The sequence below is a fragment of the Malurus melanocephalus genome, unplaced genomic scaffold (assembly GCF_030028575.1).
Source record: "Malurus melanocephalus ecotype Western Australia unplaced genomic scaffold, MMel_1.1 scaffold_13, whole genome shotgun sequence".
Taxonomy (NCBI): domain Eukaryota; kingdom Metazoa; phylum Chordata; class Aves; order Passeriformes; family Maluridae; genus Malurus; species Malurus melanocephalus.
The window spans coordinates 2,171,698-2,315,876 of NW_026623245.1; the positions used below are offsets into that span (position 1 = coordinate 2,171,698).

General features: G+C 39.1%; 2 protein-coding genes across 5 annotated transcripts; one reads left to right on the forward strand and one right to left on the reverse strand.

The window, feature by feature from the left end:
* Positions 1-4,038: 4,038 nt before the first annotated feature.
* Positions 4,039-41,087, forward strand: VRK2 (VRK serine/threonine kinase 2). 4 transcript variants are annotated; one of them, XM_057382398.1, is made up of 15 exons: positions 4,039-4,242; positions 4,381-4,521; positions 13,614-13,669; positions 14,177-14,246; positions 14,607-14,694; positions 14,832-14,940; positions 16,174-16,266; positions 22,897-23,029; positions 32,297-32,417; positions 34,207-34,265; positions 35,446-35,630; positions 38,324-38,497; positions 38,801-38,995; positions 39,713-39,804; positions 40,848-40,910. In XM_057382398.1, exons 2-14 carry the CDS (start codon positions 4,386-4,388, stop codon positions 39,782-39,784), a joined length of 1,491 nt encoding a protein of 496 aa, XP_057238381.1. In that variant the 5' UTR covers positions 4,039-4,242; positions 4,381-4,385; the 3' UTR covers positions 39,785-39,804; positions 40,848-40,910. The 4 variants fall into 4 exon arrangements, with proteins under 4 accessions (XP_057238381.1, XP_057238352.1, XP_057238371.1 ...); XM_057382369.1 differs by lacking the exon at positions 39,713-39,804 and having other exon boundaries at positions 40,848-41,087; XM_057382388.1 differs by lacking the exon at positions 39,713-39,804 and having other exon boundaries at positions 38,819-38,995; positions 40,848-41,087.
* Positions 41,088-41,119: 32 nt separating this feature from the next.
* FANCL (FA complementation group L) lies at positions 41,120-62,185 on the reverse strand. Its single transcript, XM_057382410.1, has 14 exons — positions 62,041-62,185; positions 60,224-60,282; positions 59,182-59,242; positions 58,351-58,407; positions 56,665-56,762; positions 53,047-53,143; positions 50,333-50,401; positions 44,800-44,950; positions 43,205-43,288; positions 43,043-43,088; positions 42,873-42,954; positions 41,965-42,081; positions 41,603-41,674; positions 41,120-41,183 (listed from the first exon to the last, which is right to left on the reverse strand). Exons 1-14 carry the CDS (start codon positions 62,131-62,133, stop codon positions 41,148-41,150), a joined length of 1,122 nt encoding a protein of 373 aa, XP_057238393.1. The 5' UTR covers positions 62,134-62,185; the 3' UTR covers positions 41,120-41,147.
* Positions 62,186-144,179: the final 81,994 nt, after the last annotated feature.

Here is a 144,179-nt window from a genome sequence, read left to right on the forward strand (position 1 = left end):
CCCTCTAGAAGTGTGGKAGTCATTCATTCAAGCTACTTTACMCTAAAGCAAATATCACCTCTTGCCACTGTCATCTCCTGYACTTTAACAGCACTTTTCAAATAATTACTTTATTTCAAATGAAAGTTCCCAGATCTTCAATTTTTTGTATTTTCTTTAAAGAAAGGACTAATTTCTTACCTGCCTTTTACAAGTCTCAGCTGCTTTCCTCTGCTCTGTTTAACATGTAAACACCTTTAATAGGTTGAACTTACTGTGAGATGCAAAATACAAGAACTGTCTACATGAAAAACCTTAATCAGTCATGAATTTGGTAAATGATGTCTCTATGCCATCCATATTGAGTGTCCATTACTCCTGGACATAGCACATTAACTGACTCATTAGCTATTTCAAACCATATGGACTTAGGTTTGGGTGGGTTGCTCTAATAATATCCTGAGGTGAGCTTCCTAATTATTGTAATTACGTGATCTCAATCACAGGGCCAGTCACACAAAATAGAGTCAGGAGGCTCTGAAATGGGTGTCAGTGCACCTAGACAATGACTGAGCTGAGCAACATGGCCCCTGGATGTTGGAGCTCCCTGGATACTGCAAGAAGTAATTACTTCCAAAGTTCTGAGGAACTGGCAGCGAGCACGGCGACAACGGAACAAGCACGGCAAGAGCACGGGATCTGCACAGATGCAGGGACACAAATAGATTTCTCTGCACAAAATGGGAAGCAGTCTGAAACTTGATGCCTTGTTGTCAATGCTCTTAATACAGAGATGTTACATCTCTGGAGTAAATTTAGCCATGATATTTTAAGCACCAGTGAGATCTGGAGCAAAGCAGGGGAATTAAATGTGGAAGTGATAAAATGTCAGTGTTAAATACCACAAAAGCATCACAATGCAATGGTGAGAGAAGCTACATGTGCTCACCTACTGTAGCAAATTTAAGAGGCTTTGTGCATGTGACACTGCAAGATTTCATGTAATTGACTGCAATCCTCTATATTCAAGCTTAGGTTTGAGAAGAAAAAAATTAAAATAAAGGAAAGATGGACTGAATGTTTAATGTACAGTGTTTTAAGACAAAGACAGAAACAAATACAGCCTCAGGACAGATAAAAATAGTTAGCTGTCTTATTAAACAGTTGAAGAAAGCACTGATTCCCTGAGACTCTCACCACACTTTAAATGCAGCCCATGATAAACCAGCACAGCTGGTTGCTACTCTCCAGAACACATCCTCAAAAGAGGTGGCAACTGATAGGATTTATACATTTTTACTCTTATTAGTACATTCACAGTTCTTCTATTAGGATTTCTGAATTTGGTAGTAGTCTTAGCTACATCACCTTGAAGAGAAATTGCTTCCATCACAATTAGGCTTTCCTGAAAAAAGCCAAACCCAAACAACAAAACCACCCTCACATCCGTAGTTATCATGGCCAGTCATCACCTTTATCACCTCCCCACACTGCTAATTTGTAACAACTGTGAGGAGGGCAGGTGTGATTTATTTAACCAGCCTTAATGAAGATCAGTTTTTTGGGAGGATTGCTATTTGGTGGATGATAAGCAGGGAGAGAGAAAAAAGCCACCTCTCCAGTTCAGCCCAAGATGAAGATTCCTTAGTCCCACCTACAAAATACATGAAAGTGCTATTAATAGGGCCAGAGGCCATAGTATCAGGTTTTAATCTGAGTAGAGCTTTTTTTCAGGTAAAGCCTTTGGTCCTTATAAAGTTTTAAATATAAATTTTGTGTTTTGTAGCATCTGTAAACCCAATCATGAAAAGTTTGCTAGTAACATTTACGTACTTTTTTTATGGGCCTACTTGTTATGGTTGTTTATTAATAAAAATTTAGATCTAAATAAAAAACTCATTCCAGTACTGGCCTGGTATGTGCAGGAACTTCTCTTTTGGTAACTTTTTTTTTTTTTTTTTTTTTTTTGAGAGATACTAGTCTTTATTACAATCCTGTACAATTGTCTTTGAGGGTTTTAATTATTTTAAGGAGAAAAGCTTGAACATCTTTAACTTTGCATCTATTCTCATTTAAAAAAAAAAAAACCCAAAGGAAAAACTCACAGTTTTTTTTCCATGGCTTGTAGGTTATATACCTTAAACCTTCTTATATCATATGGTAATGTAAAATTGCACAAGTTATGATAGAGCTGTAAGTTTTTAAGATGGTTCAGTATTCCTCAGAACTCCATGAATTTGTAGACTGTGATTTTATTCTTGCTCATGAATAAAAGCTCAAAGCAACTTGTATTTATGAGCTGTAAAGTTTTGCATTAAGCCCTAACCTTTCATTAGATCAATGTATCCCAGTAACGTCCTGATGTTAAAGAAGTATTCTCAATGGTTTGGTGGGGACAAAAGGAACTGCAGTTCTTACTTACTTGAAAATAAAACAAAAATAGGAACGTCTAAACCAGTTTTGTTTCTTAAGGATCTTATTTGTCTCTTATTACTCATTCATACGTAACCTGGTGGGTTTTCTTCTCCTCCATCGTATCTGATTTCTTTCATTTTTTCTTCTGGTGAAACTTTGTGGGCAAGGAAAGATTTTGGAAGCAGGAAGCCCTTTAGTATGTGCTTAGGTTTCAGTTCAATCATGTGGATACCTCTTTGCAACAGATGAGCAAAACAGAAGAACTTTCTTCTTAAATAGAGGCTTGTCCTCTGATTCCCAGGCAACTGATTAGAGGTAATTCTCTTCTGGAAAGATCCTTCACCCAGGTAACACATAAYACTGATAATGGTGATGGTTTCTGTGATGCTAAACTGGGCATCTGTGGTTGCTTTTTAAAATAAACCAAACAACCTCAACACCGCTCAAACAACCCTCCTACAGTGTGTTTTGACAACTGTTGCAAAGGAGGAAAACTATGGAATGCTTTATGGAAATTTCTAATTTGTTCCCTTTATGGGTGAGCTTTCGGCTGGCAATTCTTCAGCTGGTCCCTTCACCAGAGGGCCTCCAAGACTGATTAAGCAGAAGGGGTTGCTACATAAAAGCTTAATTTACTGATGGCAACATAGGCTTTGCAGTCATAATCCGTTACTACTTTCAAGATCACTTGCAAATTATGTGCTTGCTGATCTTCTGGATTTTGATTTTTCTTTAAGAAAGGGACGAGTCTAAAAAAAAAACAAACAACTTAAGCTTTTAAGTTTTAACCCCTCATTTTTGAAAAAGAACTTGTAGTCACAGTGTAGTGGTCCCCACTGGGTGTACGTAGGTATTGTGTACCTGGGTGAACAGACCTTATTAATAAAGCAAAACTTGCACAAGATGATAGTTTGTGATAAAAGCTATGCCCTGGGAGTTTGGGGAATTAAAACTCACCTCACTATATCCTTTATTACCAATTTACAAGGTGATGAGGCTGATCCTCCCCTGGGTCAGCTGCATCTCTCCTCTGTCTGTGCCTGGAAGGAGCCTGAGGTGGCCATTACCTTTCCTGATGCGCTGTTTTGGGGACAATTACCGGTGTTTCTGTATGAAAGTAGTTACCCTTGACTTCTGCCAGGAAGATCCTGAGGGAAAAACGAAGTGGCCTGACTGAAGGGTGGCACCATGACAGCTCTGTGACTTTGCTGTACCTCCTGCAAGTGTCTGCTGCACCCCAGACCCTGACAGCTGAGATTTTATTTTCTTTTCCACCTCAGGCAGTAGACTGTCTGATCACCTACTTCTCTAGGCACCAAATAAATAAATGAAGTTCCTCCCTTGCGAAGCGCTTCCTCAGAAGCAGGGAGAGCAGGAATACCCGAGGCTGAGGCAGATGCGCGGACGCCATCGGACCGCCTGCTCCTCCGTCCTTGATGATCTCCCTGCTCCATCTGCCTCCTCTTCCTCCGTTTCCCTGTTGATCTCCTTTCTCCTGTTTCCCCTCTCCTTGTCGCCGAAGCGGGAGTGCCCGGGACACAGTAACTTTTCGGGCGTCATCTCCCCGCTCCGGGCGCTGAGGGGAGGCGGTGGCGTTGGGGCCACGGGGAGGCGGGAAATGGCGCGCGCCCCGCCCCGGCCCGCTGAGGGCCGTGAGGAGGAGGCGGCGGCCGCGGGAGCGTCTCTTCCCGGCCGGGGCTATCCCGGCCCTGCCCGATCCCCGCCTCGGGTTTCCCCGCGGCAAGACGCTGTCCGGCCGCCCGCTCCTCCTCCTGCCGCTGCTGCGGAAGTGCCCGGCTGGGAAGTTTGCGGCCGGCGACGGGGGGAGGCCGAGGGGCCTCTGTGGAGGTGGGTGAGGGGGAGCGGACTGAGGGGCATCGCCCTGTGTCCCTGCTCCGTGCTGGTGGGCAAAGCACATTGAGGGATACTCAACCTTCTGGCAACGAYTTTTCAGCAAACTTTCTCTTTCGTTTCCCCTCCTTCAAGGTACGATGCCGCCCAAGCGTCCCGGCAGAGGCAAGCTGCCAGTCCCGCTCCCTAAAGATATGATCCTGAAAGACACCGAAGGAAAAACCTGGAGGCTGGGCAGTCAGATCGGCCAGGGAGGATTTGGCCTGATCTATTTAGGTAAARTACCACTGCTAATTAAGAGGGTGACTTGCAAATTGCTTCATAAGTTTGTGAGCTGGATAAGGCCGTAGCTTAAAAACGTTACTGTTCTTTACATGCTGTTGGTGAGCCTTGTTGAAGTGTGGCTCTCTGAGCTGTTGTTCCTTTTCCATTCCTGCTCATGGTGCAGCATGTTCTCCGTGGCCTGTCCAGCTTCTTTTGCTGGATACTAATGTACTTTTCTATGGATCTTGAGGGAGTCAACCCAGGTGCTTCTGTGTCAAAGATCACCAAAAAGCAGTGCTAAGTGATGCTTTTCAAAATAAAAGGTACTTTTCTTAGCCACTAGTTTTGGCCTTATGCCAGCCTCATGCTCTGTAGCACTCTTACAGTTCCTGGAAGTGTTATTATCTGGCCAATAGTAAGTGAGTTTTTATCCAGGAAACGAAACAGTAACAATACTTAGCTGGGTGTGGCCTGTGAATTCACTTCTTTTTAACAGAAGTGAAAATGCTGTTCTGTATTTGCTCTGTCCTAGATAAGTTTCTGTGTTTTCTTCAGAAAAAGCTGCTGCATTTCAGTCAGTTTGTGCTCTGTGAGGAGTGAATAGTTCTGAAAGGCAGTTTGTAAAGCATTCTGGGTCACTGCAGAGGGTGTAATGTATGTTACTGTTGCTGGTCTCTATGAAAGAGCAAATCCTGTGTTCAAGGCAATGTTATCAGCTTGGGTGCTTTGTTTGTTTTTTTTTCATGACAGCATATACAAATTAGTCCATAGTGTCTGTTTGCAGCTAAACTGAGCTTGTATTGAGCAGTAAAGAATTACCTGGAAGCAGTTTACCACTGGAGCCTAGTATGATTTTTTAAAGTTAATATTAACTTTATGTGGAATAATAATGCTTAAAACTTGATAAGCAAGTCACTGATATACACAAACCAACTTTCTTTTATGCATAAATCAGATATACATTAGAGCTATACATACAGTAGCAGTACCTCCAAGAAGTTCCTGCAGTGAAGTTTCTGGTTTGTTTTCCTCTGGAATTTCTATAGTTCACATTATTGCTCACTGCTCTGCAGACAGAACCAGTGGGAATAATAAGGGTTTCAGCTAACTGCAGATACAGAGGAGTCAAAGAGTAAGGCCCTGTTGGAGTATTTACAATCTTTTTTCCTTTAGATATATCTGTTAYCTTATTATGACCACCTTTGAAGAATTAGTTGGTTGCTTTTGAAAGATGCTGTGCATTGAGCATATGAGACATGTTTCCAGGGGAAAATAAACCTAAGAAGTGAAGGTGTCCCTTCAATRATGCATTGCCATTCAAAGATAATGGGCAAGAAGATGGGAACTTGCAGAAGTCTCCCACAGACAGAAGGATGTGAGGGAACTGGGGATGCAATGCAGAAAGCAAAGTTGTAGTGGGTGTAGCTCTCCAAGTGTAAACCAAAAATATTGTGTTCCTGAATCATTTAGAATATAGCTCTGTCATTTCCTGCTGCAGCCAAATCACACTGGGCCTTGGGGATTGTTTAGCATGTGGGATTCAGACAGTTCCATGCAGATTTGAGTTTTCTGCCTGATGACACAGACCACTGAGGTGATTTCTTACATTGTGGTGTTTGTTAGAGCTTGGCTCCCAGTGAACTGAGGTGGAGAGCAGTCAGTGGATTAGCTAAGAGTGAGAATACAATCAGGGACTCCTGGTATTACTATTCTGTGTTTTTTCATAAGTGACAGCATGGCTGAGGAAATGCAGCTGCCACTTTTGTAGTGGTATTTGTGCTCATTTAATCCCTTCTTTCAGGAGATACAGTGAATGTTACCTTGAAGGCTCAGTTCCCTTTGTAGCTCATAAATTATAGAGAAAATGGACATTTATCCCTAAGTATTGACACCGACTGAGGCTTTACATTTTTTTTGTTCAACTCTTGATCTCTCCTGTGTTTATGTTAAAGTATACCATTCAGTAGCTTTTTGGGGCCTTGATGCTATAAAATATTTCAGCTGTTTTTGAGAGCCAAGGGGAGTGAAGTGGATGATAAATCTTTGAGATTAAGATATGAATGCTTCGTGCTGGGAGACACTACCTCTCTCTATGCTGTTCAGACATGTTTTTAATACACCTAGAGCAAGGTGTGAGAGGACCACTAACTTTCAGAGAGAACTTCACCTGGAAAGCTGTWGAGAGGTGGGAGACAGGAAAGTGGAGACAGGTTTGATTGCCTGCTAAGTATGAAGAGCACAGCCCTTTTATGAAAGTAAAGGTTAACTTTGCCAGCTATATCTTTTAATAAGTATTTTTACAGTAGCAGTGTAAAGATTTTGATGTGGTTGTTATAGCTTAATTTCCCATTAAGGGTATTCTATACTCCATTAATCTATAACAATGTTCTTGAGACATTTTACGATATCKCTGCAAAATATATTTACAAGGGGTGCATTTTGTGGAATAAGGTTCTATTCCCTAAATCAAAGCTGCTGAAAGCCATTTACTGACCCTGAGTCCCAGGATGCAAATGCAGGATTCAGAACTTCTAATTACATGCATAAAAGTTACCACTATCTACAAGTTCTGTCCTCCCTCACAAATGCCTTCCTTTTTTTTCCTGATTATTCTTACAATTTCCAATCTGGACCAACTTATTTTGTCCTTTGTTGACTCATTSCTTACCCTTGCCTTTTTGTTTTTATCTCAGCCAGAGTAAATCCCACCAGCAGAAAGCTTACAAACATTGATTCCTCCCACTTGTGGAGACAAGTAACAGAAGCCCTCTAGAGATGTCCTCTCAAGCACTGCTTTTGTCATAGCAAGARCAGTGGGGCTCAGAAACTGGCACTAACTCTTACATTAGAAACTACAGTACAAGTTTTATTCTTGTGTTGCTGGTGTTGATTTGCTYTCAGGCACTTCAGATAGAACTGTTATGCCTTTGATAAGGGGAGCAGAATGAAGATCAGCTGAGGAAGGCTATAGCATTGGTGGTCTCACAAGTTTGTAACCTTGTGGAGAAGAGTGGAAAATTAACCCAGAGTTGRGGAGCCTTACATTCTCTCATTTATCTCTCTGATCACAGTCAGTAGTTAACACCAATCTTTATAGAAATCATTCTCTAGTCCTGTTGCAAGCACTCTATTAATGCACAATTTGGACTGAAAATTTAAAGGCAGAAAGGTCACATGATGTTTTGTTAAGATTTSTCTGTCACTGTGAAACCTGCTGTATACAGCACTATCTATTTGCAGGCTTCTTTCTCATGGAAAGGAATGATTCTGAAAAATAGAAATATATTTTTAAATTTGTATAGACACATTTGTTAGATGGTGCCTTTTATGATAGAGCTTACTGCATTGTAAATGTGTTTTAATTTTATGAAGCTCAGGAAAATAAGTATTGATGAAGTCATAACTGAATTCTGCCCTGCTTGGAGATTAGTACAGCGAGTGGACTATCCATTCCTTCTGAGTTTTTCCCTCACATTTTCAAGGAGGAAGAAAAGAATTTCTTCCTGGGCAGTAAAAAGGGATTAAGTGCATGAATATTGTCTTTTAACTAGCAGCTTCATGAGCCCTGCTGCAGGTGGAGGTAAGGAGGAAGTCTGGTTGTGGCGTTTTCTGCTTTTAAGCTTGGATCATAGTTCAATCTAACTATCGGTATTCTGGGAATCAGGCTGAGGTGTAAAGAGAGTTTGTTTCTGTTTCAGAAACACTAATTTCCATGGATAATTTGTGAGCAGTGGTGTACCTGTGTCAAGGAGGAGAAGCATYGATGAAAGCACACTTGGTCCTACTGTTTGTTCCTTGCTTTGCTTAGGAAGCTGCTTTAGCAATTGGTTCTGGAGAAACAAAGTCCTTCAGCAGTTGCTGAAATTAAAATAGTGCAGCAAATTAATTAAACTTGCAGTAGTATGATACTAAAAGATACATTCAGCAGGATTTTTATTAGCTCAAGGAAAGGAAGAATCTTAATRGCAAAGCCCTGTAATTAAAAGCACAGGTAACTCATGTTGAGGATGGATTTTTCTTAACTTCAGGATGTTAAAATGCATTGTTCTTGCAAATGTGAACTTTAGTGTGAAAACAAATTTGTTAGTAGACCAACACCACTCCAGGATGAGTCTTTTTTTCTGGTTACAAATATTAACAGTACAAATAGAGATATTGCAAGCATCCTGTTTGAAGGCAAAACGAAATCATAAATTTAGCCTGATTTTCCTACCAAGAGGTTACTTAGGGCTGTTTACATGGTACAGACCTGCACCATCTGTCAAAGAGAAAATACTCCTTACCTTTACTAGTTCTTGTTAATGAGTGCTTCCTCTGGAATCTTCTCCCTTTCTGCTTCTTTTTTGTTCCTCTTTGAGTTCCTAGAAGTCTTGGAAAGCATAATTAATTTTTTCACAGTAGTCTAAAGCCTGTTACAAAGCCTGCTTTACTGTTGCACTTYAGTGTTCTGCTACATCATGTGTTGGGGATTCTTTTTCCATATGCTGAGTAATGCTGGGAAGTCAGGACAGCAGGTTTGATTGATTAATTTTATTTATTTATTTGTTTTCAGTGGGGCGTGTAGGTGGAACTTTGCGGGGCAGCTAAGGTGCCTGTTGCCTTACCGAGGGCACTCCTTCCGTTGTCTTTGGCACCTGTACCCTACTGAAACTGGCATTGTGTCTTCTGAGTGGGCACCATGTCAGACCAACAGATGGGCTGCAGCAGAATCTTGCCAGAAAACAGTTTGTGCATCAAGTTTTAAATATTAGAGGCCTGGGCTCCCATCTGAGAGTGCTGCAAGAGCAGGCCATGCAAAGCTTTTCTGCCTGGGGTTAAAGGATGTGTCATCCCTATTCCAGCTTGGAGTAATTAACTTTGAAAGTCAAACAATTGGCTTCCATTGCTGTGGAATACAAAACTTGGGCTCTGGTGAGTCAAGATTAAGGTTTCACAGAAATATGAGTAAGAAATATAGTGAAATTTCTTAACCAGTACTGAATGCTCTTAACTTGGAGGCATTTGGAGTTATCTGCAAAACAGTTTGGTAGTTGAACACTATTTCTCCCCAAATCAGTTTGSTTTGGTCTTGTGGAAGATAGATCTAATGGAGGGCTCTGTATCTGTAATCTGTGTAAAACCCCTCCACATTCTTAAAGCTACCTGGAAGAAGAATCTAGAATAAAACCTGGTCAAAAATATTGCTCAGCAAAGAGTCTATCCTGGGAACAATGCTGCAGCTATAGAGTAACAGAGAAGCAGATCTTCCTTAGGCTGCATTAAAGGTGGAGTGAAAACACCCTTCAAGCACTGAATATTTAGTTTTTGGGAAACAGTGGATAGTGCAGTGTCAGGGAGAGGGAGGCAATGGCTTTGTTTGTTTTTAAACGTTTGCCTTAGCACCCTCCCTAGGGAGGAAATAGTTGAAGTTGTGTTAAAAAGCAAATGCAACTTTTTATTTACTTGTGTACATTTTGTTTTTAGTATTTCTGTTCCTGCAACTTGGATCATTTTTATATTGTTAGATGCTCTRAGTAGCATTCCTCCCATTTGTTACCCATTGAATTTAACAGCTCTTGGCTTGACTTAAGCAGGGGTAGAATTTTTCCAGCTTTTTTTATAGGTTGCCTGTAACTTCAAAAATGTGATATTTTTTGAGATTAGTTTCTATTTCTGCAAAAACTAGGCTGATGTATCACTCTTCAGGATTAGTTAATGAGTGGAATGAAGCAAAAATAAAATAGTAGCAGCTAAAGAACTTTTGGAAATACTTTTATTCGTGTTTCCCAAACAAATATATCCTCAAAATATCCAGCAGTGGCAAAGACACCAGCTGTGGACAGGAGCAGAGATGTTTTTCCAAACTGCCAAATCAACGCTGTTTTCTTTTCCACTGTGTAAACTTTGTCAACAAAACTGGTTCTGTGAGAGCCATTGAAAATATTTCACCATATTCCAAATGTGACTGCCACAAATTAACTGCTAAAACTACAACAAGCACGTTTGAACTGGCAGACGGAATTGGCATGTTCCTCTGTCAGGCTGCAATTGTGCTGTGTGGTTGTAGGAAATGGCAGTTCAGCCATAAACACCMTTTTGTTACTATAGCTTGTTAACATTTAGAGAGCTCCATTAATTAAGGTCGTGGCACTCAGCAACAAAAGGGATGGTTAAAGTGGGTAAGGCATAACTGCTGTGCTGGATGAAACCAGGGAATTCTGGATATGGGTTAATTCCAGGTAAGTTATTTGTGCAGGCACAGCCGTTGGAAATTAAGGCCTAGGATGTGAATCTTACTGCACTGCTTTATTTCAGAGGGCATTTTAAAGCTGTGTGCTMCTCCTGGCATGGTAGCTGTGGGATGAAGGGGAGGAAGGAAAAGCARAGCTGTGCCCTTTGCCTTCTGCAAGTTTTTTGCGAGACTCCTCTTGGCATGAGGTGAAAACAGCCACAGCCTCATCCACAGCTTCATGTTGCACCAGTGTTCCCAGTTAACGGTTATGCAGCCAATGGTTTTGGCTGTGTGCCTGCATCAACACTCCCCTCCTCAAATGGCAGGGGTTGTGCATCTCTAGTTGATAAAAACAGCATAAACTGGGAACTCATACACTTGTTATGCTATTTAATTTTTTTTTTGCAAACATATTCTCGCCATATCATGCTTTTGGTACTCTCTGTGAGTACTTATCTGCCATCAGAGACCTCCTGCGTATCAGCACTGCTCTCCTGCAGAGTCTCTGCTCACTGTCCTGCAGTCTAGCATTTAACTGATTGTAATATTATAAATAGCCATGTGCTACCACACAGAACGAGGCTAGCACATGGCTAATTACGAGTATACAGTAATTAACTATGAGCTAAACTCGCAGGAGAGTATGTGGTAGTGGTCTATGAGGTATGTAATCAGACTGTTTGTTAAACCTTGGGAGCCTTTCCAGTCTGTTAAGTAACTAKACATAGTAATGAGACAATTTTTTGAAAACCATTTATGTTTATTTATGGACAAAAAAATAGTCTGTCTTTTTTCTGAGCTGTGACTGCAGTATTGCTTGTTGAGATCTGAATGGGTAATTTAAATGATGTAGCAAAATGTACACATACAACTTCTGCTTATCTGTAGGGATGAGACCAATTGTCCCAGCATTATCTGTGTAAAAAGTTTAGAATGTTACTCATGAGGAATATTGTGCCTTGTTCCATGTATGTGGAGTAAAAATAATACCTATTCTCCTTTTGTAGACTTTTGTAACTCGTTTTGTGGGTCACCTGCTTCAGTATCTTGTTGAGCTTTGACTTTTCTCTCTTTTTACTCTGTAAGCATTGTCAGTTAGGTTTGGGTTTATTTTTCTTCAGGATGTTCTCTCAGTGTGACTCCAAAAGCATCCAAGCCAGCACAGTGTAAGAACCATGGGGGTGAAACCCCTTTGCTGGACTACCTCCTGTTAATTGCTCTTCTCCATTACCCTGACAGCTGTTACTCTCTTCCAGATTAGCATGAATGAGGCCTCTCTTTATAAAATGTCAAGAAGTCTACAGGGAAGTTAGAGCAGACTCTTTCAAATACATTTAAATTTGGTACTTCTCTACACCCATCAAGCCTCTGTTAAGTAACTTGGAATTGAATTRTATTTTCTTATTCAGAGGTTCTTTTCTGATCTGTGTCAGTAAGGGAGCACATCAGATTCTGTTTGGGTAATGTGAATGTGATTGTGATGTTGAATGCAGTGAAAACATATGGAGTGTGTTCCTTTAAACTAATGTCATTTAATAACACATGTTCTATTTGTGGCAGAGAAAAATAAAACACATAAATGCCTGTGCCTTAATTCCCAGTTCAGCACAGTACTGTGGTAAAAACAAAGTGTACCAAAATTTCTCTTCTAGTTGTTTTAATTTGTGTTCTGAATGTGACCATTACTTGTGTGAGTCTATGGATAGTTCACACCTTCCAGAGTTAGTGTTTTAATATTTTATTTTTATTTTAATGTCATTAGCATGGCAGCATTCACATGGGGAAGTGCCAGTGGGGAGCCTGTGGGTGTTTGGGGTGTGTACACTGCCAGATTCAACCCAGATGCTGAACAGAATTGAAGGAAGATGGCAGCTAAAGGATTTAATTTTAAAAGTATTTTTATGCTCTGRCCATCAAAAAAAGTCAGCTTGGATGGTTTGATTAGATCCAAGTTTACTTGATGTTTATTTTGCAGATAAAAGTGGTCTATTTTTGTGTGTGCTGATGGTTGAAGTGTTTCACACCTGGACTGTTGTTGGTATTTGATCATTATCAGAAGTTTGAAAGGGACACTTATTTCCTAGGAACTGTATTCTTTTTACTTTTTTTCAGTGATGATTCTAAAAGATGATTTAGTCTCATTAAATTTTAATCCCAGTGTAGCTCCATGTAGCTTCAGTAGTATCAGAGAGAGCTGATAGTTCTGTCAGGGTCAGAAGAAAATAGGATTGCATTGTCTGTGCACAGAGGTTCTGTCTCCTGGGCTGTAATTGGCACATGTGGTCAATTACTGTTTTGAAATCTCTACTTGCACTGAGGCACAATCCCTCAGCTCCCCTTTAGGCAGATGGTGGCTGTGCTATCCCTAACTTGGGCCAGTGTCTAAATAATGCCAGAATAGAAATCAAGGTTCTAGGGCCAAATTAATTTGTGATAGAAGAAAGCAGACAATCCTGTCTAGAGGCATAATGTAGGTCAGAACTTTTAAGTGGTGTCTTTGTCACGACAGTAGATTGACAGCAACCAAATACAGTGGTTTTCCAATTGGCTGGAATGACTTTAGCAGAGTCTGTCCTAATGGAATTGCTCGTTGTGGTGCAAACATGCACTGAGGATATCCTGCTTACCCCATAGTTAATATCCAGGAGGACTTCTGAAAATATGACTTAAAATTGCTTCTTTACTTGTTGATTAAAACTTCTGTGTGTTGGTTTTGTTTGGTTTTTTTTCTTTGAACTGTGGCAAAGCTCTGACCTTTAAAAGCAGTAATTCAGACAAAATGTTTACTTTGTTGTGTATTTTTTGGTTGCCTGATTCAATGTTAGTTCAGTCTTTATTTGCAGTTATATCTTGTTGCATACAGCTTGATCTCCATCTCTTTGTTCCTTTGCAGCATCCCCTCAGACCCAGGTTCCTGTAGAAGATGATGCAGTGCATGTCGTTAAAGTGGTAACGTGCAGATCTCATTTCTAAATTATTAACTTGCGTGCAGTTCTTTCTCTTAATTATCTATCCTTATTTTCAGCATTGGTTCTGTATTGCATGCTTGTGGSTTTTGGTGCTTTGGGGTTTTTAATATACTTTCCCTCCTTGGGGGTGTATTTGGCATTTCCATGACACACAGTATTTCCTTGACTTGGCTTTTTTCTTGATTACAGCTCTCAACAGTTAAGTAAGGCAAATTAGACTATGATCTCAAGCACACCTGGTCTGCAATATTTCTGAAAATAGTGTCTYAAATAATGCCTGAATAAATCTGTGTTGTTTATGAAAATGTGTTGCCAAACAACTTTTCTTTTTAGCTACTTATTAAAATTAAATTTCAGGTGACATGGAATATGGGAGATGGAGGGGAAAAAGGGGGTTCGTTTTCTTGGTATTTCTTATATGCTTCTATGAGAAATGGTTGTCTTTCAAATGCCTGTTACGATACCAGGTTTATTTATTTCTCAACAGGAATATCTTGAAAATGGCCCCTTATTTTCTGAGCTCAAATTTTACCAGAGGGCTGCAAAACAAGAGCACAGTAAGTAATGTATCAGCTCTTATTCAGGTAGATGTAAGGACAAGTTTGGGTTCAACTGCTTCTGTTAAGAGCTGTTGCTTTTGAATTTGAAAGCCAACTCATTTCATATACACTGAACCAGTCCCAATTGGTGCTGTGGTAATTCTGGATTGCTGTAGATTTTGTTACTTGGTGTTGTCCTTGTGCTTTGTGATCAGAAGGCAGAACAGAAGCCAAACAGCCAGAACAGAACCAGATTTATTGTGTGCATAGTAATGAATGGACTCCAGAGATAGGCCAGCTTTAGGACAGAGAAAACATCCCAGACCTGGAGTTCTCAGCTATCTTTAACCCAATGTTATGTTTTCATTACTATTACAGTAAGAAAATGGATGARTCTCAAAAAAATAAGATGTTTAGGAATTCCAGTGTTTTGGGGATCAGGCCTGGCTGAGTACAAGGGAAAAAGGTAATAAGATRAATGGTAATTAAGCTTTAATTTGACTGATGACCCATTTTCAAAAATGGAGATTAAGTCCTTTCTATCTGACACAACSTGGCAGTCATGTCTTAAAGGATTCCTCCCTTTTCCATATTTCCTGATAGCTACAGGTTCATGGTCATGGAGAGATTGGGAGAAGACCTTCAAAGAATCTTTCAAGATTGTGGAAGCAAGTTTAAGAAGGAGATTGTTCTGCAACTTGGGGCACGAATGGTATGCACAGAGAGAGAGGAAATTGCTGTGTCTTGAATTTGCTGAGTTCAACTAGAGAATTATCTTGCTAATACAGTTCCTTTAGGTGGCTATTCATTTTAGAATTAAACATCTGTAAATATTAAGTATTTTCTTATGTCTCTTTTTTTTTTTGAAAAGGGTATTAAGTAGAAAATCAAAAGACCCTCCCTACAGACTGAAATTTGGTCAAACCAAGTTTTTTTTCTAATAGGTTAAAACACAGCCCATACACTTCAACTTGTGTGTCTAGACTGAGATGTGTAAGCCTATTCTCATATGTTTCAACATGTATTGATTTTTTCTTTCAGTGTCTGAAGGGTATTGTATTAGACATCCATATTTGTCAAAGTTCACAATTGCATGCCTGAATGCCAAATTTTCAGTGTGTTTGCTGAACACACTGATCATACAGGCCAGGATTAGGCCTGTCTGCAAATACCAGGTTTTTTTTCAAATGGGTGTAGACTGGCACATTCCAACAGAAGATTAAATATGTGCTCCTTTTTAATATGACTTGTGTTGTGAAATACTGTGAAATATTGCTGTCACTGAGCAGAGGTAGAATGAAAATGGAGTAGAGGCAATGGTCTTAAGTTCCAGGAAGAGGAACTCTTAGACTGGATACCCAAAGCATCCTTTTAACCCAAATAATATTTAAAAAAAAAAACAAAACCAAAAACCTGAAGGGCTTTCACAGTCACATAATTGATAAATTTGTAACCCTCTTTGTGCTCTCCAGACATCAGGATTAAGTTGTCCTTTTGTATGAGGGCAAATGTGTTTTTTAATAATAATCCAAGCTATTGTGCTTCACTAAGGAGCTGAAGAATGGTGATGCAGGGGAGATGGTGACATGAAATGCAGGTCAGGTAAGAACTGGCAGTGTTAAATTTATGCCAAGCCTTTAGAACTGATTGAATATGATCTTTCTAAGAGCTTGGTGTTCTTGGCATTTCCTCTGGTGTTTATAAAGCATTAGTTTAATTTTTGTTTTGATTTAGAAACTGGTACTCAGGATCTTGTTACACAGGGATATCTCATGGCAAAGTATGGCTTGGTTATGRTTTTCCATCATTAGTCCAAGCCAAATCTGCCAGCTCAGCCTGTGTAGTCCTTGATTCCCCTAAGTGAGAAATATTTGGTAGTAGGGTTAAGAGCAGAATGGAGAAGATGATGATGATGTTTTCTCCTCTGTTGTAAATTCTTTTCTAGTTGGATACTTTGGAATACATACATGAAAACGAGTATGTCCATGGTGACATTAAAGCAGCAAATCTACTTCTGGGCTACAGCAATCCACATGAGGTAAGCATGATTACTTATCTGCACTTTACTATGTTTATAGCCATTTAAAAGTTTTAAGGTATGTATGTTCTGCTTTAACAATTCACTTTATAAAAGGAGTTTATACATGAACATTCACATCTGCTCATGACATATCTGAGAGTGGCTCTGTGGAGTTTTAAGGGGGGAGAAAGAAGCAGGACAAAGCTCTACTTTGTTCCTTCWCTATTCTGCTGACCGGGATACTGGTATGGATGGGTAAACTAATGAAGAGAAGAATTGACAGGACCTAATTGCTGCTCTAGGTTATGCCAGTTAAGGGATATTAGTAGAGATTAAGGATGTGACCCATTATGTTTTCATTCTTGGAGGTTTTAGCTTTCTAGTATTGCCTGTCCTGCTTGTTGTAGTGGATATAACAGGTAAGTAGGATTAAAGTTGCTATTCTGTAACACTCCCAAGGCCTAAAGCTGGCCTTGAAATGAAAGTGTTTGGGTGAAAAGTTTTGAAACAAATCTTTTGGTCTTGTCATATTCCACATGCTCTTCTGCTGAYGTTTTTTCCTTTCTTCAGGTAATAAAATTTAAGTATGCTTTTTTAATTGGGAAAAAATAATTTAGGAAAAAAGGACATCTCCAACTTCACTTAAATATAATTAGCTGTAAGCAGTACTTCTTTCAATTTTGGTTTCTCTACTGCAGTGATAAAAGAAACAGATCTTGCAAAACAGCTCTCTGCCATTGGAGGTGAACCATTCAAGTATATCTGCTCTTTTTAAAAGCTTCAAATGAAATGGCTGAGTCAAATTTAACTTGTCAGCTTTCTGAAAGACATAATTTRAAAAGCAGCATGGCTGTTTAAGACAACCCTGGGTTTATACAGTGGTAGCAGCCAGTGCGTAATCACAGTTTATGGTGTTCTTCTGAATCCAAAAGAGGAGGCTCTTTAGAGCCAAAACGATCTGCACCATTAGCATAACTCAAATGACTTTTCTTTTGTCTTGGCTATTGTGTATTTTTATGACAGCAAGAAATGCTGCTGTTTTTCACATTGCAATCATTTTGGAAGTGTTCACTTACAGTAATGGTGAAATGTTAGGACTTGTAGCTGACTTAGAATTGGGCAGATTGCTGGGTGATTTTCTGATTTGTTTCACGTGTTATTTGTATGAAGATTGTGCTGTATTTGTAATTTGTTTTAATGACAGTAAAGTCATTGACAAGTTAAAAATACAGTACTTGTGCGTTTACTGGACTTAGGGTTTAGGGTTTATTTTCTAGGGTTTATTAAAGAAAAGAAATCAATAGATAGTCCAGTTTGAGTAGCACCTAACTCAATATGTACGAAGTATATACCACCACTGGGAGATTTGCTGTAGAATTTTGTTTCAGCAAAATTTCTCTTCCACTAAAATTATTCTACAAAACATCTTCAAAAGTTCTCATTCTAGTTGAGAAGTGCTAATGGAGGAGAAATTTCTAGTATTTGCTTGCATTTGTATGGTATGAATTAAGCTTTCATTTCTTAATGTGTGAAGTGTTTTGGCCATCCTCCTCTCTCTGCCAACACAGTGAATAACTTGATTGCCTTGGTCTGGGGTTTTCTTTTTTTTTTTTTTCTTTAAAAAAAGGTAAAGTGATCAACTTTGTCTCATAAATAGGGAGTGAGAGCATCTAGCCTGTGGCAAATTGCAACTCAGGAATACAAGCCCAGAGGCTTGTGGAGCACCAGTGGGAGTTGGCATAATAAAACTGCCTGACCTAACAATTTCTGTGGTGAGGTTTTTCAAGAATTTTATGATAGGGGGTTCTTGCTCTTTAGGGTCTAGGATTTTAAGAGGGAATAAATTGTAAGTTTTCTAGAATTAAAGAAACTTGTTCTTCAAAGAAACCAATAGCTTACTTATCTCTTAAAAATAATATATATCTCTATTCAAAATATGATTCCATATGCTGTTTTGGTGAAGAGAGATAAATCTCTGTTCAAAAAAATCATGTGAACATTTATACTAAGCTTTCTTCTTTTTTTTTTGYAACTGCAGGAAGTCAGTGAGAAATTTACACGTAAGAATACACATCAACAGTTACTAAATGACAGGAAAAATGCAATTTCTGCTGCTGGTCTCTCTCTTTTCTGTAAATTAACCTGGTAAATTTATGCTACAGCCAATAAATAAAACAGTCCTTTTTCTGAAAGGAGATGTGAAATYCATACTGCTCTCCCCTACTTTCTGTGGCAAGGCAGAGAAACAAATAAAGTAAAGGTGCTGTCACTGTGTGACCTCCAAATGATGGTTAGAAATGGGGAGAAGCTCCCAATCAAGTGACCTCAAAGAGCTGCAGATGTGCTCAATAGGAGGCAGYGAGGCCATTCCCTGAGTTACAGGTCACAGGATCAATTCTACAGTCAATGTTTCTGAACACGGACCTGCACAGTGACTGACAAAGCAGCAGTGATGGACTGAGGGGAGTGCACAGCCCATGAATCTCACAGAGGCCTGAAAGGGAACTTGAAGTGATCAGACCTATAAATTACAGACCAGGTGAAGCACAGTATCAGGGCTGTGGAGAGTTAAAGATAATTCGGAGCACGGTCCTAACTGTATGATAGAGCAGAACAAGAAGCATTGGTAGAGACTCTGARAGAAATTCAAATCCATTAATCTCATTTAAATGGTGATTACTAAGTGGTCACCAGACAAGAGCCTAAAATCTGCATTTTAAATAAATAAGATATGTGAGAGCACCTCTTCCAGACAGTCATCTAGTAGTATTCTTCCCCCATGGATTTTATGGGCAGACATGCTGCAGTGTTGCAGACTCAAGTCTGTTCCACAAGTTAKCTGTTTGGATTTTGAAGCTGTAAACTTTAATTGCATTTGTACCTCAGTCCTGGTTTTAAGTGTTTCTTAGACAAGATAGTTACACAATAGAACTCTGACTTGATTATCAGGGAGAGAAAAATACAAAATTGTTTCAGAAGATACAGAAATCATGCRTTGATCTTATGGGAAATAGTTGCATGAAGGCAATTCCAACTTCAAGCTGTTTTTCATTCTGAGCTGAATCATTGTGATTCCCGCTCTTTAGCCTACTGGGACAGATTTCCTAAAGATCAGATGAGTTGAGAAAAATTAAAATATTTTCTTTTCCCTTCAGGTGTTTTCAGGAAGCCTCCAGTAGGCAGAGATGCCCTGTGCCCCTTCCCCTCGCTCCTTTGGTAACCTGCTTCCCTCCTTCCTTGGCTTTTTTTGGTGGAAGATKCTTTTTCTGTCCCAATCACAAACTTCACACTTCCTGTCCCAAAATGCAAAATGGACCTCAGTCTTTTTTGTACTGCAGTGTCCAACTGAACTTGAGAGCACTGTGGCCATTAGCAGTCAATCTGCCTCTTATTAGTAGATACCTACTTAATTATTTACAGGCRTGACATAAGCCTAGGAATGGAAGCACACAAAGAAAATCACTGTATTGTCATCCTTTCTGCAAAAAATCTCCTGTTCTGTCCTTCAAGATAAAGGGAATACCRTGAGAATCCAAAGGGCCAGGCTAATAACTCCCCAGCTCAGCACAATTAAATGTCAGAATGTGTACAAGTTGTAAGAATGTTACACCTTTAGCAGATATTTAGCACTTCAGATACCAAGCACTGTGAGGGTGTCATGCACAAAAAGAGGAAGGCTGGAACTAATTGGCTGCTTGTGCTCACAAATAATTATTTGTGTCTCTGATAATTTGCTTGACTAAGATGGGTGCATTCACATGTGCATGAAAACAAGTGTGAAGACTTAAAAAATCTGGCTCCTGGTCTATAACACATCTTTTAATAACAGACCATGCTAAGCACTGCAGAGTCTGGTGCAGACTGGGATGTGTAAAGAAGAGGAACTTGAACCAGAGCAAGAGTTACAATAAATGAGTGAGAGGGAAGGAGTGTGCAAGGTACCACAGCCAAACCCAGGTGTTCTGGGCTTATGGCCCTGCTGCACCTTCATCATCCATGCTACTATTTCTTATTCCAGTTCTTGTTTATCTTGATTGCTCTGCTCTGTTTTGTTCTYTTCTTGGTCTTATTTGTTGTTCCTAAAAAAGGCATGCAGATGAAAAATATTTATGGTCTTGAAATGCGTATTAACACTGGCTTAATTTTTCTCAGTATTCTTTARTATTCATCTTCTTTGCCCCTTCACTATACCCTTAAAAAATCCACAACAACTATAAACTATAAATTAGCTCCCTCTACCATGTTCTGAGCAAATTTGGAAGGGCATGCAGTGTTACATTATCAAAAAGTGACAACTAGCTATAAAGAACTATGTATCTTTTTAATGATGAAAGGGTTATAATGAGAATTGATGAAATGAAATTAATGGTAATTTAAAATAACACAGTCATTCTGATAATGGTTGTGGCAAGGTTGTAACAGTGCATTGCTGGTTTTGTACAAGCTGAARGGGATTGAATTTTGTTGGTGGCCAAGAGGCTTTGCCTTGAGAGGCTGCCATGTTTGTGGAAAAATTCTGATGTGAAAATTATGGAAGTGATAAATTGCTCAGCTAGAAACAAGCTGAACTCATGGCCAGCTTTTGAGGAAAACTGCTGTATCAGGTGTTAGGATCACCCTGCATGTGAGTGGCTTTAAGAAGCACTTGCCTCATTATTTACAGGTCTCTCCATCATCAGTCAGTGCAGGATAACTTAAAGCTACTTCTCACTTTTAGGGGGGTTTTCAGTATAAATTGAAAACTGCTCTGCTAATACTGCTACTGAGGGTATTTTAAGCAAAAATATTGCTTAAAAATGGACTGCATTAATGGAGTTGCTTAAAATAAAAAAGTACAGTTAGTGTGATAGGATAAGTGGGATTTTTTTTACATACTTCAAGTTTGACTAGCAAATATTTGTTGCTACTTTCTAGGTGGCCTGTTGTTGATGTAGTTTGAGAGATGCTGGGCTGTCACATGGAAGTCTCTACCACATAAGCTGGCATGCCCAGCCCAAACCAGAGAGTTGCCAGAGGTGCTGTGGGTGTATTTTTTTCCCTTACACTGAAATCTCATTTTAATGTAAGGCACAGCCTTAATTCTTAAAGGTATTTTATCTTCCCGTACATGTCAAAAAACCTGTAGTCATGCAAAATCCAAAGCATACCAGAGTCTGGGAAGAATGCACCTTCTAGGCTCCTCTCTCCTTCCCAGCCCACAAAGAAGACTCAGAAAACTTGATATTTAGGGTAGTTTGAGTGAGTTCTCTGACTGACTGTGAGCTCAGTTAGGGCAGTACCAGAKCATCAGGAATATGCAGGAGATAATCAAATCAGTCAACCCAACCAATCTGGTGCCCTGTCCCAGATTTTGTAGCCATCCATGCCTCTGGTCTTTAATGTTGTACCCCAGTTTGGATGGTCTGTCAGGTGAGAAGCATCATCGATAATCTTAAAAGCCATCCCCCTGCAGGAAATGAGTGCTGCAGCACAGCTTATCACGCTCCAGATAAGCTCAGATCCTGCAGCAGAAACTGTAAAACCAAGAGACCAGCAATCCTAGGATTTGAAGCTGCCTGGAGCACAAACAGGAATCAGTAGTTCAACAGAACGTGCTACAAAATAATGTGTTAAGTTTTCTTCAGGGTTTTTTGTTTGTTTGTTTGCTTTTGCCTTTACCAGGAGTGGGATAATTAAATTGCAAGTGAGTGCCAGAAAAGTCTATTTTAGACTTTTTTAGGATAAACTGGTTTTTAGCTAAAGAAGAATATAAACTAAGGTTTGAATAAGATGTTTTTCTTTATCATGTAAAAGATTTAGAAAAAGTCATCTCTGTGTCTTCAGATGATTTAGCTTTTGCCCCAAAAATCCAYAGATGGAGTGGTGAATGTGGCACTATTGCTATACACAGTTTGGGCCCAATTTTTCACACTGATTTAACACTATGTATTAGCTTCAATGACTGAGAGTGAGTTTGTGTCTTTTTAAAATGCATTRTAAATTCAGGACTGGTTTACTAAAATGGCTTTCTGGGGTGGGGAGTGCTGGTTTGTTTTGCTTTGCTTTATCGCACATTTTCAATAGTTGTTGCCAGTAGGAAGTCAGTGGCAGTGACATTCCAAAGGGTGGGATTCCAGTTGGGCCAGTGCCCACCAACCCTGTGGCCACAATCCATGGAGCACTGGAGCCCTGTGTCAAGTCCAGCTGGGAGAAGCTGCTGCCTCTTCCTCTGGCTTTGAAGCTGCACAGTAGAGTTGAATTTGAACAGTCTCAGCTGCTGGAAAATCCAAACAGAGGGATGTGTGTGTGCCTGCTTAAGTAAGGGGAGGAAGGGGTCCCATAAGCAACGTGAGGCTACATAAAAGGCATATTGCAGTTTATGATGTCTGGATGCCCACCTGGAGAGCAGAGAGCTCAGGAACAAAATAAAATGMCTGAAATTCTGCTCGACTCTGAAATAAGATAAGAGTATAGTAGTGGAAGGATTTAAATGGGGAGGGCAGCTGATATAGCCCCCAGTTGTATATATTTTATCCTGAGGCACCATTTGGTTTAATAAAATTTAGATCTAAGGCTGTCCTTAACCTATCAGTTTCTTAAGACTTAATTATAAAGGTTATACTTTCAAAGGACAAAAGCATTATTCATTTGTCTGTTCATGTCTTCCAGGTTTATCTTGCAGATTATGGACTTTCCTACAGATATTGTCCCAATGGGAACCACAAACAGTATCAGGAAAATCCTAGGAAGGGCCATAATGGGACAATAGAGTTTACCAGCATAGATGCCCACAAGGGAGTAGGTAGGTTTCTTTTTTTTATTTCAGATGAGTGATTATAGAATGAGTAATCAGGCTGTGAGAGCTGCTGTACACAGGAGAAGCAGTGTTGGGGATTGCTTAGCCCCTCATGTGGTGACCTCCTCTACTGCCTGGGAATGCCTCCCCAGGGCTGGGGGAAGGGGCTGCATGAGGAAACCTGAGAGGCTCTGCACACACAGCACTGGAGCAGCCCAGGACACCCTGAGAAGAGCTCAACATCAGTCTTAATTGGTTCGTGTTGGGAGGACTGGTTTGTACTTGCTGTATCCTGCAGAGGCAGGATTTGCAAATGTTGCATTGTCAAGGAAGGGTGTTTGGAGTCTTTGCTGTCCTTTAGGGAGAGCTGTGTCTGAGTGTCACCATCTGTGTTATGGGAGGATATTTCAAGATGACATTCCTTCTGCAAGGACAAAAACCTTTTTTGAAGTCATAAAGTGTTAACTTTTTGAAATCTTTTTCCAGTAGCCTTTCATATATCTTACTTATTTAAACTCACTTTGATGGTATTGGAAACACATTTGCAGGTAAATTACATACATAGTCCTTTTATTGGATATTGATTGTACTGCCTTGCATTCCAAGGCAGACTTAATTCAACAATTCCCTAATTAGTTAAAGTCATAACCTATGTCTTGTATTCATTTACCATTAATTAAACCTTAGCTGTTTATTACACTGCAGTCCAAATCCAATAGCAGACCCATAGAGCCATGGAAAAGGGACTGGGAGGTCAATATTGAAAATATATGGTGTAAAGTCCCACTGATGGCTGCATTGTTCACAATCAATATGGTCAATGCAACACAACTTTCTTAGTTGCTATGTCAGCAAGACAAAAAGTCAATTCTAATGTTATGCTAGTGAAAAAAATGGTGATTATTGAAAAACTTTGACTCTTGCTACAAAAGAGTGTTTTTTGTTAACTTTTCTTTCCCCTTTCCCTCCCTTTCACCCCCAAGATCTTCTCAAACAGGGGGAATGGTTTGCTGCAGCCGGCTTGGTGAGGATCGGTGTCTTGAGTGATAACTGCAGGAATTTGTGCTTGTTAATAGCTGCTGAACTGTTACCTTAAACTAATACTTTCTAATGAGTTTTAGTTGGCACAAACAACTGTATATTATTGCTTTTTCTATTAAAAGGACCATTGACCATGTAATGTAGAGGGTCTTGATAATTTGCCGGAGCTGTTAAAACCTGCAATCGTTTAACTCTGGTCATTAGGAAAAATGAAATAAGACTGGCAAGTATTTCCTGCTGCGACAACTGCACCATTTCACCTGCTAAAAAATATTTTGTGGTGAGGAGAGCATCTGTTTTGGTCTCTTCTGGCCTTCCCAAGCATGCAGGATGTTTTCTGGAGATCTGACTCCCTGCTTTGTCTGGTAGTGTGAGCAGTGTGGCTGTGCACTGGTATCTSATGTGGATGCTGTTTGAAGAGTAGGTGGATGTTGGAATATTTGGGATTTGRTTGTTGGATAGTTACAGCAGCCAGTTTGGTAGTGTTTGTTGATAGGCTTGTGATTACAGGACAGATAATTCCTTTTCATTTGAAAGGGTAGGGAAATTTTACAGACTTGGGTGGCAAAAAGTGTGCAGATGGAAGTGTGTGGTTGTTTTGTTATCTGTGACTTAGATAACYTCCTCAGGTAACTAAAGCCTTGATGGAATTGGTTAAAACCAGAACACTCCACAAAACAAAATATTTAGAAAGATAACTGTTACACTTACACTTGAAAAGTGTTTGCTCAATAACTGCAAATGGAGAATCCACAGATTTTTCTGGTGCTCGTGCTGGAAGAGTGTGCAGAACACTATGTGGGATCTGGTATGTTGCAGACCATCCAAACTATTCACATGGAATGCCAGCTCTGAGGTTGTGATRATGTCTGGATTTCAGCTGGGATAGAGTTAATTTTCATCCCAGCAGTGGTTTGGATTTAGGGTGAGAATAACATTGATAACACAGGGATGTTTCATTTGTTGCTGAGCAGTGTGTACCTTAAATCAAGGACTGTTGAGTTTCCCACGCTCTGCACAAGGAGCTGTGAGGGACTGTGCCCAGGACAGCTGACCTGGCCAGAGGGATATTCCACACCATGGGATAACAGAGACAGTGGATAAACGGGGTGGGTTGGCCAGGAGGGGCCGATCACTGCTCAGATGGTGCTGAGCAGCTGTGCATCACTTGTCTCTCAGGGGTTTGTTCCTTTCTTTACCTTCCTTTTCACTATTATTTTTAAAATTTTATTTCAAGTATTAAACTGTTGTTACCTCAACCCATGGATTTAACTTTTTTCCCTGATTCTCCTTCCTGTCCCTCCAGGGAGGGGCAGGGGGTGAGTGGCTGTGTGGTACTTTAGTTGCTGGCKGGGGTTAAACCATGACAAACAGCCTGAATCCATTAAGGTCAAACTGCCAGAGTTTCCCGTTTGCAGCAGAGCTCTCAACATCCCAGGGAAAATCTGCATCTGTAGCAACTTCTGTTGGAGATTGCACAGGTCCAGCTGGCAGAACACAGTGATGGGTTTCCCTCTTCTCTTGTGAGGCTGAGAGTCAGAGATGTCTCAGGATACTGAAMGACTTCCAGCAGCTGGGACAAAGGGCTTGTTTGCTCAGCAATCTTCTGGATTCCCTGCTTGTGGTGGAGTCTCAGCACAGTCTCTCATGTACAAAGTGAGGTAGGGTGTTCTGAAAAGTCTCTAAAGACTCTTGGCAAAGGGAAGCTGCATAGACAGCCTGCATTCTGCTGTCACCCAGCTTTTCAGAATCGAGTATTTTGTTATTTCAATGCTCTAGCAATATCATTCTAATTTTTAAATGTTATTTTGTAAAAATGAGATCCTTTCCAGAGGGCATTCCCTGCATGTTTGTAACAACGTAAGTATCCTAACCCCCTTGAACAGCATCAGCTGCTGCGCTGAGCTGGACAAACGAGAACATTTTGACTTGTTCATGAAGCAGCTGCTGAATATATGCAGCAATTTGAGGGACATGCTGAAGCTTTAACTACATTAGGAATCTGTAGCTTTCAAAAGTGCCTCTTGGCAATGCTTGGAGCTGATACCTTCCTTGCATAAAGCCAGTCAAATGCATTTACTTCCCAGTAATTTAAGTCAATGCCAGAGTTTTCCTGGTTGAATGGAGGATTTAACACAGCCATGTGCGGGGTTATTCCCAAAGCTCTCCATGGAACTCACCAGGTGTAGAGTTATGCAGTCCACTGAGATCCAAAAAGTTTCCTACCAGTGGCCACTGCAGAGAAACACTTTTGTGTGGTGGGACTAGTCCATGATCCTCTGACAGCCTCTGGTAAGGCWGAGTGGGATGTGCCATTCCCATGGCAGCTGCATTGTTGAGCTGTTTGGAGTTTGCTTGGGACCCAGTAGGGCCCAGTTTGGCCTCTGCCACAGGATCCGACCCACAACATTGGCATTCCTGGATTTGTGGCAGGAACCCATCCCAACCTGTGTGTGGGTATTTGAAATTGAAAGCCTTTATATTTTGATGCAAATTTCACAGGGCATGACAGTGTTGTCGGTTTTAACGTCACATTGGAGTGTATTCACTGTATTCATTTTTAAAGACCAGCCCGCATAAACAGTATTGCATTTTGGTTTGTTGATTGATAATTAAAGAGAATTATATCTGTACTCAGTGTACATTTAAAAAATTGTTACACAGTTAGTGTTAAAAAGTAATATTTGGATCAATGCCTCCTATGGATTTTTGTAGATTTTCTTCTCACTGAGGCTTGCAGTCAATACCTAATTTCTCTGGAGATTTACTGCATTTAACATATTGAGGTTCTTTTAAATACTCCAGTCCTGTGCATTGAGTGCGTAAGCGCAGTTTTAATTTGCTATCATTGATGAACATAAGAGTATGAACTGTCTGTGCTGAATTCCCTCCAGCATATATTTGTGTTTGCCATTGATTCCAAGATGAGTCYTCTCCCTTCTCCCAACATTTCACAGTGACTCTGAGCAGTGTTGCCATCTTTCACATCAGGTAGAAGCCCCACTGAAACCTGTGCAGGGCTGATATCTTCACCTGGAGTGGTAAAAGCTGCTTCCCACAGGAGTGGGGACTTTGGACAGGCTTCTCTGTGCCCCTCACATGGGATTATTGCAACGTGTGCCCCTTGAGCTATGTCAGAATGCTGCAGCACTGGGTTTTTCCAGGGCAATGCCAGCCTTGGGCTTGTGGCAGGGAAAGACCTGCAGCTTTTCCCTATWCCTCTGGCAGAGCCGCTCTGTGACATTACAAACACAGCTCAATGCTTTGCCATTATTCCGGTTCTAGTGACTAAAGTATGTGCAGGGTTCGTTTTGTGAGGAAGGATGTACAGGAATATAAACACCTCTGCCTGGAAACACATTCTTTCTGAGCCTGCTTCCAAGGAACTGAGCTTTGAGTGGCTCTGGATTGAGAGGTTGATTTGGCATCTGTCCATGCATAGTTAGGATTCAGAGGGAGCCTGCAGGACTTCTTTTTTTTTTTTTTTGCGGTCAAATGAATTATTGATCTGCTGCGGTTTGATATGTGTTTCCCAAAGACTGTGTACAGGACAAACTGTAAATCCTAAATAATAAAAGGAAAATATAACCAGTCTGGCAAAAAATGGGTGGAACTTTTCAGTGGGAAATAAATAAAATGATGGTTTAGTTCCTGRGAGTTGGATTAGAAATGCGCACCCAGCAGAAGAGGGAGCAGGGGATAGTTGTACGTGAAAGAAGAGTCACTAGCAAGGAAAAGATTGGACAGGCTTCTACAGCCATCTCTGAATGTTTATTCAGTCCTGCCAGGAATGTCCAGAAGCAGCAAAAATAAGATGAGGAACATTACAASCTTGTCACAGCTGAGGACTGTGCCTGGGAATTGGCTGTTTAATTTTGGCTGTTGTCCTCTACACCAGGAATTCAGAAAGGCAGTGAATCTCACAGCTGCTTGCCCACCCCTGCTTGTCAGGCTCTTCCTTACCTTTGTGATTCTTTTTTTCTGCCTCACAGATGGGAAAGAAGAGTAAAACTTCCCACTCTCCTGCCACACATTCTCCTTGCTGCAAGCTTGGAACCTTTTGATCCTGACCAGGTACCAGCATCTCCTGCCACCACCATTTTATCTCCCACCCAAATCTCGTGGTGAAGTTCCCTTGCACCTTCCAACCTTCCCACTACATAAACTTCTCCCCACTGAATCAGCCCTCTTCCTTTCAGCACATTCCATTCCACYACTCCTGATTATTCCCTCCTGGCAGCTCTGCTGTGTATTCCATGCCCATKAGCCATTCCACACATCGAGTGTGTATCTGCAGGGTCTCAGTTTGGAGAGGCACCGTGGCTGGCACAGGAAATGTCACTCAATGCCATGTTCCAGACTGAGCTCTCTGGAAGAGCTGTACTCCAGCTGTGGTGATGCCATGGATTTTTCTTTCCAGCATTCCATGGTGGTGGTTATTGTCAGGGAGTACTTGAGCCATGTGCCAAGCTGACAGTGCAGAGCTGGGCATGAGGAGAGAAGAGGGCTGACATTTGCCCGGAGGCTGGGTGACTGGAATGGCCTCCAAGTGCTAAAATGCATCATACATTTAACTGTACTTCTCTAACCTTTGCCCTGGAGCCACCACTATTCCATTGGCCATTATCTTGCTGCAGGGAGTTCCTCAGACTGACCAGTACCTGGGGGAAGCAATACTCATTATCTGCTTTTTTGCAGGGGGAGGGGTTTGTGTTTTCATTGCTCCTACCCCTAATGGAGGCACAGACTTTTGGCAGGTCTTATATTTATCTGGTTTTTTATCATCTCAGCCTTGAGTTCAGTTGTATCTTAACTTTGTGATGATACATTTTTGTCGTAATTATTATTTACCATGGTCATATTAGCTCTCCTTCTGTTTATGTGGTTTTGGATTACTGGCTGTGGTGKGAGTTCTATTTGTTTGTGTGTTACCATGATCTTGTGTTCTGTGATGCCAGTGAGAGTTAGAGGTGTCACTGCATGGTCATGCAATATGAGCAACCAAAATTATCCTTTTTATGAAAAACTTCTCATTGAAAAAATCACTGATAGTGAAATTATGATGTAAAAGTGCTAAGTAAAAATAACAGAAGATTTCATCTGTCACCCGTTAGATATTTACAAAAGGCTGGAGAAAATCAGCCTAACAGGGGCCATAGAGAGAACTCCAGTTTTACATTGGTTTCAGAGGAATTACAATTTTACATCGGTTTCAGAGGAGCAGTGGAGTTTTGAGAGCATGTTGTGRCTGTTGTGATATCATTGATCTATTTGGAAATAATAATCTGAATATAAATTAGAGTGGAGATAGCTGCCAAATCCAGTGTACAGAGATACATCGTCTATTTTCTAAGGTGAATGCTTCAGTTATTCTGAGTTATTGGACCCTGTGCCTGTGTGTTGAGTATGTTTGTGGTATATTTAAAATTCTTGATTTCATTGATGTGCTTGTGAGTTCATCAACTTCAGTGGAGTTGTTSCTGATTTATCTTGGCAGGACTGAGAACAGAATCAGGCCTTAAATCTCCAAATTAAAAAATTAAACTCTAAAGACATTGTGAAATAAAATACCACCAATAYGTTGCTGTTATATACTACTTCATATGAGACTAAAATAATGGTAAAAAATTCCTGTGAGTATAAAAGCAGAAATCAAACATCTATTAAAAAAGAAAAAAAAAAAAAAACCCAGCAAGTTTTTTAGTCTGCAGAGAAATAAGACAGTTTGATTTAAATAAGACTGGTTGGAATGTGCACTCTTGTAACAGTGACAAGTTATCAAGAAGAATTGTTTTATTTTCACCTGGCTGTTGTATTTAAAATGAAGGCAGATTGATTTCTCTCCGTTGATGTTTATCAGGAATTCCTGTAATCTTCAATTGTGTGAGTAGATTTATTTTTGCAAATAAACATGTCATTGAACTTTATCTATTAGTGCTTTATTTGACATGAAAATCTAATAATTCCATTGTCCGTTGATAATAGTAACTCGTTAAAGATTAATCAAATATTTTTAAACAAGAATCTAAATGATTTAAAAAGTTGCGGATTTTAGCTGAGGATAGAGCAGAGAGAAATAAGCAAGTACAGCCAAAGAATCAAACTGACAWTTGCATGTGTTTCCACAAAAACACATGTAAATGTCTGTGTTTAGCAGCACTGTGGTGACCTGGGAGATGAAGGGATGGGGGAGTTCCTGTCTTCTGTAAAACATTTCCTGTTAGTGCTGGGKAGGGATGCTTTATCTCCACGTACCCTTTTTCTCGTGTGCCTGCTGTGGCTTTGGGCAGGTGTCAGCCAAGGCTCCTGGGTTGCRGTGGCTTTGTCCCAGTGTTAGTCAGGACGTGGCTGGAAGAGCTGCAGGGGTGAGGGAAAGTCATTAGTCGTGGCCAAACTGTGAGTAAACTTTAATCTCTGGGACTGTTTTGTGAGAAAGTTACTTAGCTGGGGGTAACTTCTGAAATCTGATTGGTTTGCTGCTATTTATRGATGCACATCAAGGAAACTCCCTGTGGAAAAAAGCTGTCCATTGAAATTCTGACAGTTTTCCTCACAAGGCCACTTTCTGTAGCCTCTCTCATACAAACAGGTGCCAGAAAAACATTGTGAAAATTAGAGGATCTGCAGTCAAAAATGCTGGCTTATATGGATCTAATCTGGAATTGCCATAATGGAAAAAGGAGTTGTGAACACATGTGTGTGAATGGAATTGTTCCACAGTTACCAGGAGATTTATGGCCAGAGAAATCACTACAGAACAGCAAGTGGTAGAGATTGTGTTTTTATTTTAATATGGGAGCCAAGTCTTGCATTAGGATGTTGCTGAATCCAGTGCAGAAAATAAACGACGCCCAAGGGACAGCGCAGCAGTGTTGGATCCAGGGGCCTTTAATAATCCTGAGCCTAAGAGCAGTTAAGATCGGGAATGTATAAAAACTAATCTGCTGCTTTTACTGTAATGTGTGTACAGGAACAAGGAACAGTTATGATGTGTTGGCACCGTGGCTTTTAGCAGATGACTTCTTAAATTAAAAGATAAGTTCGCCGAGTGACTTTCTGGAATTTATTTAATGAAGGCCCATAAAATATGATATCTGTTTACAGCTGGATTAACAGCACRGTGCTCAGCTACTGGTCTTTACACTGGATAAAAAGTGCCAAACAAATCTGAACTCTTCTTTCCTTCCTGGAAAGCACAAATTCATTTTGGAAAAGCATAAATTCAACTTCTACATGTCTGTCTTTAATCACGACAGTTTCTGGTTTTGCAGATTCCATGTGATTTTGACGTGCAAACTGTAGGCTGCAAATCAAAGAAATCCTGCAGTGCTCCTGCTTGTTCAGTTTTAGYGAGTTTGGTTTCCTCTAAGTGGCAGCAAGCAATAGCAACCCTGTTAGGATTGCGCTTTCCCCGTCCTTCTTTCTTTTGGAAAAGCCAATCTATAGATTAACTTCAGTCTTTCTGCTTAGATGATTCTCAGGAAAGGGGTTAATTTTTGATTTTATTTCATCTCCTGTATTAGTGTTTTGCCTGGGGTGTGCAGAGCAAGAGTAAATTGTTCCTGCAATGACTTCTTTTTTGGAAGCGGCAGTGGGAAGTTTACCCGAGACTTTGCTAAACAGCAAGTGTATTTGGGGTTGTGCACAGCTYCACAGACACTGCTGGAGCTGAGAGCAGGCTGTGCTGAGTCAGTGCACACTAGATGGCAGTTTTGTCCCAGCATCCGAGTTCAAACGGCTCCGCGGGAGAACAGGAAAGGCCATCAGTGTTTAGTCTGCTCTCGCAGAGTCCCTGCATGACCAATGTGGACCCCATGGACTTCCTGGAACATGTGTTAGCAATTTAGCAGCAGACATTTATTTCTTTGTTTTACTGCTTGGCTCTTTGAGAAAGTGTTGGTACTCAGTTATGGGCTGTCTGGATCATGTCAGAGGCCATGGGGATCAAGTCCATGTGACAGGCCAGACTGAGGAAGGATGGAGTTGGAGGAGGTGAGGAAGCTGACCCTCACTTGAGCAGGAACAAGTCACTGCCTGTTTGTGGCCTGTGGCCAAATGCCGGGGCGGTTTAGGTCTAATACAGCTGAACAAACAAAACACTTTGCCCATTTGGCTTCTTCATATTTCATCAGCACCAGTTTAATCAAAGTCTTTTCTATTTCCTAAGAAGAGGTTCCTATTCTTAATTGTATTTTTTTTTCTCTTTCCTCCTCCCCCTTTCCCACATTTTAGCCCCATCCAGACGAGGTGACCTTGAAATCCTTGGCTACTGCATGCTGCAGTGGTTRTGTGGGAAGCTGCCCTGGGAGCAGAACCTCAAGGACCCTGTAGCTGTCCAGACTGCAAAAACAAAGTAAGGACAAACCCCCTCACACATGGACACACCACCCGAGGAACCCTGCAGCATCCTCAGCACTTCCCAGGTCTGCAAAAGACAGCTTTCCATGCTGTGGAACAGCACCTTAGGAGAAAGCTAAAACAATTTTCTTTAATTAAGAGAGAAGTTGGAAGCAGTTAAAATGGGAACTTTATGGGCATGTCTACCCTCTTTTGCATGTTTATGTCTGTGCTGCTGTGGAGAGGATGAATTCCAGTGCACGGTACACAGGCATTTTGTCTGCTGTGTATTTTTCCAATACTCTTTTTTTTTCAAAGAAAACATTTGTAAATTAGCACAGACCCTAATGCTCATACAGAAGGTTGTTGTGTGATTCCATTAAACTTCACGGGTGCTTTGTAGAGCCTGTAGTACAAACATCTCTTGGAGGTTTTTCCACATGTGCACTCGATTTATTTAACTTTCTATATGATACTGTTTTTCAGATGTTTTTCTGTAGGCKCTTAATGTTACATAAGCCTACTGCCATTACAAACAATTAAATACCAAAACACTAAAGAGCTTGATGAAAATCTTTCCTTTTTCCTGGCATGGTTTACTTGGAACTCACTAAAGCAGCAGTGGATTTGTGTTTTCCTCCTCTGCCTTCACAGCTAGGATTGGAGAGAGTTAATTGCATGTGATACCTGTAGCCTGTAGAAGGCTCCACAGCAGAGGAGTTACCCACAAATGTAACACTACAATTCCAGGAGGCAGCAAACTTTTAAGTAGGGCAAGTCACAACAGAGGCACACGGTGGGGATGGCTGATCCCCGGAAATCAATGCTCAGGGTACATGTGGCAGCGGCGCTCGGCACAAGGAAGGGTGGCTGCAGCTGCAAATGTTGCCACCCTCTGCTATGTTTAATATTTCTCCTTTGGAAGTTCTGATCATTACACAGCCCCCTGCAAGGTAACACTTATACAATTCAATGGGAAATCAATTTAATCAATCAAGCTGCTCTGCTGATTCTTCCCTTGCCCTTAACCCTTGGATTGCTCGTGTTTCCAGGATGCTGAGCAAACGGAGGCTTTGAGGAAATGCACAGAAAATGACACAGATTCCACTTATCAGAAATATCCTCTTGCTCTAATGAATTACATTCCCGGAATTAGGTATCTTGCCGAGGTTATCCCTTTTATCTACCTTAATTTTCAGGTTCCTGTGGGTGCTGGACTGTCTAAGATGAGGGCTGGTGTTATTCCTATTTTTAGGAATTGATCCCAAACTACTTTGCTGTCCCTGTTCCTGGATGGACAGGGATTATACCTGTGGCCCTGCTGTTAATGAAGCATGTGGAACTTTAAGTGATGTGACCTCCCTGTCCTCTTTCATTGCTGCTGTGCCTGGCTGTAATTTTGACAGCCATGTGCCACATGGCAGAAAGAATCTGATGCTAAATGAGGGGAAGGCAGAGCAGAACTGCTGCTTAAATTCCAAACTATAAATGGGAATCAACAATCTGAAATCAGAACAAGCCATTTCACTCAAAGGGYTTTTGTTTTTTCTTCTAGAAAGCTTAAAATGTCTGCAGAGAAAAACTTAAAAGATGTCAGCCTGGTCTTGGTGAAACCAGCAGTGAGCAAAGAGTTAAAAATAGAGCTGGTTAGGGGAGATTTGGGTTCAAAGGCAGTACTGTGAATCATTAGCTATCCTGGAGGTCCACTCCCTTTGGAACTGAGACTTGCTGTCTTCCTAAATCTCAAATGAGGAATCACCTGCTCCAAACCCACATTAAATTGTTGCACTCTTGTGTTGTTTCAGACTTATGGATGAGCTCCCAGATTCAGTGCTGAGGTGGGATTCTCTTGGAAGCAGCTGCCGTAAGTGTACTTGCACTTGTACCCTATGGCTCTCYAGCCTGTTCCTAAACACAGTTAAATATCTGACTCTAGGGGAGAAGCAGAAGAGAAGTGAAAGTAACACAAATTTAACAAAGTCTTCAAAAACAAAAAGAATCTTGCTCAGTCTGTGATGTATCCCATGGAGTGACATAAGGGATCTTGGCCATATGTAATCCAAGGTGTTGGGAAGCTGTGACTATCTTGGAAACAGAAGTAGCTGTTAGTATGGAAATAGTAAGCAACTGTCTACCAAAGGTTTATTGCTCGATGCTCAGAGTTTGAAAAAGCAGATGGATGGACMGTTTGTCTTGTCTTGTTTCTTCCTTCCCCAAAATACAAAAGTAACCTAGGGAAAGTACCAAAGGTCAGTATCTATTTTTGATTTATTCCCTTATTTTCCTAGCACTTTCTTATTGGACTTAYTGGAATGCATTGTGTACTAGGTAAAATTTATTCATGATGTGTATACATATTTAATAAATCTTTCCTGCTGGGATTTGACTAGATGCTAATATCTGGTGTAGCACTCCAGTTTTAGGATACACTTGGGTCTTCAACTGAAAGAAAAGTTTGAGCCCCCCACATGTTTTTCCTACTAGCATTGTTCCTGCCCATTCTGTGGTTTCCCTGTTTTTTGAACCACTTGATGGAAAAATGTTGCTGCTGTTGGACTGTTTTGGGATGCAATCAGAAAACCAATAGTTGTATTTGAAGTAAAAAAMAGAAGTTGTGTTTTTCCAAAGCAATCACAGTATAGTATTTATGGAGATTGAAATAATACTGTTCCGAGTGATTATTATTTAAAGGGGATTGTAATCTATCAAATATAATATATTTTCTCYTTTACACAGAACTATCAATACTTGTCAATAAAATATTTTAATTTTTATCCTTGCATAGCTGTCAGTGCTGTGGGAATTAGTACATGAACATAATGAGATGGAGCACTTAAGGTCTGGCTTGTTTATCCAAGTCTGTCTTTGCCTTTTCTCATTCCAAAAAGACAAGACATTGTCAGTTCTGTGTTTTGAGTGTGTCTTCAGCTGAAATTGTGTTGTCTTGTTTGGCAGCAGAGGATTGGCATCCGTGTTGGAATTAAATCCTGTCTGAACTTCTGGGTTTCCACTCAGTGAAACTTACAGGCAAATCTGCTCTACAGGTGAAATAGCCATGTTTTTGGCCGGCGTTTCTAGCTTAGCTTATGATGAGAAGCCCAAGTATCAAGCACTGAAGAAAATCCTTCTGGATGGCCTGCAGTCAAGTGGAATGCGGTACGACGGCCCTCTGGAATTTTCCACGGCAGCAGCGAGCRCACGGAATCGCTGTGCTGCTAAGGTGAACAAAGTAAGACAGCTCTGGGATTATTTCTGACAGCTCCTGCCTGTTGCCTTTCCTTTTGTAGAGAAGGAAATAGTTAAAGCTCTCAAAATGAGACTGACACAGCAGTTCTTTTGCCTTAAATACACCATGTTTGTTAATTCCTGTTTCCCCTGGCTTTGCTAAAAAGTGGAATGTAAACCCTCAAGGAGGAAGAACTGCCATGAGTCCTTTTGACCCACAGGCTCTCACTTCAAAGCAGTAGGTCTGTGGAGAATGATTTACTTTCAGGATAATGGGGAAGTCAAGGACTTTGTTCAGTAACATGTTGAAGACAAGCCTGAATGCCAGGTTTTTCCTTCGTCCSAGATTAAAAGCAAAGTTACCTTTATTAGTGACAGCATTTAATTCATTTTCTTGCTTTCAGGCTGTTCTTTGTCATTTGCCTTTATCCTCCTTGCATCCCCAGTTTGGAGGAGATGTTCCTGTGGCTTTAGCTGTGCTATTGGTGTGCACTGGCACAGGATTTTCCAAGTGACAGCTCTCCTGTGCTATTTTCCTTCAGTGCTCTAAGTTAATAAAGCCCAGCTTCCCTAAGCAGAGAGGGAGGTAATTAGCAGTTTTCCTGGGAAGCGTCAGTCCTGTTGTTCCTGTGAAAGTGCCCCTACGCACCAGCCCCGTGTGGGGCTCTGGGGCCTGTGCAATAAGRCAGGGTCAGGGTCCCATCCATTTTTAATATTCCTGGTGAACTTTGGACCAACACAAGTGTACGTGAGCCAAGAATGCAGGATGCAAACTAATGTGACTGATAGGCTGCGAGATGAATGGTGATTCAAGTATCAGTGCACAGATGGTTCTGATTTGCTGAGTTTTGTAGCTGCTGCAACTGAAGACATAAAATATCCTTCTAGTCATAAATTAGCTCTTTGGAAGCAAAACCTTGGCACCAGAGCTTTACAACCTTCAATTAGTAGGGAAAGAAGTATTTGAATGACTGTGGTATTGACATCTGTAGGCCTGCATAGTAATCATTCCTAATAGAAGAGAATATCTGTTTGAGGGGGTTTTGCATGGCTAATTAACCACCAGTGAGAATATGTAATTTTTCCATGATCTCCTGATTGTCACCTTTCTCTCCTGATACAATTAGATTTTATTGTAGCAAGTGCCTCACAAACCAATTGTCAGCACTATTTACGTATGGTGGAAGGCAGAACAAAAGTTCATGTTTAATGAAAAGGCACTGGGTTTTGATCTTGGTAATTACACACTTAGTTTAGCACTTCTATTGACTTTTCTGGGTTTACCCACTTTTTTAAAATTTTAACGAAACCGAAAAGCCTTTTTGGTGAYGGGGCTTGTGTGGCTATGATGGTGTCCACTGTGTCCTCACTCATTTAAAAAGTTTTCTGAAGTTTGCACCGATTTCTGAACTGGCTCAGAGCATCAGGTACTGTTAACTGATCTCCAGCTGATCCTGCTGGATCTGTTTCACAGGAGTCTTTGATTTCTGAGTCAGACACTAAGTAGTAAATCTATTTCCTTCGTAAGCCTGGCCCAAGAGTTGACACAAAAGATGATCCCAACTTTGTAGGCTGAAGGAACTTCTGCAGGACTATATATTTGCAAGTCATCCCCCCCCCCCGGAAAATCCCTGGCTGAGGAGTGTCAGTTATCACTATTCCTGTGTCACAGGACCAAGGGGGGGATTGGTTTAGATGGCCAGGAACTGGATCAGAGGAATTGCCTGTATGTTACTAAATCCTGGCACCTGTCAGCACTTTTTCAGGGAAATCTGTAATGCCAAGTRTCTCACTTCTTGGAATAGTGAGAACACCAGGATCACCTGTGTTTTACTGGAGTCTGTTCTTTCAGCCACTTCTGCTGCTGACACCAGCCAGTTTCCTCTAAACACTCTCCGCAAAACAGCTGCAGAAAGGCAATTTTAAGGTTATTCAAAGGATTTAAGAAGTACTTAAATACAAGTAGAGAGGGCAAGTAACTGAACTTGCTTGAAATTTATGGCTATTTTCAGAAAATGCAATGTTTCAGTGGCCTAGTGCACTTGGTGCTGCAGCTCTGACAGTGCTGGATGACAGGCAGGCTCTTGCCACTGCATCTCTTCATGRCACTGCCTCTAGTGATCCTAGGCCTGACTTTTCATTTCAACATTCCCTTTACATCTCTCCTTTTATTCACCACTTCTCTCATTAAAGAGACAACCTAGGAATAGTGGGAGCCGGCCACTGCAAACAAGCCACTGTCCCCTCACATGCTGCTTGTGAGCAGAATCTGACTCCAGCTGATCTGATTCCTCCTGTACCTCCTCCTGTAGTTTGGTACACAGGAAATGAGGGAATTTGGGGTTAATTCCCTACTGAAGAGCAATGAACACAGAGTTACAGAGGATCSTGTAGCACCAGCTCCTTGATGACGTGAAGAAGATTGTGTGGATTTTAGGATATTACTCCCTGTATAGTATCAGAGTCTAATCTTGAGGTGGCAAARAAGCCTAGCAGTGGTTCTTGTAGCATCCTGGTTTTTGGTTCCAACTGCACACAATATTTGCATTTTTAGTCCTGTTGGATCTTTTAGTAAAAACTTCATGTTTTGCTTTAAGTCACATTTGGAAAGTGATGCAGTTGTTTCAAGTGTGTATACATGTTAAAGATCATTATTTTTCTGTGTGAAATCTGGGCTTTTTTCACTTTGTATCCCAGGTTCGCSTCCCAAAATCTCCACCAAAATCAGCTCTGCAAAAGGGAAAAAAGCTGGAAGAGGGAGAACCTGCGTGTGAAAACAAAGTGTGGAAGCGGGTAACAGGCACACAGCCCCTGGGAGAAGAGAAATCAAGTAAACGAAACAGGAGGCCTCCCCAAGCAGAGCCTCAGCAGGTGAGGATCTGGGGCCTGCAGTAGCACCCACATCTCCCTGTTCTGGTAGTTCAATGTCCAGCTCTTGGGGTGGGCAAGGAGGAACAGAGCTGGGAAAGAGCCAAGGACTCTGTCACAAACTCCAGGAGCTGGCAGATGCTTGCTGGCTCCCAGTATTCCACACATGAACCAGAGTCCCTTGTAGCTCACGGGATAATTGCTAAGGGAGGGCAGTGCCTGACCTGCCCCAAACCTGATGGTTTCATGTGCTGGGATCAGGACTTGGGATAACTCTGAACTTACTGAATTCCCTTTGGCACACAGTTACTCTTACCTCAACAGGCTCCCTTGCCCAGGCCTTCACCAAAGCCAGTGCAGCAGAGGGAAAACAGAAGGCACAAGGATGACTCCAGCTGCCTGAGCAGGCCCCACACCCGGGCACCACGCCARCAATTCCAGGTGGAAGAGAAGCCACTTAAATTTTACAGTACACAGCAGGAGCCTGAGAACCCCAAAAAGGTGAGGGGTTTGGTGCTACCATAGAACAGTCACAGTGCCTTGAGAAGGAAAGAACAGCTTTTCTAAAAAGAAAAGTTAAATAAGAACTCTCAAAGAAAGCCTCAGCTATGCCTGTGTGAACTCAGTGTTTGCCACGAACACTAAAGGTTTGGGTGTAGTTGCGTGGATGTACTRTTGGCCAAGTACCACTGCAGTTTGTTGTGTAGCTGCAGAGTAAAGCCCTGCACTGGSATGCAGATTGTCCCACTCTTCTATGTCCCTTTATGGACTCTATTGTTTGCTTGGCAGGAACTTAATTCAGTAGTTTCCTTCTCTGTGTGGTGGAAAACTTCATAGTGCTCATTAATTAAGTTCTTCAATTGTGAGTTTTAAATCAAAAGATTTTGGCAGTTAACAGACTCACCTTGAACATTATTGATAATTTAGTGCTGAATGAAAAAGGTTTCATGAATGAATGGTTTCAGTCTTACTCTTCAACTATTCAGAAACAAAAAAGAATTTGTTTTAGTACAAATAATGCAGCACCATCTCCATCTCAGTGATGACCCAGTTCTCCTTTTCTCTGGAGCTTTGGTGTATTTTAGTGAGGGGATTCCACTCTGATTTTCTTTCATATAAACAAATAACTTGGTTAAATGAGGACAGTTTCTAATGAGCACAAAAATGCAACTTTCAAGGGAGCTTTATTATTAATCCAAAATTCTTTGCTTCAAGCAGTCTGATCATCACTGCCTGGAGACTCCGGTACAAGCTGGGAGAGGGAAGCAGCAAAAGCACAGCTGTACCTGAGAGCATCAGGCAGGACAGTGGTGAGCAGAACCATCCTGGGAGAGGTTTTGGCTGCCAGCAGGGGAAATGGAGCCTGACAAGTCAAACACAAYTTTGGAATAGGAAAATATTCCAGTGTTATTTCTTAGTCCTCAAATGTAAAGTTTTTGCAGAAAAGGGACCAAGCACTGGGTAGTGTTTAGATTATATRTGTCTGGATTTAGTTTTTCTAAGGGCAAAGCTGCTATTCCAATAGGATTAAATGTGCTGTTTCTATGTAGAACCATTCTGTGGTACTCACTGAATATTCTGCARAATAGGGGAGACTTTTAATGGGTGTCAGATAACATTTAAACCATTCAAATGAGAAACTGGAGAAGGAAAAAAATGGCAGGATTCTGTTAGCTTCATTTTGCAGAATTCCTCTCAGTTCCTGTCACGTAATTCAGAAGCTCGGTAAAGGAAAGGTCTGTAGGAAACTGAAGGTGTCCCTGGTTCTAAGGGACAGTGGAAAACAGAGTCAAGTCTTGGCTAAGTGAGAAGTGGGATGGTGGTGTTTGGGGATCCCTTTCAGAGGTGGAGACTGGCTAARGGTGGCATTGCTGCTGGAGGTGTAAAACAGCCCAGGCACCCCTGGCCAGCCAGAACAAGCCTCACAGCGCCAGTTTATGTTCCCTGTGGTGGGCAGGAGAAGTTCAGCTTCACTGTGAAATGCAAAACTTCTACAAATCAAACCTGCAAATTCACACTTTAATCATATTTCGAGGTTCCAGGACAAACCTTTATTAGCAGGAACACAGGAAAGTCTGAATACACTAAACTTTACTGGAAACAAGTCAGGTAGGAGAATAATTTCAGATGTAGGCTTCAGTAGTAAATATAGCTATGTCTCTTTAGGTGTTTAATCCATGTTACTCACTTACCATACAATATCCATACATGTACAAATTCTTCAGGTAAGGCTCCATAAGAATGGCATTGTTTTCTCTATGATAACTTAAATACCTCAATGGCGTCTTTGGGTTTTTTGATTCACATCTCATTTAATACAATCTTTATAATTACTGCTTTTTTTCCCCTGCAGGAAGACACTGCAAGAGAGCTGCCACCATTTGACCCCTACAGAATACTCACAGAATCCCAAAAGAAACACAATGACCTTGTAACTCCCATTCCTCCAGCAGCATCCCAGGCTGGTGCTGACACYGCTCTTCCTTCTCTCTCTGCTGTGTTTAGGCTGGCATTTACTGATGAAACCTACCCCTACACTGCAGCTGTTCTGGTGCTTCTGGTGCTCATTGCACTGTCCTTGTATCTGCTTTGATGTTGCTGTTYCTGTGGCTTCAGTGGGAGTGCAGTSGTGTTCCAAGCACACATTTTTTTCCTAGAGTTTCTTCATTGAAGATTTCAGTGTCAGRGGCTTGAAAAAAGTTTTAAAATAATCCTGTCAGTACACACCCTGTACAGGCAAGTTCTCATCTGCACTCAATAGCTATGGATGCTATCAACTACTTGTTGTGGTTTCTGTTAGAAATGTTGGCATTTTTTGTTGGTTGTTTTTTTTTTTGTTTTTTTTTTAACTGAACCTTTTGTTACAACAGCATTAAAAAATCATTAAATACAATAGAGTATGATCTTTAATTACTCTGGCATTAGTGTGGGTTTTCTGACATAGTGTAAAGATATCCCTTTAGTTAAACACGGATGCATTAAACACATGGCAATTTATCGTTTAWTCCAGTGGCTAAAGAGAAGACAGTAGCCACTGATTCTATTTTAGWAAAGATTTTGTTACCAGCTTTGCTTTTTTTTCCACTCCTATTCCTTGGATTTCCTTACCTTATTACAATAGGGACATTCACCAAAGATGACATTAAAACTCTGTCTGCTGGTAGGAAGGCCTTGTAGCCACTGCAACACAAGGAAGTGGGTTAAAGTCACATTGGTTTCATATCCAGTGTAAGAGACATCTATGAATTACCAGAGTTCACCTGATGAACATTTGACAGGGTGCATTCAAAGAGGGTGGATCCCTTTCCCAGGGAGCTCATGTAGGAATGGAGGGTAAGAGGACAAGCAGAAGCACAGCAACTGCCATAATGTTCCCTATGGGCTTTTACTTCATCTGGAATTTAAGTGGACAGTGCTTGTTTTATAGTATGTTGCAGTTGCTGAGCAGTTTGTCCCATTGGTCACCTCACCTCATAGAGACAGGCCTGRTGGAAGGGCTGCCCGCAGCGAGGATCGTCACACACTTGGTCGGGCGCGCTGCCATCGAGCCGATAGGCGTAGCAGATCCCACAGTCCTTGGCAAAGTCCTGGGGACACAACAGCTTTAGCTTGCAGTGCAGCTGGAGGGAAGGGATGGGCTGCTCACCCACAAACAGGTTCACCTCTRTCTTTGCTTTTACATCTTTTGTTAGCTGCAATTACTATTTTTTTGCCTTCAATGCATATATCTTCATGCCTTAATGGTATAGAGTGACACTGGGTTCCAGGTGTACAGGACTTTACTGGGTGATACTTCATCCCCTCACTGAATTACATCTAGGTCAACAAGCATTTTCATACTTTTGGGCACTCTTTTTATTAACCACYATGATTTGTCATTATGATTTGACATTAGACACAAACCCTCAGTCAGATTTTAATTTAAGAGCTTCACGAGTGAAAGCAATGCTCACAATCCAGTGTTAAAGCATTGTCAAAAATTAATTCCAGTTTGTTTGAAATGCACCAGTATTTGGATGGCCTCTAGTCCCCTCTAAGCAGCTCTAGCTAATTAGAACTGAAATCATCAACATCCACAACAGAATGTTTGGATTTTCCACATCTCATTAGCTACTCTGGAACTTCCTCTTTTTCTTTTAATAGTGGAGCCTGTTATTAATGGCCTCACTACTATGAAGGCCACAGGGAAGTGTGCACCCCTAATCAAAGGTTAACAAGCTCTGACAACTGTTGCTTGAAGTTCAGAAGTCCCTGTGACAATGTATTAATCCAATTACCTCTCTTCTAAGTCCCTGATTGTCCCTGGCTCTTAGAAAGTGACCATCTAAATGTTACTTATTCAGCAAAAACCACTGATCGTAAACCAAAACCAACTTACGCTTTTTTCCAACACTGCACGAGATGGAAAATCAATTTCTAGGAGYTCTCTCAAGTTTTGTAACAAACTGATTTCTGGATCCCTGCGGGTGGGAGAAGGGGGAGAAAAGTCCACACCAGGGTTGGCAAACACCATTTGAGTTTACAGCTTGCTTTACTAGAGACACTCACCACAAGTGCATGTTGTTGTTGAGTTTAGTTCTCAGAGGGTTCACTGCTGCAAACACCAGACAGGAATAATGACATCACCCCAGTGAACCTCCCACATTTAACRTAGGGATTGGATCAGAGATCTGAGTCCAGAGGAGAAACAAGTGGAATTTGCTGCCTTACCGTGATCTGCTCCAAGGAAATAACACTCTGGAAGCATATTTGGATGGTGAGGATCTACCTCTACGTTCACTGAGACATTGTTCCCTGCAAAGAGAAAGCAAGGCCATGGGGAAGMTTGGCAGTCAAGGATTTGAAAATGGAACCTTTCTTAAAAGCAGTTTTAAATTGSTGAATTCAGGATGGGTTTCATTAGGATAAATAATAAAGTTGGGAGGTACSCAAATAATTGTACAAAATATCAGTGTATATAAAATACTTATATTTCTACAGACTATAATTAAAAATAGGAACTGATTTTAAAAACTTGCCAGGCTTGCATTTCTTTTTCTTTTTGCATTTCTAAAAGCTTTCCACAAAGAAAAGGCTTAAAAGAAAAGCTAAGGCTTATTTAACCTTAGCACTTACTCAGAAATAAACCTAATCAACTCAAGCTAGATGTCAAAATCCACCCTAAATCTTGGTGAAACTTTGAAGGTAGTAACTTACTAATTCATCTTTATCTTCTATAGCCAAAAAAACAAGCCCAGGTGAAAGCCAACATTTTCTGTAAGCTGTGTTAGGCTTTCCCTCCTGAAGTGGTGGGAATGATTGAAATCAAAAGTCAGAGGTAGCTGAAGGTTCTCTGTGCCCAACAACAAAGGGCTCAAAGCCCTGTCCTGTCCTGCTCCGAGGCTCTTGTTGAGTCTTTGTTTTTCCTTGGCCTGTGACAAAGTGCAGCAGTACCAGGACAAAGCCCCCCTGACTGCACACAAAGTGGTGGCTGACCCACGTCATTCCAGCCACTTGCTGAACTTTTCCCATCTTTCCCTCCAGCTCCTTCCTCCCTCTCTCTCTCTWCAGCTGAGCCCTCTGGCTGCAGCTTTCAGGGACAACTTGGGTCCACTCTGTGTTCTCACATTTCTACAATTTGCTACCGGTGATGTGGATTTCAGCTGAAAATCAGCACTTTTCTGTCAAAGATAACATCCTCCCAACATTTCCAACCTCTGACAGTGACAATTAAAACTCCTTATATATAATTACAAAATTCCTTATCCTATGTCTATTAAGACCTTAAAACGTGAGACATCAGCAAGCATATACACTGAGGTACATTTTCAGGTGGTTTACCGGGAAGCCTCTCTTTGTTTCTTTGTCCTTTCCACTTGCCTCCTTTAACCCTCTTTTCTCACCTTGGACTGCACTCTAATATTCCTTCCACTCCAGGATAAGATGAAACTAAAGTTTAAAAATCTGGAATCTGTGTTTGAGGTAAGGGTTTCACCTAAGCTGATTTTTTACAAATACTGATTTTTGTAGAGTTACGTGCAAGTGCTCCACTGTTGACAGTCCCATGTTCATAATTTACAAAGACACGAGGTTTTCCTACAGAAATTTTCATTTATGTGACAGCAGAAAGTTGTAATGAATTTCCCAAACAGCTTCAGTATTCTGTGGAAAGTTATYTTTTTAATACACAAAAGAAGTGTTCTGTCTTTGGTTTTAAGTGCTGCCTTTCTCAAACTCAAACAAGCTCCATCTGGTAAGACAAGCAAAACAAAACAGCATTCTGAGTTTTCTCAAATCCACTGTATCCCTTTAAAGTCTTTTCCTACCTATTGCAATTCTTCTGGTTGTAGCACTCCGTGTGGGTTTTTCTGGCTCAAGCACCCATGTCTTCCCATCGATTTCATCCAGRGCATCCCAGAATTCCTTCAGTGACTCCAATGCTGCCAGGAACTGATTGTAAATGTCTATTAAGGAGTTCTAAGAAAAGAAGAAATTTAAACAGATTTCATGAAGTTTCCAGCAATGGCGTGAGAGAATATTAAAAAAAATCACTTAAGGAGTTTTAAAATCGATGTGTGTGTCCCAGTGTAGCATGATAGCATAAAACACGGAATATCACCTAACATCATCTCAAAATTAAGCAGTATAAAAACAGGTGATTAAGATCAGCTTTCAAACCCCGTACATAAGGCAAGAGAAGGAGAAATCATCTAATAAGCAGAAGATTACACGTGGGGGATTTCAATATTTGAGRGTGGATTACACGGAATCAGAAATATCTTTCATTAGACAGGATGATACACAGGACAGTAAGAAAAAAAATCTTTTGAAATCGTCAGTGGGCAAAAAGAAGTCACTGTTTCCCCAGGAAAAGAGCTCTGCAAGAGGAGAAAACCCTTGGTGATCAAGTAAACCCTTTGCAGGTGCAGAATGCCCAGAGAGGACCAGGTTTCAGATATCCAGTGGTCCAAAAGAAAAAGCAAATTAAACGTTCTGTTCTCAGAGAGGTATTTCTCTATAAATAATAYAAAATATAGGAGGAATGGTTTCCTTTAATTTGTAATGATTAGGTTCTTCCTTTCTCACCTGGTTAAAAAGCAGCAAATTATCTGAGTATTCTCAGATGAAGAAAYAGAATTTTTCTACGTAATAACTTTTTATATTTTGTGCATGTGTATTTTAGAAAGAAACGGTGTAGCTTGGAAATAAAATGCTACATTTTTTCTTGCTGTTGTTAAATTATATTAAAGTAGGAAAGCACCTAAGCAGAAAAGTGTGAATTCTGCCAATCTCAAAATGTAACGCTTATTATCTTTAAAAGCATTTTGTTACTTTTATAACACCTGAAGTGATATAATAGTGTCAGTCACTTAACCACATCTTAGAGTATAGTATCTTCATCTTAAGTACTATTATTTCCAGTATTTTAATAATTTTCACACAGTCCTGAAATGTGATCTTTTGTGCTCTGATGACACTTAAATTAATAGCATAATTTTCTGGTACTTGCAACAGTTGCTTTCCATTTTGATTTTTCACATTTTTCTATATCACATACAGATAAATCCTCTAATAATCATTTTTATCTTTATCTTCCGGGAATTCAAAGGGTTTCACTAGAAAAAAGAAACATCAAGGGATTATAACCCACAGATAAGTTTTAAAATCCAATTAATTTTAATACTAATTGTAATTTTTCAATGATGTTCCTTAAAAAGGTAGTTAAATCTTTTTTTTACACAGTGTTCATTTGATCTTATTTGCATGCTTCACTGATGTTGCCAGCTGTCTCCTGCTATATACATAAATGMATCTATAGCTATTTAAATGCTTCACCTGCTTGTCATGCAAACCATGAAAACTCCAAGATTCCTTTTTATTTGATTAACCAACTAATTTTTGGTCAGAGCCCAACACTTTTAGARCAGCCTGAGATCACACTTTTCTTTGGTCCGAACTACACCACAACCATTGTTAATAATGTCAAACAGCACAAACTGTTTTTCATGGTCCCCTTTGTATAAATGAATTAGAATTTGCGTGAATTACATCAAAATTCTTTGGAAGATAAGAATTTAATCATTCAGACTGTCAATGCTGCTCACCCCAACCCCAAAAGCGCTCACAAAACCACACTGGTTCCTGCATCCTCCATAAAAACACCAGCTTTGGTGGGTCCTCAGCAGACTGTGACCCCAGTGTCACCTCTGTGTTACCAGACTCCATGGATCCCTCAYCCATTTCAGCTGCTGACTTTGTCCATGGAAAATCAGATATTTTGAACCTCCCCATCTCCAAGGGGAACACAGCTTCTCATCTACCAGGAAAGTCTCGTGTAGTTTCTCAGCATTTCCATTTCTATCCTCTGCACTCTCATCTCTGCTGCGTCACCGGTACCTCCTTGTGCCAATCCCTTTTCTTACTTTATTCCAATTCAAACATCTTCCCAAGTTCACCCTTATTGCCCATACACCATTTCCTCCAATCAAAGGATTAAGGAATGGGAAAAAATGTCACTCTACTCTTGCTTCTTATTTCTAGAGCCACAGAGGCTGGGAAGAATAAAGAGAAAATCCCGAGTCTGTGCCTGCCAAAAAACCAATGAAGCCTTTCAGGAACTTCTAAGAACTGCTGTAGCCTATATGGCTGTTCTGCCAAATTTCAAGCATCTGCTCCAAATCCTGGATGAASTAAATAGTAATAAATGCTAGTAAGAGAAGTTTGAATTAAGATAAATACAGAACAATCGATTGCAAATTATTTTTAAAAAACAGATAAAAATGCAATCCTTAGTCTGAGATTTTTTYTTTTTTKCTAAAATTCATYCTAATGCAAAATTTGYTTACCMTAAWAGGAAAGGTGAAGTAGCCTAAAYTATAGGTGCCATTACCTGCTTGCCCTTCAGGAATTAATAAATAAAATACAATTAAATAAGGCTAACAATTGTTGAAGGAAAAGGGATCACCTAAAGAATTTATGATTCCTTAGATTTGTTTGGAAACAGCTACTCATCAACAGTAGTTKAACGATTTCCCCTCTCCTTAACAGAAATCAAACCAAGACACAAGACTAGAATCTTTATAAGGTGTCTTGCCAACTATCTCCATTTTCTGTATTTACAGCTGGTGCCYGTGAAGTTCCTTTGCCAAGAGAAAGCACAATTACGACGTGTTTTATTGTGTTTTTGTCTAAATAACTGAAGAATAATCTCATTCCCACCACTTTACCTTCTGCACCTTGCATTCCTGTTTCCTTGCCGGCTGCTGCACGACCTCATTAGTCATTAATTTCCACTCTYATGACCTTCATGTAGCCAGCCAGGTGGGCAGTGGTCAGTATGAAAACCTTACCCTGACGCGACACGCCCTGAGCCTGCAGAACTGCACTTACAGAGTGTGCTAAAATTGGAGGCAGCACATTTATCTGGTTCTTTAGAAAAAAGGCTATAACAGAAATAAGTAGATGTTCTTGCACTTGTCATTGAGAAGCACTCTGCATTTATTTGGCACTTAGAACAGGAGCAGCAGCAGCAGCATTGCCCTTGGTGCTGATTTCTTACTACTCTAAAACGTCTCCTCTGAGCCAGAATCCACTGGCTGTTGCTGCTCATGCTGTGAGACACCTGCACTGGCTACTGGGCTTGTCATGACGCACAAAACCCCACCATCTTCAGCTTGACATTGTGCAAGTTATAATTATTCATCCAAATGAATATGTCAGAGCAGCAGCAGCAGACCTCTCATCAGAGCAAAAGAAAAATACATCAAAACATTATCAACCCAGCAGGAAGACAGGGACCATAAGGAAAATTACCCATTTTTAATATGGATGCCATAAAGCCATGTCTATTATTATACAGAAAGGGAAAAAAAAAAAGAAGGGAAAAAAAAACTCAACAACCCCTCAAGTTTAAAATCCATGAGCCTGAAATAGGCAGCAGCATACACAGRGGGTGGGAAAGAAAAATCAATTACCTGCAATCTATTTATATTTTCTTTCATGAGAGTTTATATTCTAATTGTACAATCGCACCAATTTAGTTAAGCCATGTCAATTTATACTTCAAAGACATAATATTAAAAGTTTTAGAACAATTGGTACCAAAACATCACGTTATTTCACTAGAGAAGAGGTATAGCATATTCTTTTTCCCTTTTAGGAACCAAAATTTTCATGCACTTGAGTACCTGCTGAATTCTGCTACCAGTGGTGTTGCAGCATTATCTAAGCTTAACCCGTATTTTATCACGGTGTGAGGGCTGCTCGCCGCAATGATTTCCACGCATTTGGAAAATAAACACAATTTACACAATTACCAAAGCCATTTGTCCCCACAAGTGTTGGGTTCCTGTCACCCACACACACAAGGTCAATTTGCAAAACCTACTGTACAGCTAAAGCATTTCTGTCTGCTGGTATTTGGTTCAGGATTAGAGCAGGCTCTCTGCAGCTGGAATTAGTGTCTCTTGATTTTAAAACGGGCTCTTCAGTTACAAACACCTTTTGTTCCTGCTTYGAAATAGTCCCCAGGTAACTTTAACTGTAAAAAGATTTTAAGCAACAGTGTTGTATTTTTAATATTGGATTTTTCCTTGGCTGTAGTGCCAGTATTAGTATATCCACCCCGTTTTTTAACTTGTCAAAGGCTGCTCCATGTCACACTTTTCCTGAACATTTTATTAAAACACAAGTCCATCTTTAAAMTTACCAACAGTAAACACAGAAGCATTCACTGTCAGGGACGTCTGAAATGTTGCTAATTTGAGGCAAGATAAATTGTAAGGCTCTAAAATTAATAAAACTCCTGAAAGCATGTATTGAGTTTGAGGTTAGAAACAGCACTTCAAATCCTGGCCAGAGTGTATGGACTCCAGTAGAATTTAAGGGAAAAACATCTATTTAAAATGTTCCAACCCATATCAGAGAATCAAAACCCTAAATTACAAAAATAAATACATTTTTTCATTTGCAATGATTGATTCTTGCAGTTATTTCCCATTAATATTAGTGGGTCTGAGGTGACACATAGAACCTTGAATTCTATTGAAAAATTATATGCCTGGCTTAAACTCATCCTGCTGCAGCCTCCCAGCCAGGTTCTCTATGCAAATTTATTATTTATTGCTGGGTAGAAATCTTTGTGAATTAGAATTATCAGATGCAATCATTTATGTAAAATCAATTTTTCTGATTTAAATGAAATTAAATATCAATTCTTTCCTACATACAATTCAAATTTACTTGTATCTAAGTGGTCACATTTAAATTAATTTAATAAAGTACACGTGCCCTATTCAGGAAGAAAGGTAAATGAAATGATGTGAGAGACCAACAAAAGACAATGGCTTATGGTTCTTTATAGTAACAATATCACTTAAAATAAGAAATCAGAATTTTATTTAATTTCGTGTACTGAATATAACTGGAAAAGTTTTGTTACGTTATAAAAACCYTATGATAACAAACTAGGGGAAACTATAGGATAATCAATTCCTTTTTTCAGTGTCTGTCAGCTTCAGAGGATGCTCCTTTTCTAGAAAACAATAATTTTCTGTTCATTTCACTTCATTTTCACTTTCCCAGCATAATTCCTAAAGAATTTTCAGTCATATGAACAGCTTAGAAAAAACCCAACCAGTACAGTATAGTGTGCAAGGAATATCGACATGGAAGTTATTTAAGGTACTTTGTTAAGGAATATGGAGGTCAGTGTTATTCCATTTTCATGAGCATGTACAGAAAGAAAATGCACACAGGGAGAAAAGCTGGACCTAAAAACCAAAGCCCAACCCTTTGTTACCACCCCTTTGTTGCATATGTATTTTTTAATTTTAAAAAGCTGCCCAGTCCACCAGTTACCTGTGGCATCCAGGAAACAGCAAATGGAATGGGAAAATCCACAAGGCAATCTGGTGGTTCTGTAGGATACTGAAGGAGGGAAAAAAAGTAGAGTTGGTTGTTTTTTCCTTGGTGATTCGAAGTCAGACTGATACTCAGCTGCCAAATTTGATAACAAAATATGAGCACTTCAAGCATCTTGAGAACTTGGCTCTGAGAGGAAACAGTATGTAAAGCATTTTCAGAAATAGTTATGAATGTTAATTATCATTTAAAGAAGAAAACTACATGTAAATGTTTCATATATCAGTATTTAGTAAAGGCATGAGGATCACAATTGTCTGTGTTCACTGGTCACAAAGACACATTAAAAAAACCTTAGGACACAAAGCATGAAATATTTTTTTAAAAATTTCTCCTCAATTACCCATACTAGATAACGAAGTTTGAAAACCAAACAACCCTTCCATGAGTTAAGAACTAATTTTCATTGAAGTTAAACTATTTGTTCTGATTGGCAATGTTTTGTCCCTTGAAACTGAAAACAATCTAGAGTACATAACTGTTTAGAAAGAGATGAGTGAACATAGAACCAAAATTTAAAAAAAAAATACTTATTCCAAATTAAAAGGTATCAATAAGAAAAAAATTTTAAAAGGCCTGTATTAAAAAAAACTGAAGCTATAAAAGGTTTGATAACTCCATGACACCTTAGGCTATTACACTTACAATCAAATGTGCATGTCAGAAATTATCCTGTAATTCTTTAGGACAATTTAAGCAATTACTACACAAAATATTTGTATTGGATTTCTGAGCATGCAGCTAACTTTATCTAGAGAAAGCATTTTCATACCYCTTGCCAGGTCATTCAGATAATTACCGAAGTGTCTTAATTACTACACAACAGGCAAATCCTCACAGTGGCCTATTTTAAGCCTTGGAGTCTGAAATGCTCCTGCACTGATCTTAATCAAAGGAACAGTATAACAAAAATAAACACCCTTTTATTAAAGCAGGCTATCAAAAGAAATGCTTTATCAAAAAACACTTCAGCCAAGTCTTTTCAAATGTAGTGGCTGTGTGTATGAAGGCAAATCAAATCCCCATGTCACCAAAACGATGTTTCACACACAAATTTTGTCTGGCAAATTTAAATGCCAGACGTGGTTTAAAAAGGACAAGCAATTGATCCTTCATCATAATAAACACTTGAAAACAAAATGAAAAGAAAAGAAAGAAAAAAAATAAGAAAAAAGATGATTACTTATTAAAATAGAAAGGTCTGATAATCTCATCTTTTTGTTACATACATCCTTAGCTGTTAGATGGTATTTTCTTCTATGAGAAATATTCAGGTTTTTCATTACTACAAAGAAAACATRTTTTTATATAGACAGAAAATGGGAATCCCCATTCCCTCAGTTCAGTGCTAAGTTAAGCCTGAACAGAACCAGTCAATGGACAAATGTCAGTGTTTGACCATGGTAGCTGCTTGGGAAAAATTAATATTGCACTGTATTTTTTTCTGTTGTTTTTTTTTTTTTTTTTTAATATATATATCTGTATTTTTTTTTATTTCCAAATAGTTCAAATACTTCTGTTTTCCTAATGTCAGAAAACCTTAGGGCAACAGGCTGCATCTGATTTCCAGTGGCACACAAAGTATGGGAGAGCAGGTCCCTTATAAACAACACAGCCTGGTTATTCTCCTTGCTCATTAAATAGACCATAATTGTACTTCCTAATGGATTTTTTTTCCATCAATGTATTTAATAATGGACTGACTAGCAAATTAATTATGCACTCATTACCCTCTGCATGTAGAATAATTTTACTCTTTTAAAAAATCCATTTGAGCAACACTCAATTCACAAACAGTATTTTTTCCCCTCCTTYTTCCCCCCAAAGGTAAAACTAGCTCATGTTATGTAAGACTAAAAAAGGCCCGGTTTCTAAAGGAATATAGGACACCTATGAAGGTGGGATTCAATCTTACAATACTGTGCCCACTCACATCATGAAGATTCTAACCCCAGATGATGGACCACAATAGTCCCAAACAACAACATCCAGACATGATTAAGATCCCTTTTTTCCCTGGACTGATTTTCTGAAGACAACAGTTATTGCCATGCAATTGTCACCACACAGCCTGGATATTTACAGCCTCTGATGAGTGATTTATGCCTTGAAATGAGACATTCCATGAAGAAATGTTGCAATTTGAGTTCAGGAGAAATTAAATTTTTCTGTTCCTGCAAATACTATGGGTTTGATTTGTAAGTATTGTTAAAATTAGACATTTATTTAGAGCAAAAASAAATAATTTTTCTGACTGACTCCAGTTTTTCATAAATCTTTACATCTCTGGCTTTAACTGTGAGACTTGTTAATAAATAACCCAATATCCTCTAATTCTTGTTCTATGCACAGTCTCTGGATGGAGTGATAATGAAGGAAAGTCTCCCAGATGGCTTTGTCTGTAATCCAGTAAAATGAATGCAATATCAAAGTGTTTTTCATGTGATGCACAGTTGCATCTTACAGATAACCATAATCCAATATTAATTTTAAATATAGTTTGAAAACTCCCTATAACTTTTTTAAACTGCCCCATTGCCTTGCAGAACAGACACACCACTAAACACAAACTCTCTAAAAYCCCAATGAATTAAGAGAAATCCTATTTATTTCAGGGTGGTCTGAAGATATTCTGTGCCACATCAATTTACCTTTGCATTTAACTTGAGAGTGATGAGATGCTGTCGACCACAAGAGTCTTCAGCTTTTAACTTGACTGTGGTTAGCCCAGTGTCCACATAGGCCACTCTGGAAGAGAAAAGAAAACTTAGAGCCCTGCAAGAAGTGCAGTTTGAAAGGTCTGCGATACTCTGATTAGTCTGTTACGAATATTAATCAGAGCAAGTCCTTTATGCCAAGCATTTCTGCTGCTCCAGATTTACTGCTGTTACTACACCAGTCTAGTGCTTAATGCAGTCATATATCTCTGGGTTATTTACAACGTGTGTCAGGGCTCACGCTGTGGTCAGTGAGCACCGTGTTTCAGTTTTCCATCACTGGAACCTTTGACACACACAGCATGTTCCTGTCAGCCTCTACTTATGTACACATTAAACTTCCTGTCAAATCTTTGATCCATTTCTGCAGTTTCTTACTCTATGAGACTTTTATGCTCTTGATTTGCTTTTCTCTTCAATGAAGTTCTCTTTTATTATCAATACTATTATTGTGGGAAATTCAGTGCATATTGGTTCATATTCTGAAATTGATTTTCTGCAGAAAATAGTACCCAAACAGGTACAAAATGAGTTATTTATGATGATTTGCCTTCATTTCATGACAGTTTTACACCATGTTCATGCACCTTAGCAAGTAAAAAGTACATACTAAATGTGAATAAGTTTTAAAACTTCTGACATAATCACTGACTCTTTGCTAAAGATGTCACTGCTTCGTGCCTCCCACCACAATGAAGATGGATACAATTATAAAATATATTGCTCTCTAAAGATGGATTCTGCTTAGTAGCTTCAACAATTGCCAAAATGGTTCAAACTTCCCCATATATTTACCAGTAAACTGGGCAYGTGGATATTTTGGCATTTTTACTTTGTCATTCCTGTGTAAAGATAAAAAGCAGTCCAAGGTAATTGCACAACTTATCACCCACACTGATGGGAAGGCCTAACAGAGTTCAGAGAGAGCATCCACTTGCTGGCCTAAGCAACATTTATTTTTTTAAACCATTACATACTAGAAAAATTCACATGGTTTTCTGAAGCGAAACTGGCAACAGAGTTGTAGGGGCTTGGGGAAGAAAAAATAGATGTACACCAAAAGGGGGCACATCCCTAGGAAGGAAATGACAAGAAGGAAAGAAAATTATCTACATAAATGAAACTGCCTCAAATTGAAAAATACAGATAGAAAAGGCAGTGTTAGTAAGAAGGGCAAGAAAGATTATTTCATGTTTAATGCTGATTAATGCAATATTAAAGAGACCTGCAGATTTCTGGGAGTATTTATCCACAACAGCAAAAGAAGAGTCTTGATAAAAGTGTAATTCAACTCAAGTCAATTAAACTTGATATACTTAGAAASAATTAGAGCATYCCTCCTCTAATTGGGGRGAAAAAAATCATTACTCCTGCTTTGCTCCAACTTTACCTCAAAAGTGTATCAGTTTTATAAAACTGAGAAACTACCTCTATCCCACCCCTCCATCTACTGCTTCCTGGGGTGGAGAATTCCTAAGGCATATTGATATGGCAATAAAATATGCAGCAGTGTCCACACCAAAGCACAACTAGTGCCTGCAGCRCTGTGCTGGGAGGTTCCACAGCAAAAAAAGAACAGAAAAATTAAAGAGGTGCTGCCAAGGTGTCTGGGATTTTAAATTACCCATTCTGACATTCATCTTATTTGGATCAGTTCAATCTTGATTTATAAGAAAAGTATGGATTATTTTAGTTTTAGTCACACATTTGTATAAACACATGAGGAACTATTTACATAGGTGGTATTTCAGTTACACAAACTTTTATTCCTCTGCAGGCTCCATCATTTTAACACAGCAAAGAAACAAATGGAATCAGCATAAAGATGGAAAGCCTCAGGTAAATCTCAAGTCCAGCATGACACACAAATGACTGAGAGCACAGGACCAGGCAGGATTCCCAAGCAAATGAAGAAGGCAAGGGAAGAAGGAAAAAAAAGGGAAAATACCAAGCACAAGAGCTTTGAGAGATCATGACCCACACATGGACTTAAGAGGTACTGGCAGCATTTAWGAATCCTCATGAGGGTGGTAAGAGTCCTACAGGTGTCTTATAGTTGATAATTTACCTTCCCAGGACACTGTCTCTGACTCAACCAGCATGATTAAGGGATAGTGTTAGAAAAGCCTGTCCTGTAATTTTGCTCCTGCAGTAGTATCTCTCTCCCACCCACATCCTTCAGTTTTTCAGTTAGATTTGGGTGCATTCATCCTCCAGCAAGACCCAAAACTTGCTATGAACAAGTAAATYTGGGGTACACAACAAGCAAGGGATTCTTTTTCTAAGAAGAATCCAGTTAAACAAAGCCGGAGGCTACTCCAGGTGTGAGCAGTGATTGCTCCTCACTGGCAGCACCAAAAGCAGCCAGTTCTGTGCTGAAAGATCATTGCAAGATGCTCTTAACTGACATGCAAATAAGCATCACCTACAACACAAAATCAGTCTCAGTTAAGAGGCTTTCTTAGAGAGTCACTTTAGTGTTAAAAGCACTCTGAAAGTCACAGGTATGACTTGTTAATGGGCTTCAAATTGCCTATCTAGGTTATTCTCCTTCTCAGTCAGAGTAACCCCGATGTGATTGCCTATGTACAGCCTAGTCCTTTGATTAATGACTGACTTCCCAACCCTTTTTCAAGATTTTGGTGGGTTGGGGTTTTTTTTTGCTTGGTTGGTGTTTTGGTTTTTTCCATTTTAGGAGAGCAATCATAATTGAAAATTTATTTCCCACGTTGTTTAAGGAATTTTAACTAATATTGTCAGACTCGAGACGTTGAAACTTAAATAGAGTATGGCACAACTTCATACTTTACAATGGCAATCGCTGACAAAACTTCAGCTGAATTAAGATGGGTGTTTTAAATCTTGAAATAAAMCTGGGCCTTCACAGCAAATTCCYACTTAATGTTAATCACATGCTGTTTATCTGTGTACAAATCAGGTGGGAAAACTCAAAACTGTTCTTTCACCTAATGCTTCTTTATTTCATTTTGCAATATTTACACTGCCTAAAATTTTGGGTTGAGAGTTTTTGAAATTGTCCTCTCATGCATTTTTTGGTAGATTTACCTTTCTGTGGATTACATATTAAATTCCTTTGTCTAAGGAGATCCTTGTGCTGTAAAGAGCACAAATTGTTAAAGTTCTTTAACAATTATTTTTCTAAAGAAAGTATGAAATGTTTTTATAAAAGCATAAAAGTGCACAATGATCAATCATAACCTATAGGAATAGTCACAACCAGCTGTACAAAGTAGGGAAAAATAGAACTATAAATACTAACAGTAAATATGTTTAATATACCAATAGTTTATAGGTGAAAGAAGAATAGATTTTTTAGTGATGTATCACCTTTCAGCCCAGTTATTTGAGACAGAAAAGATCCCTTCAGTTGATACAGGTTTGTTAGGTGTTTTTAATTTAAAAACAAAACAAAATCAGTTTCTGAATAGGGTAAATGAACAGAACAAGTACATTTGATGTGCTCAACTACAAATACAAAAGAGGAATGGATATTCTAAAGATTATGTTTGTTAAGAAATAAARTAATCATACTTATTCCAGCCCAGTATTTCTAGATCTCTGACAAGACAGGAGTAGTATTCTGGAGGCCGTGGGATGTGCAGGTCTGGTGTGTTCTTTAAAGCAATTTCCTGTTTCAAAGAACATTAAAAACATCGTTAAGAGCAATTTCAATATTTTTGCATCTATTTAGCCATGTGATTTTTGCAATTCATTTGAAAATATTAAGCTTATGTAAAATTAACTGTACACTGCATTTGTTTTGTTATAGCCTCCAGCTAAAGCAGACAAAGAAGCTGTTTGGTAAATTACTTCAGATACTGGTAATGAAAACATCTGCAATTTAAAAAAACCCCACAGATGTTGACAACATAGTCTTCAGATGCAAATATCAAATGTGTCTCTTTTTCAACTAATAAATTTGAAGTCAAGCATCTTTACTGAAAGAATATTTCAAAAGAAGGTTCTATTAAGCCCACAGCTGTCTCCTGGGCTCCACTGCCACAAAAGACAACATATCTATGAAATCCCCCATATTTTATATCTATATAAACTTTATATAGCAATCAAAAAACAGAATCAATTTCTCATTTTCAATATCATAGGATCCCTTAGAGTAAGTTYTGGTACAGACACTTACTGAGTATGTAGCAATGTCTCAAAAAGAAATTTTTATCAAAAAGGTAATGTTACTGTGAAAAATAAGCCCAAACCATGTGTTTCAGCTGTGTTGTGCTACTTGTTTTTTAAAAGTGCTTTTTAATTAAAATTATGCTTACAAAATACATAGACTTATGACATTTAGAATAAAATTATTAATAATTTAAAATAAAATAAGTTTAAATAAAAATATAATTTATAATAAGACAAGTTTAACAATCATTTCTGTCCAGTTTTCCCACATCTTCTTCTATGTTTTCACTCTCTGCACTGAGGATCAATATTTTGAATGAATTATACTTTCACTTCATTCTCATTTTCTGAGTGCTTGTATATGTAGGCAAACAGATTGCAATAACTACTGTGAAATATTCCCAAATAGACATTCTTATTTAGGCCTATTCCAAGCATCACAGAGCAGCAGTGTAATACCAGGAGGTACTTTCTGCTGTTGTTTTGAAGGATACTTCCTATATTTTATTTCTAAAGTTAAGTAGGTTGGATGRAGTATTCTTCACCAAAAATGTTCACAGAATAATGTTTTACTAATAGACAAGAATTGCCAGTTTTATGTTGTCAATTAAAGGGTTTGCTACTCTTCAGCCCCAGACTTTAAAAGTATAATAAACAGCAGCCTCTGAACTATTAGGAAAACAAAAAGCTTTATGCATTTATTTGTCAAGTTGTCAGACAGGTGAAAGCACCTTCAACAATCCACTGACTGTATAACCCTTTGTATGATTACAGGTCTGCTTTACCATCTGGACAATAAGMGGAATTCCCAGAAAATCACTGTAAAGAGGATGGTTGTACACCGAGACTGGGATTTAAAATTTTCTGTAGCACTCCAAGTTTCAAAGAAACAGTCACTTAAAATCCTAAAGGATATTTAAACAGGGATTACATGATCAGCATATATAGAAATCACCTCCCCAAAAAAAAAAAAAAAAAAAAAAAAAAAAGGCATGAATTTATGCAACAGTAACCTGTAAAAAACTGAAAGTGAAACCCAAAGCTCCAAGAGCACCCCATGTCCCACACATATATTCTGCCACTTACCAAAACAGTTTTCAGCTCCACCATAAAACTGACAAGATCTGGGCAGCTGTGCAACCTCTGGAGGAAAGACATTTTTAGTTAATTTTCTGCATTTTATAACTTCTASTGTGTCAGCCCAACTGTTCTTCTGGTATTGTCAAACCAAACATAAAAAAGACCCAGCGTAATACCCCATGTTTAAATTTCCCAATTACAGAAGAAAACCCCCAGGAAACTTTACTGAAAATGTGACATCATGTGACATCACTCACATTTATCTTTAGGAAAATCCTGTCCATGAGATACAGTGTTTCAACCAACACTGTGGCAAAGGTTCCTTCTTAGAAACAAAGTATTCTTTGGGACTGAAAGGATGCTGTACCCTCCCCTCTGGAAGTTTCCTCTGGATACTGAGAAATAGTTTAGACACCTTCACTGTCTACAACACAGAATGAACCAGGTCTATCAAGAATTAATGTGAATTCTCTTCTTTGCATAATGAACAACTTCTAAAAAAGTGAATAAATTTTAAAAAAAGGCAAAATCTGTCTCTAATTAAGAAAAATCCGAGTAAAATGTTAGTCATGTATTAAAAATTGTTCTAGCCCAATCTCAAAAAGAAAGAATAAAAGTTGAATAAAAATGAATATTTGCTAAATTCTATCAATTTCTCTTTCTATTTACTTGTGAATCCTCAGGCATTTAAAAATAAATCTTAGCTCTGCAATGAAAGGAGGGTTCTTTAGCCCTTTTAGAATAGGTGTATGAGCATAAGGTTTTCAGAATCWTTATAACAAACATTTAAGCATGTTTAATAACAATATTTAAATAAGTGTTTTTAAATTTGTATACCTGCTTCAAAATGTGCTGATATTCACGCAGGATCTTCTTCAGATGCCAGCTGCACTCTATCCTAGACAAACAGTATTTTGTACAAATTTTAAATTTACAGTATATGATTTTTAAAAGAAAGCAGAAAGCCTTCTAGACACAACAGTACAACAGCTTCTCTTGAAAAAAAACAAAGGAAGGAAACAATACTTCAAAACTGCTTTGAGTTTCATGTTCAAAGTTGCTTAAAACTTCCAAATGTCACTATGCYAAAGCCCATTAAAAATTAAACATTTACCCACAAAAGCAGGTTCTGTGCCGAAAATAACAACATAATTCTTGCAAGCCAGTGTGACTTCATAAAATACACTAATATTTAAAAGCGATTACCTGAAAATGTCAAAGTTACCTATAATGCAGTTTTAATTACCCAACCTAGAATGTAATAAAGCTATGGAATGCCACATCTGCTCCCAGTGTGGAGCAGGCTGGTCAAGGTAGAACTATGGAATACGAAGTTAARGGCTCATCCACAAATGTGGATTAGCCCTTTTCAGCTTCTTTCCCACAGAGTGCTGTGATATACACAGAAGTAAGAATAGAGCTTTTAAAGAGAAGTTGGGTAATACAAATTAATACATAGAAACAGAGAGAAAATGAAGTTAAAAAGCTCTGTTAACCATCAAGTACATGAATTTACAACTTTGCACAGAATTTTCTGTTTCCCAAATGGTGGTACATAAATGATCTATAAATATAAATTATATAAAAATTATATTTTTTTCCAAGTACATTGCTTTATATATAAATATAACCAATTAATTACAACATGTTTCAAAGTTAATTAACAACAAAATATTTTGATATAAGCAATACTTATTGTMAGCATTTATTAACACTGATGCTGTGCAATTTTTTTGCAAGGTTAARTTGAAACCAGTGAGAATTAATTAATAACACTGATATTGGGGGGAAAAATTCATATGCATATCCATTACTGTATATTTCAAAATAAACTTTGCTACACCACACTTAAAAATTGCTATTATAAAAACTCTCTTACCTYGCATTTTTCAGTTGTAAATCTGCTGGTAGCAGTATCCTGATGTGGAAGTCTCTACCCTGGAAAAAACATATTTCATTAATAGGAAAGTCAGAAAACACAAAATATTAGACARTTGTGGGAATGACTCCCCAATAGACCAGCTACTAAGAAAGAAACTTAGTCTTTTTTGTCTTTCAGGAATATTATTCAGAATTTCTTTCTTTAAGGATAATAAGCACCATGAGTGTATAGATACAAGTAATGTTGATTTTAATTCTGAAGTTGAAATATTTTTGACCTTTAATTCACAATGTTCAGTAAAAACTCTTCAGTACATTACCTTTCATAAAGCAAACATAACACCTTACAGGAGAAAAATAAACTTTATCCAAATCTGGACAAAACCAAAATCATAATTTAATYCATGTCATGCTACTGTACATGAAAGTCTGTCTTCAACTCAAGTAAAAGTTAAAACAGATGCCTGTCATAAAAGTAAGCTACACCATAAAGAACCTTGGGCGCTGATCCACAGCATGTTTCAGCAGTTTTACAAASTGTAAACCAAAACAGCCCCTAGTACATATATTTTTTTTTTCCCTGTTATTGCAGCCCACATAGGCCAGCTTCTAAATCCCACCTACTTGTATTTTCAGTCCTTATTGAGGTCCTCTTTCTACCTTCTTATGGGATGATCAAAATAAAACTGAAATAAAGAAAGTCTGTGAAGCCTTGAAGCAAAGGGGGCAGATATCTTAAAACTTTTATTCCAGACCCTGTCCCAGCTCAGCACACCTTGAAGTAGGGAGTACTGGGCCCCCAGTACAAGCAAGGTATGGACATACTGGAGTTAGTCCACTGAGGAGCACTGATTAAGAGCTTGAAGCATCTCTCATACCAGAAGAGTCTGAGGGAGCAGGGACTGGTTAGTCTGGGAAAAAAAAGAACAGTCAGGGAAGGACTAAAGACGGTACAGTCAGATCTGAGTGACACACACTGACAGGATGACAGGTACAATCTGAAATACAAGAAATTTCACCTAAATGAAATGAAAAAAACCCCTCAGGAATAGTTGGGGGAATGGGTCTCAAAGACTAGAACAGGCCATCTAAGAAGTTGCAGAACCCAACTGTAAATCGTTTAAAGCATCTACTTAAGGCAGAGAACCTCCAGAAGTTCCTTCCAACCTCAGTRTCAACTACTTTTTTGACAATGCTAGTAGACACAGCCCATGTCTTTTGCCTCCTACTTAGAGGAATAAAGTCCCACACTATTTCTAAGTTAAAATACACCTGTTCTGAGCTGTGTCCGTGGGATATTTTAACAAGCCACAGCAGCAGTGCCAGTGATGCCAAAGTTGGGTTGGGAGCATCCTCCTCACCCTGCCTCAGGCGCTGTTTTGCCCCTTGCACCGCACTTTCCACATCCCGAGGAACGATGCAGACGCTTCAGCTGAAGCCTCACAAGCAAATGAATGGAAATCGCCCACCATCAGTCACTTATGTCAACTTTTACCACAGGGCATGAACGCGGGCACATTCARCCTTGCCCCCAAACCACTACTGTCAGCATAACAACCCAGCCCAGGAGGCAGCAGGAAGCCATTCTACGGGCAAACCCGCGGTACGGCGGCGGAATCCCCTCAGGGCATGGAAATGGCACTCCCTGATTTACATTCCCCGTGGCTGAGTCGGGAAGCGCTTCCCCCTCAGACCCAGCCGCGGCACTGCAGGAAGCGGTCCCCGTCCCCAGACCCGACGGAGCGGGAAGCATCCCCCCCCTCCGCCTCGGAGTAGCATCCGCCGGCCGGCCAAGCGGCGCCCGGGCCGCGGTACCTGGGCGGTGACAAAGCCCTCGTAGGCGGTGCCGTGGCGGTCCTGCGGCAGCAGCAGCGGGCAGTGCCGGAGCAGAGCCCGCGCTCCCGCCATGATCCCGCCCGGCGCTGCCGCCGCCGCCGCCGCCGCCGTTCGAACGCGAAGCCCCGCCCCCGCCGGCGGGCGGCGCACGCGCCTGAGGGGTGAGGGAGGGAGGGGCGGGACCGTGAGGGGCGGCGCGAGACGCTGAGGCGCGCGCGTGAGGGGGGAAGCGTGTCACTGAGGGGAGGAGCACACCTGAGCGGGGAGCACACCTGAGCGGGGAGCAGAGGGGAGGAGCACACCTGAGGAGGGAGCACACCTGAGCGGGGAGCAGAGGGGAGGAGCACACCTGAGCGGGGAGCGCACCTGAGTGGGGAGCGCACCTGAGGGGGGAACAGAGGGGAGGAGCACACCTGAGCGGGGAGCGCACCTGCGGGATGAGGCGTTTGTCACTGAGGGGAGCGCACCCGAGGAGAGGAACACACGTGATTAGGGAGTACACCTGAGAGGAGGGTTGTGTCGCTGAGGGGAGCACACCTGAGGGGAGGGGAGCGGACCTGAGGGGTGAGGCGCTTGTCACTAAGGGGAGCGCACCCGAGGAGAGGAGCACACCTGAGAGGAGGGTTTTGTCTCTGAGGGGAGCACACCTGAGAAGAGGAACACACCTGAGGGGGGAGCACACCTGAGGGGAGGATCGTGTCGCTGCGGGGAGCACACCTGAGGAGAGGAACACACCCGAGGAGAGGAGCACACCTGAGAGGAGGGTTTTGTCTCTGAGGGGAGCGCACCTGAGGAGAGGAGCACACCTGATTGGGGAGTACACCTGAGGGGAGGATTGTGTTGCTGAGGGGAGCACACCTGAGGAGAGGGGAGCGGACCTGAGGGGTGAGGCGCTTGTCACTGAGGGGAGCGCACCCGAGGAGAGGAGCACACCTGAGGGGGGAGCGCGCCTGAGGAGGGGGGAGCGGACCTGCAGGGTGAAGTGCTTTTCACCGAGGGGAGCGCGCCTGAGGCAAGGAGCACACCTGAAGTAAGGAGCAGGCCTGAGAGGAGGGTTGTGTCGCTGAGGGGAGCACACCTGAGGATGGGGGTTCGGACCTGAGGGGTGAAGCGCTTTTTACTGAGGGGAGCGCATCCGAGGAGAGGAACACACCTGAGGGGGGAGCACACCTGATGGGAGGATTGTGTCGCTGAGGGGACCACACCTGAGGAGAGGAACACACCTGAGGGGGGAGCACACCTGAGGGGAGGATTGTGTCGCTGAGGGTAGCACACCTGAGAAGGGGAGAGCGGACCTGAGGGGTGAGGTGCGTATCACTGAGGGGAGGGAGAGCAGCACACCCGAGGGAGAGCGCAGGGCCCTGAGGGATGCACACCCTSAGGGGAGCCGCGCGCCTGTGCCGAAGGCGGGAAACCGTGAGCGAGACACCCCGCGGCTTCCAGAGCTCTTGAGGGGCGGCTTCCGCAGAASCCCGAGGAGCAGCTTCCAGAACCTCAAGAAATAGCCCTGGTTTCTCCCAAAGCAAGTAGCGGCTCCCGCTACTTTGAGGAGCGGCTTTTCCAGAGCGCTGAAGGAGCATGGCTTCCCTAGAGCAGAGCCGGAGTTTCCTCGTGCTTTAGCACGTCCTGAGGGGACTGGATTGAGTAAGGACTAGCTATTAAGTACGGATAACTAGTAAGTAAGGCTCATAGTAGGCTGGCAGTGTCATGGCGRTTTTCCTGCCGCCCAGGGCAAGGGGTCACTCGATTTATGCATTTTTTTTCCTAGGAGTCACTGCCATAACACTTTCAGGGTCATAAAAGCTTTTCTGCCCTCTCACACAGGTGTTGGGATAAAAACCTTCCTCTCTTTTCTGTGTGGGCTGCTGCCAGGACCTGGTAGCCTCTGAGTGTTTGGGAGAGCCTGAGGAGAGACACTTAGAGAAAACTTAGGCATTTATTGAACATGTTTCAGAAGGCATTAAAACTTCACATATTACTGAAGCTGAGCATCATGCAAGATTCAATTTCTGCCCAAATAGGCATGTTTAAGAAAGAAAACACAGCTTTTTGCCTAATTAGATATATTTGAGAAAGAAAATACGCTTTTATGAAGAGATGAGTAACTCACCACAGCTAAAAGGTGTGTAGAACAATCAACTGTACCTGTGGGACAGGAGGTGGGTTGAAAGAGAAACAAAGWAAACAACACAAACCTTTAAGCCTGCAGCTAAATCCTGTTCGGTTGGCTTAGGAGACCTGTATATGGGAACTGCATGGAAGTAGAAGAGTCAAAAGCAGTCAAACCCTTTGCAGCTTTATGTTATTGTAGAGTCTATTGGAAGTATACTATACAAAGTACTAGGAGGCAATAGATAGGTGAAAGAGCCCCAAGATTTGACATGTAAACTCATCATAGTAAATTTGTCAGGAATATGTGCTAATAAGTGTAYATTCTCATCACTGTTAAACTTTTTTTTATACCTAGGAAGTGTCAGCTCCCCTCAGCGACACTGATGATTTCCAGAYTTCCAGCAAACTACCAAGAGTACCTGAAAAAGACAGGTTCAGTTTTCTGCAAGAATGTTACTCCACTCACCCTTTTCTCCTCCAGAAAACCTTAGACAATGCAAGAAATATGTGTGTCTAAATTCATGCACAAACAGGTTTTAAACACCACTGTTCAACCCCTCTGTAGTTTGCCCCCCTGAAGCTGTTCCTGTAGCCTTTCACTACCCAGCATGGCTCACCACRAGCAATTAATCCAATGCTTCGTAGTAATTTGTATCCCTCATGTTATCTATTAATTTAATTTTGACCAAAACATTTCTCCTCTTGAGCTGTTTTCTCTCAGTATGCATTGCACTAGAAATTGCCTTATTTAATATGAAGTAGCTCTGTACTTTACCACGTCCACTGATTATTTCTTAATTGCATCAAGTGCAAAACTGAAATCAGAGGGGTTTTTTTTTTTGGCCATGTTTACCTGAGTCTCTGGCATTTAAAACATGTCAAATCACTTTAGCCAAGTGCAGTTATGGAGTAATGTATCTAAATAAAAATACTGTAAGATCAGAACCATAAAATATTCTAGTACTGAGGCCCAGAAAACATTAATCATTATCTAACACTGAATATTATGCACAATTTCAAACTTTGTATAAAAATACAATTAGTTGAAGCATCATGTTGCTTTGATCTGGCACACAGACCAGCATTTTTAAAGCAGAAAATATAAAAAACAAGATCAGTGAAAAGCTGGACAGAGCTGCTSCTCAAGGGAAAGGAGTACTGATCTGATCTTTCAGCCACAGGCCACATACACCAATTTAATTACAGTTATTGTTTGCCAGAAGAATTATAATGGARTATGTTATTAATTACTTGTCCATTCAAATATCATATTCAGCCAGTTGAGTCATCAATAAAATCATTACTCCAGTGGCAAAACAAACAGTGTACGGAGCAAAAACTTGAAAACATCAATTTCTGGGCTAAATTTTGTTAGTTAAGTTATCCCACAGTCGGAAAGAAAGTACATTCATCAGTCAGAATGCACATGCAACCACATTGAAATAATGTGGATTTTTAAGAGCTGATTTATTTATTTAAGGATGTTATGAAAGGCAAGAAAATAACAGTGCATTGTTCTCCATCATTTAGTCTCTCCAACATAAAACAATCCATTTAAACCCATTCAAAATGGCTAATACTGTTTTTCATAACTCAGTGTAGTTTTATTCATCTCGCCCCTAAGAACTGACCCTTCCTGTGCATATCCCCACCTTTTTCCACAAATCCCCTGACTGACAGAATCTCATCCTAATCCCACTTCCATTTAGATGTTGCAGAAAAACATTGTAGACCTTGGAGGCAATAAGCAATCATAATGGAAAGATGATAATAATAATATGTTTATGAAATCTGGATTTTTAGAATAGCAAATTGAAAAATAGTATTTCAAGCCACTGAAGGTCAATGTTACTAAGGGCAAAAAGCCATCAATCAAGTCTTCTCAAACTTTTCTAGTTTAGATTATTTTTTTATACAAAGCATCTCTATTTCAGAGAGCAGCACCTCTCTCCTGAGGCAATTCCTCATCTACCTACTGGTCACACAATCTGCTGTTTTAAACACTAATTGTTTGCAAGAAAAAATATACTAAATATTTTTCTAGCATGGCTTTATCTTTTAAGCAGATGTAAAAAACAGGTAACAACTTCACATGCCTCTCCACAGTTGAAAAATTCCAGCCCCTAGCTTGTACACATAGAAAACCTCTGAAACTTAACTAGAGGTCCTAGGAAAAAAAAATACTCCAACCATGTCCTCAGCTACTTAAGGAGTTGTCCTCTCTTGAGCTGTTTAAAAGCACACCAACAGCCATTTTTGGGACTAGCTGAAATTTTCTGTGACTAAAGCAGCAGGCCATGGTTATYATCTGGAAAGGGCTTTATTGGACTGATGCTCCCCTGAAATGTTCCCTGCTGTTGTCCAAGACAATTGTGCTCTCCCCATCACCTTGTTCCTGGAGTTCCTGGCCCTGCAGCCTCTTCTCCCTTATGCCCTTGTCCAATATGCCAGTTTGTTGACCAAAAGCTAATGTTTTGGGKTTTTTTTTWAATTCATTTTTAAGCTGTAGTGGCTTGCTGAAGCTGTGACACAAGCACTAGAGGTGACACAAAGAAATTACCAGGAGGGCACATCTACAAGCCAAAGCAAACCACAAGCTTTTTGGAAACAMGATGTTAGATTAGACAGTGGAAAAGCACACAGGTGAGTACCACTAGGTTATTTTACCACCATCCTCCCAAGTCACAGCCTGTTTCTGGCACTGTTTTCACAGACTCTGCTTCCTTTGCTTATCATTGAAGTGATAGGACAAGGGAGAATGGCTTCACAGTGAGACAGAGCGGRTTTAGATTAGACATTAGGAAGAAATTCTTCCCTGTGAGGGTGGTGAGGCATTGGCAYAGGTTGCCCAGAGAAGCTGTGGCTGCCCATCCCTCCGATTTTTTAAGGCCAGTTTGGACTGGGCTTGGAGCAACCTGAGATGGTGGAAGGTGTCCCTGCCTGTGGCAGRGGTTGGAACTAGATGGTATTTAAGGTTTCTTTCAACCTAAACGATTCTATTTGCATGGAGTTGTCTTACACCATACTTTTATTTCTGGCTATTTTAAACCATTTTTTTTATCATTAACAGCTGTGTTGGTTGGAAAACAACAGCTCACAAACTCAGACAGAAATTCGGGACACCTCCCTCATAATACCTCAGTACAAGGCAGTGCAGCTGTTCAGAAAAGTGTTTAAGTAGCAAGTGCCTCTGTTCTGATGATTTTGAATGCAATTATTCTTCTGTTTTTAAAGAACTTTAATATCAGTACTCAAACCAAGAGCAGTGATTGATCTATTAACAGTATAAAATGATTAAGTAAGCATTGGCTATTTTAAAAATGCCTTGGAACTAGAGGGCTCTCAAAGCTCATGTTCATCTTTGTATATATAGGCAAAGTCTTGGCACTCTTGGCAGATGATCCAGCAAAATGACTGATGTATGAACATTAATGCATTCACATAAATTAACTCTGCACATAAAAAACACAGAGCCTTTAAGCCCAATTACATCTTCCCCAATTGTACAAATACTCCCTTTGCAGTCAGTGGCAATTCAGGAAGATGAGGCCAATCCATATGTTATATTGATTCTAAAGGCACGAGAGTATGCCGTTAATCCCTTTCGAACCTTGCAGAGCACAAACTCTTGGAGATCTTCCAAGCAGCCAGATGAAAGTTGCCTTTCAGAACCAGGGGCGTATGTTGTTAGAGATTCCAAAACATGCTGGGCCAAAATCTGGCCTTGCTTTTACCAGTGTAAAATGGGACTATTTCGGGAGAGATCTGTATATGTATGCCAATATAAAACTGATCATTATCTTGCAAAAAAGTGTATAATGTTAACATGCTTTCCTCTTAATGTCCAAGAAAAGCAAAGCAAAGATCAACAAATGAAAATGTTTTCTTCCAGCTAGAAGTTTTATAACCTTTAAAACATGTCAGACACTTTATGATAGTTTTTAGGGTCTTTTGTGCTRCTAATAGGTTTTACCTGAAGATAATTCAGATATCAGAGTGATGACTGACATGTAAACCTTCCCAGGTAGGTCAAAAAAGGTAGGTTAAATATAGTAAACCCACCCACGAATCTCCTGTAGAAACATGGCTAGCAGCACCCAGAAGAGTCATTACAGATGAGAAATGCCTTTCCGTAAAGGTTGAACATCTTTAGATGCATTCACACTGCATTTTTGTACATCAGCAGCTACCAAATCTGGGTATTTTGAACTTGTGGTGTTTMATCAGAGTGTTAGTGGGATTTTCTAACTACAGTATACAAAATACAAAGCCATCTCTCCATTATAGCTCAGAATCCAGTCTGATACCCAGAATCCAGTGCATAATCCTCAGACTTTACAGTGTAGCTGGATCATGCAAGTAACAGAGGTTGAAATGAGCTAGTTTACAAAATAAATGTATCTATATAGTGTTGAAGTACATTGTTATGGCTAAGTTACAACCTTAGTGCCCATTTTAAGTCAATGTTGTTTAGCAAAATAAAATGAAATTCCTATTATCCAAAATGAGGGAAGTCATTAAGACAGAACTGTATCATCAAGCAGCAGTTTCAAGGTTTCTTCACCACACTTTAGAAAGCTTGCATAATAAAAACAAATTTCAAAGCAAAACTAAATATATTCTTTTATCGATGTCACAGGGAAATAAGCATGCAAACTGAGAAGGACCTAACAAGTCACAGATAAAAACCCAGCCATTATCCACAAATAGCAGTCAATAAATTGGGGCAAATCCATTATTTGTCATAGAAACAAAGAAGATAAAATTTTAAATTTAGACAGAACAGTAAGTATTATATGATCAGTATCTTAAAAGGTGCATCAYTGTAGATGTACCTTATGCAGAAAGTTACTGTTTGTCTAGATTAGTTTTCAAGCCAGAAGATGCAACTCCAGGGATTTTGCACTAAGCAAAAAGTTTACATTATAGCACTTTATTACATTTAACTTTACAACAGTTTTAAGTAAATGCCTAAGAGGAGCACAGACTATAAGAGTAGACAATACAGTGCAGAAATTAGAAAGAAAAGAGGAAAATACATAATGTATGATGTAAAAAGAAACAGATAACGAAAATTAAAAGGATTTTACTAGAGGAAAACAATTTCATTTTATTGTAAAGCTCTAAATGAATAAAATAAAGTCTTTGAATGTGAAGATGATTAAAAAGACAAAATCATTAGCTAAAGATATTTACAAGTTTAGACTTTCATTTTGATTGTAATTTTAATTAGCTGGACACTAGGGGGGATGAAAATGAAAGCCTACATCATCTACTTACTCTTTAAATTGCATTCCACCTTAATTTTCTGCTCTTCAGTTCTTAATTTTCTCTATTTTTGTTCTAACTAATCCGGTTATCAGAATAAAGTGATTTTCTCTCAGCCAGGTTTAACATTCAGTATTTGAGTCTGTGAACCAAAAGTTCATCCCACTGCTTCAATTTTTATTCTTTCAATAGCAGAAACTCTCCAGGAAACTTTTCCAGTCTTTTGTCTGTACAGCAGGGTGCTTTATGTACACACGACAGTTATGCAGCTAATAACAAAGGATTCTATTTTAAAAATAATTATGTTCCATTTACACAGTTTCCCATGAAATTTACTCATAAAATGCAGGATGCACCAAAAGATTAAATGCCATTTTCCTCTTCATTAAAGCCATTTTTCTAAATGTAACCCAGTTACTTGCCTTTTTGTCTTGAAGGAACCACATGCCCAAGCAGCAGTTACAGTCAGTTTATTCTCAAACAAAAGAACTAATTCCCTTTGGACTGCCTCCACAATGCACAGTTAACTCCCAGATTTGTGCCCCCATCTCAGGCCATGGACAGACAGACAGACAGACACCCCTTTCATGAAAAGCTACACTGCTTGGAAGTTGCAGATCACATTATCTTTTCCAGGAAAGTTCTGGAAGCATAAATCCAGAGTTGAGTTGGCTTGCTGCAGATGCATAAACAAGCAGTCTATCACTGAGTGAGCATCCTCACTAWCAAGCCTTATCTGTTTGAAGGCTTCTTCAGCTCCGGCCTTGCCCTAAAGGTACTGTTATAAGGCAACATGGGATTCTTCTGCAAGTTGACTTGTAAGACATCTTCTTGTGGAAAGGGTATAAAGGGGCCATCTAAACATTAGGGATTTCACCTGCACTGACSGTGGAAGATGTTCTGTAAAAAGCCATATTTCAGTCCTTAACCTTGCCAGGTTAGCTGATTTGGGCTAAAAGTATCTACCCTGCAATCRATGTTTTCTCTTAAAGGTCAGCAGGAAAGTTAATGTTACCTCAGTATGTCCTTGTTATTTTCTGAATAATTTGTTTTAGGAGGAATTGAGTCCTAAGAAATGGCTTCTGTACCATTCTTATGCTGGATTAAACCCAGCAAGGATAGTTTGATCTTGACAAGATAATTTTATCTCTTTGTTTAAAGCAATTGATTCACAGGCCTTCTTGCCATGTCTTCTTCTAAAGAACAGTGAGGATTCAATGAAGGCCTTTTTGTAAAAGGGTTTCCACTGAGAGTATAAACAATCTTCAGCAAAGCCTACAAATAGCTAGCTCTCTGTACCTGGKATTTCTTCTCATTTTAGTGCCATTTTAGTTCAGATCAGCATTGTGCATTTGAAGTGAATCTCTGATTGTCCTGATGTTCTGTGCTTTGATTCACACCATGATGTGGTACTGAAGCACATGAACCAAATTCCTTTTAGATTAAACTCAAGTGGAAAATGCTGAAATGCATCTAATGCACTCCAGCTGCAAATGTCCATTCAGTCATTTAAACCCAGCTATAGCTTTAAAAAAAAAAAAAAAAAAAAAAAAAATTAAAAGTGTACCATGGATGTCACACCCTCATCAYATTTTACTTTTACTTTAAATTCACATTCTTTCTGGTCTGCTAACACAGATGCAAGTGTAAGGATAATCTACTTCAAATCCAGCACTTTCCTATTTGCAGTTTTACTTTTCTCTCTTTGTGGAATTTGATGTTCATCATCTAGTCACTCTCTCCCAACTAATTCTAATAGGTTCAGAACTCTGTCAAGATACAGTTGTCTGTTCCCCGGGCAGGACAGCCAATTGCAAATGTTTTATTTAAAACTAAAGGTCCAATTACAGGACCAATTTATGATCTCAGTCAAGCCAATATAAATCTGATCTAGTTCATTGACTTTAACCTGACTGCAGTAACTTTATTCCAGATTTGCTCATGTGTAATGAAATTGAGTTCAGACAATGGCTCTGATTATTACTTTTTTAAAGAATTAACTAGTAATAAAAGTTGCAATACAGAGTCCTTCCACCTTTGGAACAAGGCCTCAAAATTATCACTTGTGGGTCAAAAGCATACATCCAGGCCAACACTGCTTCAAGGACCAAAATGCTTTAAAGATTTTGCTTAAGAAAGTGCAAGGTAGGCATGGTAAGACAAAGATTTCAGCAGCACCACCTGAAAATARGGACAAAATTGTGATTTTTTTTTCTCCCCCCAGTTTTTTTTTAATCACATAGGAAGAAAATACTCTCATTTTTTTGGCCACTCTGCAGTTAAACCAGCATGCGGTTTAAAAACCAAGTGAGCACATATGGCTTCCATAATGCACAGTACTGTATAGTTACTTTCCAAATCAGAACTCTAAGTATGTCTTTAAGTTTTAGGTGTAGACTCCCCATCACATTTAATATCCACACCTTTTTTTCTGCTCTGGCTTTTAAAGTTATTTATCTTTCTGGAATTTCCATAACAATCACAGACAACTTAAAGATTTTTATTTGGTTCAGGGCTTTAATTTTGGAGCTTTTTTTTTTTTGCTTTTTTAAAATTTTATACAGTGGAGTAATTCAAATTTCCCTATTTCTTAGGGGGGAAAAAGCAAAAAACTTTAAAGGTAAGACAAAATCTGTAAAATGAAAAAAATAGGGCAGTGATAATCTTCTGGGCTTTCACAGTCTAGTCCCCTGGTTTCTGTAGTAGCTACTTGTGACTTAAAAAGAAAGGAAAATATATTCCAATTTTTAGACTTGCTGGTTTGGACTGGGGGAGAACAGAGACAGAAATTGTTGACTCTAAGAGACGTGGATAAAGCACATAGGGACTGAACACAGGATTAAACCATGGTTCAGTTGCCTATACTCAAATAACACTATATACTTTATATATAAAAATTAAATAGATACTATAAATACACGTTTCAGTTAGAGCTAAAAGTAAAATATTTGACACTGACAAAATTCTCCTACCTGAAAATCTCAACACTACATAACCTGACAYAACTCTATCAACTTCTGAGCTTTTGCTGGCTCTGGGCTTAAGTCTGTGTTTGAGTGCTTGAAATTAATTTCAGGTGCAGTAATCACAGAAAGAAAACATGTGCAGAGACATAACTTTTTAAAGAAACAACAAAACTGAAACAGGTTTAGAGAATTATCCATTAAATTACATTTTTAAGAGTGGCTATTAAAATGTTGATGAAAGAATATAAGATGATGAGTCAGGGACACTAAAAGACCAAACACATGGTTCTACAAGATATTACACTGAGTACTAAGAATTTCACTTTATAACCCAATGTGATTAAACMGCATACTGCTGAAAATGCAGATGTTATATTACTACAGTAAAAAAAAAAGTTTTTGAAAAGATTTTTCTAATTAAATCATGAAAGATCACAAAGAAAACAGGGAGGAACTTTGCTAAGAGTGCAGTTGTATAGAAGCACTAGGATTKGGGGCTGATCTTTGAAGTTTTCTTCTTCACACTACATGGCCTTGAAGCTATTGAAAGCTTGAAAGATTTTTCTGGTCAAACTGCGATGTTGCAGTTATGTTGTACTACTCAGTAATAAGTGTGAGCTGTTTGTAAGGAAAGATTATTTTTAAGGGAAATCTGTTTTCAGATTGACCTTGGATTCGTATTTCTAAGGCAGCTAAAGCAAAGGCAACATTCACAGCAGTAAAAATTCCTGCCAGGAACGTAACACTCAAATCTCAGTTAATATATTTTAAAATGGCAGTGATAGTGACAGAGAGAAGAAGAACAATAATTCACTGATTTTTCAAAACAGAGGTGTTAATATACAATAAAGTTTCAGCAAAGACAGCAGGATTTATCAAAATATTATTTGTCCATGGGATATTTTTATTTTAAAGTAATCCTGATTTCTTAGGCATTAGACAAGAGASTTTCTGAACTAAAAGAAGTTTGAGCATTCTCTTATTTTATATAGGATTAGAAGCATGTGTCAATAAATATTCAAATAGTCCATAACACAATTAAGATTGCAGACCATGCTTAATCTTAGAGTATTCCGGTTCCTTCAGAAWAGTGTTCTTCTCTGTCCCAAAGATTCTCCTTCTGCCTTTCAACCTGCTRTCATTATGTACTGTTTGAAGGAAGTATTGGACCATTAGAAGTCATGGATAAATGTGTTCAAGTATGGGGTATTCMATGCACAGATGTTAATCCATTTGTACAGGGTCAAGTCTCGCTTTCTGTCACTATTGTCTTCTGTATAACCAGATTCTTCCAGGCTGAACAAAAAATGCATTTCTGTTGAGTCTAATGTTCTTTCTMCTTTACAGAATTTCCACATTCTCATTTGGGAGCTGAACTTCTTCACTGCCCAGCAGGTTAGTAGTAATTACTTGATTCCATGCTGTCCATATCTTTCAAAATCTGCTAGATACTCCTAAAGATAAGATGTGGATGGAGTTGTGAAAAATGTTAATTCTTGYGAACCTCTTCTGAAAAGAGTTGAATACATTCTTTATAGAGTTAACTTGCCAGGCTCTTTGGCTGAGAGCCCAAATGAAAAGCTCTCTTGTGTTTGGGAGTCTAAATGTGATCCTTTCACCTCCTCTTCTAGGGAACCACTGTAGGTTGTTTGCTTTATTTCTATCCTTTTTATCTCTAAAGTTCTTATAAATTTGTTTGTTGTTTTAGCACAGTGACCACACTATTAACCCAGGCAGAGCTGTCTGAATTAACTCCAAATGATTGAGCCATCTGGAGAAGTTCAGTTTGTATTTAACTCTGAGAGTTAATTGGGTTTTATGTGGCAGAGCTGTTTCAGAAAGCTCATTGGGACCTATAGCAATGTAATACAGATTTAATGCACCCGTATCCATTAAGGGCTTCATCAGACTCATTATTTGTAGTTGGTACATCCATTTTGCTAGATAAATTTGTTTAATCATATGCATTTGCAATGGGCTGTTATATCTAAGTGTGCTTCCTTTTCCACTGCTTGTAACTTYAGCCACTGGCATCTCCTCCAAGAAAGAACACTTTGGCTTCATCCCCGTAACATTTTAATTGCTCACTAATGAATCATATTTAGTACTTGAGTATCTGAGCACTGGGTGGCTGTTAGTTTTTCTGCACATGTTTACCACTGTGGCATTTCACACAATTCRCAAAATTATTGCTTTTTCTAATATAATAAATGATTTCTGAATTRCTTAATTATGATCCTTTAGACGTTGCAAATATTATGAAATCTTTCCCCATAGCTTTTCATTCAGGAATTTTTTAAAAAATGTTTAGCCTTGAACTTTGTCTTAACTGAGGGCAACTTTTTTTTTTACTGAGATGCATTTCAGTTATTTTCCAAAGCTTGCTATTTAATTTAGAAATATTTTTGTTATCCATGTAAATACTGTTTTTGTAATATCCAAATTACTTGATACAATAATCCTGTAAAATTCACAGCAAGAYATTCACCCTCCAAACAATTACATGGAACTCAAAATGCATCAGATTTTAAAAACTATTTTATGAGAATATTTTTAAAATTTTTCYAGATTGTATTTAAAATTTTGTTGTAATAATGTTTTTCTGGAGTTATTTTAAGAGAAAAATATTGKCAATTATTCTTACAAACCTTCTCTAGATTTTTTATAAAGAAGGAATGACATTTTTAGAGAAAAATAGAYTAATCAAAAGAGGATATTATCTTCCTCAAAATACTTACAAGCTTCAATTTTAAAAAAAGCACTGAATTAAATTGCTTTGGGCCTGCCTTTTGAATGTTTMATGAGTAGGATATTCACACCTTAAGCATTCTGCATTGTCACATATATGTTTAAAATATCCTTTAGTGGTCTTCCCATGCTACTACTTTAAAATGGAAGCATTTCTGCTCCAGTAAATTTGGGGGGAAGATAAATGTTTATTTGACTTTTTTTCCCCTCACTGTCCAGCAATTTCCAGCAATTTTTGCTTGCAGTGAAATATGCAATATGTTTGAAATCCTCTGTTTTTTGACATGCAACAGTGTACATGATTTCTCTTTCTTTTCTCTTACTGTTTTACAGTTCTTCTCCCATGAAAATCTGGGGAAGTTTCAACTGCTTCTGGGGTTGCAAGATTCTTTCCAGCATGAGGAACAGTGGTGAGTTCATGCACTCTACTTTTGTCAAGATTTACTTATGACACTGTATGATTAGATCAAATGGGTCTTCAATTAGAAAAAGTTCTCCCCAAAACGGACCTTCTCTTCCCATTCAAGAGCAAAGATCAAGGTCACGGCAGCCTATGCTCCTCTCTCATCTCAGTATTTTCTGACTTTTATGGGTCCTCAACAAAATTCTAGAGCCAATTCACTTAAAGAAGGCATTTCTTTCCTTATTAACACAACCTAAAACAGAAACCACAACCATTTTAACAGAAATTCGGTGAAAAAATTAAAGATGTTCAACATACATAATCCTAAAACATCTAATATTTTAAATCTGTGGCAAATTTAAAGAACATTTTTATTGTCCTCCCTACATTACCTCACTTGGATCATTTGTCTTTCAAAGGGCTAGTAAACCTTAATTTGCTTTAGCAGCTTTGAATGGATTTTTATTGTTTCTTACCACAGCCTTTCAACTCTAGTAATTTGAAAACTAAATATGAACTGAAAAACTCAATCAATCCTGTAGTATTCTTTTAATATCAATTTCTATATAATTAGCCCCCAAACTGTGTTCAATTACTGACAATTATTCTCATGCACTTTGAGGGACAACACTAATTTCACAGTTAGCAGCATTTTAAAAGGAAGGTGATTCAAACACTTTATAAAAAAGCCCCTCTCTCCAGAGCTACACAGCATTGTTGMAGACTTCGTGAGATAAAAAGGATTCCACGGATACAATACAATAACCCAGATTTTACAACCCCACAGATTTATGTATGATTCTGTCTGGCAGGCAGTTTGTGTCACTATTCTTTAAATGCTAACCAGACCTATTATAAGCTTGGCTGTGCCCTTTTGAAACCAATAAAATGATGGAAAAATCCACAGAAATTGATGCACCAGATTAAGACTAATGATTAAAGTGATGTAAGCAGGATCTCTTACATCCAGGTTTTTTTCTCCTAGGTTGTGTTGTAGATATTAGAAGCATCTCTCTTAGAACTGTTACAAGGTGCCATTTTTAATCCCTATCCCATCAGAATTCAGGTGGAAGGGATTGGTGATGTCATTATGCTTCTATGGTAATGATGTACAGCTCCTGTTCCAGTGAGGTCACTGGAACTATCAGTCACTTTGTACGGACAAATTATTTTTGTTATATCCATTTTGTTGTTGGGCTCTGATGGATCTTGTGACAGCTGGAAATTCTATTTATTTATGTGCATATTTAAAAGGTTGTCAGTAGAGCCCAGAGCATTGCCTGGGTACTCTTATTATGGAGTAGTAAATATCCCAATAAAGAAATAAATCAAATGATACCTTCCATAAATGAGAGTTGCAAAATGGAGCTAACAAATATTGATAAGCAGCAGTCTTCAGAATATCTTCTAAATTATCCAGTAAGTGCTATGTACTTTAAGCAGAGGAGACAAGGAAACAGAAGAGTTATTGTCAAAACAGCACACAGACACTTAAGAACAAAAATAACAATCTTTTGTTGGTAAATTGTTGCCAATCTTGGCTCTAGTATGTATCTCAATGATCCGAAGGAAACTTATATGATAAATAAAATTGTGGCATTGTAATTTCCAAACACATTGAATAGCTGAAGAATAAAGTAACTAAATCAATACAAAGGACAGTTAAAAGGTTTTTATGGTTTAAAAGTGAATTTTGGGTAGACTCCTGCAAACACCAAGAAGTGTATTGGTTTTGTTCTTAAGATTTTATTCTTTATAGAAGGCTCTAATTTCAAGTGAATTGCTGATTTAAACCTTTAGATTCATGATTTTAAGGTGAATAAAACCCAGCCCAAACTACTAAAGTACTTGCAGGTTTTTGCAGTATCTTTTGTTGGGTGGGTTCAATTTCTTTGCAAAAAGCTGAGCAATAACTTCCTTCACCTTTATGGCATAGCAATGCCATCATAAGTYACCAGGAAAAGGTCAAAACTTTATACAACTGTAAGAGTCAACTACAGATCATGTCAGAGACTCCTTGGGTAAACATGAGGGACAAGATGAGAATGTAACAATAAAAGAGAACTCCAAATCATGCTCACACAGCAGCACTGAAAAAAAAAACAAAAATAAGACCTAACTTGGGAGGAAAAGGTGACCAAAATGCGATGGAGCCCCTGAAGGTCTAATGGTGACTCACCTGATGAGTAGGGCCTGTCTTTGGGGGAAAAGGGGAGCTGTGCATCTGTGAACCCCACCTGGGAGAGGTGTGTTAAAATGTAGAATAATCCAAAGCCCAGTGAAGTCTGTAAATTTTTCTTCTGCCAGCTTGAGAGGCTTTGAATAATGATTCCACAGGTGACAGTAACAGCCTCAGAAGCTTTTGTGGACTAAGGAAAGGTAAGATTTCTCCAGGATTCCACCATTTGTAGAGGTTTGGGATAAGGCARTGTAAGATTTCTTCAGGATTCCAGCATTTGTACAGGTACAGGATTGAAAATCTCRGTGCTGGTAATAACACTGAACAATCCGTAACTTCACAGCAGTAGTTATCCTCTYTAAAGTGAAATAATGGCTGTGAGAATTAGGGGCAGAAAGTATTTATAACAAACACTGCGATGTTTCTGATAAGAGCTTGTACTTTGTATCAAGTAAGGAATAAGCATTTTAAAATTGGGTTGCTCTAATCTCGCTAATTGCAAATATTTTTTTTAGTATTGTAGATCTAAAGAATTGTGTGAGTAAAGTAATTTAAAACATTTTTAAAATATTTAATGCTTTTGCACAAGAGATCACTGAGGGTATTTTGTACTGGGTCATGTAGCCTCAACACATATTTTAAAATTGAAAAACTGAAATAGCAAAAGATAAAATTCAGGTTTCCAAAATTCAGCAAAAGTCTGGTTAAAACAATGAGGCACAGAATCTCATAGAGGAGACTGGGGCTGTATTGTAAGTTCACCTGCTTTTGTTTACCTATTGCAGTGATCCTGGTATGTACCAAACAATATGTACAGCAATATCCAGGCTCAATATAGYGAGTTAATAATGGAGCTTCAGTCTTAACTGTGAATTCCCTTGCATTACTTGGTATATTGCTGATACAGATAGGGTTTTGTGGCTTAATATGTGGCAGCACATAGGGTGTCAGCTGGAAATCCATTTTGTAGTTGTAGAACAATATACAGAATATAATAAACCCATTCCCACCTTCCCATTCTTTCCTTACAGTAGGAAGCCAACATTTAGAAACCCATAGCAAACTAACACCTGCTAAGCATAAATCATTGGCACAAACACAGTGCTGGACAAGTTCAGAGAGATACRATGAGAGAAAAATCCATGGAAAATCTTAATAGTCATTAGGAAAATCTAACATTTGTTTCACAAACTGACAGGTGGCTAGTGAAYCGACTTCAGAACAACCATAAAGAGAGAGCTGGTTATTATGCCAGTAAAACTTAAACAGCAGAGCTTTTTAATAAGCTGCACTCTGTTAGGAGTACACTGAGGGAGCCCAAGCAGGAAAAAGCAATAATCACATCTAGCAATAACAAGAAGATCAACTAATATCCATCATCATTTCTCCCTGTTTTGCTTCTCCCTATTAGTATGACATATAGTAGAACTAGAAGCAGTCTAACAAGATACTGAGCTAAACAGGTGCAGAAACTAAAGCATCTTCCATTTAGAGAGTCAGCATTTTTCTTTGAAAAAACCTCTGTGCACTGYGCAGGTTGGAGCCTGGATTGCCCATTGCTTATACCCATTGTGTGATGTGTGCATTATTTTATCTCTTCCTGCAGAGTTTGGTTGTGACATACATAACACATGTGCCCATAAAGTTACCCAGAAAGGCACTGAAAAGGTTCAATATATGTCATGGCAAGCATATTTCTTTGTTAATTCCATAAAGACAGTCTGGAGAAGCCAAGTCTCCTACAATTTTTGTGTCCGCAGTAGGGAGAAACCAGCACATTGCATGCTATCATTATCACAGAATTATGGTGCACTATGTAATACTTTTACTCTTGCCAGAGAATGATAGTGGAAATGGCATTGCCCCATTACTAATGCTTAATGTATGACCAATCAGAAGCTGAAAATCATATGACCAGTGGCAGCTTATGCCATCCCATCAGTTCGTAAATTGGATGCAGTTTGTCAGATGGACACAATATCCCTTCACTGTAGGTGGTCTCTGTTTCATTAGGTTTCAGATTGATGGTAGTGAACAATAATCCAAAAGTGTGCAATAGGTACATCAACCTCATTTTTCATTAACAGTGCTTCCCAGACGTATTGGGAGCAGGTACAAAACATAGATTTTGTTTGGCTTACTTTGATCCGTGCAGAGACTATTGGGTATCTGACTTCACTGTTGGAGGCTTATGGTTTCAGTTAGCAGAACCTGGTACAGCAACTGGATGAGGTGTTTTTGATATAATCTATTCATTTAGGTGTGATGCAGAAATAGTGGGTGGCAAAGCTGCTAATTTTTTTTTTTTTTTTGTTTAGTAATGAGCAACCAACAATTTATTTACATACAAGGCACTGCAGTTGCTAGGGGACCTTTCTAAATTATGGGGTAGATACAAGAATGACAGTGATTTTTTTTTTTCCTTTGTTTTCCAAGAGATTAACACAAATGTTGGTGCATTTTTGCTTTTTCTAAAAGAAATTAAAAGACTGAAAGTCTTTGCCAGGGCCACTGAAATGACAAACAAAGCAATTACTGCTGTATCTTACATTTTGACTTATAGGGATATGTTTTACTTCACAGTGAAATAAAGGAGAATGCAATGTTGTTCAAATACTGAGTAATTGAAAAGCCATTTTTAAAGCAGGGGACTTTGAATTCCTGAAAATGATATAATATTTATAAAGCTGGCAGAAAACTGATATTAGACTCTGCAGCAGATGAGTAAGAACTGCTATCATCAGGACTGATCGGGTACCACATGCTTTCACTATCTTTGAAACAGTTTTCTTTCTAATTTGTATATTAACAAAGTGCATGTACATTATTAYGAAGTTAAACATACTTATTTTAAAAATAAAGTCAAAGCTCTAAGTAACATATTATGAAAGGAAAATAATGTTTTAATGTTAAGATGAATGGATTTTATTTTGCAGAAGCACATATGCTGTTAATCATGTAACATCAAGCTATACATGTAGTCAAGATAGGCAATATGGTTTACTMTTTGGATGCATTTCTTATCTCAGTTGTATGAGAAGCTTCCATCCACAATATTTCACTGTCTCATTCTGAGAAATGTACCTCTAGGCCCAGAAGATTTAAAGAAACCTCCTCATTTGTGCAGCACGAACACAAGCCCTGTTCTGTGTGGGGCTGAGGGGGGCAATTCTGTGTGTGCATGTATTTGGCATGAATTTTTATGGAATATATTGACACAGGCTCTCACATCATGTCACTTTTCCAATAGCATCTCWTATCATTGTTTAAGAATATCTTTTCATTTTCATGCTTTCCTCTAGTTATTTAACATAACTGGGCAACTTTTTTTCTGAAGTTCTAAAACATGTGTCCATTGCCCTGGTTTTCCAGCCTTGAGCAAATCTCTTTAACAGATCACTTTCAAGATGATGATACATTGACATTCTGCTTTAATTAGTGTCATGAAAGAGAAAAAGCCCTTCAAATGTCAATGGCTTGCAAAAGTTGTTGGAGCATCTTCTTAAAGCAAATCTGAAGGCCTAGCCCTCACTATTTTTTTTCTTCCTTTCCCATGATCCTATTACAGGAGTTTTTTGTAAACTGGTGTTATAAACGATTATTTTTAGTTAAGAGAAGCACCAGGAAAGATTAAAAAATGGATATAAAGACATTCTGGTTCTTGATCTTCTTTCTTCTCATCTCAACCTTTAGAAAGTCTTGCTGGAAGAACACAAGGAACAGCGGGAAGGTTTCTAACAGATCTTTGAGACCTCCTTGCAGTCAGATCCCAGGGGAGCTAGAACAGTATACCTCTGTGGTTCAAAAACTCTTTGGGCCAGAAAAAGGGGCCTTTATCTGCTGACATTTCAAACATATTCAATCAAATATTGATCTAGAAAATCAGCCACTTTTTCTCTAGCAAAGAAATTAAATTAGTGCTACCTACTGAAGATCTACAAATGGTTCTCCTGAAGATAATGATAGTACCCTAGGCTATTCCTAGGATCAAAAGTTTTTATGGACACCAAACTGATTTAATATTTTCTGTAATGCATGGAGACAAAAGGGTGAAAGATCTGCTTGCCAATAGTAATATGCTGGAGATTATCTCATGTGGCGAGTCCTTGCATCAAGGAGCCAGATAGGCTTTTCAAATCCATCTCATCTTTGGAATAAAAGAAACAGAATGTAGCCCATTTCACCTTAGACAAAGATTTTCATCACCACAAATATCTGACACCTCTTAAAGTTGGTGCTGGTAGCACATGCTCCTCTTAAGTCATAAACATTTCCTGTGTCTGTTGTGTTCTGTTTCAAGATGTCCCTTCTGTTGCTTTGGAAGAAGTGAGAAGTCTTTTCTTCATACTCTAAACACTAACAGATCACAAAACATGTCTAATGTGCAACAATGAGAGAAAGATTCCTTAAAATATATTTCAAGTCCCATTGTTGAAACATTTTCATCATTTGTATTATGAAAAAAGGTAKTCTGTACAAAAGAGCACAAGGGTTTAATGATTTAATTAGTACTTCATTCTATGAATTTACTGGAAAAAATAATGAGGCATTAGTTCCTATTAAAGCGTTTCTCACATTCTCACCCACAAAATCATGTCTTGGGGATTTAACGACACTGAGACAAAGAACTGAATTGTTACAGGTCAAATCAGTTAAAGGTGGATTTATTACTTCTCTCACTTCTTCATGAAGTGCATCCATTTGATGATGTTCTGAAATTCTGACAGTTTATATTCATCACTGGACATATATCACTGGACTAAATCTATGCACAAAGAAGAGGCACTAGGAATACATTTTGTAAATGTATTGAAGCATCTCAGAGGTTTTGAAAGACTGTCTTTAAACTGAGTTAGTTCAGTGGTTTGGAAATTCAAAGCTTCACCAAAGACTCAGCCACTCCCATCTGTTGTTTGGTTTGTCTGGTTCTCAATTGTGTTTAACTTGTTAATAATTCCTGTGTTTAGACTGTCTATTAGTAGTCATAGGTAACATTAAATATTTTCATAAGATAMTTAAATATTCTGTAACATACTCTGCATTCACACAGAATTTTTTAGGTTGGAAGGGACCTCTTGAATGATCTAGTCCACTGCACTGGCTTTAGCAGAATCAGCAGGAACTGGTTGCCCAGGACAGTTTCCATTAAGCTCATCTCCACATATGGATTCCACAGCCTCTCTGGGTAGCCTGTTCCAGTGTTTCACCATCCTCAAAAGAGTTTTCTTGTGTTCAGACTCTACAGTTTCTAATATGTCTCCATTGCCTTTTGTGCTGTCAGTGGCACTACCAAGAGAAGTCTGGCTCTTTAATTCTTCATTCCCTCTCCTCAGATATTGATGCACATTGGGATTCCCCCATCAGCCTTTTCTTCTCCTGGCTGCAGCCACAGCCTCAGCTCTCTCAGCCTGTTCTCATCTGAACAGATAATTTTAAATCATCAAATCACAAAAAAAAAATGACGCACATATCTTGAAACCATTGGASAATATATGCTTTTAAGGAATTTAGAACCAAAAAAAAGCCCCACCCTTTCACAAGAATTTTTCTGTCAGTATCTTGTACACAGCAGATAATCCAGCAAAGAGGTAGAGAAGAGACTCCTTCTTGTAGAGGGACTCCTTTGTGGTCCTTTCTTCATATTGAGCTCTTGGGTGTTCAAAGACCTCTACTTCTAAATTAACTTGATCTGATAAATAAAAATTCTCTCTCTGTATTTCCACAGATATCAGATCATTCCTGTACCAATTTATCTATTAGAACTSATTATATGCCATAATATGCCATAATAATATAAGGGTAAACTGCCTAATYATTTAAGTCTAACATTCAAAACCTCACAAAATTTGAAGAAATCAAGCAGTCAGAAAGTGGGAAGCAAAGCCAGAAACTCCATGTACAACAAACTTCCCATAGCTATCAGTCAAAAAAGATTTCACTTAATTTTTGTCATGGATCAATCCAAGTAGGAGCTATAAAAAGGAGGAATAGATTCTCAGTTTTCATCATAGTAGAATTTGACATCAAGTCTGTGGTATTCTGCAGCAAGAGTGGCATAGTTTAATATATTTTTTTAATGAACTGGAAAAAGGGATGAGCATTGAGGTGATAAAATTTGCAGGTGACTCAAAATTATTCAGGTTAATCAAATCTGGAGAGGGTAATAAGAAACTTCAGAAGAAAATAAACAAGTTAGGTGAATGATCAATCTGATGGCAGATTAAGTTCCATGTTGATATATACAAATTAATGTAATTTACAAGGTTGGGGTTTTTAAAATCTATTTTTACACCTTAGTGAGTTCTAAATTAATTGTATCAAAGGAAAAGGACCTAGAGAGCATTGTCAARAGTGCAATAAAGTCCTCCACTTGGCATGCAGCTATTGTGGAAAATTTTGGTACAGGAAGAAAGAATATTATAAAAAACTCCTTAATGTCATTAGATGGGTTGTCCTCTGCATTTCAAGCACCATGTGCAATCCTGGTCACTAGCTGCAAACAGAAGGTTTGCAGAAATAAAAACAGCTCACCTCTCTCTGGCAAGAATGCAAAGGATAAGGAGGAAAGACTGGAACAATTGGCATCACCAGCCTCACAGAAGGGCTCCGTGGCAGATATGATAAAAAGCCATGAAATAATACCTTGATAAGGGTGGTTAGGATCTTGTCATAATGATAAGAACACATACTCCTTAAACAATGGAGTTGTTGCTGTGGGATGCTAGCTTGGCAACACTAAATAAAGGGGTTAGACATTTGTATGAACCCAGACATCTTAAACTCTAGAGTTTAGTTTTTCAGTTTGCTTCTTTGCTTTACAAAGATAGTTCTGCAGGAATTGCTTTTTTCTAGTACACTGAGACTCTTTAATCATAATTTTCCTCGAAGTATTTTTTTCAGGATGACAATTCTGGATTAAGGAATGTATGATTAAGAACATCTGCAGTAAGATAGAGAAGACTAAACTGAGAGAGAGTGCTAGAGAGAAGAACTTTTAGGTAAATAGAGGCTAAATGCAAGTAATGGACTTTTAGTATGGGTCAGCTGTGCTTTAATTGTGAGCTAAATAGAGTTGAATTTGTAGCCTGCAAGCAGTGCCACAGATGGCTAAAGAGCTGTCCTTGAGGTTATTCAGCAGCACACCAGCCTTTCTGAAAAAGGATGCTCATAGCATTTCTTTAAGGAGAGTTTTCACTGGTCTGTTTAAGGTTGATTGCTATTGAAATGGAATCCACAGAAGCAATTAAGAGTCAGCAGTGCTACACTGTAACCAGCGAAGAAGCCCTACACTGTACAGAGTGGTGAACATGAGGTTTAATAAATAGAAATTCCAAGGGATTTTCACAGGTTTAGTGGAGTGGTGACATATGTTATCATCTTCCTCACCATAGACTGGAATATGATTTTACACTGTCATGTCACATCGGCCCATGATAACCAGAAGTCATTTATTTCCTAACAAAATAGTAACTGGATATGACAACCTATGCTGCCTCGTGGTGAGGTTATGGTAGTATTTACTGATAATGTGAARTATAACTTGTGTCATCCATTATATTTTTCAGTAGAAATTCAGAACATTTCTAACATAAAAAGAACATCCCAGGGTTTTTGTATCTTTTCTTTTTGCTTRGTACTATAATAAGAACTTCCATCACTTGCATATCGCTTACACTTAAAATTATGTAGCAGGCCTCAAATTATGAATTAATATCTCTTCAAAATGTAATAAGTAATTAGACCACTCTGTAATTATAAAATTCCTCACCATTTAGCTCCATTTTTTTTTCAGAGGTAGGGTATTTTCCTGTCTGTGTTTCTTCCTATCTATTTGGTCTCTTCTGCTTTTATTTTTCTAGATAGGATATACTGGTTATATTTAATGCTGCAGAATCTAAAATGAGACCTCCATTAAACTAAGAATGCATAGTTACCATTCTGCTTTTATTTTCCTCAGAAAACATAAATAATTAAACTTGACTTCAAATAAAAAGATGAAGTTAGCCTTCCTACTGTATGTACTACAATCATTTTTCCTTTATGGTTTGTCTAGCAGGATGGTAATCCTGTACTCTTGCTARAAATTATCACATAAGAGTTCCCTTCATTTTAGTCCTTTTGCAAGGTGGATGCAGTGGATGTCTACACAACAATTTAAAAGGCTTTTCATCAGGCTTCATTCTTGATTTCTACTGTAAATTCCACAAGCTACAGTAGTTTAATGCAGAAGCGTAGATGTCCATAAAAAGCTGGAGGGAATGGTGTAAGTTATAATGCTGTTATAAAACTGTCTGTGATATTAACACACACTGTATATTAAATACACAAAACTGTTACAATAACTTGAGGGTTGAGACAAACTCATGAAAACAAATAAATTCCTTAGGACAGTAGGCAAAAKGTTGTTCTTTGCAAAAAGATTTAAATACAGTTGTACAGCAGTCCAAATTAACCCCACCAAATAAAAAGCTTTCTCCGACTACTCATGTAGTCTATGCACAAAAATCCATGCACAAAATAGATTTTCCAGGGAGATCCTTCTCCTCCATGCAAATTTAAGCACCTGCTGTATGTTGGAGGGACRGCAATTTCCCAAATATGAGCAGAGTGAGAGGACCCTTCACTGAGCAGTTCAGAGCAGAAGCCTAATTCAAGTGCTCTCTGACACTCTCCAGAAGAGCCTTTCTTTCCACATGGATTTTACAGGAAGCGTTAGGAGACTGAACTCCTCACTGGGACAMCATTCTCAGTTATCATCAAATATCAGGAGGATTAATATTTCCCTGTTTCCTGCCACATTCATACCATTGTCCTTCCMAGCATGGCAAATAATGTGAAAACAAAACTRTGAAAACTGCATATAAAAATGGACTAAGACTCAAAATCATGCTCATACTCTGCTTATAGTTACATTATTGTAAATCCAGGGTAACTTCTTCGTTTAAAAGAAGAATTATCCTATATTATGTGAGGTGAGAGTAGAATCTTCTGYGACCATAAGTAAGAACTTCTCTGGATGGAGCAGCTCAAGGCAAATAGACTGGTTATCCCATAAACCTGATGGGGTTTGTAATCCTTGAAAATGTTTTGGGCTTTTTAAGTAGAAACAGTATTGTTATTGAGTCCTTGTTAGGTACCATAAAGAATCAAAGAAGGGAAGAAATGCAGTTGGTTCTGTTTAGGTTGGTTGGATAGATTACATCAGCATAAGCAAAAGAAGCACTTCTCTGCTCTGCAGTTCTGGTCAGTGTCATCAGGAAAAATGAGATTATTTGCTGTGCTGAGCTGGTTGATAATGTTAGAGCAGATACCAATGCAGCACTAAAAGATGTGCAAAACCTCACTGTTTTAACATTGATTTCTGAGGCACATAGTACAGGTCTTTAATGTGCAGGGCTGATATAGATGTAGTTCAGGGTAGGACAGAGCACTCAAACTTAATTTACTGAATTATGTATTTTTTTCTCCTCGATTTATAGCATTACCAGCTGAGTATAAGACTATTTTACACAGTAGGGTCCCTCATTTTTGGCCTAGTGTAGTGCCTGGCTTCAAAAATRCTTCCTAAACCCACTCAACATTCATCTTTTCATGAATTTTTTTTTTTGTCTCTTGAAACATCAATAGAGGGAAAGCACAGATGTGCTTAGGCACAATTGCATTGAATTAAAGGTGACTGCCATTTTAGGTAGTCCCAAGGTCATGAATAGTAAAATATGAAAATTTCATTTCTTTACCGTTGGTCAAAACCTTAATATGTTTCATGACCCTACTCCAGATTCAACCTATAAAATGAGAGCAGCTTAATAAATCTCTCTATAATAAGTATTACACATTATGAGAAGGAAAACTTAGATCAAGTTTCTCCTTTGAAGTTTTAATGGACACTCCAATTTGATGACAGCAACTCACCTATGATTGTAATAAGTTTGCAAAGCCTGAAGCAGCTCCAGTCATCTTGGACTGTGGATCTGGATGACAATGAATTCAGGCAACTGCAAGCTTCAAAGGGCTTATTCAAACAGTTCATCTCTGGCCTTACCAGGCATGGCAGGCAAACTTTTAAATACTTTTCTACCTATCAAAGAGTATTTCCAGTTTGAGCTGTTCATAATAATTTTGTCCTGTAATAAAATGGCAAAGCCTTCCAGTCTGAAAAGGATTAATCAGTTTATGCCCCTTTGTTCCACCCTTGTACAAGTCAGAAGAAGGGGAAGGGGAAAGAAGCAAAAAAGAGAGAGAACACAGCAGGGCAAACGGAAAGGAAAACTGGCTTTTGGAGCTGTGCGTTTCTCATTGCTTTGTTTAACTACATCAGGCCCCAGCTGGGAAGTCCACCAGACTGGATATTTTCTTCTGTGGATAAAATTCTTCTATATGAAAATAAGGGGTTTTGTTTAAAACAAAACTTAAAAGTGAGTTTGCTATTATGACCCAAATCTTGCGAAGACTTATGCAAATATTTAACTTCCTGCATTGCAGCTCTCTTGGTCTTGGTGGAACTGCCAACCACACGTACAGAAAATAATTTGTATAAGTCTGTCTGATAATGAACATCTAAAGGCTCAGAACTGAATTAGTTTTCTCTTTGCATAGGAAGGATGAAGCCAAAATAATTCTGTTTGCCTGGCACCGTGTGTTGTAATCACAGTGTTACCTACCCTGTAGACATGAGTCTATACTGATTAAAAGTGCTTCAAAAGGCAGGGAAAGTCATTAAACATCTGTAAGATTAAAAAAGGAGAAGGCAGCACTGTACATTTTCAAAAATCAATTAAGTAATAAGGATGTAGCTTACCACCAGAAAACATGAGGCAATCATTTTAGCAAGGCTGTTCTTCCTGTGAGAACATGGGAATCTGCTCCTGTCCAGGCATATATCTCCTTCTCTTATCCTGTGAGTCAAAGATAACTTTGATTTCCTCAATGAGCCTTYTTCCTGGGTGAATGTGACACCACATTATCTTGGCTTATATTTTTCATTCCCAGTTTAACAGTTATAAACACCTTTCAACATCAAATAAGAGCAGCAGGGTAATCCAGATAAAAGAAAATTCTTCAACMCTAACAGCGTGACTCAGATTTATATGCTTGTTTCAAATTTCTGTTCCTCATTCCAAGACTTGCAACATTTCACGAGTACCATATAATGTGCTACTTGATTGGCCTTTCCAAGGATACAATGTGCTGCAACACATTGTTCGGGAGTTTTATAGGTARGCATCCCTACCACTTCTGGTATTCATTGAAAAAATATATCATGGGCTTCTCTTTCTGTGCTCTACAATCTTGACGTTTCTTAATATAAGGTTGTCTTCCAAGATGTCAAACTGGTTTTGAATTATTTTATAGTGTTCTCAGTTAAAACACTGTCATGTAAATCAATCACATCCTCAGTTCTCTGTCAGGGAACTGCAATCTTGAAGTACAGYCTTCAAATGGAACCAGTACTTCTACTAGATTTCATTGTAGGAGAGCAACCATCACTCTGGGATTTACTTGTTAATGTCCCAGGTAAACCCTTTGCTAATAAATTATTGCCAAGGGTATGAATKCTCCAAGTGAGGTTTCACTTGTTTAACCTTGATCCCAACTTTGCCACTTATCACTGTTAGGCAAGAAAATATCATTACTACAGTCCTGAGCAGCTTTAAACCCYTCTGTGAGGTTTCTTGTAGCTTTTTCTCCCAGCTGAGTTGTTTTCCCAGTAGGTTAAGGAGGTGTACGGTATCCAAACTGACTCTGGGCAACAGGGAAAGTGGTGTCAAGCATCATCACTGATTATTTTCTTACCACTATGAAGGTTTTTTTAACAATGTTATAGAGACCCATTGTTTATAATTTCCTATGTCCCAAAGCATTAATATTTCAGATGGTAGTTAGACCATCATTTCTTAGGCATACTTTGAAACATGACCCATATGTGTTCCAACATATTAAAATACACCTACAATGRCTTAATTTTGAAGTAATTTCTATTAATCATGTAGCATTAGCAAAACATTTATAAAGGTACCTTATAGTGTCACCACTTTATTCTCAGAAGTCAATAACAGGTGACAAAATCGTGGTGAACAATAAYGTTGCATTAGAGTAATCTGCAGTTTTGGAGACTTCGAAGTTTCAATGCAGTTGTTTCTCCTTCCACAGTCAATATACAAGTAATTTTGCTACTTTTCCCCCTTTCAGATTCATAATGTATTTCCTGTTGTCTCTTTGAATGCCCTCAAATCCTGAGGGGGGCAATCTTGTAATTACATGCATTAACTCTATTATATTGTGAACTTGCATGATTCTGCACCCACAGAATAAGGAGCTGCTGTGTTCTTAAATGCCAGCTACTCTTTAACTGTAAAGGCGCCTACTATTTTATTGGAACTATTCTTGCTTTATTACTGTAAACAACTTTGATCATAATGATGCCATTTGAAAGAGCTGATCAAGCTGAGAAAAATGACACYACAGTCATAAAGTCACACTAAATTTTGCTATTAACATTTTATAGTGCATATAAGGAAGGCGTTCCAAGTTGCAACGACAGACAAAAGAGAAAATTAATTTTACATAGAAATGTAGATTTAAGCATCAGCAATATACTGGTACAATCATTTGCACCATATTCTTAAGCACAACAGATGACCCTCTCTGTAGATAAGAAAGCCTGCTGGTTGTCACATCTTAGATGAATCTGTGCTTGCTCGGTGACAAACATGAGAATATATTACAGCCCTTATCCCTGCAAAAAAGACAGGATGACTGAGTTAGGAAGAAAATATAGAAATGTCATATAGAGCAATTTGAAAAGTTATCAGAAAGAAAACCCAGTTCACAGTAGAGCTCTTGATAGAAAAGAAAGCCTTAGCTGAAGGCTGAATAGCTTTTTCCAGCAAAACTGATCATCTGACCCCTAGGATAAGTTTGCTTTCTGAGATATATGCAAAGTCCAGAGTTTTGAGGCAACTGCTGAAGTACTATTCTTTAGTCACAATCGAAAAATAGAATAGACTGGAATTTGTACTGGGGAATTTTGTTAAAAGTGGTTTAGTTTGGGCTATAAGGGATATTGGTAGAACATATGTTGTGAATTCACCAAGGAACTAATGTAACAGATAAAAACAGTGAGGTAACTACTAACTCTACTGTCATACAGAGCAAATTGCAACAGGGTGAAAATAAAAGACAGTTTGTAGGAAAGATATGCAACTGTTTAAATGTCAATTAATGAAGTTTGATGTGCAGTGCTAGAAGCTGCCTTTCATTAGGGAAATTTTCCTTTCCTCCAAACATGTCCTCAAGCAGCAATAATTGGGAAGCCCTTGGATGAGTGTATCTTGGTGTTGCTTCACTAGCACAAATAGCAAGGGGAAAGCAATGTCACAGGAGCAGGAACAGCTTTTTTTATATATTTTAAATTGCCCAAAGCTATGCCAGTGATTGCAGTTGCATGGAATGGAAGTTCTGGTTGGCCTTCTGTCTTACTGCAGCAGTCTGTATTGAAGTAAGGGGGGCAAATATCTGACAGCAGGAGAGTGAAGTAGAGGAGATCCAGTCCCAGCAATGGTTGAATCTCTATCCGAAGTGCAAAAAYGGCTGGAAAGGAAAGAGGGTGCACTTCCAGAGATCAGCAGCCAATTTCAAGGGAGTCCAGGTTCACAAAGCAGTTCAGGTGGACATCATGGTCCAGAGACAACTGTGGAAGTGGCATAAAATCATCTCACTTCAGCTTGTGACATGGCCTACTTGCCTTGCTGGCTCTGAGTACTGTAGACTTATTTTAAATACTTACTTATATAAACTGTGAGCTTTAAGTCAAAGGGCTACTTAGGTCTGCATGCTTTTATTCGTGCACTGCCTTCACTTGGCCAAGCCCAAGATTCAGCAGAAAGTCAGTGCATTTAACATTTAAGAATATCAGAATTTAAAAGTATCATTTTATGGACATTTTACTTTTTCCTAATAATGTAGAAAGTTCCACTGTAGAAGTGGAATATAGAAGATTCACTGTTTTGAGAATACATTTTTGTTTTATTGTTAAGCCTTGGTAAAGGGAAAGAACACATTTTAAACAAATATCTGGTACATTAAAAAGCTTCCTAAATTATGAAATCTCTGAACACCAGCTGTTGAAATACAAACCTCTCCGACCTAAACTTATTAAGTGAGTAAGTCTGCTGAAAAGAGTGTCTACCAGTGCTATACATTAAAAATAACTTATGTAAAAGAGTACAAGRTGTCTTTGCTAGAAGCAGGACTTCTGTCCACTAATATTCATCCAGCAATACTGATCCTCTGCTATTTTGTAACTTTTTTTTCTATGTAATTTTCTAGAGTTATGCAATTACCAGTAATTTTGTGATTTGGTTTCTGTATTCTGGATACCTKCAGTTTTCTACTGTTAAATGCAAATGTTGGTATCTTTGGTTTTGGGTCCTCCTCTCCCTGATAAGCGTAAGATTTCTTTGTACTTAAGCAAGTAAAATAGCTGACAAACAAGATTGTGAAGAATTTACTATTTATGTAAAGGAAGAATTCTGTGTTTGAAGACTGACTAATGGCACACCAAAGAGAACACAGATAAGATGGAAGAGAAACAGCAATTTTTGAAATATCAGATATCTTACATAGAGAAAAAAGAAAAATAAAGCAGGGGATGAAAAGAGAGGGGAAAAAAAATTCTTAGTTGGGATCTAGGGGACCTGAAGTCCTGAAGCAGGGAGCTTTGCACCGTTCCTCTGACATTCAAATTTGATAAACAGCAGCTTGGTTATTCCACATCCCAAATATCCCCATTCTTTATAAAGGGGAAAGATACACATAAGTGTGTAACAAAYCTGAGTGTGCCTAAACTGAACCAACCYAAACCAAACCCTAAACAGGTTCTCATAAARCCATGGTAACAATGTACTGATGCATGTGGAGAGACCACCTGATTTCTTACAACACCCTAATTTCTGTAACAGGTTTTTGTTTATTCTTCAGGGCAGAAAGGCTGCATTTTCTCTTGCCTTGAGCTAAATTCTCTAAAAGTGCTAGGCAGGAAATATATAATATCCAATATCCTACTATTTCTCACTTCATTATACTAATATAGTTTCACATACAATGAGGCAGAAATAATGAAGAAAATATGCTGCAGCAATGAGTCTTTATGTGACTACTTTTTTAATAGAGTCTTGTACAGTGCATTTTCAGGTCCCTTACATGCGATTTTTTTCTATATCTATTCTAATACAGTTGATTGTACATTTTGGGGAAGGATCTAAAACTCAGCATCACACAATGATGGCCCTGATCCTCAGCTGCCACAGGAGAGCTTTCAGGCCTGCATGAGTGGTAATCAGTGGGTGGAACATCTTTCAAGCAAAATCTYTGCCAGTACCACAGAATTGGTAGCTTGGACTGGTGAACGTGTGCATTAAAGAAGAGCCTGAACTTTGTGAGGACTCATCTGAAGGATGGAGTTTTGAAAACATTCTTCTGAAACTATACTGTAGTAACTTTCACTTACTTTACATCCTTGCTGTGAAAGCAGTTYTAATAACAACATCATTTGTGCCCCATGATAGACCTGCAGCTTTTGCAGCAGAAACCCCTTTGAGGGCTGTATTGACTTCAAAGRGGTAATTGTGACAAAGGCAGTTCAACAGGGCTCCAAAGCCTTTTTCAAGGAAACATATGAAAGTTTTCTTATTCCACACTGCTTGTATTTAGCTGCTCCTATGAATACTTGAAACTGTCCAACAGCCCATGGCTTTTAGGGGGCAGGAATCCCAGCTGAAAATGAGAAATCTAGGCTGACAAAAAGCACTGATTGGTAACCCTGGAGGCTGCTGTCCTACATTTATCTGCGAGTGATAGAGCATAGAGAGGAACTCTGCTCACTTCTGCAGAGCCTCCAGCATAACCCAGAGGAGCCCACACAGAGCTCCCAGCAYGGTTCATTCCCAGTGTCCAGTCAGTCCATACCTTAGGAGACTTCCACCAAGGATGCTAACTAGGACTACTGCAATGGTAATTCCTGCTCTGTGAACACTGGAGTGATAGGAAGTGGATCAAACCCAGCAAACTCACTTAATCTAGGCACAGAGCTGTTAGATTGTAGCTCCTCTTGGTCACTACTAACTACAGCTGAATTCAACCCAAAGATTAGAAAGTTTCTTGTAAAGTATTTGTTAACTCAGTCCAGCTGGTCTCCATGGATATACTTTCCTAAAGCTGTGCTTCCAGCTTAGTTGTCATTATTCATGAGGYTTTCTGGAAGTGCTGATCCTTGCACTTAGCTTCATCATTCATTTTCTCCATTATATTCCATCTGAAATTGCATCTGCTACTTGTAGATTGATAAACACTGGRTATATCTCCTAAGGGCTCCTAAAGCTTCAAAATCAGATTGGTTGTTATTATTACTTAAGGAAAATGTATCATTAAAATACACATACAAATAGTGCAGACTAATACATTACATATGAGGAAAACATTTTTTCCTGTATGAAAACCATATTCCAAGTTTTCCAAACTCTTAAGCAAGCTTACAAAACTTTAAACCATTCTGTTGGGTTTAAAACGTAAGAGCTATTTCACCATTAGAAGTACTCTTTGTATCTGGTTTCTATAAACTGGATTTAAATATATTTACATAATTTTTGTGTGGAACATAGTTTTATAATTGTGTGGTTTAAGGATGATTTTTATGCAGCATAATGAAACAATTACATGCTTTAAAGTTGTTTTTCTGTTGGCTTTACAAGTTTACTCCCTCAGATTAATCTACCTTGTTTTACTTTCTCCACTCTTGACTCCTTTCTCCACAAAGTTTATCTTTGAAGCATTTTCATCCTTTTGTTTTCAATATTGACAGGACACAGTACAACTTACAATGAATCCTGACAATTAGATACATTACACAAGGCAGTTTAGATTGTATTTAGTGATTATTTGACCTTACTGGATTTTATCAGCACTAGCCATAGGGAAATAGGTGTGTAGATGAGARTTCTGTAGGTTGGTTGGTAAGTCCCAAATCTGGGAAAGGGATATTCCAGAATAATGACACTTGTTCTGCATCATGTRCACACATGGTTTAATGCAGAAATTCTATCTTCATCTGATACTCTTTGTTGCAGCAGTTTATGTAGTAAAATGGTATAGTAAAACTTGATAGTAAATAACAGCAATAGTAAAACTATATAGTAATAGTAAAATAGTAGATAGTAACAGCAGAAAAAAAAAAAGCAATAGTAAAAACCCCTAGATGGTAATAGTAAAATAGTAAAACTGGATAGTAATAATAAAACTTGATCATAAGATGCAGTGGATGAATTAAAACCAGGGTAAATGGCAGAGAACAAACCATAAAGTAATAATAGATGCAAAAATATCTCAATATTTTTAATATAACACACAGTAGGAAAAATTGGCAGGTTTTCTTGACTTTGCTGCTGGCAAAGGACCCCAGGATGTAACTTTGAGTATCTGATAGATTTTTCAGGACAGGTAAATTTAGGTTTCTTCCTGGGATAATCTAACCTGGATTGTGACAGGACTAGTGCAATAGAAGACTGGAATACTGCTTCTTTAGGGTATTTCCCACTTGTGGAGCAAGTGAAAAAAGGAGAAAAATCTGTCAAGTGAACTATCAAAAGGAACAAAATAAAAAACAAAATAGAGATAATAACACTTCAGTAGAATCACATGCTCTTTTGACTATCAGTGAATCTCACAAAAGGCTTTCCAGAACTTTGAAGGATAAAACGCTCTCACATGTTGGCGTCAGACAGCTCCGTGCAAGCCAGGCATGATGCATTTCAAATGGAAAAGCTGTCCTCTCCCAGAGATGGAACTTGATCCTGGTCTGTCTGTATCACAAATAAATACATAAGTAACTGCACAGTAATTGCCAGGTAACAGGGAGGTCACTGAACAGAGGGAACCATCCTTTTTGGTGCAGAGATGGCTTTCCCAGCCTCATGGCAAACATGGCAATTCAGGAAATGTAAATTCCACAGTGGATCATATCAGCGGTCCAGGGCTCTGTCTCTACAGCGAGTGGCTAGGACCAGATGCTTCAGTGGAATTTGCAAGAAAACCCATAATGGACAATTATTGAATAATTTGCTCATAGGGGAAGTTTCTTCCTAATCCCAGACAGCTAATGATTGGTTTATGCCCTGAAGCATGAGGGTTCATACATCTCCACCCCCAACCATTTTTATCCTATCTAAGGTATCCCTGGGCGCTCTCATTATCCAAATAAGTGTATAATCCTTTTTGAATCCTACTAAGCTCTTGGGCATAATGATAGCTTGTTGCAGTGAGTTCAACAGGCTAATTATSCATTGTGTAAAAAAAGTATTTCTTTTTATCAGTTTTAAATTTGTTTCTTTTCAATTTAATGGATGTCACTTTGTTCTTACATTATGGGGAAGAGTAAATAGGAGCATTCAACTGACCTTCTCCATACCATTAATTATTTTATATCTCTCTATCATGTCCCCACTTATTAATTTCCACTTCCAACTGAACATTTCTCATCTTTTAAATCTCTCTTTTAATATGGACGTTTCTCCTTGTCTCTCTTCCCTTCTGTTGCCTAACTTTGGGCTTCTTCTATTTCCTCTACGCATTTTAAGATGGCATGACCAGAAATGAATATTGTATTTGGGAAGAGTGTGCCAACAACGTGTATAATTGCACAATTACAATATTGTCATTGTTTTCCATCCCATTCTTTCTACACTCTCACATTTTGTTTGCTTTTTTAACCTCCACTGCTCATTGATCAGATGTTTAATTGAGCTGCCCGCAGTGACCCTCAGGTCTTTTTCCCAAGTTGTTACAGTTAATTTAGAACTCAGCAATGTGCATGAGCAATTCAATCTGTTCCTTCCAATATGTGTATTTTCATATTTGTCAATGCTGAATTTGGCTGCCATTGTGCAGCTTATTAGGTCTCATTGAACATCTCTGCAGTGCTCTGTAGTGCTGACTAACCTAAATAATTCTTTGCCATCCAGAAAGTTTTCCACCCTCCTGACTGCTTTTTGCCAAGTGACTGAATTTATTCGACAGAATCAACCACACMAGTTTTTCTGGTGGGCTGCATGTAGGATGGCAATGTGACTACTTTTGATTAAGTATCTGACAGGACACAGGGGTTAGAATTTCCAAACATAAAAGCTAAACCATACCTACATTAAATTAACTCTGATTGCCTAATAAGTCCCCATTTGCACATGCATTACAGCCACAGTGAATTTCCATGTCATGTGCAATTTTTTTGTGCAGGCACAATCATCTAATAGGATCTTATGAGCATTGCAAAGGGACAGAAGTTTTCTGAGMGACTTTAAATAATATTCAGACTGCAAAAGCCAAAGTTGTATACTGTCCTTTAAAAGTTTGTATTCTGCACTGATTAATACATGGCCTCTCTCTGGTGGGAAGTTCAAGGCAGCCATAACCTGGAGGTCAGCAGTAGATTCTWGATCTTGTATTTCTCTTGAGCAACAGACACTCAAATATTTGTCTTTACATGCACATTTTTTTCAGTATTAATTAATCTTCATAAATAAGCTTACATTTGAGTTTTGGGAGTGACACTGACCAATGTCAGGCACCTTTGATAACTAAAGTTAAGCATTGGACAAATTTAAAACAAAAAGAAGTTTCTGCAAGTAAACCAGAGAGTTAAGGTCTCAATTCCAAAYTTGTCCTGACAATTCAAGTGGAGCATTATTCAAGGGGAGTTTTTGTAGACGAAGTGTAAGACGTTTCTATTTTTTTTTTTACACATATACTGCTTTTCCAAAAGAAATCAAGGTAATTGCAATGGTAAAGCTTGCTTTTGTTTGTGGCCTCTTGCAACCCGCTCCCCAGCAGGTTTTTCTGTTTTGCTGCGTTTTCACACATCTCCAGATAATTTACATTTTTAGAGAAGCCACACAGGTCACAATAACACTTCTTCAAACACGATGTTGATTTAAGGGGTCCCTATGTCATGCTGTTGTTAATCTCTGATTTTCATGAGCAACACATTGATATAAAATCTTAGCAGGCCTATATACTTTTAGTTGTGCTTACATGAGAGCTGAGGGAGACTCTGGGACGTAGCACACAGCCTTACTCACTTTGGGATATTCTTGCTTTTTAGCATCTCTATCCCTCTGAAATTTAAAGCTCTTCCATACCCTCTGACAGATAAAACCAGCAAAAATGACATAAAATAGAGGGAAAATCTGAAACAAAAAATCTGGAAATATGGCTTGTTCTATCCAGAACTCCGACCTCAGAAAATTTAAAGCAACAGACATGCAAAGCTAATTTAAAGAAGAAAATGTTCATGATTAATTTAAATTATTCTAATTAATTAAAGGGCTCTTAATAACTGTTATTGTAGGCACAATTAAAAAAAATCACAACAGGCCACAAAAACATCTATGTGGAATAAGAGACATGAACTCCATTCCACTATTGTTTTCATTTAACATGCCTACAAGGAAATTTATTTACTCACCATAACAACACAGGACTTCTGGATATGCTCCCTGTTCTAATTTGCAATTTTCATGTGCACCTAAAATTAGTTGCCCTATTTCTTCCCAGTAAGTGATACGGATCATTGCTGACAATTACCAAGAAAGCAGTATATTAAAAACCTATCAATTACTAATTATTTCAAAATATTTTACTAAATGTATTATGAAAACTGAATATTGGGCATTTTTTCTAATCACAATACACCTGTTATTTTGCATACTTACAATTGAAAATGTAACAAATTTCTTCAGCTGACATGAGATGTTTGAAATCTGCATTTGCAGAAGTTTCTTGTGAGTAAATATGCAAAATAAAGGGAATATTAAGCAGTTACAATTCACTGGCATGTGATAACAGCTTTGTGAATGGCACTGAAGAGGTAAATTCTACAATAAAATTTCCTTTCAGGTTTTTATATTAAGTGCATTCTCAAATCTGTGTTAGGAATTTTCTAGTAAGACACCTGATCCTAAAAGCTACTGAACAACACCGAAAATAGCATTCAAATAAGTCAGTCCTTGTAGGACTGAATCCTAAACAAAGTAAACAGCAGTACCAAGTAATAATGTTCTGTTCAGCTATGGACAGATTCAAACACAAATYGATGATTCTCCACTCAAAAATCTTTTAATTTGAAAAAAAAAAAATCTGTTAACATTAATGTAAATGAATCCATTAAAACAAAACAAAACAAAACAAACAAAAAAACCTCAAACAAAACAAACAAACAAAAAAAAACCCCAAAAAATCGCACCAAAACCAGATAACCTGATTGCAGATGTGATGTGAATAATCATAATATATGATGAATTGTCTATTCAACAAATGTGCCTGCAAAACCTTCTGCCCAACAGCACCTGAGTGCTTTACTACAAAGCCCGGTTTAAGCAATTACAAATATACAAGGCTAATGTGATTAAAATTAGTAAYAAAACCATAAATAAAACAAACTGGTCCACCAAGGCCTTGCTTAAAAAGAAATACAACAGTCATACAAAGACACAGAAATGACATGCTAAAAAATGAATTAGCTATTTAGCCACAGAACAGTTATAGTGACAAAGGCCATATTTAAACACRAAAGGAGAAACAATTTGTGAGAATGATAACTTATTGTGTATCTTCCTTATCCAGCTTTTCCTCTTTGTTACCCTGGACTAACACCCACCTGGGCAATTAAAACTCCACATAACCATATTTTACCATTCAACAGACATTTTCTTAACTGGGGAAGCAAGGGAGACACTGTCTTTTAGAACAGAAAATTTTCCTTTCTTCAGGAAATGTATATTGCCAGTTCCTAAGTCTCCTTTTCTGCCTCAATTTAAATATTGTCAGGTAGTTTAAGTTTTAACAAATGTCATATTTAAGAAGTATGATGTGGCTGGGAAAATCACTTAAACTTTAGAATGAAGACAAATATTCCTGGGAATTAATGAAAAGAAAAAAAAGACAATAAAGAACAGGGCTTAATTTCTTGCATTATGGCCCATTCTGACAGTGCACAGAAATGCTGTTTAAAAAAAGAGCTCTGTGAAAACTGTGTTGAGGTGATATAGAATGGGTGCCCAAAATAAGATCCTGGTATTTATTCAGGTTTTAGTTCTTATGTAAGTGTGTTTCWTAATTTGGTGAACTACAAAATACTCATGAATCTGTAAACTTATGAAAACTCAGTAACATACTGTCCATTCAATATTGATTATTACAATTCCAGTATCACAACATAAAACTGTCCTGGGAACTTTGTTAGGATATCTGATGTTCCCACAGTCCTTGTTCATCTGCTCAGACCATCTCTGTGCATGGAGAATCTGTCCATGGACTGGAACTTCCAGTCAAGATTTTGCCTGGCTCTACCCTAATATATTCCAGAGACTTCTGTCCTCCAAAGAAACTTCACAAAGTTAGGGTGAATATTTGGAACCTCCACTACCAACTTATTTCAGTGCCTTGATCAAAGGCAATACTTCCAGTATCACTCCCTTCTGTTCTCTTCCATCTCCTAGGTGTGTATTTCTTGTGGAATAAAGCAAGGACCAGATACACCCTTTGCCCTCAGGGCAGGGTGGATTAGCTGGCCATGACCCCACTGACCTTGGACCTCCTCTGAACTCTGTATCAGGTCCCCATGCCCACACAACAGAATTATTTTTGTGTGAGTATGTCTGTGCTCTCAGGAACTGAAACACCATGAGAGTTTCTTGCTGTATATGGTGAGTGGCATCAGGGCACAGAAAATATTAAAGGTAGGATAGTGCTGGAGAACTGGAGAGTGGTAGGAGGAAAGCTTAATACAGACAAACCATGCCCAAGTGTGGCCTCAGAAATGAGCCAGGGAGCAAGTTAGATATTGTCCAGGAACATAACATAATATGATATATGATATGATATGATATGATAATGTAATGCAATATAATGTAATATAATGTAATATAATGTAATATAAGGCAATTAATATAATATAATATAATATAATATAGAAATAACATAACACCCACATGAAGAGTAGCCAGGCTTGCTTGCAGGCCCAGCACACAGTCTGTGGCAACAGCTACGCAGAAAGTGAACCTGTTACTGGCCCTGCAGATGACCTGCCTGCACATCTCTGGCTGTTGAGTGAAGTATTGATAGGGAATGAGGGCAAGGAAGTCTGTATGGGTRGGTGCCACAACACAGACGTGAGGAGGTGCAATTTCTGGGATAGATTTATCATGCTGCAGCTCCCACTTGCATTCATATGCATGCATCCTGTTAGAAATGTGATACCAGATGCTGTTTCCTGGCAACAGGCCCAACACCCCCTTTCTCTTAGGTGTGAATTTTGACAACTCCAATTCATTGGAGCCCTAGTTATGTTATCTTTTCTAAATGCTTAGAGACTAAAAAGACCTCTTGCTCTTTCTGCCATGAACTTAGGTGCCACTTGGGCCAATTTCCAGTGCTGTATTACTCCAAAAATATCTTCTCTTATGARTAGCACAATTACTACCGCCAAATAGGGCACGATGGAAACATTCTCACTAAAGCATGGATAACACAAGTCCTTTTTTGCTGTGTTGTCAGTCAGAGCTGTTGTTATGCTTGGCATATGTCACATCAATGTATAAAAAATGCCCATGTCAGTCAAATGCATGTTATGTGTAGATTGGATGTCAATCTAATGTTTTGTATTAAAATCAGTGCCACAAAACATGCACAACTTTATAAACATTGCTGGGGAGATTTTCAGTTTGAACTGTACAGCTGCTTGCAGCTATCTTTTGCACAACACCTTGAGAGCTTGGAAATATTTGAAAAATTAAATTCCAGAAGAGGGACAGTAAAACACCAACTCTGCTTTTCTGTTGCTACTCACAGACCAAGGGGAGGTCATCAAAGCTGCTTACCTCTCCCCATGGTTTATCTGCTGCTAGGAAAAACAGAGAAAAGCTGAGTTTCCAACGAAGGGAACTGCRGAGCAGGGGGTCCTGGGGCTGGCAYGGGCTGACACTGGGCCCCTGTGTGAGCTGTGCTGTGCCTACGTGAGTTCTACACACAGAAGTGGGAAAGGTGGAAAAGGTGGGGACAGGGGCCAGCCCCAGCTGAGAGCTGGGAGCTCAGCAGCACTTCCAACCCTACACAGACTTGCTGCCATGGGAGAAGCTGAGAGGCTTTCAGGGCAAATAGTCAGTGGATATAGACTTGGGGTCACTGTAAAGCTGGTCCCAACATCAGTATGGATGTTTCCTGAGGAGCTTGTTTCAGCCAAGCACAGCCTAGGTGTCACAGCTTCACATACTTCTGCTCACAGATGCTGGGGCCGGGCTAATCCAACAGCAGTTTTGAGAATATRAGCTGTTTATAAGCATTAATTATCTTTGTAATGAGGGCATTGTTATTAACCCTGTTGTATATCTGGGTCACATCTGTGGTTGGTGCAGGCTCKTTCAGTGGTCTGACTCCCCTTGGATGATTCCAGCTTGTGGCACTAAGGATTTTGTCTAGAGATACTTCAGCAAAAAAACAGACCAAGGATTGTTAGATCGATATTGGCAATTCTGGTTCTGATTATGCTCCTAAATCTCCAAAATACTTTCACTGATGAATCATGTGGTCAAAGAAAGGAATCTTCCACAGAGACGAGCCTTGAATATAAAGTAATCTTTTTGGTCATTCTGAAAACTCAAGAAATGTCTAATTTCATCTGCATTTGACTGACKGGGCTCAAGTGATTATTGAATAAAAGCTGGTCTGTTGTGGCCTATTGCTTGGCCATAAATACTTATTTTCTTGGTGTGACATTCTGTTGTTAATCAAATTAAATCTATTCATGTCTTCCATTAAATTACATTATTTAAACCAAAGAAACTGCTTTGTAAATGATAAAGCAGCCAAACCAAAGTAGATGCCTAAGTGGGGAAAATGTTCTATTTTGATGGCTTCTAAACACACAAGAATTGAAGATTTGCCTCTTGGTTTCACAAAGCAGTAGGCAAAACTGGTGACTCCAGTTTCAAACAGGATTCTCAGGGTCTGGTAAATGTTTTATCTTTTTTTGATTCTGAGGCACCAGRTGTTCATGAGGGAAGGAGCAGGAAATCCACTCTATAACCCCATTCCCTAATTCAAGTTRTTACTCTTAGAGGGAAATCCATACATCATCTTTGTATATTAGGAAGAGATCCCATGCCAGAGATAAAGATGGTGTAAATGCAAAAGGCCAGGATGAAGAAGTGGAAGGAGCACGCTCACAGGGGCCTGAAGGTACCTCCTTTCTAACCAAACAGAAAGCCCCGCAAAAATGACCCTGCAAGGGACTGGCTGGAGGCACATGGACAAGTTCACAGATGACTGGCTCTGCAGGCAATGYTCCTTAATCCTCTAGAAAGGCAATTGGATTGTGCTCCAGAAGTTCACCAGACAGTCCAGACTCTCAATCCCCAACAAAAATGGAGTTAATGGCYTCAAACCTCATGCCAGGGGTTGTGAATGACAGAACTCAGGCTTTTAAAAGGCAGAACCTAASAGTATTAGAATCATAAAAGAATACACACATTTGGCATTAGAAGAATGGCATAAATATTTTGAAATGGCTCCTGAGGCTTGGATGGAGAACACTGTAAAACAGTCTCTTTATCTTTGCAAGAAAATATATGTTCATTGAAAAAGTGCTGGATTGGGAAAAAAGTGATTTCCTTGCAGTGTTAGAGCCCCAAAGCCTTGGTAGCAATTTTTCATCATTTTGTTAATTTTCACTAATATGACAAGTATGCTACTAATATGATTGTTCTGTTTAAAACCTAATACCACTATTAATACGTTACAGTGATGAATTACTAACAATAATCTATCATGAAGGAAAAATAGTGACATAATTAATGCAGTGTTACTATTGTGCAATAGCAATTTGTTAACTCTGTGCAAAGCACTCAAAGAAAACTTTATTTTTCACATTTTCTTCCATAATTGCTTTTACCCATATTTACAGTGGAAAGATCTGCTTGCAAAAGAGAAACTCAGCACCTGAGTCTTTTCTGTTTAGTCCAGTAGCTGCAGGCTCTTAAGACTGACAGATTTAATCTCAACCTTATTTTAGGATCTGAATATTATCTTTTTAGGCAAGACTTTTACTGCTGTTTTTAAGATATTTTCTCTACTCATTTGTACAACAGTGCAGCTTATTACACAGCTCTCACATTGCAACCATTTTATGACTAGGGGGATACACTGTCATATTGTCTTGATTAAAATACTCCCAGTCTACACATCATTGCTTTTTTACACACACATTTCAAATGCAATCTCAGGGAAGGTAAACTAATACAGAAAACAGCTAATTACTTTACCATAAATACTTAYCCTCAAAAATGAGAAGAATGGAGGATAAATGTGCATATTCCCTTGATCTAAACTTCTTTTGGTCATTTTAAAAATCTGTGACATTCTTTCAAACTTAGTCTGCAAAAGAGCCTTTTACAGTGCCCATTTCCAGCATGAGATACCACATGACAGACATCACAAAAATACTTGAGTATTGATCTTATTATTGCAACTCTTTGCATACTTTCTCCTATGATCCTTCTACTTCCATCCCCACTCAGTAATTAGTYCCCTGTGTAAGATCTGCCAGCCTTTTCCAATTGTGCAATAAGCAGCCTGCTCCCTGCATAGTTGAGCAGGATGGTCAGGATGGACTGAGCCATGGATCTGCTGGATTTGGGCCTGYTTGCTCTCAAGACAGGGACTGCCACTTACCCCATTTGTCACCAGCACCACAGGGTCCTCTCTGCTCTTGCTCATCACATCGTGGTGTGATATAATAGCTAATTATAAAATCAACCATTAACAGCTCTGAAAAGTCAGAGGAAATACTATCATGCAGGTCTGGTGAGATTTTCCATAACTACCCACAGCTGGAAGCAAGAGGTTGGAAAATGCTGTCCAGTCTTACTGGTGACACTCTCTCTAACCAGCAGTGAATGAAAGACTGCAGGATCTGTCAAAGGATTCCTCTGTCACCTATGCATGTGCTGTGATAAAACACACTATCTTAATTACATTTATTAAAAACAACCAGTAGCTCTGCCATTTTCTGGGCACTGTAATAAAAAAGTCTACTACTACTACTACTACTACTACCCCCAATAACAATAACAAGAATAGTAATAATAATAGTAATAGTAATAATAATACTAATAATAATAGTAATGGTTTAAAAACCCCTGGAGCAAACAAAATTTTGACTTGGTAAAAAATATTTCTCAAGCAACTACTCATCTGGACTTACATAATGGAATTCATCTTAGATTAAGTACTTAGATTAAGTACTGCATTTGTTTTTTAAATTGATAAATAGAGAAAGGCAATTTAAGCTATCCAATATAGTCTCGCTTAATAAAAATCTGCACGTCATTATCTCTTCTTTGTATGTGCAGAGTCAACACAGCACTGCCTGAATATTCCTAAAAATTATTAACACAAACACAATTGTGCAAAACTGTTTTTCAAAGCACAACAAAGATTTTTGCCCTYTTTTAGCCCACATGAAAACAGGCTTTACTGTTCAGCGAGCCATATCTGAGAGTGCAATAAAAATACCCTTGTGCATCCACAATGCTTAATTTTCACGAAGTTTTATTCTGAAATAACCTGTTTTTAAAGGATTGTAAAGCAACATGTTTCTAAAGTCACGTCTTAAATGCTCTGGCATGTCCTTTTGAAAAGCTAGTGGAATGAAGACAAGATCTGAAAGCAATACAGAATGATGGCACCATTTGGAACCACAAAAAAATTATTTCTATCTTCATTCTCGTTTAAAAAAAAAAAAAGCCTAAGAGCTGAGTATGGATTAAATATAGTAATTCAAATCTGGATGAGAAGCTGCGAACTTTTATGCCAAGTTCTAGCCTGAAATGAATTTAAATGGCCACAAGTAAAAAATCCACAAAGGGGAGATTGCAATGAAATCCTGGCAAGGAAATAAAAATAGCATCATAAGCAAATAGCGTCACCTTAAAAAGGGAAGCAGAGAAAGCAGAAACTGGGAAATATTCTCAAACTTCTGCTTAAAAGAACTAGAAAAAAGTAGGACAGCAGAGCTGGGGTCACTGCGGAAAACTAAGTGATGCTGTTTGTTTTGGTATTTGAAATACAAGAGTAAGGTCAAACTGTGAGAGGTGGCCTGAGAGCTGCCAACRTATTTAGAGCAACTCCAAGGTCTGCATGGCGATTGCTCCACTCTGGCCATRACTCAATCAAGTTCCCAGTATCTAACTTGTAAAATAGTTTACAAATATCTGTGCAGTTCTAAAATGTAACTTGTAATGCAACCCTGTATTCCTATAGACTGCCAGTGTAATACATATGTATGCTGTTTTTTCATTTCTTTTTTCTGTGCTCACTGTACAAGCAGAGCTCCTTATCCCAACAGTTAAAAATGGCTTTACAAAGGATTAGTGAGATTTAGAGAAGGTTTGGGGGTACAACTGGTGATCCATTTGCAAAGAGGACCTCTGCCCATGGCAGATGCAGTATTTAAGGTACAAGAATGCACAAATGGTCAGTGTATTTCCAAGCCGAGGCAGTTGGCTGTGGGAATGGTGGTCATTATTGTACCAACAGGCTCAGGGCAAAAGGRACTGGGAACCCATCTGATGATTGGTAGTTGTCACGGAGCATTTATCTTTACTGTRTAACAGGGTGAGTAAATCACCTTGTTTTTCTATATAACACCTCTTTAGATTGCCTTTGCTATAATGAATGCTCTTGCTACAAATGAGCAGCAAAGGTAATGCTGTACATTCTGTGGCATTTGAGGACCCCCAGAAATGATTAAGTAGGGAGACATGGGGAGGTGGTGTTCTTAATACAAAAAGGACCAAAACACAAACCACGGAGAATTTCTGGAGTCTTTGGCACAATTCCCKAGCGATGTGGTGCTTAAAATTCCTCAAATATCCCACGGGAATCGTGGGGCACCAGGCCCTTCCTGTGTAGCTGACAGGCTTGGCACTGTAACTCAGCCTTCTGCATCCATCCTCCCTAGGCACTTCCATCAGAGCATTGGGAAGTTGGGATCTGAGAGGATAAGGTCTATGCAAAGGGATTTATGAGCATTGATGAAGTGCACGGAGGTCTTTATCAAGTAATACTTACAGGAAATACACTGGTATTTCCAACAGAGAAACTTGCTGTCAAAATAGAACTGCAGGTGGAACATGTCATGCTAACACTTCCTGTACACTTCCTATAATAAAACTATTTCCTGATAGGGAATTCCTGAATAATAATAATAATAATAACAATAATAATAGCAACAATAATAAGCATGCTCTCTTGTCGAGCTTTGGRGGAAATGCAGTGAAGAAACTTAAGACTGGAAGTTTCCATCCGTTTCCCCCGTGCACACAGCATCCTTTCCGCCGGAGCGGGCGATGCCTTTGGAGCCGCTGCCTTTTCCCGGGGAGCGCCGGGCACTGCGGGAGGTGATGCGGCCGCTACCCCCGACCCCCCCGGCCCTGGCAGCCGAAGCAGGAGGAACAACCGTAACCCCCAAACCGGCGGGAACAACTTCCTGTCCTTCATGCCTCCCACCGCCCCCCCCCATACGGATATATTCAAAGACAAATATATATATATATATATATATATATATATTTGTAAAACCAGCAGTTGATAAATGCAGCTAGCAAATAATCGTTCTTAAAAAAAAATAAAAAGAAAGAAAAGAAAAACACCCCACACAAGCTATAATGATGATGATGATGATGATGACGGGAGGGGGGGAAATAAATAAATAAAAGCGAGCGAGAGCCGGCGAGGGAGAGGGAGGCAGGTTCAATTATCTAAACAAAGAAATCATGGCGGAGTGTTTACATTTGGCAGCCCAAAGCCTCTTGGATTACGGAACCCCCCCCAAACCCAAGCGGCCCCCCCCGGCCCCCCGCAGTCGCGGCTCGCCGAAGCCCGCCCGCCGACACCTCGCCGCGGCCCGGGTAAGTGCGGAGCTTGCGGCGGCCGGACCCGGGCGGGCGCTGGGGCGGGGGCGAGCGGCTCCCCCCGCCCGATGCGTGTCTGTGTGTGTCTGTGTGTGTCTGTGTCGGGGGGGGCTACGGGCTGCGCTCGCCGCCGCGCCGGCCAGGGGCCGCCTGTCCCTGTGCCCGTCCCTGTCCCCGTGCCCGTCCCCGCCCCGGGGTCACGGCGCCCGGCGCTGACTGGCGGCTCCGCCCCCGCGGCCGCCCCCCGCGCCCCCCGCCCGCCGCCGCCGCCGTGCCCCGCCGGGCGCAGGGAACTGCCCGCACGGGCACGGGGTGGGGGCTGCGCCGCCGTGCCTGCACCATCGCGGGGCTCTGCTCGTGGGGAGCGAGAGGCCCCGAAATGGACAGCGCGGAGAGACTTGGGGAGGGTGGCGGGGGCGGCTCGGTGCGGCTCGTTTTCCCGGTGTCCGAGAGCCGCAGCGCAGAGAGAACGTGGGCACCGGCGGAGGCAGTCGGGAGCTGGCAGCAGCACAGAACCCCTCTCTCCAAAGCACCCTCACCCCCAAACGTGCTAGCTGCCAAATACTTTTGACCCAAATACCCTTGACCCTAATGCCCTCTCCCCCAAATGCTTTTGCTCTACAAATGCTCTTATCTAAGTGCCATCAGCCTCTAACCCCCTCACCTTAATGGTCCTTGTCCTTGCTTTCAAACATCCTTGTCCCCAGTGTTTTTGTTCCAGTCTCCCTTGCTCCCAAACGCCCTTGTCTGTAAACAGCTTCACCCCCCAAGCAGCACCAACCCCAATCCTTTTGCACGYAAACATCTGCACTCCTAACATTTTACCCCCGCAAAACCCTCTTGCTCCCAACCTCCCTCAATCAAGTAATGGGTTTAGCTGCTTTTGGTGCTGCTCAGAGCTGTATTCCACATCCTACCCCTCAGCCCCGAAAACAGACAAAAAGGTTCCTGGGTCCCTCCCCCTGCCAACATCAGCCCCCAGACCGCTGATCTGACACTGCCCTGCCGCCATAGGCCACTGCTATGAAATGTGGAAATGACCCTTTCAAGCAGACTGCAAATGTTGCTCCCATGTGTCCATCAAAAAAATCCCCTGGCCCCAGACACATCTCAGTGCTAGRAAGCTGTAAAACTAATTTGGCACCTCTGCCCTCCTGAATGTGCCTAAGGGGCAGTGGCGTCGCCCTGGTTTTGTGACCCAAACACGCTGCGCTGCCCTTATCCCTATACTGGAATGTTTGGGAGATRTGTGTGCTGCATCCTGCACTTTTCAGCTGTTTTGTTAGGGTGGAGGCTGGCAGCAGAAGAAACAGCAAAATGACTAGTGAGGTACTAGGGTACAGGGTCTGGGGAACACACTTGGCTGGTTCCAGGCTTTTTCTGTCGCGGAAATGAACCAACAAATTTTTCTGAGGCTCTGCTCCTACCTGTCCCAAATTCAAAGTGCATTGAGCTATGTGAGATTGAGAGGTAGCAAAGATGCATCTTTATTAAATCTTTGAACTGTTTGATCTTAAAAGTTCACAGAGGTCAAATTCATGAATGAAAAAAAAAGAAAGCTCTGTGTTGTACAGTTATGAGGCACTGTAAGTGAAAAAGGGTTTGGGTCTGGGAGTTTGAGACATCCACTTTTTATGTTCATCTGTGGGAGTGGGTTTTACAGTTGTGTGTTGTGTGATGGTGAGAAGGCTGTGTTCATATCAACASAGTGGTGGTGATGCACTGAAACAGTGAGTGAAACAGAAATGGGTGAAGGTGCTTGTGGGTGCCACAGCCAGATGTTTTTGTCCAGGGACCGTAGCTTTGTTTCTCAGTGTGTGTATCCCTTTGCTAAACCTGGGGGCACTAAGGGAGGTCAGTAGCCTGGCCAAGGTCTGTGGCTGGCTACAAACCCTTGATGTCTGTCTGCCATTCCCAGGATGTTATGGTGACACACTGCATGACAAGGGTACAAAACAGGGTAGCACCAAATRTCAGACCATGCAAAATTTTGGCTCTGGAGACATCAGTGAAGAAAGTTATGTTTCCATTGCTTAGAAGGTCATTACTCAAAATCTCTTGTTTTCTTTCCTCTCGTTATTCCCTCCTCGGTGCAGCTACATTCCCCTGCATCGATATTTCGGCCAGGCTTTTCTGGGTTTGTACATTCTGCGGATAAAAGRCCTATTGAGGAAATTCCCAATGCACTTCGATCTTTTGCCACTTTACTTCCTAGAGTCTCTGAAGGTCTGAGGCTGTTTTCTCAAGGAAAGCTCTTAATTTAAGTGGCCTGTTAACCGTTAATTGCTGTTCTGTTCTGGCTATTTGCTTGAGTATCATGTCAAACCTGCTGTTCTGTTCTGGAGGCTACACTGGTGATCTGCTCTGATCTCTAAACTGATGTTGCTTTCTACTGTGCTATCGAAGACCAAGGTAATATTTTTCTTCTTAATGCAAACTGACATTGCCTGAGATTTAAGGATTTTGTTGAGCAAGGTGTCCCACTTAAAACTGTTTATACAAAAATCTCAATTTTATGGCTGCTAAAAAAAAAGAAACTAAAAAAAAAGGCTGCCCTGACACATAGCACTGAAATAATTTTGTTTCTGTTTCTGCAATATGAATGTGTTTAGAGGAGAAAAACATCTAAAACTGGGCAAAACAATGAGCAGTTGATGGGTAGCTGGTTAGCAGAGTTCTGCAGGAACCCCTCTTTATCAAACTGCAAACATCAGCGTGTTCAGTGTAAGCAGAGCTTGAACTTCCAGTGTGTGCTCCTAAGCTGACTGGAAGTTTGCAGAAGGATGTATTATCTGTCTTGAGGTCTGTGTRCTAAGTACAACAGCAGCAGTGCCAGAGAAATTCCATCCCTAGAAACGATTTTATTCATTTATTGTGAAGTTGAGTTCTGTTTTCTAGTAACTGTAAAATCAATGCTGAGTTTTGGCTGTTTGACCACGATAGTCACACCAAAATGATAAAACAGTGCTAGTGGAATGGATGTCATCATGTCTCAGGCTGAAGAGAGCATTACTGGGGCTGGCTCTCTTGTGGTGAGTGTTTGTAGGTTTTTGATTAATGAGAGTTCATTCGGGTATTGAGAGAAGAGACCTCTCAAATGATGCTGAATCTGTTTCCTCAGTATGTAATAGAATGAAACTCTGGGGCTGTCGCTGGACAGTAAGATATTCTGACATGAATATATATTTCAGAGCTCTGCACAAAATGAGGATTTCATGCATAGGCAACACAGTGTGACAAGTCATATCCTGTGTGACCTTGTGCTTACAGTATAAAGTTGTGTAATAATATATTCTGTTAAATTAATACACAAAATAAATAGAACATACCTCATTTTTATGCTAATAATGATATTTTTCAATTCTAAGCACCTTTTATGCTAAAACCTAAAAGTAAATTACAGGTAGGAATAAACCAAGCTTCACAACAGCATTGCGAATTTTTCTGTTATCATTTGGAGACTCGTTGAAAGATATCATTATTAATTATTAYTATTTAATTTTCTGTTAATTATTATCTGATCTGCCTACTCTCTGATACTGTTCTCCTTCCTAATATGTTGACAATAAAATATGATGTTATGAAATGGAAATAAAAATTATTTCAGCCGTGGGAATGGACAGATCTGTCAGGGCTAAGAGGGAAAATAATACTGACTGATTCCTGAAGGAATTAGCAAAGAATTTTGCCAACAAGATGTATTTTATGTGTCTGGAAAAGAAAGTAAATTTGGGATCACTCTGATGTGTGGTTCATCCTGTGGTGTAACTGTAGGTGAARGGCTGATGAGACTGTACAAAGACGTTAGCTCAGGGAACAAAAGAAACCCAAACTGTTTTGTTTAATTTGAATCACAAAGGATAGGATTTGTTTAATTCAAGTCTCCCAGGATAGGGTTTCCAAAAGGAGGGATTACTGGCTTAGTTCTACTGCCAGTGGTGAAAATGCCATTTACTCCAAGGAGAGCAGATTTAGGCCACTGACAAGTGCATTTGCAATCCCATCCTTTATGTTTGTAAAGTGGGAGTGAAATCTTTCATTCCTGATACTCAAGCGTGTGTTTCTTATAAACTTCAGCACAAGATTTGATTCTCTGTCATATCCCTGTGTGTGGAGATAGAGTAACATTTCTGGGATGAGAATTCAGCTTGCAATGTTCTTCATCAACGGCAGTGAGGGTGTGTGGGCAGGCAATTAGTACAGAATTTGCTCTAACTTATTAATGCATATTTACAACCTTAATTCCAGTTTAACAGAATGTTTTGTGGTAGAACATTTACAGAAAGACCATGTGAAAAAATTATCACTGCATGTATTAAGCACAAAGAAAGCATCCCTATACTGCTATGTAGGAGCAACTGACAAAACAGAACATATTACAAGAAAATATCTTTTTCATTTAGTCTGCACAAAATGAGGATTTAACGCATGGGCAGCACAGCCAGTCCCAGCGGTTTAGTGCCCATAATCCCACCTTGAAAATGGCTTCACAATAATAATTACTGCTACAAAATGGACACTGCTTCCCATTTTGGTGGGTCTACTTCACACATAACTAATTGAAGATACACAAGGTAAGGTCTATATCTTCCCCTCCACTTAGTTCCAGAAACCTTTCCATAAGATTTTCARTCTCCAACAGACAACTTCCCACTTAGCCTTGTTTTGCCACACYAAGGCAGAGCATATGGGGCAGCCCCCCTTGCTTTGGTGTGTTCAAGCCATCCCTGGACATTAAGGCGCTATGACATGARTATATATTTGTGAGCTTTGCACAAAATGAGAATTTCACACATAGGCAGCACAGTGTGATGAGTAGTATCCGGCATGACCTTGCAAATGCAGGCTGAGCTCCAGAATAAACAACTMAGAAGAGCGAGGACTATGGCAGATTCCCAGGTTCTGGAAGAAAATCCCAGTGTTTGGTTCCAAGCCTGCAGAGACTCTTCCTATGAGGTCCTAAAACTTGCCTGCTTTACACAGGTGGTGAAGTACCCAGTGAACAATTTTCAGCTACTGTTAGAAAGCCAGGCTGATTATTACAGAAAATCCATGGTCAGTGGAACTCATCACAGWGAGCTGAAAGTCCTTATCATGGCTGGAGATTTCACAGCTCTTGTATTCCAGATGTGGATTGTTGGTTCTCATTGTGACAACACCCACATTCATCACTTATTCAGGCTGTTGTTCCTTTCTCCCAYATATTTTCTTGCCAGCTTTTTTCTCTTGGTAAATGAACGATAGATTGGGATGGAACAATTTTTTCCACCTTTCTGAAATCAACTGTGACCTTTTWAAAGCTGAAAATAACATATATGCTMGTGGTATATATATGGATTTAAGAAAGTGTCTTCCCACACATTGCTTTCTCACAGAGGAAAACAATCTGGCCCTTCTCAGAGCTGTCTTTGAGTACGGGCTGCCAGACCCTGGGTAGGGGTCAGGACATTCTTGTTCAGGAGAACTAATATGAAATAGAACTTTGAAATACACATTATTTAGACTGTGTCAAAGATCCATATGACTGAGTTTTTGTTGGTTTTTTTTTGTTTTGGTTTGTTCTTTTGAGTTCTTTGTTGTTAAAATTTCAGTGGGTTTCATTGGTTTTTTAGGTATAAAACTTGAGTCTACAGCTGTCTTATGGTCACCACTGGAGCAAAAAGCCTTGTAGAAACCAGCTAAGTAAGGATGTGGAGAGTCTGTCTTCCTTTCTCCAGGGCAGGAGAGCTGTGCCATTATTGGTGGAAGTTTGTTCACTCTGTTCCTAGAAACCTGCCGCAAAGATTTTTCAGTCTTCCTGGGCACCCCATTGATCTAAATCTCTCTTGACATACTGAATTTCATTACCACTTGTTCCATCTAAATTGGACATAAAGAGGAGTCTGTTCACTCCTTTCTGTCTTCTCACATATCTGAAGAACTTCACTGTGTCCTTGCCAGTTATCCCCTCTCGGGCCTGAGTAATCCCAGGTTCTTCCCGTGTTCCTCAGAGGTCAAGTTGCAGTCTTGCACTGGTTAGTCCAGACCCATCCCAAGGGGTTGAGCTGACTGAGCTGGGCTCAGTCTAACTCCAACCAGTGCCCTKCCATCTCTCATTAGGATGGGAATTATTTTGGCTTTGTCAGTACTTCCATTTTCTGTTTAGTTTTGGTTCTTAGGGCTTTATTATTACACGAGGCTTGGAGACTATGGAGAAAGTAACATCAGTGAAAATGAATAATGAATGTGTCTTACTATGGCAATGTTCCTTATCTGTAAATTTCTTTTTTTCTTCTTCAGTTTTATCTTTCTTCGCTCTCCTTTTCTATGTGAGGAGATAATTTTAGGTGAATGACAATTCCACTCCTACTTCCAGTGTAAGGACAGAATTGTTTGTAGTGTAACACAGTCCCATGCTACATAACTGWCCTATATATTTACAAGAATAAGTTATTCTGCTTTTTTTGCTGTGGTCTATTAGAAAAATCATGCCTAAATGTTAGAATTGTTGGTAAATAGATGCAGACACAGCAGATCATAAACTCTGCATACATTTTGGCCTAAGACCACATTCATTTTGCTTCTAAAAAGCATTCTATAGAGTATAATATATTCAAAAATATTTCTTAAATTGTGGAGTCTTTGACGTTGGTATATTCATAAATGTTTGCAGAGCACCTAGAATTCATCTCTGATTGGGGCCTATGGCTAATTTAGAAACATAAATATTTAATGGTAATGGTAATTACCCCTTTTTCAGAATAACAACGTCTTTGAAGTTCCTTCTTGGATGAGTGAAACCCCCTTAATAAGTTTTCCCCACCACTTTGAAGAGTATTTTCTTGTCATTGGAAGCAGTTCTGAATTCATAGTTCTGCATATTACAAAAATGCCACACTTCATAAATTGCAGAACTGTTTGCTCCAGCCTRTCTCCTGCTTAAGAGGCAGCGAAATTGGGGTTCAACTGGCACCATGGAGTGTGTTCTGTGGGTGTTCCTACCTTGATGTTTTAGTTGAGATCAAGAAAAATTTTTGCAGGGATCASACCCACTTCCAGCACTGGGATTCTTAGTCTGGTCTTCTGGGATTAAACTACAACAAAAGCACRTACTTGGGAGTGTTTCTTCCCTTGGACCAGACCAGAACATGTAGAGTTACTTCAAGTAACTAATGAAAATTTGACAGAATATTGACTATATGATACCCACTTCCAAATGGCTGCCATGATGTACTGACAGCAGCACTGGCAAATAAATAATACATATTTTTAAAATTTCCGTAATTACATGTTTACCCAATAGGCCAGAACAGCTCTGTCCCAAGGAGCTGTTGCAGTCTGAGTAAATAATACATGTTTTAAAGTCCATAATTACATACTTAAACGATAGACTATCGAGGAAATAATGCACATTTTAAAAAGTCCATAATTACATATTTACATGATAGTCTGTAAATTCTGTAATTACTTATTTACACAATAGACCATAGCAGCTGTTACAGTCTATTATGGTAACTCTCATAGAATTATATTATGGATTTTTTTATAACTTAAAAAATAAGTATATTTAACCAGAAAATTGTATTGTTAGTCTTAAAAAAACCCTCCAACCCTTCACAAAGCTCTAAAATAAGAAAATATAGCTAAAGGTTAAAATTTAGGTTGATACAGAGATAGAGAAGTTCTTATCCCTTCAGTGATAGATGTCTTTTGTTAGCATGAGGAGCTTAGGATTTTTCATTAATTTCAGAATTCCTTTACTTAGGTAGCAGAAATATAAATATGGAAMATTCCATGATTATACTTCCCTTATTGTCATGTAGACATTCAATTTGGATAAGCATTCGGGATTCTCAAATTCTTCAGTTCCTGTTCTGCTGCTATTAAAATCAGTGATAAAACTCCCATCAATGCTGGTTTCAGAAATCATTTATATTGAGGACAGCACTTACACATGTACTTGAAATCAATGGCACTTAAGCATCTTTTAAAAATAAGCACATRCTTAAGGACTCTCATGAATTCTGATGGACCGAAACATATGATTAAATGCTTTTCCGAATTGGAATACTGACTCCCATGGAGGCAAGATTGGAACCTGCCTTCTCCATGGCTTTATTGATGGGCCACAGGACTTTTGTTGCTCGTGCTGTGGGTTCTCCCTGAAGAGAAGCATTTTTTAAGCATGTTTAACTCCAGACATACGCGTGTGAGAATTGGTGCTACAGCAAATGCATTGCTGCTCCTTTGTTCTTTATGGAGAGCCATGAATTGAGAATTCATCCAGTGTTTTCCATAGCTCAGCTGCTGAATTTATTCCTCATGTTAAAGACTGGATCAATACACCTAAATGAGACTTCTGTCCATAATTACTACTAAATAGCAGGGCTAAATCAAGCAAGTCAGAATGTGACATTTAGCTCAGCTGGACCTTAAGCATTTAGTAAGGAAACAGAGTATGAGAGAAACCTTTGATCCCCACTGTTGGTTTCATTAAAACATTGGAGTTAAGAGAATCTGAGCTGTCGGGAGTCCCCTTTAAGCCTTGCCATAAACGTGATGAAATATGCAGGTATGTTTTAATGAGGGTTTGAAGGGTGTTCAATTGCTGGTCACACATTTAGACTGAAAGTACCAGGTAAATGGCTGAAGGTTTTGTCTTTCCTCACGATGAATAGTGTAACATCAAATTGGGTAAAGAAATATCTGGTCAGAAATAAAGAAGACTTTCTGTCAACTCAGACATGCAGAAATTTACTCTCACAGGAAAAGAAAAGCCTCTACAAGAGGCACTTCTTCTATTTTTTGCTATAGATCCTCCCCAGATGTTGTTACTGACACCAGTGCACACATTTGGCTATTTGGTTAAAGGCCAAAGGGAAAGTCAATATCAATATCTATCCTCTGTTAAAATTACAAAGGTGATAGAAGAAATTATTAAATAGCAGAAGCCTAATTCTTATCTCATCCATGGTKCTTTTTACCTGTGTAAAACAGATAWATTCCATTACCTGACTRGTCAGTCTTTGAAACCTGCAGATGAAAACAAAAGATGTGTGCGATTAGAGAAYCAAAAATCAGAGCAATAGCTTCAGGTTATGTATGAACCATATTTAAGTGGTTTACATTTAAAAGCAACTTTTGGTTTTGCATCCTCAACAAATTCTTGCATTTGAGAAATAAAAAATTAGAAGACCTCCTGTTGGACAGCCCTATGGTATTCAGTGGGAATAACCAGTGCTCTTCTTGGAAGCACTGTCCCTGTGAAACTGTCAAGGTCAGTTGCTGTGTCATTTTTCTACCCTGTTTTCCATTAAAACATACATGCATCAACGTTTGCTGGTTTGTAGCACTTCCCAGCTTTCCACTTGAGCTAACATACAGGAGATGTCACCTTTTACAKGTGTACCCTGTGTCTGTGATTTACTCACATTCGTTGAAGGTTTTGTGGATCTGCAGCTTTGTACCAGGTGAATGTTGGGAGTTTTCCCTTTTCCCAGGCATTCGGATTTGCATGTCATCCACCCTTTCAGGCACAGCCCCTGCCAAGAATCCTGTGAGGTTTTATTGCTAAGGAAAGATTTTGTGTTCATGGAACTGTGGCAGTTCTGTAATAATTCTGACCTCAGGTTGGATCCATCCACAAGTGCACAATATACGTTTACACAAATAAMCAAGATGTGTTGCACAATATAATCTTTATAAGGGAAAGCTTTATTATCACATGCTTTTTGGGCACAAACCAGCTTATTTTATTGTGAAAAATCCCACTGGGGAGCCAGCACAGGGAATATTACATGAAGAAGGCARGCAGATTCCAGCACATTTTATTTGCCAGTAAGCAGGACTTTGCACTTGTAATTTTGTTAATTGTCAGAAATCATTTAAATTCATCAATTATCAATGAGTAATCCTATCTGAAGTGTTTCTAGGAAAAGTTAAAATCCCAATTGGATTGAACTACACTTTCTCCTTGAGAGATACATAAATTTAGTAGAGCAAGTTGTTGCACATGGTATTTTGGAACGCTCTTGAAAAATTAGATTTGAAGCTGAAGTGGGACTTTATTTCTGTCTTCCTGTATGAGATGGGAGAGGATGTGTCATTTTAAGGAGACTGATCCTGACTTTCCTCAGAGGTGCTTGGTGAAGGGAGAAGACACAATGGGAATGGACTGCAATAGGGAAAATTTTAACTAGGTTTCAGGAAGAATTTATTAAGGGGAGCTGGTCAAATGCTGGAACAGATTACCCAGGCAGACAGAAATCTCAGACTTGGGCCAYTTTTTGCACTGGATTAACCTGACACTCTTTTGTAGGTTGCTCTAGGTTTTGGTTGTGGTCCCTCACTATCTTGCCCGTGTTCTGCAGAGAGCTTTCAGATTAAAATGTGATGTGCTATATAAAAATAAACTGTTACTATTACTGGCTTGTGGTGGTCCTCAATTGTGATGGAAGAGCAAGTGATTACATCACTTGACAGCTATGATAACAAATATRTATTTGTCAGAAATAGTTGTTTACTTTATATGCACGTGTTAGTTTTCTTTTATTGCTTTTTTTATTATAATGGAACTTGAGGRCAGAGACAGATTTCTTCCCTGCAGTGTTAACTACAGTAAGAGGTAGCATTATGGAATGTCATCTATTGCCTCTTAGAATGATAAATATTTCTGAGACAAAACATTGTGAAAACCTATACGTATAACTTCCTCTATCCCAGCTATTAGGATGAATAGTAAAACTACAGCTTACTATTACTGGGGATTTGTCAGGGACTAAATGACTCCTCTCAGGTRGAGAACACCTCCCATAGTTTCTTTGCTGCTCTTTAAGGTCTGAATGCCAGCGGAGTGTTTTCTATTCAGGCCAATGTTTTGCATTTGATGCTGTGGAGGAACACTGCGAGAAATGGATGAGCAGCCTTTAAATACTTTTTTCTTGGTCCTTAATAACTTGTTAAATTGAAGAATCTGTGAATGCARTATTGAAGTGGCTGTGCCTCTTCTACAGCAGTCAGGAAAGAAGGCCTATATTGCAGGTGGATAGACTGGGACTTGGGGAAACTAAAGGACMTTCCCAAGGTGCCCTAGGAAGAAGGTAATATGGGTAACACAGAACTGAAGAATTTTGTCTATTTTCCCCCATGCATTAGTCAAAAAAAATATGGTGCAAACTGGTCAAGATACTTATTTTTCTTCTGTCTTAAATGTGTTCTGAGAGGTGAACTTAATGAATTGCAGTGACCATCAAAGCAAGGGAGGTTGGGTGCAGCTCTAACAAGTGAGAGCAATGTGGGGAGGTGTTGTGCAGGCACTCCCACCTGTGCTAATRGCCTGCAAACCTGACCCCCTCAGTGAACTGCCAGGCCTTTCTAGTTCAAAGAGGAGAAAGGGGAATTGGGCTGTAGTTAGTGCAGTTCATCTGGTTTCTCTTGCATGGAGTCTGGATCCTCGGTTTTAAAGGATCTTGGGAAAATACTGAGGAGTGGGCTGAGATAAGGGCTGCCATGAGGAGCAGGAAGATGTCCCATGAGGCAAAATGACCATGGCTAAGAACTTCCCATAGCAGCAGAGCAGAAWAGCTCTGGTTGTGCCTTGTTGAATCAAACAGTCAAATAAAATTATATGTGTAAGAAAGACCAGGAAAAAATTAACAAATTTTCAGATATAACACATTCTATTTACATGTGAGAAAAGTCTTGAATCTTGTTCAATATCTACTGCTTTTGTTTAAAGGATGTGCATTTTTAAATACAGCTGAATAATTTTCTGAAGTTATAAAGCTTAAATAGTTCTGGGTTTGGTCTTGATAGTTTTATGGTTATGCATCTAAAAAAATAATATCAATACAAATGCAGATGTCGTTGGGGTGGTAGCAGTGCATGTTAAGAAAGAGTTGCTCAAGTTTTCAGGAGACATGTTTGAAATTCAAAAAGTCAGACTTTGAAAAATTAGGTCTTCAGATAACCAAAATAAGGATTTTCCTTAAATTCTTATATCCTGTCTTTCGAATACCTGATGTTTTCACACACAAAGAAAAATGCTTCACTGTCATTCCATGGATACATTGTTGAATGAAACAAATAAAATAAGAAGTCTTGGTGCATAGTGCATGGAATTGGTCACTAGTGTCATTAGGGGCTGATGTGTTTGGCACCTGATATATTTTAACTCACTGGGCAAAAGATAAGAAAATGAATAACTTTGTAAAAGATCTGTTAATATTCCCAAACCTGTGTTTTCACAAACTCCAGCCCAGGGTCTTTACACAATTACTATATACTTTTAATGACATCTGGTACATTTTTTATACCCCCAAACCAGTTTTGTACAAATGTAGCTGTATATCAAAAATGTGCACRTGCCTAGTGACTGGTTTGAGGCTGAAAATTTGGCATTTCCACATCCTCAGCTATCACATAATTTCACAAATACATTTATTTTAAGTCAATGGTATTAACACTGTAGCTTTTCTGATAGTTCCTGTAATATTTCTGAGTGCTATTATAATAGCTTCTCTATCACCTACCCCTCTTAATGATTCATAAATTCCTTGATTTCTATGAATAGCAAACTATAATAGCACTATAATCAGGACAGCATGCTAAGGTATAGCAGAAACTTCTGCTGCCTGACTACCTCCAGCTTTCCTTCATTGCCCGACTAAATTGTTCAAAATGAGGTTTCTACTACAATTTGAAACAAGGAACTCCTGAGTTCAACACGAGCACCACTGAAGGAGACCATGCTGAAAATTAAAAAGCAAAATAGACAATAACATACCAGATTTCAAATGGASTAAATGCAAGAGCATTCACTGTATAACAGGCATATTATTAGCTGTACCATAATTTCTTTTTTCTTTTTTCCCTCATTTGGTCCTTTTAACTAACGATTTCCCCTATCCCCCACCTGCACCTGCTGTATATTGCAAACACAYGTACTGTCATAATGATGCCTTCCAGGACCCTTTATCAGATGCTTTAACAGCTTTGTTTGAAAAGACAAAGGGTGTGTGATAAACACTGGATTTTAGACTCTCCTTTTGGTTTTTCACCTATCAGGACTAAATCAGTCCATAAAAACTGAAGTAAGTGAAGCATCATAGGCATGACAGAAATCACAGATGCTATAATCAGAGGTCTCTGTGGGTTTTTTTACTGTGGTTTGTTTCTTCCCCCTAAGATTTTCATCACTATCTCACTCTGAGAATTTGGTGCTGGATACRAAGTTTCCCAGAAATTAATGATAGAGATTTCATTCCATCTCAGTATTGGTTAAAAGCTGTGATTGTCAGCTGGCCATACCATGTCTTATGTCTGTTCTCATGATCAATCAGTTTGAAATGTGTTCATCACAAAGCTCACCATTTTTCATATCTATCTTGGTAGCTTTCTCGTCTGGCTGGACAGACAAGGAGAAAAGTCTCCTCATGTCTCAATGATAGTTATGGGATACCTTAATTTCATCAAGAAACTGGTGCTGCACTGGTTCATGATGAGATGTGCTGTGTAGAGAAACAGAGCTGTCAATGTATTCCTTTCACAAGCTGTTAGGTCATAAAGAATAAACCTTCATTGATCAGAGTTCATTCTGTATGGAGTGATTTTTCCTGTTTTCAGTGCTGGCCTAACTCTACATCTTTTGAAATCAAACTTTTAACAGAATTATGCCAACTGAATACTTTTCAATGTCACACTTTTTTTTTTTTATTAGTATATTTTTTAAATTCTGCATATCAAATTTTTGCTTTTCTAAAGGAATTTACGGCAAATCTTTTCAAGCATTAACAACCAAACAAGTATGAATTCCATCTTCATTCTTGTGCTTCAAAACAATATTTGCAATAGCATTGAATGACATCCTGCCTTGAGGCCAATGGCAGCTGTGGCTGATTAGGGAGGAATATATAAAATAGRCAAATAGAAAAACCAAAATTGAGATAAAGGAGAAAACACATCATCTCACAGGTATAAGAGGATTTACATATCAAGGCTTGGAATTAGGTAATCTAATTTTTAGTTGAAGAGACTGTTTTTTAGATCGGCAGTAACTATATCTAGATTAAACATAAAAGTGTTTTTCTCACTTGCCCCATGTTTTTCTGAAGATGTTGACTRCCCACCTGCTTTGTAAAAGGGACTCCTTTCTATGGCTGGTGAAATTTAGAAATCATCTTTCCTTTTCTTTTGCTCATACTATGTTTCCTTTCTAACTGTCACTTTTCCATTTCTGTAGCAATTTCTATGCCATTCCACTGCTTGTAGGTAATATGTTTGTAATAATTTAATATAATTTCTTTTAAAATCAGCTACTATGCTGGAAAATTGGAAGTTTAAAAATGTGTCTGATTTAAAAGAGCATTCTGTTGCGAGTAGTTTGGAATTTGTATAATTCAACCTGTATTATTTAAAAGAAAAATATAATCTATCTGATCTCTAATCTGCTGCAATGTTCAAGTCTATCCAAGAATTGTGGCTAAAGTGGTGAAGTTGAGGCTTACATCAATGATGCTACAGGTTGATCTGGATAAGGGATGATGTTATTCAATATTGTGGTTTAAAATCAGGTGAACTTTGAACAGAATTTGCAGATGAAATGCTGCTGTCTGGGGTAGTCAAGATTTTAAAAGTCTGGAGAGGGATTTTAGAAGCATGTGCCAAAATTGAGTAAATTAACAGGCTGATAAGAGATACAGTTCTTGGAAAAGTATATTAGAAAGCTTTTTAAAAATTCTGAACCTATTTTTAGATTCTGTATTAGCTTTAACTTCTTGTGGAAATCTCTGTGGCATCATGGACAGATAGTGAAAAATTTGAAATTAATGAAGTACATCAGTGTGAAAGACSTGAATTTAATTCCTTCCAAGGGTAGACCTCCTTTGCTTGTTGTTTGCTGTTTGCTTTATTTTCATAAATTTGYCTGCCCTGAATGAATCTGTCTACACTTCTGCTCTGCCAGGTTTTCAGTCTCTTTGAGGGWATACTTCAGTCAGCCTGAATTTCATCCCTTTTCATTGATGAGCTGACCAGTTTTTCTCTTTGTAACATACCCTGTTGTCTTRCTGATAGTTACCACACTTCCTGATCTTTAGATGAGTTTTCCATGTATTAATCTTTCAGAAGCTTTTCCAGAGAGTGTGGAATATGTGTCCATACCTTCCATTGTGATCAATAACATGTAATTCTTCTTTTCAAAGTGTTGAGGGAATCTTTAGGCTTGATATCCCTTTGGTGAGCTGTACCAGCAGTTTCTCTTGCAGCTGTACAAACCCTTATTTGTATTGTTTCCTGAAGTAATAATGTTTCAAGAGTCTGRCATGGCTGTGAAGTCAGGGGTTTGTATTTTTCTAACTGGTGGTTATCACAAACCTCTCTTCAGTCCAGCTCATATTCTGACCAGGTTTTAAATATATCTGCTAATGATTTCTCTATCTCTTCTGACATATCTTTCTGAACTCTGAATTAATGCTGTCTGTTCCTGGAGTTATGTCAACCTTCAGACTTTCTAATTTCTTGACGAGCTGTTCTGGCATGTTACTGATTTTCTTTGGTGTTTATTCTTCCTCCCGCAGGAAATTTATGTCTGATCCTGTCATCAGTCCCAACCTTGTTTTATGTACAATAAAATAGAGAGTTCATTTTTAAGCAGTCTCTCCTTCCTGTTAGTAAACTGCCATTTGCCATTTCATAGGTGTGCTTCTGTTTCTCACAGTGACCTTATGCTCTTTACGTGCTTGAAAAGAAAAAGAACCTTTATTTACAATTTCCTTGCCTTATGTGAACTTTTCCTTTCGTTTTCCTCTTGTACTTTCCTTATCAGGTCTCAGTCTTTTAACTTCATGCTATAATCTTTTTAGTTGTCTTCTCTATCTTTATTTTTTTACCTTAAATATGCATCTTCCATAAATTAATTTTCTTCCATTTTTCTCTTCATTCTCAAGATATATTTTACCACAGAACATTGTGATGCCAGGCAGCACATCTAACCTTTGGGCATGGAATAATTGACTTCCAGTACTTTCCATTTCYTGCTCTGTATTTTTTTCCAGTGCTGTTTTCCATTCACTCTCACCCACTGTTTCAGTAATTCTTTTCACTGCRTTCAGAGATTTGATTTTTGTGTGCCTGTATGTTTTTGCTACATTGTCATCTTAATTAAAATTGTAACTGGATTGTAACCACTGCTGAATAGATTCCTGGTCTGTCTTCTGCTCGGATCCTAGGTGAGGTAGAATTCCTGCTCTTAYTCTTTTATGTGTGCCCAGGGAGGGGATTTTCCTCCCTGGTGCATCGCAGCAATGTTGTGCTGCAGGATGGGCCCTCATGGAGGCTTTGGGATGGGCTCGGGTGATGCACCTCTGCTTTTCAGGGGAGGAGTGGCAGAGGGAGGTGACGGTCACTGTGTCCCTTTGGCAGCACAGGGCGTCCCCACAGCACCAAGAGCTGCTTTTAGCTGTCGGAGCCACGAAATGGGGCTTTGTAGAGGAGTTCATAGAAATCTGAAGTTGTGTTTTAACAATAGGGCTCCAGCCTTGCTGACAGGAAAAGTAATTTATTTTGCAGTCTCTTCACATAGAATAACACAATCACATATAGTAGATGCTGTCCTTCTGCACTTTGCTATACAGTGTTAATGACTGGCACTTAAATACTTTACAAATTGAATTGCACTTGTATGAGAAACTGGATTGATAAAATAAATTACTATATCTTATAGGTTAAGGTTTTGGTTCTGCAATTGTAGCTGTTACAAATTACCTAAACCCCTTTTTATATTGCTTTTCACATGGCTGTATTTTACAACTACTCTAATAAAAATTCTATACAAAAATTGTTTGATATTAATAGTAATCATTAACAACTTGATAGATTCTTGTTAAGTATATTTGCAATACATTTAATCTTATTAAACTGAGCTCTGAGTTGTTTCTTCTGAATATTATAGGTCTTTATGAAGCTAGCAGTATAAAGAAGAGATTTCAACCATTTTCGGCCAAGAATTAGGTTTAGCTTAATGGATCAATTCTTTTCTTATTAAACTGAGTCTGACCAATGCCAAGTAATACATTCAGCATTGATCTTTGTCTCACCCTGCTGTAGCTTGTGTTCTCTTTATGTACATGAAAAATAAGGTGCCAAGAATGAAAACAATGCCTGTATAATACAAATATAGAATTTTTCAGACTTCCATTCTGCTTATCCTTTCAGTTTGTTATTAATGTCTTGTTCAATGCTTTCCTAAGAGTATTTTTAAAAGAACTTTTCTTCCCATAAAGAATATTTCCTCTTTTCTGTTATTAACGAAAAGGAAGATGAATAATAATYTAACACCTTCTATTTACCATGACGCAGGTAAAAGCCTTGGTGGGGATATCTCATCCTATTTTAGAAGGCCTACCTGTATCTGTTCAATTTTTTAATGTATGAGATTTACACAATGAAGTTTAATTTCTAAATGAAGGGAACCTTGTGAACAAGTAATCTGAAGCAGTGGCCTCTTGGTCTGTCTTTATAAAAATCCCTTGATTTAATCTGAAATTGGAAAATTACACGAAACTGAAGACGTGATAGTTCTGATAATGACAGAAATTGAGATGATCTCAGTGTATCTGCTAAAACTMATTTTTGGGCACTTTAAAGTTCAGAGATAAATACTCTGTGAAGAATGAAATTTTAGGTGGGAATTCCATGAGAATCTTACCCTTTTTWAAATTAGTCCCAAAATTTCTCACTTGCTCTATAGAGATCTCAGTCAGGGTCAGTTTGTACTTATAAACACACCYTGGGTTTTGTTTACACTGAGGACCTTTTCCAGCATTTATTCTAAGTGTGCCCAGAGGCCAGATTTTAAGTGAAAATATAGGCATATCATGTAAGTAATATAAWGTAAAAGTTAACTGTCTTATTTTTYTGTAACCAGAATTACTGCTGCAGCTTTGTGAATGCAAATAATGGTGAACTAAAATAATAGAACTCGGCTCGCAGAGTGACAGATCAGAATTTGCAGGGTTCTTCTTGTTTTTCAAAAAAGCATTTAAAATGCTTTTTACATTTCACATGTTTAAAATGTGACATATTTTTAAAATAATCTAGATATTCAGAAGTGCTTATTGCATATGTTGTGTATAAAATACTTATTACAGAAAGAAACCCATTGTTGGGAGGTARAGGTGCTTTCTGCATTTGTATTTACAATCTCATTTGTGCTTTGAAGGGTTGATTCTGAATGTGTTTTTGTACATATTGGTACAGCTGATCAGTACACTGTACTTTGTATTCATGGTTGATTCTTTTATATCACAGAATATGTTATCRGGTCTGGAATCTAGAACCTTCTGTGATAAAATTACAGTCTTCCACCTCTGGAATTAAATATGTGCTGCTTTGTGAGCTCCTAGAAAGCGAAATAGTCGCAACACTTGCATAAATCCCGAATTCCATCCTGTAGAGGGCAATGGTACACATAAATGTAACGTAGTGTGGTACAGAAACACGAGCAGTTGAGACCTGTAAATCCTTCCGAAGTCGATAATATGATTGTTCCTAAACAGGAACTTGTGTGCTTGCTCTTTCCTGTGTGGTCATTTAAAACTTGCTGGATGGGTTTTTTTCTTTATCTCTTTTTATTTTTGTTATATCTAAACATTTCTAGAGTTAATRAATGACAGAAAATGTTTAAATATTAAGGAGCTGTGACTGATATATTGAAAGCAGATTAAAGAATATGAGTGCCCAAATTCCAGTGAAATTCAATGGATTTGTTTAAAAATCCAGTGTTCAAATATTTGAAGGAGTATCAGGCATGTCAGTAGTGGGGACTTAAGTGGCACTGAACAGAGTGGCGTGTTTGAAATTAATGACAGTTTTGTGGCTTAGAACAGCTACAGAACCCTCTGAATATTTATTTATGGCAGGTTACAGTGAGAGTTAGGGATGAATTCAGTGTTTTATTGTATTCCTTCATGTCCAGGCTTTACAGTGGCTCTGTGTGAATGAACTCCTGTGTCTTTTTCTCACTGCACATCTCTGAGTTTAGGCCTGGCTCCAGTACAAACACAATGTTATTATCTAAAGCAGCTGATCTCTAGATCAATACTGGTAAAATATCCATAAAGGTTTCGTTGATTTGCTAGAGGAATCTTGAAGGGATGGACCTGTAGGTCTTTGAATGGGGTCAGCTTCTTTCTCTCTGAGTGGTATTTCTTTCYCTTCCTAGGAGGGTAAAGTGGGACAGTGTGGAAATTTGACTAATATCTAAGTGCCACTCACATCTGTGTATTCCCATTCCACTGGAGTTGCTCCAGCCAGCTGACACAGGGATGTGAGAGTGAGTTAGCTGAGGTTTTATCCCATCTCTAATACAATCTGTTCCTCTCAGCCACTCTCGTTCATAGATCAAAACGACAGCTTTGCCTTTCATTGCAGGTAAACAGTTGCTTCATTTCTGCAGTAGAGTTCACTTTTTCAGCTGTTTGGAATGAGCTGCTGTTGGCATAGGTGGCTTACCGAAAGATGGCTTTTCCAAGTTTTGTGGAACATTTGTTTTTCTAAGACTTTTCAGATATCTGCAAGAGTAGCCTAATTTTGGAAAGGCTGCACATCCTGGCATCTCCTTCTCCTCTTCTTAGCAGCTCTCTTAATTCCAGTTTAAAGTGAGTCCCTGCCCAGTGCTGTTCCCTGCAATATTTATTTTGTCTCTCTCTGATACAAACCTTGTCACAAAGATCCCTGTCTGTGTACTCCAAACGCAGGCAGACTGTGTCACCCCTTATTTTGGTGTTTTGTAGCATATTTGCCAAATATTCTTAAAAGTTAAATACGGAGCAATAGGAGAAAGAGSAAAATTGCATTGCATTCACTGAAATGAAATTTCAGAACTTAAGCTTGGGAATCTTCAGATTAATAAAAGCCAGGAGGGGGAGGGACAAGGCTAAATTAGTAATGAGGAGACCTCAGCTCTGAACCTGGCACCTCTCTGTGATTGTGTTTGTGCTGTCTCCAGGATAGAAGCTTCAGAGGTCTCCTGGAAGCCAAGARCAAACTGCAGCAACTGTGTTTTGCCATCCCCTCTGCTCACTCTGGAGTGTGCACATATGTGGCTCAGAAGCAGGAACAGATGATAAACTATTGTTTTGAATAAATAAATCTTGAGGGTGTCTCTATTGCTGTTCTCTTTAACCTCATTTGTTTACCTTAGAACATTTTCTCAAAGTTTTCTGTACATGTCTGTCTGTAGAGCAGCATTGTTTTGTTCTGTACCACAGAAACTTGTAGGCATCGCTAGGAATTGGATGCAAAAATCTGGGACTGGATGGGATTTAAATGGCTTTGCTTCTAAAACAGAGATGCTGTTTGCCTTCAAACAAATGTCTGTAGTGATATTGTGGTACAAAAATCTACAAAGCTGTTGAAAGGAGATGCATTTCAAGTGTGCAACTCTGGTCCCTCAAGAACAGGTAAAATCTAACAGATGCATTTTCCTATGCATTGTTAAAAATCCTGTGTTTTCTGCAGTGCAGAACTTCAATGTTTTCCATTTTGCCGTATGTAAGGAATACTCTTTTAAATACCATTTAGTCTGTCAAGCTCTTAGTACATATGGCTTAAAACTGAAGAYCCTATTTAGATACAGATTTTTTATGCAAATGAATGAACTGCTAGAAATCAATAATGCATTTGTTTGTAAACAGAATGCATGCATTGCCTAGACTTTTAACCTGATAGATGGCAGACCCATAATAACCTTTTTTTTTTTTTTACTAAATACTGCATTTCTTAACCAAGCCTTTCACTCGCTGTGATAACAACATATTTCTAAAATTTTTCCTGTTTATATACAAGCCTCCAGGAGACAACRTACAGTATTCAATCAACAAATGTCTAAGCCACATGCCAATATTGTTGAACTGTTGGCTATGGAGAAGTTGTGCCTTATTAGTGTGCTGTTAATCCTACCAGAAATGGGAATGTCCTGCTCAAGCTGCAATCCGAGGAGTTCCATCTTAAAGAATTTAGGCTGGCCAAAATCTAAAATCTCAACAAATTTTAAGGTGGGAGTTTTAAATAGAAGCATTCCACTTAAATGCCACACTACACATTTCAAAAGGAAATTTAGCATAACTTTTTYTCCAACGGTATTCTTAATTTTGAGAATTATTCTGCCATTTTAATATTTTGCTATTGCTGTTTTCTGGGTTTTGTTTTCCCAGTGACTCTTATCACTGTGCAACTTCAGAAAAATACCAAAAAAAAGATACTGAGCAAGAAAATAAAATTATACCTGTTCACACAATTCTGCTTCCAGGCAGGAAATCTCTGGTTAGGGTCAGGGTTATTTCCATGTGTTCAGCCAGCAGCTTGCTYCATATCCACAGTGAGCTGAGAAGCAGGGAAGGGCATATGTTTGGTCAGCTYTTCCAAGGAGATGCCTGCCTCATCTCCATCCTGGAAAGGAAGGAGTCTCCAGAGCATTTTATGGGCTGGGGCTTTTTCTGCTCCAGGTCCTGTGTGCACATTCCTGAGAGGGCCCTCTGTTCCAAACTGCTTCGCTACAAAATTATGTGGGCTTCAAAAATGAGCTGAAAATAAAGTTATGCTTCAAATGATCATATTCAGTGTCAGCTGATCTTGTAAGATTTAGAWAAATGCATGCTTGCTAAATGTTAAAAGACAGTTAGCCATAGATTTTAAACAAAATTATTCAATAATTGAAGTAGTGAGAGTAATGAATACTGTAGCTTGTTGTGTAGTTCTTCTCTTTGGCGGTGTTTACAGTCTGTCAACTGGCTTGGGAGCCATATCTTGACCTGTCAAAAAATAGAATGAATTTTTAGAATACCATAGGTTTGGTTGAGCCAGCTTCTCTTCCAACTCCACTACTTAAGTACATGAGGAAAAAGGAACCAAAGCTGATGGTGATCAGTTTGGAGGTGCTTATGTGAGTACCCATTGAGATGCATTATCTCCTTTATGATCGCCACATATATCCTGGAATACTGCAGAAGGCCATGTCTGAAATCAGCATGGGGATCAGGGATGAAGAAGATTAGAAGCTCAGTGTGTTAGGAAATAGATAGAAATAGTTCCTGGAGATGAAGGAAGGTACAAGATACTGCAAAACAAATAATTGGAGAGCTATAGACAGGTGTCAAGGCACGTTTGAATATGAAGCTGGAGTGGAGAATGTGTGCCTATAATTGTATAGACTGACCCCCAGTTCAGCCTTACTTTCTGCCCATATGTTAAGATAAGTTTAAACAWTTTTTCTAATAAATTTAGCAGACCATAGGCCTGTTTCCCCACATTTCCTGGCTGAGAGGCCTCCAGCCCTTGCTGGAGCAACCAGCACTCAGATTGAAAGAGTTCCCTCCTTCGGTCCATTCAGCCCCTCACTTCTCTGCTGAGAAAGGCTTTAACAGTGTTGTCAGGTGTGCTGCTGCTGATAAATAATAATGGCAAGCAGACATTAGGAGTCAGACCTGGAACTACCAAATTCAGTTTGTATAGACTAACAAATGGCCATTAGGAAGTAATGACCTATGTTTGATCCCACAAAACTGCTTCCATTTCCAAATGCCATGGATAATAAATAAGACTGTGGAAGGCTTCTGCATGTCAATAAGCCTGGGCTTCTTCACATCAGTAAAGAAGAAAATGTGTGGCCTTCCCAAAATCCCACACTCTCTGCATTAGGCTGCTCCTTCRGGTGTCTCTTCCGATACCCACTGCATGAGGCAGTAGCGATCAGATACCTGGACCTATGGGAGCARCCAGGCTATCTCTTTTCCTGGACCACTTGCTGCTTGGACATATTTAAGCAAATCCATAATGGAAAAATTCACCATTTTTATTGCGTAGTAAGTTTGTGAGTTGCTTTTTAATTTCAGTTTGGATCAAAAATTATTTTGGCAATGGAAGGGCTGCTGTTGGAGGACTTATGCAGACCTGAGGAATGGGAAATGTTTGCTGGATTTTCCTGTTTGTGTTTAGGATTTTTCTTACCACCAGTTTCACTTTTACTGAAACCTTTCAGGAGCAGGAACACACTGAATTGGGGTGGCTGAGCCCTGATGGGAATTTTCTAGGCTGTGCTGGGCTTCTCTTCTGAGCTTTTTGGGTGACACTGAAGTGCTTCTATAGCTTAGAAATGCACTTAGGGCAGGATATAGCACCACAAACCCTTTGAAAAGAGATGTTATGCAGTACCAAATTAAGTTTAAAATCACACCTTTAGGTGAACAAATGTTTGTGTAAGAGGAACTTTTGAATGCTCAGAGAACTGAACTATTAAAAACCCTAGGTCTTGAGCTGGTTCCTGTATTGCCTTTCCACACACAAGGAGTGTTGGACTTCCAAATGGATAATTTTGAATATTTTTCTAACTATCCTTTCAGCTTTTTATATTACCACTTATTACWGAGGAGATTTTAAATAAGCAACATAATAAAATATGCTCTAATAAAGCACATTTAAATCTTCTTCCTATTCATCCTCCTTAAAAAACCAAAAGATGAATGAACAATTTATTAATCAAAAAAACTGCTGATAACATGAACATTTGTATTTATTAAATAACTATATAACTGCAAACACATATTAAAATAAGTTCAACTATTTAAAAACAATTACGAATCACTTATAATAGTCATCTTATGTATACTTAAAGGCAAATACAGACTGTATATTTTTCAAATGGATGGAAAAACTATTCCAGCCACTTGGTGCCTGAGAAGCAAATGACTGATTGCTTTTCTGGTATTAAACTGGGGGACTGCAAACATTAAAAAAATCACTAGACCTTGAATTATATCAAAATATAATTGGAATAAAATAATTCAGAAGATAATTCAGTCTTGCTACTAATGTCATTTACCCAGATAGCAATGCTAATATATTTTTCCTTTGTTGTAGACTTAGTCAGTTTAACTCTGTGGGTGCCAACCTGACCCTCTGCACCAGGGACAGTTTGTGTTTAAAGGTCAGCTTTCGGGCTTCATTTTTTCCCTGTAAAATATACTGTATTTCTAGGGGTCTCTTTGTGATATTCAGAGGAATAATGTGGGTGCTGCAACTAAAAAGAGGAATCCTAAGATCCTTAGGAATTTAAAGGTTTAAATAAGCACACAATAAGAACTTCCAAAGCACCTGAGAAAATGTAGTTGCTCAAATATATTTTAAAAYCTGGTCTTTATTTATTGGAGTAATTCTATATAATTTCTTTTAGGTCATTGAGATGTTTTATTYAGGAATTCTGAAGGAAAYAAGAGTGACAGTTTTCCTGCCAGAWAAYGTACTGCGTTGAGTATATACTTCACCTTTTGAGCATTGTTTKTTTCTATATTCTGCTTTCTATATCTGTAACTTTGCCACGACCAAATCTGTTTCATCACCTGGCCTGATAAAAGAAAAAATCCAGCCYGAGTTTCAGAGTGTGCAGAGCTACCCTTTGAAATTCTCATCCCTTCAAGAGCTCCAAATTCAGCAAACAAAACTCAGCTTCCCTGAATGACCAGTTGCTTTTGAGAACTGTGGCTAACACTTAAAGAATTCTCTGTCAGCAGATTTCCACACCTGAAATATAAGCAGAYGAATGGAAGTTGTTGTAGGAATGGAATATTTACTCACTCTGGTCCTCATCTGGGTGACCCAGAGATCAATGAAAGCAATATTGATGTCGTGGAAGGCCAAGGTTCAAACCCAACTCAGTGCTGGTGTGCAGATGGATCCATACCCTGCAAATGCTGTGCTCTTCCTTATGGATGGAATAACAGTGTTGGTTGGGAAGGGAAGCAGTGAACATGACAAGGTTTGTTCTTTTGTCATTGGCTGTACAGGGTGAGAGGCACAATATTATCCCAGTAAAACTCGAAGTATGATGAACCATAAGAAACACTGTGCTTTCAGGTTTTTCCCACTCCATTGAAAATTCCAAGGAGAGTCCAAAGGTGGAAGGATGATATACAACATTTTGCCTGCTGAAAAATGGAAATGTGCTTTTCCTGAGTCTGTCCTGTTCAGCAGACTTTGTGTGAGGAAGAGAAGGGCTGCTCTAGCTCCAAGAAAACTAATTTTTCTGTATAAGGATATGTCCCAGTGATAGCCTGATAGATGCTTGTGTGCTGCAGTATTTAGGAGCTCCTGTTAAGTYTGGAGGTGAAGTGCCTCTCTTTTGCCCCTTTTCACTTCAAGCATGTGAAAAATAAAAAGGTTACACAGACTCTGCTCTAGCAATAAGAGATGACACAGCTGTGAGCTGGAAAGGAACTAAAAGGAAAGGCAGCCCCAAAATCTAAGGAAAATACTATCTGAAAACTTTCCCTAAATTTAAACAGAACCCATTTTATTTAAAATTAGGATTAAAAAGTAGCATGCCACCAACTTCAAATAGAACATGTCTTATTTAAAATTAGGATTAAAAAGTAATTTTTTAAACAGTGACAACCCAGCTGACATTTGAGGGAGTGTTTCTTGCCTTGTTTAGACATCATGTTCTATACTTGGTAGATTAGTGGATACAGAGCATGCTTAAGTTGGCTAATTAATTTCAAAAGCAATGTAGAATTGACTAGCAGGTAATTTAATCTAAAAATAATTACAACTATTGAAATTATTACATTGTTGTTTAATTCATATTAGTTAATATTGTAATTTTCAGTCTAAATTATGCTGATTAAAGATTTCTCTCATAAATACCAATAAAATTAATTACAAATTAATTAAATTTGCTAAAAGATTCTCATAATGGACTTCCAGCTATTCTTGATTTTTGCAATAAATAAACAGAGGCATTATTAAGTGGTATATCTTCCTGGGGGAGATATTTAAACATGATATGCAGATATTGCAAATGGAAGGATTTCCCATGAAAATAGACAYGCTTAATAGCAAAGGCTGTTTTTTCCCTTCTAGTGAAAGGAAAAAAAMYAAAAGAGCTTAGAAGCAACATTTTTATTTTACTATTTGGCAAGACAAAATACTTTCCATTCTGTTCCATCTGAGATTCCAGGAAGATTTGTTGACACGTGGCAGTTGTGCTTTCTCCCAGCTTCAGTGTCTTGCATGATAAAGATTGTTTGTAGTAAAGAAAGGCATTTTTCTACAGTTTAGCAAAAGAAAGGCCGTATTTTTCTCTGGATTGGGAGGTTGGCAGTGGTCATGGAGGTAATTCTGTGTGTTAAGGGGAGTGTGTGCATTAACTTCTGGCAAAGCACGGAAAAACYCTAAGTTCTGCATCTGATGAAAATTCTGATTTTGATCACTGCTTCCATTTCAAATGGCATGAAAGCTACCAACTATCGCAATGTTTGGTAGAGTGAACACCTGCACATAAATTCAATTACATCAAAATCTTGCCTTGCCAAAAGAAYGGAGAAGTTTATTTTAGGAGATAGAAATGTTTTATGTGTTATTCTCCAATCACTTCCACATTGGGTTTTCTCCTTTTTGTGGTGCTACACCACAAACCAGGTGATAACAGAGGTGATAAAACCTGTAACTGARCTGAGGTTTGCAGCAGCTTTTCCCCCTTCTGAATTTGGCTCTGGAATTGTAAACTACACTTCCCATGATCCATCTACCCTCCTACAGCCCTTAAACTCCTTTAAGGAGAGGATTAGGCAAGGAAATAAAGGTGATTTATTTGTTGAGTAATGGGGGATGATTTCGAAGGAAGGACTTGAGCTGCAGCTCCCAGGAGCTAGACATGGATGTACCTAATATAAGATTATGTTGTTAACAAAGGTATTTTGGCACAGTTCAGCAAATCATATCTTTTAGGTTTTGCTAAGACGATCTAGAATGGTAATTTGAATATTGAAATCACCTGAATACAGTCAATTCTGCAGTAAGCATGTTTGCTGCTTTTCTTTTGGTTTTCTTTTGGTTTATTTTTGATAGGTCCAGTAAAGTGGAAATTCCTCTTGTTGTATTCCTGAGTTGCTTGACATGCAGAATTTCCCCTGAAATTAGTAATGGGGTGGTCACAGTTTATGTTTCATTAAAAGACTTTTCCTTAACCGGACCCGATCGTTTCAGTGTTCTCTGGAACACAAGTAATGAAACTTAAATTAAAGTGGTGTTCATTTAATTTTGAATATATTCTCTATTTTGTCTAAAATACATTTTTAATTGCACTATTTCTGGGGAGCTAATGAGGGGAAAAACTTGTTTCTGAGAAATTGAATCGCAGCTGTAGTCGCAGATAAGGCTGACATTCCCTTCTTAGAAAGAAGCAATCAATGCTGAATGTATCAGGTGAGTTCATTTCTCTTGCTCTGCTTTAATAGCTTATAAAGAAGATTGATTAAGTTCTTGTCTGATAGATCAATAGAAGAATGAAAGTGAGCTTTCCCTTCTTCAAGCATGGGTTTGTCATCTGCTGGGGGATGTAGGAACTGAAGAGGGGTAATGCTAACTTGGAAAAAATCCCAAAGATTTTTGGGATTCCACAGAGCTCATTCCTATTCTATTCCTTACACAGCACAGGAAACAGTAGCTGTGGAATTCACAGGGAGTCACCATCCTGCTTGGTTCCTTTTTCCACACCACTTGACTATGGTCTTCATATCCTTATGCTTTGGTGAAATTTAGATTTGATAGACTGAGCAACCAGTATTTTTGATGTTTTTAACCTTGATGATGCAAGCTTAAAAGACTTAGCCTCTTAATTCTCTTAMTTTTCATCCAGGCAGGATAACCAATGTTTTCCTGGTCTTTGGAAACTTCAAAAAYCATCTTAACCTTCAAAATACCAATTTCAAGAGAGTGTCACTGCAATTTTTGATGCTTCAAAGTGTGTAGACTGGGAATGGCAAGGAAGTATCCCTAAACCTGAATTTTGGGGCAAACCAGTGTGTTCATGTTGGTTTGCACAAGTTTGATTTGACCTTTTTCATTGTAGTATTTCACTCCCTCTTGCAGTGCTTTTCGGTGTTCCAAAAGCAACAAAATTTGTGGAATATAAAACAATGTGAGGATGAAGGGAAACAGGAACTATAAAGTGTAGCATTTGTGACAGTAGCAATGTCATGGCTATGAGAAATTACAGAAGTAGCATAACATCAGTATTTTATTTGCACATATAAACACTTCAGTATCTTCTATGGTGGCCCATGTTTTTTATTTACTTCTGTTGTTGACTTTTATRGTTGTGTCACGCACCTGAGCAGAGTCTGCAGGTCTGGAGCTCCTCTTTGCAGAGGAGACATCCCTCTTTAGCAGAATGCAAAAGTGAGAGACAAGTTCAGCATTTCCCTCATTTGAATAACACGAAACCCCAGATATTGCTTGTATCTGAGAAAGGATAGTCAACACATGTACTGTGGAGACATCCAGGATGCTAATTAGCTGCAGACAGAGCTGCACAGTTCTCATTTCTTTATATATATATACATACACAGACACRTTTTTTTCTTTCAAGCACAGTTATTTAAAGAACTCCATACGTGGTAAAAAATCCAGAGATGAAACCTGGCAAAAGCARCATCCTGCTTGTAAATTACTGATGCTTTGTTACTGTTGCTAGAGTACATATTAAACTTTAATCTTATTGATTTGTTATTGATTTTTGTTAATAGTGAAGTTTCTTGATACAGTGTGACAGGCTGCTTGTATCAGCAATTTCAATTAGATCTCTAAATAACTGATTGTATAGACTGTCAACTTCTGTCTTTTCAAATTAACTTTCACATCTGAAGCCCTGAGTGTTCATCTGCACCAAGTAACTTTGGCCTGGCTTTTCCCAGCCCAGCAGTGACATGTAAACATGGAAAAGAGATGTGACAAAGGAGGATTTTTCTCCCCTATGATTCTCTGGATTTTCARTAATTTTTTTCTAATTTTGAACAGAGGATTCTGTGTCATGATYATCTGCCATTCCTTTAATGCTTATTTTAAAAATTTAAATGGGATGTTACTAGGCAGGCAATTTTTTTAACATTCCTAAAGAAACAGTGTCTGATAGAGAAGTTGGTTTTTGCAGRTATCCTGCATTACTAGGGAGAGATGTAACTCTCTTAAAGATCATAAAGAGGGCAAGAATAAGGGTCATATCCCATCTGCAGGTCTTCAGCCATGCATTTGAATTTGTATGTGACTGGAGTCTTAATATAATAATAAAATCAATTGATGACATTCTTTCTTTGGTAATCAKGAAACAAAACCACTGTGCATTACACAGTTCCAAAATGGAATCCAGTGACGCCTGCTACAGAACTTTCATTATCACAGTTTGCTGTTGTTAGAAGCTGCTATGTTTCCTTTTTTTTTTTGAGAGAGAAAATTAGGCTTTATATTTCAACCAAGAATTTGAACACAGTAAGAATAACATCTGTTGCACAGAAATGCAATTTTCGAAGTTATTTGCATTTTCACCAATCAAGCCTGGTTTCAGAGAAAAAATCACACTTAATTGTATGACTAAGTGCATTGGATGCCTACAGGGTTGCATAAAAGCGTGAAGGAAAATTCTCTGTAGGGTGGCATATGGAGTGAGCTTCCTGAGGTTTGGATTGTGGTTTGAAGTGAGTGAGGTGTGACAAAGATGCACTGGGCCTGACTGAGTCTCCTCTGGATCAGGAGCCCAAAATGGAAAACCATGGTTTGTCATATCATTAAAGACAGCCACTTTTGGGTTCCTTGTCATGGTGAATCTTGGTAAACACTTCAGTTTGTGTTTTGAATTGGATGGGACCTTGTTGAAAAGGTGAGGTGAAGATGCACCTGCTCTTGGCAGCAGCTGTATTTTCAGTGAGGAGTAAAGAGCTGCTTTCCTCCCCCTTCTCTGCCATGAAGTCATCTAAGTGTGGGAGGAATTTGTCTCCTTAAGGTTGGTTAAAGGTGCATCACTGTATTGTGCTCATAAACTCCCAGTGTGGGTGCTCAAATCTCTGCAGTGCTTTGGAGGTATAGACACTGAGTCAATGTATCCAGGTAATCTCAGGAAAAGGCATTTCCAATACTGGATTTGGGGGTTTTTTTGTTTTTTTTTTTTTTTTTTTTTTTTGGTTCTCAGTTGTTTTTTTCCATACTGCTTTTACTCACAATTTGTCTGCATTTATTTCCATGGTTGCTTGTCTGAGCCTTTGGTTTTTCTGAAGAACCAGGAACTCCTTGGGCTCCTCACCAGGGAGGGTGCCCAGAATGTCCAAGTATTCCTGTCCTTTCTGCTGTCTGCATAGGAAATATGAGATGTCACATCTTCATGTTCTTCATGATGAAGTGACAAATTCAAGAAGCATTTCCTAGTTCCCACAAGTTCCCACAAAAGCCAGTTGGTTGTGTGGACATATTGGTGTGATTTTTTCTGTTCTCATTTTCCATCAAAAATGGCTGTGTCCTGGTGCTGAACTAACCTGAGGTGTGAAGGTATTTCATACAAATTAGAAGAGTCACATGTGCTTGATACCTTTTTTGCATTAGAACATAAATGCACCTGCTAAAAATAATTAGAACAGTCTTAAATAGAACCTGTTTGCTGAAATTCACTCAATATTCACACCAATGCTGTGGTGTGACTGAGGATGTTCTTTTCCTATTGGCAGGTGATAAGCAATTTTTGAATATGGTATCTTGAAGACAATGAAGGATCATGACATAATGTGATTTAACTTTAGAATAATACAAAATTCTGTGAAGAATATAAAAGCATTTTCAATTTAGCATTCCTTATTTTACTGTTAATTAAAAATTGAAAAAGTGTGCTTTTTTTTTTTTTTATTTTCAACTGCTTGTTTTCTTGGAAACTTACTTTCTTTCTAAAAATCTTATTTTGGATTAAATTAACTGTAAACATTTTATTTATTTATTTATTTTAAATTCATGAGATAACTTGATTGAGAACAGTTTATTTCTGGGAAAATCTAAAAAGGGCCTGACAAAGTATTTGCAGTTTCCTGAGAGTGTTGCATAATTAAAATCAAAGAATGGTTTGAGTTGGAGGAATCATCTTGTTCCAACCAACCCTCTCCTGGCAGGGGCACCTTCCACTAGACCAGGTTGCTCCAAGCCCCATGCAACCTGGCCTTGAACACTTCCAGGAATGGAGCCTGTTGGCGTTTGTTATTGGCCTGGTAAATATTTGCATGGACATCTTGCAGTTCAGTTTARGAGGAGCTTCTGAGAGTTCACTTGACTCTGTAGCCTGTGGTTCTCTTGCACAACTAATTGAATTTAGTAATCAGACAGATCTTGTATTAGATGGAAAAGGTCACTGGGGTGCTGACATCTGGGAAATGGGGTAAAATTTCAGCCTGCAGGATCTCTCCCAAAGCGGTTTGTATGTATCCTCAGGGACCTAGGTGTTCCCTGATACCTGAACTCCTTGGGATTTCCAGGCACTCAGCTYCAGGCATGGTTGTGTCTGCAGAACTGTTCCCACTGGAAACCATCTTCGATGTTTCAGGAATCCCCCTTTTCTGGAGGGGCCTGCAGGCTCGAAGCCATGTCATRTAACACTGCCCTGTCTGAACACATGGTTATTGTTCACTGGATTTAAACTCTGGAGTCAATTATTTGTGGTGAACCCAGACTGCCTTGGGGAAGGTCACCTCCTCTGGTATCTGGCAAAGAGACTAAAATGATAATAACAGTGTTCAGGTAAAGCTGTGCAAGTCACAGATCCTCTGCAGTACCAATCACTGCTTTGTCTTATTACTGAGAGGCGAAGCCTTTAAGAACTACTAATTGTGTAATTAACAAAGCCCTCTGAAACCTGAACCAGAAGGGACAGACTGGCTTGGAAAGACATGCACTGCAAACTCCAAGCTAATTTGCTTGCATCAGCTCTTTTGGGTCCCTTTTAAAAGCATTCATGGGTTAGGCTAAGCTGTACAAAATCCAACTTTGGCCCCACTCTCAGGATTTAGTGAAAGGTCCCCTCTGCCAGCTTGGAAATGCTACAAGGAAGTTCAGCAATGCACAGCATTAAGGGTGTTTGTACTCTGCATGAGGCTCCCCGAAATGGATGCACATGTTTAACTTCCTGCACTGTGAGTAATCCCATTGACTTCCACGAGTGCACATTCCTGTAAGATTCAGTTTATATGCAAGTCTTGCCACTCCTGGCGCATCAGACGCCTGCTTTTAACGGCTCCTTTGAAAGCTAATAGAGCTGGACTTTGAACTTCACAGTTCTAATTCCCTGCATTTAGCTTGGGCAACCCCACAGATGCTAAAAGTGATGGCCAGGGACTCACTGGAGTGAAGACAAAATGCTGAGAACAAGGCAAGAAACATGCCCTTTTTTCCTGGAAAAAGCAAGCTTTCTTCTTTCCAGTAACTGCTACAAGAGAAAATTGGTCTCAAACCATCTCAGACTCAGGACCAATTCTGCCACATTTTACTAAACYCCTTTTTGCTTTAATCAGAACAAGATTTGGCTTACTGTGTAATTTCCATGATGCTCTACTGATAAATGGTTTCCTTATTTTTAAAATTGAATCTTCACTTTAAAATGCAGTATATATTCCGATTTCTATCCTAAATTAAGTCTGAWTCTGCCCTTTTTCCATAAGCAAAATGCCTCTTTGAGATTTGCTTGTGTGAGCAGAGCATCAAGACCTGAGCTGTGGTACATAGGATGCTTCAAATAAAGTGATAAAACTGGTGCAGAGTCCAGCAATATCTTTGTAATATTGAAATAAAGTACTTGCTAGTCCAGTGCTGTACCCACTGTGTGGGATATCTCACAACTCTTCCTGAACCTGTGTCTGAGGCTACTTTATGCATTAAACACAACAAGGCAGTCAAAGGTGTGCATTACATTAAGATAACATTCTTTCAGGGTCACTGGAGGCATCTGGCTGTGCCTTGTATCTCCGCCTGCTTCTGAGACATTTATCTGGCAGTAACACGTGTGTGTRTTTGTTCTGTTACCTAATCATAAAGTGGCATTTAAAAATGGGCCTCTCCTATTAGCTGATGAGGTCATGCGGCTGGATGTGCAGCTGCCTGGGGCTGGGAAATACATGGCACCTTTGCAGCTGGGGAACTCTGGGCTGCAGTACRACAGCAGGAGGGCGTTTGGGGGTCTGGGATGTGCCAATGGGTCTGGGATKTGTAGGGCCTTTCTGTGGGCAGTGGTTCAAGACCAACACCTTGGCCACAGGGTTGTYAGATGGGCTTGTGACCTGCTGGGCATCACTCTTCTTGGCCCACGATAAGTTTGGCACCAGCAGCAGCAAGATAGGAGAGCATTTCTGCAGCTTACTTCCTCTTCTTGTGTTTATTGATGTCTTTTTCCCCTGCTCAAAGCCTGGCTATTTGAGATTACTCAGAATGTTAATTTTAGGAGAACCTCATGTCCTGTTAAAGAGTTGTTTCTCTGTTACGACCAACCTCAGTTAATAGCAGGGGAATGAATCCAGATTCCAAGTGCCAGGAAGAAAAATRTTCTCTCAGGTTCCTCTAATCCACTTCCCAACTCATTTTTAGGGTCCCTGGKATGAGACTGGTCAGCACCACATTTCTGTCTTTTTAATCCCCTGAAGATGTTTAAAATGYAGAAAGGCAAAGTATCAGGTAACAGCCTTGTAAAGAGTCTCAATCAGTGAAGTCAGTACAGAAAAGGGGCAGAAGTCTGAAATGCCCTTTTTCCTCTTCAGGGATGATCCCAGCTGTCCGTGGGTGTGGGACACTGGCATGGCAGTGTCACTGATAGTTCCTGGCAGGTAATGGTTCTGAAGATGTGGATAGCAGGGAAAGGAAACAGAGGCAGATGGGAGTGTCTATCTGGCGAGAGAGARGGAAGATTTATTTGAGAGAATACAGGATGCTGAGATGTGCTCTGTGTACGCTGCTGCATGCAGAGAGCTGGGGAGGGGAACCTGACTGAGACATGGAGCAAAGAGSATGGAAGTCTGAGGTTTTTCCTTTTAAAAAGACAAGACTCAAAGTAGCTTTGTAAATTCATAATAATCTGTCAAGAAAAGGAGTGATTTCACTTGAGGATTCTCTGTTTAGCAAAATGGGTTAGTTTTTTGGAAGGCTTTAAAATAGGCTACATTAGAGTTTAGAGCCTTTTAAGATCCTCTCATCCCTGGTTTTGAATGCATACAGTTTTTATTCCTGAAGCTTGCACATTTTAGCAACACTAGCTTTTAATTCATTATACAGCAGTATGGAGCTGTTGAGAGAGACATAGCAGCTTGATTCATTTGAAATCCTAGGACAAATAGGCTTTAAAAAGCAAATGCATTCATTCTGACACTAATTATGTGTCTTTCCCACATGTCGTAGTATCTTGTGTCACAAATTGCTCTCATTTGCTACTCAGTGCAGAATGTCTGAGAGACGATGAGTGCAAAACAATGTGCTTAAAGCAGGTGTAGGACAGGTCTAAAACCTGTGAAGAGTCTGGGGGCAGAACAAAAAGAAACTTCACACCAAAAGGATAAAAAAAAAAGGAAATCTTTCAATGGGAATTAATTTTTGCCAGATTTTAGTCATGTAAAATATGCTGCAACATGCCCAGCAGACAGAAATGGGAGATGCTGGTGACCTGGTGARTATCTTTCAGGCATGGGTAGCTTTTTTCCAGAGCAAGGGTAGAAACTACACTGAGTGCAGACACACTTTTCCCTGTATATGAATGCAAAGGATTTGACGTATTTAAGTGAATTAGAAAAACCTCGTGTTACTGAGCCAGCGCTTGTTGCTGGATAATGGACAAGACTGGTATTGCTCTTGTGTAACTAATCCTGTAATAGTGTCACAGGTTATTTGGTGCCAACTGGTGTTTCTGTTCTCCTCGGAAAAGAGCGYCCTTCCCAGCTCAGAAATTAAGAGTTGACAAAAACCAACATGAGCAAAAATAAATCATTAAACCCAATTATGATTTGTTTTTAATTTTAAATAAACTGCTTCTGTTTCCTGTGTGAAGTAGAGGCATCCTCATTATGTCCAAGAGTTTGAAGCAGCAAATGTCTTTKCACCTGTGCTGCAGGATTCAAACCTGGCATGCCTTCCACGTAATGCAGTTTGACAGTTCATTTGAAATAAATGTGCCGATAACCCTTAAAAGTGGTAATAAAATACTCTTTGCTCTACTGTACAGATGATTAATACCACTAAAGTAATTAAATTCCATTAGGCTGGGGTTCACATACCCAAGGAATTGGTGCCAGGATTTAGCAGATCTCTAGTGAGGACAAAAGACTAATGCCTTTTAAAGCAATGTTTCACAAGTAAAATCCCAGGAAAGTCTATATTAACTTAGGACATCTGCTTGTTGTGATTGTTTGAGCTATTGATGCATTGGATCATTAGCAGGGGACTGTGAACTACTGTTTTCCTGTTGACAGGGATCTCTCACCAGGAGCTGCGAGGCTTCTGCAAAGGGAGGAAAAGCAGAGCAGGGCAGCCAAGCTGGGGCTGGTGCCTGGGCTTTGACTTACAGAATTATTGCTAACTGTACACTCTCTGATGGTAGGAAACAGCATTTTGCCCCCAGCCATTTTTCCCAAGATCAGAGCCAAAGTAACTCTGTCTCCTGCTGTTTTGTAGCTGTAGATTCTTAAAGAGTGGCATTATTGTAGTCGATGAACAGTTTGCCCCCGTTCAGATGGCTGCAGTAATGACCCACAGGGGAGGCAGTGCTTAGGCGCTGCTGACAATGTGACCAGGTGCTGCAACATAAGCATTTCATTAAATATTGAAGCAATGGTTTTCAGTTACAGTGGCAAAAAGGAAATTTGGGCTATGTCCAAATATGTGGCTATTTTTTTTTTCTTTCAACCTCTTCTAATCACATTATTTTTTTGTCTGACCTTTCTCCTGCTAATTAGCTGCTGCCTTGAAAAGCATTGTGGGTAATACATCCAAGGTAATTCAACATTCCACTTTACACCGTGGTAATCATTCTTAATGTATCAATGATTTATTTACTGCATATTTTTTTTGTGAATTTAAAATATGCAAAGCACAACACCCCATCTTATTTCTACTGTACTTCAAATCTACCCCCCAAAAATGTAAATTATTTGGATTTCTGTTTGGAAGTGACAGCAAGAAAAGATTTGCACTGCAACCTGTTTAACTTCAAGACATTGCAACCATGTAGGAAGTGAGTGTTGTCAGCAGGTGCAAGAGAGGTCTAAAGGCTCAATCCTCTCTCAGATACTCTTGGGTGGAGTGCCTGGATGTTGTAAAATTGGTTACTCCTCGTGACTGTGGTAGATAATAATAGATGATGTACAGTGCCTGCTGCTACTCATGCCCGTAGATCTGAGTGTGGGATCAAACGCCACCTTTGGCTAAAATCCAAGGAAATATTAAACTCTAATTAAACACTGCCACCCTTTGAACGTGGCAGCATGTTTTGAAAACATAAATGATCAAAAAAATAAATTATCAAAATTATCAAAATGATCAAGAAAGGTATACGCGTTCCTAGGAGCTGTATATTAAGCTGTGCTGTACTATATATATGCCATAGAATATTTTCTAAACAA